The sequence below is a fragment of the Cyanistes caeruleus genome, chromosome 12, assembly GCF_971803275.1.
Source record: "Cyanistes caeruleus chromosome 12, bCyaCae1.hap1.1, whole genome shotgun sequence".
In the NCBI taxonomy this organism is placed as follows: Eukaryota; Metazoa; Chordata; class Aves; order Passeriformes; family Paridae; genus Cyanistes; species Cyanistes caeruleus.
In genome coordinates, this window is record NC_141712.1 from 19,559,890 (window position 1) to 19,680,558 (window position 120,669).

The 120,669-nt window shown below is 61.0% G+C and overlaps 2 protein-coding genes and 1 long non-coding RNA gene across 5 annotated transcripts; 2 read left to right on the forward strand and 1 right to left on the reverse strand.

Annotated features, from left to right (window-relative positions):
• Window positions 1–4,408: 4,408 nt before the first annotated feature.
• LOC111934423 (uncharacterized) lies at window positions 4,409–7,499 on the forward strand. The gene is made up of 2 exons (XR_002867204.2): window positions 4,409–5,796; window positions 7,125–7,499. It is a non-coding gene; the product is annotated as an uncharacterized LOC111934423 (long non-coding RNA).
• A 2,169-nt stretch (window positions 7,500–9,668) lies between these two features.
• On the forward strand, window positions 9,669–13,899 carry GINS2 (GINS complex subunit 2). Its single transcript, XM_086847478.1, has 5 exons — window positions 9,669–9,947; window positions 10,719–10,833; window positions 11,502–11,601; window positions 12,680–12,806; window positions 13,248–13,899. Exons 1-5 carry the CDS (start codon window positions 9,858–9,860, stop codon window positions 13,371–13,373), a joined length of 558 nt encoding a protein of 185 aa, XP_086703604.1. The 5' UTR covers window positions 9,669–9,857; the 3' UTR covers window positions 13,374–13,899.
• Window positions 13,900–17,206: 3,307 nt separating this feature from the next.
• On the reverse strand, window positions 17,207–117,099 carry GSE1 (Gse1 coiled-coil protein). 3 transcript variants are annotated; one of them, XM_086847200.1, is made up of 17 exons: window positions 115,144–117,099; window positions 81,480–81,642; window positions 31,712–31,930; window positions 28,354–28,553; window positions 26,854–27,035; window positions 26,527–26,724; window positions 26,138–26,329; window positions 25,550–25,866; window positions 24,868–25,192; window positions 22,691–23,271; window positions 22,029–22,141; window positions 21,275–21,545; window positions 21,049–21,171; window positions 20,574–20,942; window positions 19,368–19,643; window positions 18,890–18,993; window positions 17,207–17,567 (listed from the first exon to the last, which is right to left on the reverse strand). In XM_086847200.1, the coding sequence occupies exons 1-17, from the start codon at window positions 117,097–117,099 to the stop codon at window positions 17,433–17,435; spliced, it is 5,724 nt and encodes a 1,907-aa protein (XP_086703326.1). In that variant the 3' UTR covers window positions 17,207–17,432. The 3 variants fall into 3 exon arrangements, with proteins under 3 accessions (XP_086703326.1, XP_086703327.1, XP_086703328.1); XM_086847201.1 differs by having other exon boundaries at window positions 21,049–21,156; window positions 115,144–116,797; XM_086847202.1 differs by lacking the exons at window positions 81,480–81,642; window positions 115,144–117,099 and adding an exon at window positions 78,784–78,921 and having other exon boundaries at window positions 21,049–21,156; window positions 26,854–27,032.
• Window positions 117,100–120,669: the final 3,570 nt, after the last annotated feature.

The following is a 120,669-nucleotide window of genomic DNA, read 5'->3' on the forward strand; positions in this document are numbered from 1 at the left end:
GTTCCCAGGGAGTGCCAGGTCCCACATTCTCCCTGAGCACATCACTCCGTGTGCACATATGATTTTTGGGAAAGTTTTTTCCCCATCCAGCAAGTGGAGCAGCCTGCTGCTGGCATTTTCCCTCTTCCCATCTGCTCCTGGGATGTTCCTTCCCCGAGGAAAGCGAGCAGAGCTGTAACAGCTCCAGCTCCTGGAGCTGCTGTGGATGCGGGAGCAGGTGAGCGGTTCAGAGATCACCTGGCACAGCTGGAGCCAGCAGCAGACAGATGTGCAGAGCCCACCCCAGCCGTGAGGGGCGGCCTCCTGCCCCCAAGAATTCCTTCTGCGAGAAGGAGAGGTGACAGTGCCAGATGCGGGGAGCGATGCCGGGTCCCTCTGCTCCCTGGCTGCGGGCCTCATCGCTGCACTCCGCGATCTGGGAGGCGTCTGGAGATGCCGGGGGAGGAGGGCAGTGCCAGGGAGAGCCAGGCTAATGCTAATGCTAATGGAGGAGGCTGGTAGTGGGGTGGGCTTGCGGCTGAGCGCAGCCTGGGAAATGGCCTCGAGGGGAAATGTGCTCGGTTTGTGAGCTCTGCTTCTCCCTCGGGTGGAATTCAGCTCCTGCAGCCCAGCCGGGGCACCCACACGAGCTGGTCCCTGTTGGGCTGCTCCCCTCCCATCCTGCCCAGCCTCTGCTATTCCCAGCTGGATTTAAACACCTCCACTCACCCCAGTCCTTCACCACAACCCCCTCCTTGCTTCCCCCAGCGCCCTGACCCAGCCCTCCCGCAGCCGGCAGCGCTTTCTGTGTGCCCAAGGATCCGCTGAGGACTTTATCGATTTCCCCTTTTTTTTTTTTTTTCCCACTGTCGCTTTTAGACCACATTTTCACCCAGCCTTCTCCTCTGAAAGTCCACCCCAGCTGCATCCCTTCCTTTTGCTTTCCCGTGGAAGGCGGCAGAGGCAGATTCGGAGAGGACGGAGACGGGGGGCTGGCAGGGGGGACAGCGCTCCAGCGTGTGGCACTTCCATCCTGCCAGAGCTGGGATGAGGAAAGCAGGGAATTCTGCTCTTAAAAGCAGCCGGTAGGTGGGCTGGGGGTGCGGGGTCACTCTGGGCGCCGCTCCGGCTGCAGCGCTTCAGCGGGATGCGGGCAGGATCCGTGCCAGGCACGGCCCGCTCTGCGCACCGAGCACAGCCCCGGGGAAACGCCGCAGCCCTTCCTAGAAATGCACCCTGGAGCTTAAAAGATGGACCTCATTGAAAAACTCTATCGAGGTTTTAGCAGCAGGGGATAAAAGGGAAAGCTGGGCCCAGATTGAGCCGGAGCTGTGCGAGCCGGGAAGCGCGGCGGCCCTGGCCAGGTCCCTAAGGCAATTCCCGGCCGTGGCCTCCCGGCTGAATCCATGCCGGGAGAGAGGAGCTTTGTTCTGGATGCAGGAGGTGTGTGCCTCAGGTACGTGCTCGCTCCCCGCTTCGCTCCCGACCCCCTCCGCAGCAGCTCCCGTCTCATCCCTGGCTTTTCTCCCGGGGTGCTTCCAGCCCACGCGGTTCCTGCCGGTTGCTCACTCTGCCGGTCCTGCCAAGAGCCCGTGCTCGGGGAGTGCTGGAGCTGCTCCAGTTTCCCCGGAGCCTGCATCTTCAGCTGCCTCCTCGTGACATCCTCCTCCCTCCCCACGCCTGGCATCCCCTCCGGGTACGGCTGGCCAGCCCTGGATGACTCTGGATCTCCGGGAGGGACTTTCTTCTCCGCTCCCAGTTGCTCCCGGTTGCCACTTCCAGCTCTGGCAGGGCAGAACCCTGCAGCCCGTTTCTGGGGCAGCTCCCGAGCCAGGCTGGGAGCAGCCCTTTCCCCCTCCCGGGCCAGAAGGGACGGGGGCAGGAGGGGACAGGTGGCCTGGTGGCTCCGTTAGCACAGAGCCAGGGTGACGTGTCACCTGCGTTAGCAGACCCTGGCACTCTGTGACCCAGAAAGCTGCTTCCTCCCCCTCCCTGCTGAAAGGGGAGCCCAGCTGGTGTTTGCAGGAGCAGCTCCTGAAGGGAGCCAGCAGAGCCGCTCCGGGCTCTCCAGCCAAAGCTTTTCTTGTGGCCAGTGTTTGCACAACACGTCCCTTGTCCTTGCGGTTCCTCTGGCGCCTGGGAAGAATCAGCTCTCCCTGCCCTTCCCCCAGAGGGAATTTGGGAGGCTGTCCTCCATCCTCACCCCCCACCAGGGCTTCAGTGCCGGGGCAGGATGGAGCAGGAGGGTTGGGAAGCACCGGGAGAGGAGCAGCCCTGCTACCAAAGGGACACAGCCAGGCCTGGAAAGCAGCCAGTGACCACCTCGGGGGACAGCCAGGTGCTGGCCAGCTCTGGAAGGACAATCTTCCCCAGGGAGAGAAGGTGGCTCCATACCCACCCATCCCCTGAGCCCATCCTCTTCCTCCCCTGGCCAGCTCTTGGTGAGTTTTGGCCACTTGCCCTGACGTGATGCTTAGCAAGGCACAGCTCAGAGCCTTGTGACAGGAACCAGGAACTCCTGGGAGGGATGTGACCCTGGGAAGGGGGTGCTGAGCCCACTGGGCTGCTCCTGTTCCTGGCACTCCCTAACCCTGCTCACCCAGCAGTGACCAGAGGGGCTCCAAGCCATTCCCAGTCACCTCAAGATGGGCAAGCCCCCCTTTCTAAACCTTAACAAAGGTTTTTCTTCACTTGCCAGCCCTGTCTAGGGCAGGAAGGGGTGTTTGACGCTGTGTTTGTGCCTATCAGGTGTCAGCAGAGCAGCTGGAGCTGTGCTGCACCCGCAGAACTAACCACAGGTATTTTAGCAGCCTGGTGTTTATGTTTCCCACCCCTTGCTGCAGCAAGACAATCACTTTCTGTCACTGTTGTAGCAACAACTGCTGCTCCAGGCCAGGCTAATTCCAGCCCTCGTGGGTTTGGGGCTGTTTGTTCTCACCCAGCAGCAGCACACAGGTAGTTTTGGAGACAGGCAGTAAAATAGCTCAAGGTGGAGGCAGGATTTGTGCTGCTCTGACTGGATTTGTGCTGCCCAGGAGCGATCCTTGGCTCCGTGGGATGCTGCGAGCTCTGGGTTTGGGATGGGATCTTGAAGGATCAGGTTTGCCAGGCTCTGTTTCAGGGCTCGTCTCTAACTCTTAGACTTTACAGCTGAATGGGGAAAAAAGTCCACATAAACCAATTAATTTGTCTGTTTTCCAGGGGGGGGAAAAAGGAGCTGTGGGTTGCAGCCTCTGCCCAGGACTGCGCCTGCAGCTGGGGCTGCAGCCTTGCCCCTGGGCCCCCCTCCCCTCTCCTGGAGCTCTGCAATAACTCAGTTGTTTGACAAATCGGAGGAGTCAGATCGGGAAGGAAATCAGCTCTCCCCAGATTTCTGATTTTCATCAGACATGGCAGGACCAAACCAGCAGAAAGCAGAGCACAACCACCCGTTTCCTCTCCCTGCCGCCCCTCATGCCCATCCCAGCCGGCCTTGGTGGGGCTCTGATCCCATCGGAGACCTCCCAAACTCCTGGGATCGCTTCTCTGCCGATGCCCGGGTGAAGTTCCAAGTTTTCCTCCCCTCCCCTGCCTCCCGCAGCCCGGGGGTGTTTAATGTGCGGCCGGCGTTCCCCGCGGGCCGGCGCCCTGCCTTGGAACCGCCTGAAAAGGAGCCTCTTAATTGCGGAGGAGGGGGAACATGGAAAAGCCTCTGGCTGCTGCTAATGCAGGCGAAGGCGGCTGTTCCGGAGGCTCAGCCTTCTCTCGGGCATCCTCCCAGCGGGGTGGGACCCGACCCGGAGCGCTCATCCTGGGAATGGTGAGGAACCCGCTGCCTCCTGCTGCTCTTCCAGGCTGGGTTTGGGGCTGGGAAGGGGAAAAGATCCTTCCTGAAGCTGCCCAAGGTGGAGCGGCTCCCAGAGGTTGATGTCTGTTGACATCGGGACCCCAGGGATGCCGATGGGTACTGCCAGAGCTGGGGGTGCACACTCGCTGGCCCTCGCCGGGCACTTGGTAGCCCTCAGGCTGCTTGTAGGGATGTTGGATGCCCGAGGGCTTTGCCTCCAGCTCAGGGCACTCCTTCTTCTCTCTCTCTGTCGGCTCTGGACTGGCTTGTGCAGCGGGGTGAGAGGAAAGCAGCGTTTCCTCATCACCCAGGAGCTCTGCCGGGCACGGCTGGGCTCGGAGGTTGGCTGGGAGGAGCCGGGGCTCCGCTAACCTCATTAGCCAGCTTCCCAACCGAGCTCGCCAAACCCAAAGCCGGCCGGCTGGCACCTCCTGCAGCCCTGCTGCTGAGGGCATCCCCGCTGCCAGCCTCCGGCATCCAGGAGCGCTGCGAGGTGGGATGCGACCGCGGGCATCGCCCCTCCGCGCACCGGGTAAGTGGCACCCCTCGGAGCCCCGGCTTGCTCCCTTTATCCCCTTCCCAGCGCCCCCTGTGAGTGTCCCCCGTGCCCCGGCGGGTCGCTCCCCGCTCCAGTGACGCCTGCCGGGAGTGTCTGGGGCTTTTTGGAGCGTGAACTCGTGGGGATGCAAACATTTCTTTGGCCTGGTGCTGGCACACGGCAGCGAAGTTGGAGCAGCGAGCAGCGGGAATCCCGCTGGAATGCTCACAGCGGGGAATTCTGCCCAAATTCTGGAGCTGGAATCTGGCCCTCAGCCGTGGGGAGGGGGCTGCTGTGTCCTGCGAGGGTTTGGGTACAGGGGGTGATCCCAGAGGATCAGATCCCAGAGGATCAGACCCCCTGTGCACGGAGCTGGGTGTCCCTAGAGTGACCCTCCTCTCTCCCTGAGTGGTGTGAGCCACCAGCAGGTGCCAAAACCCACAGGATTTGCCTCAAAACAGATTTCTTGATATTTGGGCAGCCTCCAGGCGAGCTGCAAAGTGAGGGCCTGGGGAGGACTCCACTCCCCAGCCCTGAGGGAATGGTCACAGCTCGGGCTGCCCCTGGGGAACTGATAAAAATACAAAATTAAAAGCAGAGAGAGCAAATTTTCACTTCCCCTTGCTGGCTGCTGCCGAGCCACCTCAGGGCTTCTTGGAAATGCAGAGGTCAGGCAGGGGGAGCAGAGGCTTTCCTTGGCTCTTTGTGTGGCCCGGAGCTTGGAAGAGCCAAAATGAGTCACTGACCCTCATCCCAATAAGCTTTTCCCAGCAGCTGTGGGAGGAGGAGTGAAGATTTCCCAATAAAGAGACTTCTTTCGCAGAAAAAAAATTCAGCATCTTGAAAAAACGATGTCCCACAGTGGGAATCATCCATCCAAAAGCTCTCGAGACATCAGGGATGCCCAAGAGGAGCAGGATGATGTGAATTCCAGCAGTGCATCCCGTCTCAGCCCGAGGGAGGCAGTGCTGGGAACATCCCTCTGTTTCCCGTGTGTGGACTCGGGATTTTCTCTGCAAGAACCAACCTAAAACCAACCCAATTCCTCCTGCTCACAACCTTCTCATCCCAAAACATTTTCAGCCTGGACTCCAGGAGTGGAGAAGCTGGGATGGGACCCCCTCAGCCAGCACCAGGCTCCTTCTCCACCCCCCCTAAAAAGTTCTTCCTGAACCTCATCGGAGCAGGTTGAGTCACTGGAGTGCCGTGACATCACTGGTGGTTTTGCGAGCGAGCAGCCGCGTTTCCTGTGGTGCCCGGGCTCCTGTAGACACAGACACGCATGGAGAGATGTGAGCTTTTAGCTCCTGCTCCTTCCTCCCTCCCAGCATCGCTTCCCTCAACCCTCACCTCTCTTTTCCCAGCGCCAGCGGCGAGGGCCGGCGGCGGAGCTGGAGAGCTGGATCCCGCTGAGAGGATGAAAACATGGGGCTCAAGTTATCCTGCCTGAAAGGTGAGCTTGGGATGGGGCTTGGGGTGCTGCTGCTCTCTGAAGGCATCTGAGGGATGGTTGTACCTGGAGCAGATTTAGGTGTGGGCGGGATTGGTGGAGTTTGGGAATGTGGTGGAATTTCTGAAGGCCCACGGGTGACCTGTTGCACTTGGATCATCCCAAAGAGGATTTTCCCAGCCTTATTTTCCCAGTCCTGTGCCTGTCCTACACCCTTTCCACCGGAGAATCCATGGGCAGCCCTCATGAAATCAGGTGGGTTTCCCCAGAGGCAGGAAAGGGCTGCTCAGGGACAGGTGGATGGGACGGAGGGGTCAGCCCAGAGCTCAGCTCCCGGCCTCCAGGCTGACCCCAAGCATCCCTCACTGCTCCACTCTCCCCAGGGATGCTCCAACCAGGAGCTTCTTCCCCAACTTTAATTTTCTTAATGGATTTAGGCTGGGAATGGCGTCAGGGATGTCTGCACAGAGGCAAAGCGGGAGCTTTTAATGCTGCTGGCCTCGCAGGGCGAAGGCTGGATATCGCATCTCCCATTAGCTCTGCATCCCTCTGACTCCTGGTAATCGCCCTTGGGGTCGTTAGGGATGGGGCTTAATGAGGATCCCTCTCTAGGGTGCAGGGCTGCGTCTTCCCTGGCTTTTCCCAAGCCCAGCTTCTGTGGGATTCTGGTTGGGATGGGCACAGAGTTGGATGCATCTCTTTTTTTTTGGAGGAGGAGGATTTGCCTCCTCTCTGCATTAGGGATGTTGGGAGGGAGTGGTCAGGTGGGTTTGGGGTCTCACAATCCCCCCCATCCAACAGGGGGTAACTGAAGAGGGGAAGCAAGCAGCCAGGGCATCCCAACCCCAGATCCAGGACAGAGCCCCAAAATATTCCCCCATGCTTCCAGACCCCTCTGATGAGCTTGGAGTCTGGAATAAAAGAAAAGACCCTCCCCCTTTTCCAGCTCCCTTACATAAGGCAGGGCTTTATCCTTAATTAAAAAGAGATTAAAAATATCAGTGTCTGTCCCCTCCGGGCATTTTCCTGCTTGGGAAGAGCTGAAACCTCCCTGGATGCCGCCTGTGCCGCACGGGGCTTTTCTCCTGATTAAAAAAGCAGATTAAAGCGATCTGCTCCCCTCAGGGGGGCTGGGCTGGGCAGGTGGGAGTGAGAGGGAGGGATCCACCTATGAACCCCCCCAAAATCCAAGGTGGATCTAAGGGAGGGGACGTGAGGACGCTGTGGATTCTCCGGTGGCTCGTAAAGAGCCGATGCCAAGGAGGGCGGGGAGCTGGGCGATGCTGCAGCCCGGTGCCTGAATCTCCTTTCATCCCCCCAAATTCCCCCAGGCTTGAAGATGTGTGTGAGCAGCGGGAACGGCAGCGACGGCGCCCCGAGAGCATCCTCGGGACAGAAGCACCTGCTCGTGCCCTCCATCATCGTCACACCCCCCACGCCCACGGGCACGGCGCTGTCCCGCGAGGGGCGGCGCGGGGAGGGCCCGGCACCCTGCAGCCAGTGCTGAGAGGGGACACGGGGGGACAGCCGGGCCGCCAGGACCCGGCCCCGCTCCGTCGGGATGGAGCCACAGCCTGCAGGGCGCGGCTGCCGCTCGCAGGGACACACGGGGGGTTTGGACGCCAGGGATTGGGGTTTGTCCCTTTTCCTAACAGCGCCGGGGAGGGGGATCCCCCCACGGTGAATAAAACCCCTGCGGCTCCGCACCCCCCGTTCGGCTGTGTCAGCGCATGGGGTGTGGGTTGTGCCCCACTAAACACCCCAGCACACCCCCCGGAGCCGCCCTGCTGCCCGTGGGTGGCCAAAAGTGGGGCCCCCACCTCCCCGGCAGGGATTGAAGAATCCATTTCAGCAAACAGCACCGGGAAAATGAACTCGGCGGCGTCACCTGCATCCCGCCGGATCGGCCGCATCCCGGGAGGGAGCCGGGGGCGACGCTTCCCGGAGAGCGGCGGCACCCGGAGCCGGCGGGAGAGGCGGGAGTGTGAAAGCAGATGGAAATTTAATTTTTTAATGACAGCAGCAGATGGCAAAAGACACGCGAGGGGAGGCGTAGCGTGAGGGAGACGCTCCTGGAGCGCCCAGCACGTGCCGGCGGCACCAGGGGCTGCTCCGGGAACGGGGGCTTGAGGACCCTCCTCGTGGTGGGGGTGGGTTGGGGGTCCCCAAGGCTTGGCTCCCACCCCAGGCTGGGGGAAACGCTCATCCCAAGGGTCGAGGTTGCTCCGTGAGTGGTCCCAGGGCTGAGCCCAAGATGGTTTGGAAGATGGACTGGGGAGAGGTGGATTTGTCTGGCGGGGGGGGAAAATCCATGGGGACTTGTAAATGGGATGCAGCCCCCCCAAATCATCCAGAAACCACTCGGCTGAGCGGGGTGTGGGGAGGGGGATGGATGGATGGATGGATGATGGATGGATGATGGATGGATGATGGATGGATGGATGGATGGATGGATGATGGATGGATGGATGATGGATGATGGATGGATGGATGGATGGATGGATGGATGGATGGATGGATGATGGATGATGGATGGATGGATGATGGATGGATGATGGATGGATGGAGGGATGGATAGATGATGGATGGATGGATGATGGATGGATGATGGATGGATGGATGGATGGATGGATGGATGGATGGATGGATGGATGATGGATGGATGATGGATGGATGGAGGGATGGATAGATGATGGATGGATGGATGATGGATGGATGATGGATGGATGGAGGGATGGATAGATGATGGATGGATGGATGATGGATGGATGGATGATGGATGGATGGATGATGGATGATGGATGGATGATGGATGGATGGAGGGATGGATAGATGATGGATGGATGGATGATGGATGGATGATGGATGGATGGATGGATGGATGGATGGATGGATGATGGATGATGGATGGATGGATGATGGATGGATGATGGATGGATGGAGGGATGGATAGATGATGGATGGATGGATGATGGATGGATGATGGATGGATGGATGGATGGATGGATGGATGATGGATGGATGGATGATGGATGGATGGATGATGGATGATGGATGGATGGATGGATGATGGATGGATGGATGGATGATGGATGGATGGATGGATGGATGGATGATGGATGGATGATGGATGGATGATGGATGGATGGATGGATGGATGGATGGATGGATGGATGATGGATGATGGATGGATGGATGGATGATGGATGGATGGATGGATGGATGGATGATGGATGGATGATGGATGGATGGATGGATGGATGGATGATGGATGGATGATGGATGGATGATGGATGGATGGATGGATGGATGGATGGATGATGGATGGATGATGGATGGATGGATGGATGATGGATGGATGATGGATGGATGATGGATGGATGGATGGATGATGGATGGATGGATGGATGGATGATGGATGGATGGATGGATGGATGGATGATGGATGGATGGATGGAAGGCACAGGTGGGTGTGTCAGGTGTCAGAGCATGAGTGCCTGCACAGGGGCCACTGAACAGACAGACAGACGGATGCTGCTGCTGGTCCGTGCACAGGAGGGCCGCTGCTGGGGCCTGGGCACAGCCCAGGGTCACCGTCCCACAGCCCGTGTCACCCAGCACAGCCCCGGCGGTCGCGGGGACCCGCGGGGCGCTGCCGCTCCCGGCCGCCAGGGGACGGCAGCGCGGGCTCCGCCACTCCCGCGGCGCCCCGGCAACAAGTGCCGAGCGCTGATTGGCCGAGCGCCCGCGGGGAGCGCTGCGATTGGTCCCTGTGCCCCATCCGGGCCTCCCCCCGCGGGGCCGCGGGCGGAGCGCGCCGCGCTCAGAACAGCCAATCAGAGAGGGGTGCGCTACGGCAGCAGTAGGGAAAAGCCAATCAGCGCGCGCCGCGCCGAGACAGGCCCCGCCTCCTCCCGGAGACCGCGAAAACGCGGCGGGAGCAGGGAGGGGTGGGCGGGGCCTGGGGGCTGCGCAGCCAATAGGGAGTGAGGGCGCGCGGCGTGCTCGGCCCCGCCCGGTCCCGGTGCGCTCCCGGTGCGATCCCGGTTCGGCTCCGCGGGGCCATGGAACCGGCCGAGGTGGAGTTCCTGGCCGAGAAGGAGCTGGTGACGATCGTGCCCAACTTCAGCCTCGACCGGATTCACCTGATCGGGGTCGGCGGGCCCGGGCCGGGCTGGGGGGCTCCGGGGGGCTGGGCAGGGACCGGGACTGGAACCCCAAAGCACCGCCGGGGGTGACCGAGAACAATCGGGGGGGGCTTACGGGGCAGGGCAGGGTCCGGGTGGGTCTTGGGGGCAGGGACGGGGGATTAGGTGTGGGAATTGGGTTTAAGGGATTGGGATTGAGGTGCAGGAGCTGGGGGGGATCAGGGAGAGGAGCTGGGATGGGTCTGGGGTATTTGGGGACAGGGGGAGGAGATGGGGAAGGGTCGGGATGGATTTGGGATGAAGGGAATGGGGAATGACAGGCACAGGGGGAACCGGGCTGGGAGAAGAGGCAGTGCAGCCCCCCCAGGAGGATTGGGAGGGGGCTGTGCTGTCCCCCACGTTTTTTGGGGTTTGTGCAGCCCCTGAGTCCTGGCTGGGAGTGTCCGGCAGTCCTGGTGCTGACCAGAACCCGGGGAGCCCTCAGGGTGACCCCAGAGACTCCAGGGAGATGGAATTTGTGGCTGTAACTCCTGTGAAACACCTTGAAATAGCAAATGCACTGGAAAGTGGAAAAAGGAATTGGTTATTCCTTCTCGAGGGAGATAAGGAAAAGTCTGAGAGCAAGAATTCTGGGATGTGAGAGGAGGAAATGCAGGATCAAGTGTCTGAGTCAGGCTTTTCCAAATCCTCTGGAAACTCTCACCACATTAGCTGACAAGTTCTGTGCAGTCCAAGCTCTGGTTGTTGCCTGCCTCTCATCCTTAATTTGTTTTCCAGGGAGATCTGGGCCCCTTCAATCCTGGTTTGCCAGTGGAGGTGCCTGTGTGGTTGGCCATTAATCTGAAGCAGAGGCAGAAGTGTCGGCTCATTCCCCCAGAATGGATGGATGTTGGTGAGGATGAAGGCTCTGACCTCAGCTCTGGCCTTCAGTGGGTGCAGTGGAAACATGAAATTCAAAATAATCCGTTTTTCACCATTGGTGGGGAGCTTAATTCAGAAACACAAAGGAACTGAGAGAGAAGGATCTCACCTTCCACCACAGGAATTCTTTATTACTGAGGGTGGTGAGGCTTGGTCAGAAGAAGCTTTAGGGACTTTGGATCACAGAATGCTAGAATTTTTAGGTTGGAAGAGACCTCCAACCTTATCAAGTCCAACTTGTGCCCAGAGCACTGAGTGCCACATCCAGCCATTGCTTGGGCACCTCCAGGGATGGGGAGCCCAAAACCTCCCTGGGCTGCCCCTTCCAGTGTTTAATCACCCTTCCAGTCAGGAATTCCTTCTGATGTCCAAGCTCAACCTCCCCTGGCAAAACTTGAGGCTGTTTCCTCTCATCCTGTCACAAATTCCCTGGGAAAATCTCTGTGAGGAGGGAGACCTTGGAGGGATCCATGTCCCCTGTGCCTCCTCACAGGAGCCTTTTCACACCCTCGCATCGTTGGAGGCTTGGACACTGAGCTGATCCTACAGAAACAACGTGGCTTTTCCTGGGGAGGGGGAAAACCATGGCTGGAGCACTGGAGGCCAGGCAAAACCTGAGCATCCCTGCTTGTATTTTAGGGAAACTGGAGGAAATCCGGGATCAGGAGCGGAAAGAGGACACCTTCACTCCGATGCCCAGTCCCTACTACATGGAACTCACCAAGCTGCTGCTGAACTAGTGAGTAGGAGCTGAGCCGGGCCATTTTCCACCCCACTTCGTGCGAGCACGGAAGATTTTTCAAGCTTTGCTTGGCAGCAGCCCCGGAGGGCGGTGGGGAAAGGGAGAGTTGAGGGAGCTTTATCCCTCAGCCTGCCAAGATTTCACGGCAGCACTTCCCTCATGGTAACTCTGCCTCTCAGGAACTTGGGGATCGTTTGTTCCGTGGCCTCGTAATTGGGGCTGTGCCGCTTTATTGAGCAGCAGCTCAGCGTGGAGGCCTGGAGGATCCGCAACACGTTCCACGGCTGCAATCTGTTCAGCAGCCTCAAGCCTCCAGGCTTCTTCCTTGGCTCTCCTTCAGGAGGAAAGCTCCTCTCCCCTCAGCCTGGGAAGCAGGAGGCCGGGGATATTCCGAGCCTGAGCTCCTGCCTGCTGAGGCATTTCACTTGTAAAATGTGCTGGCTGGTATTTGTCTCAGCGAGGGCTCTGCTGACTTTTTAAGCCCTCGATTAAGCAGGGTGGGCATTCCAGCTCTGGCTTTTCCTCTGGAGAGGAGGCTCCTGGCGTGCTGCTCCTTCCCAGCACGCTCCAGCAGCCCCGACAGCTCTGTCCGTGCGCATCCATCACATCTCCCAGCTCCTTATGGCAGCGCTGAATGGCCTTAATGGGGTGATGTGGCACATCCCATCCAGCCTTTCCAGCTTAATTCTCCCTGATGGAGCCCCGAGCCGGGGATTTCACCGTGCCTGAGCCCTTGGATTCCCCGGCTGGCCGTGACTTTGGCCAGATTTGGAGCCCTCTGTGCACCTCGTACCAGCTGGGCAATTAAAGAGCAGAAGGATTCTAGTGACAACCAGCTGCTGCATTGAAGCCGGGCATTCCTGGGGAAAGAAACCATCCCAGAAATCCCAGCAGGACGAGGAGCAGAGAGGATTTTCATGTGAAGTCGCAGGTTTTTAGCAAACCGCCCTGCGAGCGCCTCGGGGAGGGGTGAGATGGTGACAGCAGCAGTCAGTGACATAAACCACTCGATGGTGACATAACCACACACCCCTCTGAGCCTGCTCTGAGCCTGCCTTTCCTTCCCCTGTCCCAGTGCCTCTGACAACATCCCCAGAGCGGACGAGATCCGGACGCTGGTGAAGGACACGTGGGACACGCGCATGGCCAAGCTGCGCCTGTCCGCCGACAGCTTCGTGCGGCAGCAGGAGGCTCACGCCAAGGTGTGCCAGGGCCTCATCCCAGCAGGGATTCAGCTGCCCCAGGGTGCTGAGGGGTGAGGGATGAGCTGCTGGGAAAAGGCTGGCTTGGGACATGCTTGTCCTGGGTTGTGGGTGCGTCAGTAGGGAGCTGGAGCTGTGTGTGTGTTGAACCTCGTGGGGCAGGGGCAGCTCCTTGTGGGAAGCAGTGGTGGAATGGTTTGGGTTGGCTCCTAAAGGTCTCATTCCACACCTTCCACTAGAGCAGGCAGCTCCAGGCCTCATCCAGCCTGTCCTTGAACACTTCCAGGAATAGGGAATGCTCTTGAGGAGGTGCTGGGGTGCGTCTCTTGACCAGGGCTGGCAGCTGGGTCAGTCCCTTGGGGTGTCACCAAAGGGAACCATGGGCTGTGAGCTGCTTCCCGACTACCTCATCTTCCCAGATCCTGTTCTCTCCCCTTTTAGCTGGATAACTTAACCCTGATGGAGATCAACAGCACCGGGACTTTCCTTACCCAAGCCTTGGACCACATGTACAAGCTCCGGACTAACCTCCAGCCTGGCGAGAGCTCCCACTCCCAGGATTTCTGACAGGGAGCTGGGAAAGAGCTGCTTCATCTGGCAGGCTCCCACCTCCCTGCAGGGACCTCCCGGCCCCTCATTCCCCCCGGGGCCGGCTGGGAATCGCTCCGGAGCATCCCTCGGTGCAGGCGGTGACTCACTGGGCGGATCTCTCGGGTTGTACTTCAGCGAGGGAACTTCTGAGGGCAGCACAGGCCACACGCTGCCTTGAAAGCCATAAATTTCGAGGCGGTGCTTCCATGGATTTTCTTAGAGCCTTGGGGAAAAAAAAAAAAAAAAGGAAAGGAAAAAAAAAAGAAGGGAAGATGTGCTGGCAATGAGGTGTCTGCTGGGGAGATCAGCTGGGAAGCAGATCCATCTGCTCTTTGGAGAAGGACAAAAGAAAATGGTTTTCCCTCTCAGATACCAGGCTGTGGGGAAATAGCAGAATGTCATCCATCTTTGTTTTTGTAATATTTGGGGTTTTAATCTGAAACTGTCTGTAAAAAATAATAACGATAATAAAATAAAAAAAAAATAAATAATTGCAGCTGAAGAACGGCATCAAATTAATCCTGGGCTGTGTCACAAACAATGCTTGGAAAATCCTGCGGCTCCCTCCTTTGGCTCCGGCCCTGTTTCCCTGCGGCAGAGCGACAGGAAAGGGCAGGAGCCAGGCTGGATCAAGGCAGAATCCAGGCAGGATTGAGGTGGGATCCAGGCTGAATCCAGGGCAGGATCAAGGCTGGATCTAGCTGGGATCAAGGCGGGATCCAGGCATGATTCAGGCTGGATCCAGGCAGGATCAAGGCAGGATCTAGGGCAGAATTCGGACAGGATCCAGGCATGATCCAGGGCAGGATCCAGCTGGGATCCAGGCATGATCCAGGGCAGGATCTAGGTGGGATCTAGGCTGAATCCAGGGCAGGATCCAGGCTGGATCTAGCTGGGATCCAGGCAGGATCTAGGCATGATTCAGGCTGGATCCAGGGCAGGATCAAGGCAGGATACAGCTGGGATCAAGGCAAGATCCAGGACAGGATCAAGGCAAGATCCAGGACAGGACCCAGCCGGGATCAAGGCAAGATCCAGGACAGGATCCAGGCATGATTCAGGCTGGATCCAGAGCAAGATCAAGGCAGGATCCAGGCAGGATCCAGGACAGGATCAAGGCAGGATCAAGGCAGGATCCAGGGCAGGATCAAGGCAGGATCCAGGCAGGATCAAGGCAGGATCCAGGGCAGGATCAAGGCAGGATCAGGGCAGGATCCAGGGCAGGATCCAGGCAGGATCCAGGGCAGGATCCAGGCAGGATCAGGGCAGGATCCAGGCAGGATCAAGGCAGGATCCAGGCAGGATCAGGGCAGGATCCAGGGCAGGATCCAGGCAGGATCCAGGGCAGGATCAAGGCAGGATCAGGGCAGGATCCAGGGCAGGATCCAGGGCAGGATCCAGGCAGGATCCGGGCAGGATGCAGCCGGAGCAGGGCTGTGCTGATGGCAGCTGTAATTACTCCCGGTGCCCGAGGGTGCCAGGCTGGCAGCGCTGCCCTTCCCTGAGCATCTGGGCCGGGCTCCCGCTGCCATCTGTGCCCTGCCAGCCTGGGCTGTGCCCCAAGGGGTGGCACAGCGGGAAGGATGGCAGGAATGACGGCAGGAGCTCCCGGGAATGCTCGGAGCAGGGCTGGGGATGCACTCCCCACGGAGAAAGGATTCCTTGCTGTCGTTGTGGAAGAGTTTATTTTGGGGGTTTTTTTGGGGGGGGATGTTTTCAGGAGTTACAGCAATATATTCATAAATACCTAATTACTACATTCAACAAATAATATATTACATTACAATTAATTTCAACATAGTACACTTTGAACATGTTTAGGGTTGGGTTTTTATCCTTTTTTGGGGTTTTTTTTTTGTTTTGTTTCACAGCATCCAACCTGCCCCCAGCAGGCTTTGCTTTCCTCTCCTTCCAGCCCTCCCAGGCTCTGGCACAGCTGCTCCAGCAATTCTGCACAGACACAAACGCTCACCACAACCCTGGGGCGGGGGGAAAATCAGCCCAAAACCCCTGAATCCAGGCTGGTGAGGAGGGAAAGTCAGCACAGGAGCTGCTGCAAAGCCAGGCTGCATCCCAGCCAGGCTCCTCAGCACGGCGAGGGATAAATTGCCAATGATTTTCCATCCCTGCCTTCTTCCCCCTCCCTCTGCCAGGGCACACAGGAAGGGAAAGGAGCAGGGCAAGGAGCGAATTTTGCCGTGTTAAAATTCCCTTCCAAGCCTGGAGTTGGCAGCGGCGAGGCCAGAGGCTGGCGAGGCAATTGGGGATTTAAAAAAGATTAAACTAATTTCTGTCACAAGGGCATTTTGCTTTTTAATCTTGCCCAGCGTTTTTTATTTGGTGAAGCCAATGAGAGAGCAGGGAGCAGGGGGGCTGTAGGGGGGGGTTAATGCTTTCCTTTGCCAGTGCAACCAGGGAATTTAAAGCAGGAAGCAGAGGTCACCTTTTCCCGGAGATGTGAGCTGGTCTCGTGGCGAATTAAAAACAATTTCTAATAAATAATTTAAAAATAACAATCAAATAAAAAGGTTCCCCCGGAGGAGGGGAAGAGGGGCATGCGCTGCTTTTTAGCAACGGCTCAAAATGGCACCGAGCCTGACCCTGGTGGCACCAGGACATCCCTGCCCGCCTGCGGGCACAGCTCCCCGTGGATTGTCCCCAAAGTGCCACCAAGACACCCCACAGGACCCCCTCTCCCCGTGCCCAAACTGCCTTAGAGCCGCTCTGATTGTCTTGGTATGTTTTTGGGGTGGACAAGGACACCCCAGTGCCACCCACCCCTCGACCCTCCGCCCTCTCAGCGCAATTCCTTGGGATTTTTCCTTTGGCAGACGGAGCCTGGGCAAGGCTCAGACACCACCCGGCACCGTGACACCCACGACGACCCAGCTGGAGCAGAAAAAGCCCCAGAAAGCAAAGAAAAAGGGTAAAAATTAAAAAATAAACCCCACACAGGAGGGTGGAAGGGCTCAGCTTCCCAAGGGACTGGTGGTGGGACAGGACCTGCCCCAGTGGAAAAGGGGATTTATTTTTCCTGGGTTTCAGCTCTTTTTTAAAACATTTCAGTATCTTTTCTGGCCTGACCAGCAGCAGTACAAACACTAAAAGCGAGCTAATCCTTTTGCCAAAAGGAAAAAAAAAATAAAAATAAACAAACTAGAAAGAACATAAAAATGGGAGGGGGAAGGAGCGGTGGGGGGGGGAAAAAAAGGAAAAAAAAAAGCAGAAACATCTTAAAAAAAAAGGCAAGCTTTTTATAACAATAATTAAAGCAATAAAAACATACAAAACTTTGTTGTTTTTTAATATATATACACAGTACAAGGCTGAAGCACCTTTTTTTTTTTTTTTTTTCTTTACTTTTCCGCCTGTTCAATCCCAAAGCCGGGGTGACAAAGTGACCCCACGCGTGTCCCTGCCCCTTCCCCGCCAACCAGGAACAAAAAGGGACCTTCAACCAGTTTATTGACTTTATTTTTTGATAGCGAAGTGCATTTCCAGGGGAAACCCCGGGCTGGGGGTGCGGTGCTGGGCCCCCGGGGCCCCGCCGGGTTTAGTGTTGTCGGTGGAGTCTTTCATTGTCTTTTTTTTCTCTTTTTTTTTTTTTTTTTTTTTAGAAAAAACCCCAAAGAACCAACAAAAATGAGCGTTATAAAGTGTGGGTGGAGTGGGGAGGGCTTCAGAGCCGTGGCCCCCGGAGGAGGGGACAGGAGGGGACAAGCCGGGGGCTGCTGGCCGTGGGATGGGCTCCCAGCTCCTCCCGGCTCCCGTTTGCTTCATGCATGGCACATTCTCCATTTATTTCTCTATTTTTATTATTTATTTTTTTTTCCTCTTTTCTTCCTTTTATTATTAATGATTCTCTCGTGGTGGTTCGTTTTTTTTTGTGGTTTTGTTTTTTTGGTTGTTTTTTTTTATTTTATTTTTATTTTTTTTTTTTTAGCTTCAAACCTCCCAGTGAAAAATATTAAATATTCAAGGTAATAAAATAGATTATTATTTCTAGACTATATGTTCGGCCTGGCCCAAGGAGCGTCACCTGGGATACCCCTTGAAATAACCCCTAGACCACTGCATTGCAGGCAAGGCAAGGCACTTCCGCAGGTGATCCAGCTCCGCTTGCAGGCGCTCCCGCTCCGACACCATCTTCTGCTTCTGGCTCCTCAGCTCCTGTGGGGAATGGAACGCTCAGCAGGCACCTCCCGGGGCAGGGAAGGGCTGGGGAACAGGCTGGGAATGGGATACAGCAGGGAATGGGCAGGGCGTGGATGGGGCACTGCAGGAATGGACACGGAGTTTGGGCACTGCAGGGAATGGGCATTGAGAGTTTGGGCATTGAGAGTTTGGACACTGAGAGTTTGGGCATTGAGAGTTTAGGCATTGAGAGTTTGGGCATTGAGAATTTGGGGACTGTAGGAATGGACACTGAGAGTTTGGGCACTGCAGGGAATGGGCATTGAGAGTTTGGGCACTGAGAATTTGGGGACTGAGAGTTTGGGCATTGAGAGTTTGGGCATTGAGAGTTTGGGCATTGAGAGTTTGGGGATTGTAGGAATGGACACTGAGAGTTTGGGCACTGCAGGAAATGGGCACTGAGAGTTTGGGCATTGAGAGTTTGGGGACTGTAAGAAATGGGCATTGAGAGTTTGGGGACTGTATGAATGGACACTGAGAGTTTGGGCACTGTAGGAAATGGGCATTGAGAGTTGGGGAATTGAGAGTTTGGGCATTGAGAATTGGGGGACTGTAGGAAATGGGTACTGAGAGTTTGGGCATTGAGAGTTTGGACACTGAGAATTTGGGCATTGCAGGGAATGGACACTGAGAGTTTGGGCACTGTAGGAATGGACACAGATTTTTTTGGCACTGAGAATTTGGGCACTTCAGGAATGGACACTGAGAGTTTGGAAGGCTGGGTGCCCAAGAAGGCTGGGTGTACAGGGGATGGATACCCACAGAGCCTGGTGCCCAGATGATGGAGTCCCAGGAGATGAGTGTGGGTACCCAGGGGATGAGTGTGGGTACCCAGGAGATGAGTGTGGGTACCCAGGGGATGAGTATGGGCACCCAGGGGATGAGTGTGGGTACCCAGGAGATGAGTGTGGGTACCCAGGGGATGAGTATGGGCACCCAGGGGATGAGTGTGGGTACCCAGGAGATGAGTGTGGGTACCCAGGGGATGAGTATGGGCACCCAGGGGATGAGTGTGGGTACCCAGGAGATGAGTGTGGGTACCCAGGGGATGAGTATGGGCACCCAGGGGATGAGTGTGGGTACCCAGGGGATGAGTATGGGTACCCAGGGGATGAGTGTGGGTACCCAGGGGATGAGTATGGGCACCCAGGGGATGAGTGTGGGTACCCAGGAGATGAGTGTGGGTACCCAGGGGATGAGTGTGGGTACCCAGGGGATGAGTACCCAGGGGATGTGTGTCCAGGGGCTGAGTGCCCAGGGGCTGGGTGCCCAGGGGACGTGTGCCCATGCCCACTCACCGCCATGCTGTGTGACAGCTGCTCGGCTGTCAGGCTCAGGGTGTAGTGCTGCGCCTCCAGCCGCCGGCACTGCGTCTGCAGCACCTGGCGCTCCAGGTTTTGTTCTGCAACATCCAAAGGACAAGGGCTGAGCACCAGCTCCTCTGGCTCCATGCACCACCCACAGAGGGGGCCAGCCCTGCTCTGATTGCCCCCAGCATCCCAGAGCATTCCCAACCCTGGCACTGCCTGTGGGGAGCCTTTAGGTCCCACTGGGAGGACACTGAGCAGCTGTGAATATCTCAATTTTTCATGCATACATCACGTTTTGCAAAAACAGCAACACTGCCTGTTGCTTTCATGCTGCTCCTGCATTGCTGGAGATCCCCCAGTGCTTCCCCAGCCCATCCCAGCAGGAATCAGTGACACCTCCCAGGGGAAACCAAACCAGAAATTGGCATTTCACCCTCCCTGCCCAACACCCTGCACCCCCCCTTACCTTCTATATGTTCCTGGTAAGCTTCAAAAATTGCCTCGATCCCTTGCCACTTGGGCCTGGGGTAATCTTCCTCCTCTTCCTCCTCTTCCTCCTCCTCCTCCTCGTCCTCGGAGGCGGAGTCCCGGGCCAGGGGGGGCAGTGGCCGGAGCGGCCCCTCGGCCGTGCCGTTGTGCGGGGGCCCGGCCAGGCGGGTGGACGCCTGCAGCTCCGGGATGTTGTAGTGGATGGAGGTGTCCAGTTTGTGGTTCTGCTCCGCCGTCAGCGCCGCCGTCCCCCCTGTGGGCAGCCACACTCAGCCCCTGCCCACTCCCCACGCACCCTTCCAGGCATTCATTCCACCCTTTCCCAGACTTTTCAGGGGCTTACAGCATCTTCTGGGGGTTTTTACCACTCCTTGTATTCTTTATTTATTTATTTCATACACTCAGCTGAGTGAGTTTGGAGGCTTTGCAGCTGTATGATCCCTAATTTTTAGCTTCAGCAATGAGCTCCTGGGATGTTCCAGCAATGAGGTTGCCAGTGCCAAACCCCTGTGAGGGGACAAGGGGGTGATATCCCAGTACCCAACCAGCTCCCTGCATCCCTGCTGCTTTTTATGGACATCAGGGAGAATTTCTTCATTGGCAGGGCTGTCAGACACTGGGAGGAGCTGCCCTGAGAGCTGGTGGACTCCCCACCCCTGGAGGGTTTCAAGAAGGGCTCAATGTGGCACTCAGCGCAAAATCTCACTCTCCTGGATTCTTAAGCACTTTAGATTTGTAAGTGAGGCCTGTAAGGAAGTCATTGCAGTGTGGTATGGTAAATTCCATATGAATCCCTAGCTAAATTGTTTAAGTTATCAATTAAGTTTAAATGCTGTTAAGTTAAATGCTGCTGGGCCTTTAAACATAACCTGTTGATCAAGTCCAGGCTCAGTTTAGCACAGGGGTCTGCTCTGAACTTGTGACTTGAGGGTGTCCCCCTTCTTTCTGTCCTTACCCTTTCCCCCTTCTCCAGCCTTCACACAAATTATTTGGGGGTTTATTTATTGACTTTGGACTTTTGTTTGCTCAGAGTGCTTTAACCATCTAATAAACAGTAGAGTGAACCTTGCCAAAGAACTTTGTTGTGATAATCCTGTTTTTACCTGGTTTTACCCTAAACCTGGTTCCGCTGGTGATTCTTTAAGTGGCTTTAAAACAGCGATTCCCAACAACTTCCCGTTACCTTTGTGCTTCTGCAGCGCCTTCTGCGTGGACTGCAGCACCGACTCATGGAACTGGTGGGCAAATTCCTCGGCAATGAAGGGCTCCCAGGGCTTGCTCTTGCCGTTCATGCTGTGGGACAGCGGCACAGGGATGTCCTTGGGGAGGGGACCCCTGACGTAGCTGAGGATGCTCAGAGCCTTCTTCCCGGGGTGCCCATCGCTCAGCCGGGGCTTCTCCGGCGCTGTGCCCGCCTCCTTGGGCCTGGCTGGCTCCTGGGGTCTCAGCTGCTCTAACCTGGAGGCTTCCGCCGCCTTCGGCACCTCGGGCACGGAGACGGCGATGCCCACGGGTTTATCCAGGTCCAGCAGGAGCGGCGGCACCGGAGGCTCTTTGGGAAGAGGAGGAGCAGTTGGCTGCAGCTGGAGTCCGTGCTCCCCTCGAGGCAAAGCCGTGCCCCACAGCCCAACACCCAGGGAAGGACTCGGGGCGCTTACCAGTGCTGGGGGCACCGGGGCTGTCCCGCGGGGAGCTCTTCACCACCACGGCGGCCGGCGTGGTCTTCTGCTTCATGGCCTGGAGCATCTCCACCAGCTTCTCCTTGTCTGCGGCATGGGAAGCTGAGGTTTAGTGTAGCCTCTGCTCAGCAGAGCAAGCTCAGGGCCCCAGGCAGGTCCCCTAGGGCACCCCCAAACCCCAGCGTGCGCGGGCCATGGCTGTTACCTTTCCTCTTCTCGGCGCTGATGTGCGTGAGGTTGAAGATGGTGAGGAAGCGCTTCTTCTCCTCGAAGTTGGGGCTGTTGTTCATCTCGTCGGGGCTGTAGCGGGTGGAGAGCGGGAGGCGCGGGGAGGGCGTGCGGCGCTTGTTCTGCACCGTGGGCGGAGAGGGGCTCCGCTCCCGCAGCATCCGCCGGCGCTTGCGCCGCTTCTGGCTCAGCAGTTCCTCCTTCTGCTGCTGCGTGGTGAGGCCGAAGAGCTGCAGGAACTCCAGCTTCTGGGTGACCAGGGGGAGAGCAGAGCAGGGTCATCCCCCATCCTTGTCTTCATCCCCATGCCATTGGCAATTCCCATCCTCATGCCCACCCTCATCCCTGCTGCAATCCCCATCTCTATTCGCATCCCTATTCTCATCCCCATTCCCCCAATCCTCATTTTCATTCCTGTTCCTATCTCCATTCCCATTCCCATCCCCATCCCTAATCTCATCCCCATTCCTCTCATCCTCATTTTCATTCCTGTTCCCATCCCTATCCTCATCCCACCTCCATTCCTGTTCCAATGCCCATCCTTCCCTCCATCCCCATTTCCATGCCCATCCTCATCGCCCCCATCTCTAAGCCCCTGGTGCCTCTGCACACACGCGGGGATGGTGGCTGTATTGGGCACTGGGAACTGGTGTAATGGAGGGGCTGCTCCCCCAGGGGACAGGGAGGGGACAGGGAGAGGACAGGGAGGGGACAGGGGGTGCCACCAGTACCTCAGAGGACGTGTCCAGCTTCAGCGGGGGCTGCTCAGCCACGCAGCGGAGATGGGCCCGCACCTCCTCCTCGTCACTGTCATCACAGGAGTCATCCAGGTCATAGTAGTACCCTGGGGGTGGGGAGAGGCTGGCATGAGGCTGGGGACAGCTTGGGGACCTGCTGGGACCCCAGGGAATCTTCTGGGGAACTCCACTGGGGAGGGGGGTGCAGCAGGGCGGGATGTCAGAGAGGAGTGATGTGGATCCAACACAGGGCCCAGCAGGGTGAGGGGAGCCCTGACCCCTCTCCAGCAGCTTTGGGACCTCGGAGGGCATCGCCCATCCCTGAGTATCCTCCTGGCATTGCTGTGGGATGGGTGGCAGGGGCTCAATGGGGCACAGGCTGCGGAGGCTGTGGCTGAGCCCCCATCCCACTGGAGTGGGGACAGCAATTCCAGCCCCTCCCAGCTCTCCGTCTCCTCCTCACTGCCGTTTTCATCCCCACTCCAGCAGCCCCATCAATATTTAAAACCCTCGTATTAGCTCCAGTTCATCATTTATTCATCGGGCATGTCTGGAGCGCAGGGTTTACCGAACCGCTCGGATGCGGGAACGTCGGCATCCCTGGGAGACCCCCGGCCATGTCCCGGTGCCCGGAGGGGACATCCCCGGTCCCTCACCTTTCTCACGGGCCTCGCGCCGCCGCCGCTCCTCCAGGTCCAGTTTGCTGACCAGCCTGCGGTGCTGCTGCACGAACTCGTCGTAGATGTACATGGGGTCCTGGGCGCGGGGCTGGGGGGGCCGGTAGGGCGAGCTGGGCTTGGTGGCCTCGGGGAACGGGGTGGCCGGGGCTCTCTGCTGGCTCAGGATGCTCTGAGTGGATTTTTCCAGCTCAGCTAGGAAGGGGGTGTGGGTGAAGGCCCCGTGCTCCGGGGCGCCGGGCTCCCGTCCCGGGGGGTATTTCTCCAGAGCATCCCTCTTCCTCGGGCCCTCCTCCAGCTTCTCCGGGCAGAAGACCCTCTCCACCTTGACCAGCGGGATGCCCTGGCGGCCGGGCTCGAAGGGCGCTGGGTGGCTGTGGAGGGCGTGGGGCTCAGGGAGGCGCCGGGGAGGGTCAGGAGGGCTCTCCATCAGCGAGACGGGGTTCCAGAGGGACGTGGTGACGGGGTGGTGCTGAGGTTTGGGGGAGATGAGGGGTGGGGGCCCGCCAAAGTGCTGCCCTGGCTCCCGGCTGCTCGGCTCGTGGCGGCTCGATCCCAACCTGCGGGGAGAGGAGAGCACCGGGGAGGTGAGGAGCTGGCACTGATACCGGAGAGCTGGCAGCGCTCCAGCCCCGGGGGATTTTGGGGAGAAACATGCCTGTCAGGAACACCCAGAGGAGTTTGTGCATGTGGGGCTGCCACACTTGTCCCCTCCATGCCACAATCCCGAGGGATGGGGACAGAGTTAGGGCTGCGCATGGGCAGGACGGGCAGGGATGCGGCTGCATCCCAGGAGCGTGGGGCTGGAGACCCCAGCGCTGACCCCTGTGTGGGGACAAGCGAGCCACCGGTCCTGGCAGAGCCCAGTGGCAAGGGCAGCACCCCAGTGCAGCCCTCCTCTGACAGCCAGAGCCGGAGCCAGCCCGTTTGTGGGATAAATATTTCATGTGCCCAAGCTGTGCATTTAACACTTTTCCGCTCCAGCGCCCCGGAGCTCTGCACGCGGAGCAGCGGGTTCAGCTCAGCCATGGAGTCACCAGCGGCGGGGAGCACTGCCTGCCCCCCGGGATCCACCCCTCTCCCACCCCCCTGGATGTGGGAAAAGGATGGGGATGGAATATCCCCAGCTGCAGTTTGGGGGTGACCTTGCTGCCTCCTCTCTGGTTTGGGGTGGGAAGAGAGGATGGGGAAGGGAGCCTGCGGCGGGCGCTCGCCTTTGTGCCGCCCCATGATCCGCTCCTTATTATCCTCGATGAGCCGCGCTAATCCCCTGGATACCCAAAAATAACAAAGGGAGCAGGCGGCAGAGCTGGCTGGATGAGCCTGCACTGCTTAAGTGCTCAGCCACGGGGGCGAGCAAGGCCCTGTCAATCAATCCGGGGGTGTGCGCACGCTCTGCTGCCCCCCAAACTGCCCAGGCTCGGCGCAGGTGCCCCCCAAATGAGGCATCCGCAGCCCGGCCCCACTGCCCACGAGGGGGGAGCTGCAATTAGTGGTGCTGGTGGCTGGGCAGCACCTGGCCACTCTCCGCTGGCCCCCGGCCACCTCCCGGGCTCGGTGCCTGGCGCCGCGCAGATGTCGGGCACCGGGAACGCCTGGCGCTGCCAGCACAGCCGGCCTGGCTGGCACCGTGTGGCAGGAACCCGCTGGCACCGTGGCTTTGGCTCAGGGGATGTGTGAGGGGCACGGCCGTGGGGTGGTGGATGCCTGATGGGGGGCAGAGCTGGGTAATGGGGTGGGTACAGCCACAGGTTGGGGGTAGAATCCTACAAATCATCACATCACGGCATCATGGAATGGTGTGGGGCAAAGGCACCTTAAAGATCATCCTATTCCACCCCCTGCCATGAGCAGGGACACGTCAAACCTGGCCTTGGACACTTCCAGGGATCCAGGGGCAGCCAGAGCTGCTCTGGGCACCTCTGCCAGGGCCTCAGCACCCTCACAGGGAGCAATTCCTTCCCAATATCCCATCTAACCCTGCCCTCTTTCTATATAAAGGCATTCCCCCTGTCCTATCGCTCCTTTCCCTTGCCTAAAGTGCCTCTCCAGCTTAAGATCCGGATATTCCAGCAAGGACAGCTGCGACACAGGAAAACTCAGCTCAGTTTTAGCGGAAAGCTCCATCCCTGGAGCGGGGCTGGCAGTGTCCCTACCTGGGGTGCTCGGGCCGGTGCTCGGGCTCGGCTTGGCTCGGGGCACGGCCTATGTCCAGGTGCTGCTCCAGCACCTGCTGCCGGAACTCCGAGACTTGGGATTGCCGATCCTCCTTCTCCTGGCGCAGCCGGCGCTGCCGGGCCAGCCACTTCTCCTCCTCGTTGGTGCGGTGGATGAGCAGCGCCGTGGCCGCGCTGCTCCCGGGCAGAGGGAACACGCTGTGGTTGGGGATGAGGCTGGGCACGGGGTGGTGGGAGCCCGGTGGCGGGTGCAGAGGGTGCTGGATGGGCTTTGGTGTGGGCAGCACCGAGTCCTTGAGTTTGTCTGCGGTGGAAAAGGGGTGATGGAGAGTCAGGCTGTGGATGAGGGGAGGTATTTTGGGGTGAGCATCCCAGTGGGAGGGAGGGAGCTGTGGGGCAGCCACCGGTCAGAGCTCGGCACAGGGGGCTTGCTGCCAGCCCAGCTGCCCGGCACGCAGCGGGCACGGTGCCAGCCTGGCCCGAGTCAGATGGCACAGGCACCGCGCCGCCGCTCCGAGCCGCCGCAGCTGGGCTCCTGGCAAAGCGATCTGGCAGCCGGGACAGCCCATCCCCATCCCCAGCCACCTCCCGGGGCCACCAACCCCCTCGGTTTGGCCATCTGGAGGGCAGAGGGGACGGAGGCGAGCTCTGGCAGCGTTACCTGCTCTGCTGGGTGCCAGCGGCTCCACCGGCTTGCCCCGTTCCTCGGCCGGGTGCCCCCGCAGCCCGTGCAGCTCCGCCACGGGGAGGAAGGGTCCCTCCATGGCTTTCACCATGCTCAGCTCCTTCTCCCGGGCACGCTCCCGCTGCCTCTCCAGCTCCCGTTCCCGCTCCTTTTCCCGCTCCCGCTCCAGCTCCTTCTCGCGCTCCCGTTCCCGTTCCCGCTCCTTCTCCCGCTCCCGGTCGGCTTCTCGCTCCCGCTCCTTCTCCCGTTCCCGCTCCCGCTCCCTTTGCCGCAGCTCCTCGTCCATTTGCAGCCTGCAGAGAAAAACCAAAAAGAAAAGCACCAACCCCAAACATCCCCCCTTGGAGCACCCCTAAAATCAACCCTGGAGTCCGTCAGCATCCCCAGGAACACCCTTGAACCTCCAGAGCACCCCCAAACAATTCCTGGGCACCTGCCAGCATCCTCTGCAGCACTCCCAAATCCCTAGTCACCTGTCAGCATTCCTAGAGCACCCCAAAACCACCCCTGGCCCCCTGTCAGCGTCTTCTGGAGCGCCCCATCCATCCCCCCACCCTCCCGTACCTCTCGGCGGCGAGGCTGGAGATGCGCTCGGACTGCAGGGCGGAGAGGGAGGAGTGGGAGAGCTCGGGGGGGTACCGGACCCCCGAGAGGTGCAGGTGCATGGCTGAGGGGTGCAGGGGGGGCAGCGAGCCCGGCGCTGGCAGCGGGTAGAAGGGGGACCTCAGTGCCGACAGGCAGTACGACTCATCCATCCTGGGGAGACAGGGATGCTCAGAGGGGCAAAGAACCCCCCAGTTCCCCTCCCAGGAGCCAGATGGGGGCTGCCTTCTACTGGGAGAAAGGGATGCAGAGCCCCAAAATGCCCTCAGTGGATCGTGCTCCCACCTCCCAGTACCCCAGAGCTCATCCAGTGGTATCTCCCAGGGATCCCAAGGCTGGCAGGTGCCCACCTGAAGGCAGGATGAGGGAAGGGGTGATGTGTCAGGTAGCTGGGGTGGTAGTAGGCGGCGGCAGTGGCCGGGTCGAGGCCGAGGGGCGGCAGGGAGGACATGCGGAGATCCTCGGCCGTGTGGTAGGGACGGAAGCTCCGCAGGTAATCCTCGGTCACCGCGCTGGGAGGCACCACGTGGTGAACCGGCCTCTGCAGGCTGGGGGGATGCAAGGAGATGGTCACCATCCCTCCCTGTCCCCCTGGGGTGATGTCACCTCCCCCAGGAGGCAGCAGAGCTTGCAGGGGACAACTCCACCCTGCTCCTGTCCATTCCCAGCAGACTCACTTGAGAGGAGGGAAGCGGGAATCCTGGACCACGGAGCTGGGGGGCAGCCCGAAGGAGTAGGGGGTCCCCAGGAGGTGGGAGGGGACAGTGGGACCCCCCGCTTTCTCCTGCGTCAGGGGGGGCTCCGAGATGAGGCGCTCACGGCCGGCGCTGCTGCTGCTGCCTCGAGACCCTGCTTCCTGCTGGAAGGCAAAGGGGCAGGAACGCAGAGATGAGCATCAGGGGACAGCAGGGGATGGGGAATCCCTCCTGTGTCCCCACCCCCAGGACGCTCAGGAGGTCCCCGGTGTGCCCTGGCTGGCACCAGTACCCAGGGAAGGATCCATGCACTAAGGCATCTCCAGCATCCAGGCTTTGGAAGGGCAGCTGGAGGGGTGGGAGGGTCTGGGAGGTTAAACCGGGGGGGCCCCAGTGGGAAAGGAGGTGCTGAAGCCAGGGCAGAGCTGAGGGCAAGACACCCATTACCTGCCTGCAGATTTATGGCTGCTTTGTTCTCCTGAGCTATTAATCATCCGGGGAGGAGTGACACGGCCGGGGGAAATCCAGCCGGCCTTTGATAAGGGCCATAACCCAGGGGTCAGCCCACAGTCCCCCCGGCACCCCCGGCACCAGCACCCTCCCACAGGGCCTCATCACCAGAGCCGCTTTCCATCAGCTTCCACCCCCGGTGTCAGGCTGAAGGTCACTCCCTCCAGCTGGGGAGGGACCCCTAGCAAAGGGGAACAATTTGGGGTGACAAGAGACTCCACAGCATCTGACAATTAGTGGGGCGACCCCCCAGCAAGGCAAGTTGTGGTTTAAAAATTATTATTTTTCCTTGCACCTTCTCCATTTAGCAGCTCAGCAGGAGGAGGACGGCGGCACCCGCAGCATCCCCCACCCCGAGCATCCCACCGCAGCCCATCGTGCCCCCCAGCCCCTCCAGGGCAAGGTCACCACAAAGGGTGCGGTGTTCCCCCGGCTCATTGTGCGTGCCAGGCTCTGCTCTAATTACCTCCCGTCTGGGCTGCAGGCTGCCAGCAGCTCTGCCAGACAATCACCGCGCTCGGTTAACCCCCACAGGGGGGGACCCGGGGCTGGGGAGCACCCGGACACCCCACGCACCCCTCCGAGCTCCCGGGGATCACGCTTCCATTTATTTCCCCCCGCCGCCCCCCGGCGTTTCTCATCCCCTACCCTCGCCTCTCTTTGTGGTTTAATTAGTCTTTCCAAGTGGCATAATCCCCCCGGGAATCTGCTTGTAGCATGCGGAGGAGAGGAGAACCACTAACGATGCTTCTTAATTAGCTGCTCTCCCCCCCCCACCCGCCCCCCGCCCCCCTTCCTCCTCCTCCTCCTCCTCCTCCTTCCTCGCACTCCCCTCCGGATGGCAGCCCGGGGATGATGGCAGCAGGGGGACGATGGCAGCCCCGGTGACAGCGCCAGCTCGGGGACACAGCAGGGAGGGGAAGGGAGCTGCGCACGGTATCCCCCACCCTCCATCCCCAAACGCAGCCCTACCTGTCTGCCCTCGCTCCTCCACACCCCGTTCACCGTCTTGGTGGGGGCGATGGTGACGACGGGCGGCGTGCTGGGCACGCTGTGTCCCCCCGGGGGCACGATGATGGGGCCCATGGGGCCACGCTTGGGCGTGCTGGCGGGGGAGCTGTGGTTGGTGGCCGGAGAGGACACCGGGGACGACTCGCTGCTCAGTGAGGAGCCTGGGATTCAAGCAGAAACTGCAATAAGTCAGGGGAACGGCAGTCGGCTGAACGGAGCCACCCTGTGCAGGAGCTGGAGCCATTCCCCGTGGGATGCCTCGCTGCAGGGAGCAGGGGTGGCACACTGGGATGCGCTCAGGGTGTTCAGCAGACTCCCAGCTGATGGACCCCCACCTTCCCATCCCTGAAATTCCCGCTGGTGCTGAAGGCTCCACCCAGCACGGTGGGATGGGGCGGCCTCCTGCTCCCACCTAACAGGGACTGCCAAACCCCCAGCCCCACAAAGCCCCTTGGCACAAGTGACACGGATGTGATGCTGGCCCCAGACGGCCACATCTTCCCAAGGCAGACCCAGAGACTCCTTAATCCAGCTGCAGAAGTTGTCAGGGACAAGCCAGGGCCTCTGGAGACACCGGGATGAAGGAGTGACTCCCTGAAACCCTTGGGCAAGGCTCTGGTTTCATTTGCATAATACATCTGTACTTTAACTTATCCCCACCCCAGGGATGCTGGCCGTATTTCCAAAGGAAAAATAAAAATGGAGTGAAAGTGGAGAACAGGAAAAGCAGAGAAATACAAATTCCACATTAACCGGGGCACAGGGAGCCTGCTGTCTGCTCCACGGAATACCTCCCATTCCTCAAAGCCAGCTGGGCAGCCTGGGGGGCTCTGAACCCCCAAACTCTGCTCCCTCCATCCCAGAGTGTGGGTCAGAGGGAGAATCCAACAGGCCAGCAGGGATCAGCTGTTGGAGAGTGAGGAGTGGGCTGTGCTCACAGGATGAGGTGACAGCGATGCTCCCGGGCAGTGAGCAGAGCACAGAGAGAGAGGCCTTGGCTCCCCTGAGCGTGCTGGGTGTCTCCTCACCCTCCTGCTGTGCCTTGTGCTGTGGGCACAGCGGCCAGCTCCTCACCCTGCACCCCCACCTCCGTCCCCTTGCCCTCTCCTGACGCCACACGAGCCCAGGAGGGAGGCAGGAGGCTGGGAATGCCAGGGAAGCAGGGGGAGGGATGCTGGGTGGGAAGGATGCTCCAGAAGGACGCTCTGTGGGAAGGATGCTCAGCGGAGCAGAGGCCAAGCGCAGCATCCCGCTGCCGGCCGCCCTCCCTGATTAATTATTCCCGAGTCGCTCCGAATCGCTTTCATTTGAAGAGCAGCGAGGCTGGGGGAAGGAAAAAGGCTGTCCCCAACAAAGGAGGCCGATTTGACACCCACTGAAGTCTATCTTGTCAGCGCAAGGCCAACAACAATTAGCAGCCTAATCCCCTCTGAGCTGGGAAGCCATTACTCACCACGCGATAGCGTTAACAATCAATACCATCACAATGAGCCCGGCAATTAATGAAGCTAAAGTCTTACTTCAGAACCTTAATTCTCGCTGTGTGGCTTTAAACGGGAGGGTTTGTGATCGTTATAATTAACTGGTGGTATTCAGCCAGGAGTTAGTCAATGAAACTAATCTGGATTGGAGATGACAAGAGGCACAGTGTGATGGTGTCACCTTTGTTTTCTGACCTCCCGCTTCCCGCTCGGCGATAGCAGATTAGCAGCCCGGGCTGACAGGCAAATGTAATTAACAGCTGAGACCCTGACAGAGAACTGGGAAAAAAAGAAGGGAAGGAGGGGTGGAATCAAACCCACCCTGCGGACAGCCCCGGGCGGGACAAGAGGCAGCAGCCCCCGGGCAGGCGGCAGCTTTGTGGGGATTTGCTGGGAAGGGGTCAGTCGGGATGAGCCTTGACGGTTTGGGATGCTGTGGAGCAGCAGGGATGTGCCAGCACACCTGTGAGCCCATAAGGCTGGAAAAAACACAGCGATCCTGCGTGGATCCGGCATCTGCCACAGCCGAGCATCTCCCAGGGTGGGAAGGGAAGTGGGAGTGAGCATCTCCCCTGGTGGGAAGTGGGTGAGCATTTGAGGGGAAAGCAATTCATTTCCTGGTGCTAAAAACCGCAGCAAGGAGAAAAATCCCCTTCCCAGCACACACCCAAATCCACACGGATCAAAAACCTCTGGGATGGGCCGCTTGAGGCACCCAAATGGGCAAGGGAGGGGTTTTTGCAAACAAACTGCACAGATGTTAAGGGGAAATTCAAAGGGAATGTGGCTGCTTCTCTCCAGTGCCACAAAATCCGTGCCCAAACCTGCTGGTGTCCCTTGGGATAGGCTGAGCAGCACAGGGAGGGCAAAAGCTGTGGGAGTGCGAGGGGAAAAGACAGCAAAATAATTCCCCAAACTCAATCAATCGCTCCAAAGGAAGCAGATGGGCTCCAGAGGAAGCAGCTGGGAAAAACCAGGAGCTTCCAGTGAGGATGAAGCATCACCAAGACCTGATTCCCTGGGAGTTACAGGGACCTGGTATCCCCACACGTTTCCTTGGGAGCAGCCAACGCTTCAGGTCATGGCTGTGCCAGAGATTTTCGGGCTGCAAGGAGGGTCCTGTAGATGGTGCTTCCAAAAAGGATTTTCCAAAAAGAGCCTTGCAAAAGGGGTCTTGGGAAAAGGACAGTGCCAAAAGGGCTTTTGAAACACGGTCTTCCAAAAAGACTTTGCAAAAACTGTCTTGCAAAGGGTTGGGTGTCTTTTCCAGGGATCAAAGTGCCCAGGAAGTGTGCAGTGATCCAAGGGGAGCACCCACCGATGCAAACAGCAGGGATAAAGACTATTTAATCCCAAACTGGTGATAGCAGCAGTCTCCTGAAACACTTCCCAGCTTGGAGACTGTCTGACATCTGGGTGTGGGAGCCCCCGTGATTCCCATGGGATAAACTCCATGTGGCAAGGGGAACTCGGGGTGCTCCAGAAGCAGCATCCCTCATCCAAACAGAGGGAGGAGGTGTGATGGAGGATGTGGCTGACAAGAACTGGGCACCCCCTGGGGCTGTTTAGCTGAGAAATTTGACCCGGGATGTAGCGAATTTGGGGAACCTCTGGGAAAAGCAGCATGGTGGGAAGGAGCAGGGCTGATCCCTGCCGTGCTGCGCTCTCCCAGGGTACAGCCAGTGACACAACACTCAGATTACTCCGGTAGAACCGAATTCCCAAACTTCCCCCTCAAGACAAAACACCAGGAAAAGGCATTAGTTGGGAAACAGCAGGAAAACACCGGCTCCAGCTGCTGGGAAAGGCACGGGCGTTTGTCAGCTCCCTGTCCCCACCTCTGGGCTCCTCGGCTTGCTTGGCGAGCTTGCGGAGAGCGGCGGCGAAGCTGGAGGAAGGTGCTGCCTGGACGGACAAAGTGCTGCTGGCGGCGGGGCTGCCATTGGGAACGATGGAGCCGTTCAGGGGGGACGGGGTCAGGGGGCTGACGGTGGCGGTGGTGCGGGTGGCCGTGGAGAGCATTCCTAGGGACGGCGACTTCGGCTCATGGCTCATGCCTGACAAGGAGAGAGACCCGGTTAGACACGTGGAGACGGGATCCTCCATTCCCCCAGGAGCTGGGGGGCTTTCCTCTAGCTCACCGTCCCACCCCAAAATGCACCCCGAGTTCAGGCAACGGCGGGGGAAGCACGCCACATCTCCACTGAAGCCCTGGATAACGGAGCAGGAGGGCTCAGCAGAGCTCTGCAGGAATGGACAGGGGTTTTTGGGGGACACAGGGACTTCAGCACCCTGATGCAGGTGATGGGGAGAGGCGCAATCCCCTGACTCGCATGGTGCTGCCAAAACCCAAAGCACCGCTGCTGCACCCCTAATTGCCACGGCTGCACCCCCAAATCCCAGCCACTGCACACTCAAATTCCCGCCATTGTACCCCTAAATCCCCAGCACAGCATCCCTGGATTCCCAACACTGCACCCCCAAATCCCCACTGCTGCACCCCTGGACTAACAATATTTCATCCCTGGGTCTTCAGCATTGCATCCTCAAATCCCCAGTAACACATCCCGGGATCCCCAGAACTGCATCCTTAAATCCCTATCACTGCACCCCCAAAACCCCAATATTGTATCTCTGGAACTCTGGATCCCCATCACTGCACCCCCAAAACCCCAATACTGGATCTCTGGATCCCCAGCACTGCACCCCCAAAACCCCAATATTGGATCTCTGGATCTCCATCACTGCACCCCCAAAACCCCAATATTGGATCTCTGGATCCCCAGCACTGCACCCCCAAATCCCCAGCGCTGCACCCCCAGCTCCCCCATCGCACCTTCAAATCCTCACACCCCAAATCCCCCCCATTGCACCCCAAAGCACCGAGGTGCTGCAAGGCACAGTGACCCCAAAAGTGAGGTTCAGGTGCTGAGCAGCAGGGTGCAGCCCTCCCCGAGCCCCCCCCAGCTGTCACACCAATTGCTCCAGGGCTCTCCACCTCCCAAAACAGCAACTGCTGATGTCAGGGCCCTTAAAATAGACTTCACCCAGCAGCTTCATTAACACCAGCCTAAAATTAGCCCGGCTCCCAGGTGGGCAGGAGGACACGGGGGGGTCGTGGGGGAGCCCCCAACTCCCAGCAGGCCTGGAGGCAGCTCGAGGCACCGAACACCTGGAGCATCCAGTGCAGAGGGTGGATGGAGCATCCCCGGAGCATCCCACGGCAGCGGATGGCCAGGGCGGGCGGCGGGCGCCGCGGGAGCCGGGGGGGCACGGGGGGCACTCAGCGTTGATTAATCTTTGCCCCCCGGCCCCAGGAGAGGCGGCCGTGGCGGCGGCGCGCTCCCCTCTGCCCTCATTATACAAGCATTTATTAACTCCGGTGCTCTCAGCCATTGACTGCCGCCTTGTCGACACGCTCGGCTCATGTAAATTCATTACCAGAACAGCTGGGAAGCCAACCCGCCACGCCAGCCTGGCCCCGGCACCCCCGGGCTCTGCTCTGGCACCCCCGGGCTCTGCACTGGCACCCCCGGGCTCTGCGCTGGCACCCCCGGGCTCTGCTCTGGCACCCCCGGGCTCTGCTCTGGCACCCCCGGGCTCTGCACTGGCACCCCCGGGCTCTGCTCTGGCACCCCCGGGCTCTGCTCTGGCACCCCCGGGCTCTGCACTGGCACCCCCGGGCTCTGCTCTGGCACCCCCGGGCTCTGCTCTGGCACCCCCGGGCTCTGCTCTGGCACCCCCGGGTGAGGGCTCGCTGCTCCCCCGAGAGCGGGCACCGGGATCTGCCTGCAGCACCGGCACCCACGCACCATCCAAAGGGGACACGGCACTCCAGGCACAGCCTGCAGCTCCTGTGTACCCCCTGAGCACTGCCCCACATCCACCAGGCACTGCCCCACATCCACCTGGCACAATCCTGCATCCTCCCAGCACTGCCCCACATCCACCTGGCACAATCCTGCATCCTCCCAGCACTGCCCCACATCCACCTGGCACAATCCTGCATCCTCCCAGCACTGCCCCACAGGTACCAGGCACAATCCTGCATCCCCAGGCACTGCCCCACATCCACCAGGCACAATCCTGCATCCCCAGGCACTGCCCCACATCCACCTGGCACAATCCTGCATCCTCCCAGCACTGCCCCACATCCACCTGGCACAATCCTGCATCCTCCCAGCACTGCCCCACAGGTACCAGGCACAATCCTGCATCCCCAGGCACTGCCCCACATCCACCAGGCACAATCCTGCATCCCCAGGCACTGCCCCACATCCACCTGGCACAATCCTGCATCCTCCCAGCACTGCCCCACATCCACCTGGCACAATCCTGCCTCCCCAGGCACTGCCCCACATGTACCAGGCACAATCCTGCATCCCCAGGCACTGCCCCACATCCACCTGGCACAATCCTGCATCCCAAGGCACCTCCTGGCATGCCCTTGGCACAGCCCTGCATCCTCCCAGCACTGCCCCACAGCCTCCAGGCACTGCCCCAAACACTTCCCAGTGCCCCCCCAGTTCCTCTCCACCTATTAACCCCAAGATAACCCCCCCATCCAGCCCCGATCCAGGTCTGGAGACGATTTTCCAACCATTTGGTGGGATCGGCAGGCTGGCACACGGGGCTGGCGGCAGGGCATCACCCGTGTGATGCTCAGCTGATTCTCGCGGCCCCAGACGCCTCCCGGCCAACTCATGATCCCGATGGGACCTGCCAGGGCAGCCGGCAGCGGGCGGATGGCCGGGCAGCGTGCGGGGAGCTCGCGTGGCCCCCGGGCCGAGCCGAGCCGCTGCCCCAGCCGCGCTCCAAACCAGTTCTGCCGCTCCCTCCCGGTGATAAAATCGGCGCCTCCGCCCCGGCTGGGGCCCGAGCAGCGCCGCTCACCCGCCGTGCCCCGCCGGCGCTGGCGTCCGTCTGTCCGCGCGTCCCTGGGCTGCTCCGCGGGACAGCTGCCAGCTGGGGAAACTGAGGCACGGAGATCTGGCTGGACGGGAGCATCCATACAGGGGAGGGGATGGGATGGGATGGGATGGGATGTGGGGCTGCCGTGCTGCGTCCCCCCATCCCTCCGGCATTCCCGTTGCCGGCACGGCGTGGGTGCCACTCACCCCTGCGGGTGGCTGGGGACGCCGTGACGCCCCACGGTGAGGTGGGGCCCCCCCAGCTCTGCCCCTCCCTGGCTGCTTCTCTCAGCAGGCAGATCCGTGCGGAAAAACAGGTCAAGTTTGGTGCCTGGAGCAGCCCGGGGTCATGGCAGCGGTTGCCTCACCAGGGCGGGGAGATGAACCCCAAAACGGGACAGGCTGTCCCCGTACTGTCCCCAGCCCTGTGTGGGTACAGGGTTGGCACTCCCATGTACCCCTCCCTGCGAAACCGATGCCTGTACCCCACACCCACCAAGGCAGGGGGGCTGTGGGGGCCACAGGACACCTGGGTCCCCCGCCGAGGCCAGCAGGCGGGTTGTGGAGCGGGGAGCAGGCGATGTGTCACCCTGTCCCCGTCCCTCCCACAGCATGCGCCCGGGCACAGCAGTACAGGGAGTGTCTGGCATTCCCGGTGCCCGCTGGCTGCCTGCCCGCGGGAGCAGGCAGAGGAGGAGGAGCGGGGATGGCAGGGTCACTGCCACGCTGCCCTCGCCCTTCCCTGCGCCGCTCCTTCCCGCAGCGCCACCCATGGCACCCGCCGGGGGCTCGGCATCTCCGGTGGCACAGGACCCCCGAGCCCTGATCCTGGAGCGGCGCTCCCGCCCCCCCGAACCCCCGCATCCCCGGCTCAGGGCTGGGAGCCGGGAGCTGGGAGCGTGCCATGTTCTCTCCATCTGCTCCTGATGATGCTGGCGGGTTTTTTGGCAGCGGGAGCCTCCTCCGGCAGCGAGAGCAGAACCAGTCTGGCTGCCTGGTGGGGCTGGAGACAAATAAAACCCCTTGGCAGCCGCTGCGGGCAGGCAGGAGCGGGCAGCGAGGGGCAGGGATGGGCTCCCAGCGCCCTGAAATCCCCGGGCACGGGGTGCCCGCTGTCGGGAAAGGGGAAATGGGCAGGTTTAGCACCCTGGCTCCCGATTGCCCCCTTCCCAGCACCTTGAAAGGCCTCTAATGAGCGTGGAGTGCCCTTGGGAGCAGATTGCCATTGAACTCGACCTGCACCAGCCGCCCGCTCTTACAGCAGCTATTTTGAGCTGCCGGGCTCCCAAGTGCTGGAACTAATAATTTATTACCAAATACGATCAGGCAGCAGCTCCAGCCCCTGGCAAATGGAGCGGAAAAAAACCCAGTGCGGCGGGAGGCCGAGGGAGCGGGGAGAGAAGAGCATCCCGCATCCTCCTCCCCCAGGATGGATCCGCACCCACCCCGCAGCCCCGCGGCTGGAACCGAGCCCACTCGGCCAAGCCCTCTGGGAGGCTCCAGCACGCTCACTGCTGATGCTTCCCCGAGGGATTTGGGGTGATGAGGTCCCCCCTCAGCATTTCCCCCCCTCTCTCAGCGCCCCTGCTCCCTCTCCGGAGCCGAATCCAGCTGCACGCTCCAAGCAGGAACAGCTGCTCTGCATGGATTTTCAATGCTAATGGCCTGGCATTGTCAGCCCCCCTTCCCTCTCTGCCTGAATGCAGCGGGCAGAGCCCCAGGAAGGAGGGCAGGGGGCCAGGGCCAGAGCGTGGTGCCCCCATCACACACCCTGTCCCCACCTCGGGCAGGGGACAGGCAGCAGGGACCAGCTCCTCTCCCGGTGGTGATGCCCTGCCGAGCCACCGCACGTTTTCCACCCCTCATTAGAGCAGCTCTGCCGCCGCACCTCCAACATGCTCCATTAATTAATTAATTGATCGATCGGAGCCCGCACTCCCTCCCCACTTCCCAGCACACGGCTGAAATGAGGGGAGGTGGCCGGGCTTGGTGTCCCCAAGTGTCCCCAGGCGCAGAGAGATGGAGGCACAGCCTCTGTCCAATTTCAGGGTGCTCAGGGTAGAGCTCAGGGCTCACCCTGGGAACATCCCCTGTTCCCTCGGAGGGTCCTGGATGGGTTCCCCATGGTGAGGAGCACCTTGGCGGGAAAGGGTGGGATTTGGGGCTCCCCGTGGAGCCTGACACGAGCATCCAGCACTATTATCTGCCTGAGCCTCCATCGATCACTCCTCCATGGACCATTGATCTGGCAAACGACAACAAGCAAACTAATAAGAGCTCGTTTGGAGGGCGCAGCGCCGGGGATGGAGCGATGCCGGGTGGTTTCCCTCCCTTCCCGGCCTTCCCCTGCCCAGCCAAACAGCCCTGGGAGCCTTTTCAGCCCTCAGGAAATCCAGCCAGGGAAAGATTCACTTCAAAGCAACTTTCTATCCTGTTTCTGCCCTGTTATGAACTGGGAGCTTGGAAAACCAAGCCCCTGTGCCCCAAGGGTGCTGCTGGGCCCTGAACTCCCCTCTGCAGCTTCAGGGTTGGGTTGGCAGCTCCTCTTGGCTCGTGATGCCCAGATCCAAGTGCCAGCTGTCTCCTGAGGATCTCTGCTCTGGGGGAAGTGGGGAACAGCCCTCACCCCTTCCCACTGGTGTCCTCTGGGGCTCAGTGGCTTTATGGGACACTGGGCACTCCATGGGGCTGCCAGGCAGCCTGGGAGAGACTTGGCATTGCACTGGGATGCTGGGAATTGCCTGGGAGAGACTTGGGAATTGCCCTGGGATGCTGGGAATTGACTGGGAGAGACTTGGGAATTGCCCTGGGATGCTGGGAATTGACTGGGAGAGACTTGGCATTGCACTGGGATGCTGGGAATTGCCTGTGGGAGATTTGGGAATTGCACTGGGACGCTGGGTATGGTCTGAGAGAGAGCTGGGCACTGCACTGGTGGGCACTTAGCGGCACTGCCAGGCACTGTTTGGTGCTGCCAGGCGCTGCACAGCGGCACTGGGCACTCCCCAGCGCTGCTGGCCGTGCCATGGAGGCGGCGCTGGGCATTCCCAGATGCCGCAGGGCACCGCACGGCGGCACCGGGCATTCCACGGAGCCCTTGGGCAACGCCTGGGTGGCAGCCAGGCACCAGGAGGTGCTGCCAAGCCTTGCACGGCACTACCAGCCACGAGAGAGGGCAGTGCCTGGCGCACCCAGGCTGCCCTCCCGTGCCCACATGCCCGTGCCCCACGTCCCCGGGCTGGCGCAGGCGTGCAGCGGCAGCAGCGCATTGTTTTGGGCGCAGGATCCCTTGCCCAGCAGATGGCAGGTATAACAAAGCAGCTTGCTGCGGCCAAGCCAATTATTTATCTAATTATGATTTACCACTTAACCACATGATCTTTCTGCAGAGTTGTAGGCAATTAAAACCAGGGTGATTATGTGGATTATGCAAATCGGCTGGAGCCGAGCGAATAAAATTGGAGATTAGAGTTTCACGCAGGCTGGATCCTGCATGGGGCAGGTCCTGGATGGGCAGGGGGCTGCAGGAAGGGCTGGGGCAGGGGGAGGCAGGGCCAGGGGGCTGCAGGAAGGGCTGGGGCAGGGGGAGGCAGGGCCAGGGGGCTGCAGGCAGGGCAGGGAGTCAGGACTCAGCCAAGGGAAGGGGCTGCAGGACACAGCTGGGAAGTGCCAGGACAAGGAGAGCAGATGCCTCGTGCCACCCCCCTGCAGCACTGAGGTCACAGCCCCCATCGTGGGGTGGGTGCCCACGGGGGAGCCCCGCTGCTGGTAGGTGACTCTGCTGGCACCAGGGACCCCCCAGCATCCACCCCAGCTGCACCCCAAAAAGCAGAGAGGGGTTCCACAGTGCAGCCCCCATCCCTTAACCCATCCATAGGGCAGCCCATGCCAGGCTTCAGGGGCAATTAATAACAGGTACTAATACCAGGTATTAATAACAAGTCCCTAATAACGGGCATTAATAAGGAGCATTAATAAGGAGCATTAATAACGCCGCCTGGCAGATTACGCCGCGCGCCCGGCTCGATATGAGATTTATGGATGGCGCGAAGTCCGGAAATACAGGAGTATTAATGGTAATTCCTCGTGTCCTAGCAAAGGTCACAGGCAATCTCCATCAATCCCGCTGCAGAGCCGGGGGTCTGGGCAGGATGGGGGGTCAGGGCAGGATGGAGGGGTCCAGGCAGGATGGTGGGGGGTCCCTCTTTAACCCCCAGGACCCCCCAGCAGTTTCTGGTGGTGCAGATGGCCCAGCACGGGCCAGAGCGAAGGTTTTACCTTGGGATAAGAAATTATCCCTGGCAAACTGAGAATTTGCTGTGTGGATTTTCATTTTCCCAATGCCAGCGCCATCTGCTCCCGATCGGTGCCCCACGTCCCCGGCTTTGAGCTATGAGATGTTGTGGAGGTCTTGGGAAGACCTTGGATTTCTCCAAGCCTGGGAGCACCTGCAGTGTGTCACCAGGGCCGCCTTGATGGGTGTTTCCCTTTTCATGGAGCCCCACAAAAATATGAGGAAGCCTTGAAGGAGCAGAGATGTCCCTGGAGCCAGACTCTGCTGGGGATGTGGACACGCTGCCAGCACTTGTGGGACAGATCCAGCACTTTCGTCATTGCAAGGAAGATCAACCAAAACCCCAGGAAGGGGAGCAGACCCCTCTTCTCTTCCCACGCCAGGATTTAAGGTGATTAATACCAGTGATCCCGTGTGCTGGTGCTGGGAAGGCCAGCCCGTGCCCCCATGAGCAGCATCTTCCCTTTTCGCCTACAGTAATCCTCAGCCTTTCGAGCAAATTATTAAAATTCACTTATATTTAATCTGCCTGCTGGAATTAATTGAATTTTTACGCTTGGCAAATGTCAGTGGGTGCACGCTGCCTCCCAACGGGGACCCGGCTGCAGGTGCAGCGGGCGCAGCCCGTGGCTCTCACCACTCTCCAGGGATAAATCCCACCCTGCAGCAGGGGACAGGGTGCCCACGGGAGCAAAGGCAGTGCCAGGATGCCAGCAGCCTCCCAGCTCCGCAGGAATGCTCAGCGACACCTCCCCGAGGAGAGAGGCTCCCCAGATCCCACGGGATTCCCACCGTGGTGGCTTTGGAGGGGACACGGGGAGCCCCTCTCTCCCCCTCCTACACCCGTGCCGGAGATGCCAGCGCCCTGCCTGGCACTGTGGTCGCCCTCCGGGTGATGAGAGCCTTCCTCCCCTCCCCGTCGTCCTCCTCGCAAATTGCCAAAGCATCTAATTTCCCGCTGGGAAGGCCGAGGGACAAGAGGCTCTATTTTGCCGGTAATAAGCCCTCCAGACAAAGGCGGGATGAGCCATTCAGCGCCGGGAAGGGGGAAAGCTCCGGCCCCACGCCAGGGGAACAGAGAGGTTCCCTCCTCATCGCTGGAGCCGATGGGACACACACACACAGGGTGGGACACTCACCCCAGGGTGACCCCGGGATGATGCCGAGCTCCTGGATGAGCGGTGGGATGGGACACACCAGCCACGGAGCTGGGGACACCCCGGCCCCGCAAAACGACACCAAATCCCAAACGCACGTGGGCTCAGCCCTGGGAACAGCCCCGATCCCTGCTCGGGGATGCTCCTCTCCCCACCCACCGGGATGGAGAAGTTCACGGTCGGCAGGAGCCACGGGGGCCCCGGCGGGCAACTTCCAAACTTGACTGGCGCTTGCCCCCCTCCACCGCCCGCCCGGGATTATCATAAATTAAGACGTAATTACTCCATGGAAATTTACAGCACAAAGCTGCGGCGCTAACAAGTGTGTTTGGCGGCACCGGGGGGAGATACAAAGCGCTATTGTCTGGCAGGCGCCAAAAAAGCTGCTCTGCCCCCAAAGCCACACATCCCGGGGACAGGAATGAGGGTGGGGATGGCGATGGAGCGACACCACGGGAAGCACGTTTGGGCGACGCGGAGCTCCAAGAGGAGGCTCCCAGCAGGGAGGGCTGGATGAGGGAGGATAAAAGCTGCCCAGGCTGGTGGGTGTCCTCCAAGCAGGTGCCACGGCTCTGCTCCCCGACAAAGACACCCATCAAGTAACTCTCAGCTCCCAAGCAGGGGTGCTGCACCCAGCAGAACACCCCCTCTAACCCGTTTTCCCCAACTCCAGCACACACGGGGTTAAAACTAAACCCCCTGGGGACCTGGAAAAGGGAGGGGGGACACACACATGGGGAGCAGTGCCAGCGCTGGCGTGTGTGTCCCCCCCCTCCCGGTGCTGCCACATTCCCCCAGCTGTCACACGCATTAAAAAATAATAATCATCAACGTGGCAAAGAAAAAAAAAAAAAAAAAAAAAAAAAAAAAAGCCAAACCCAAAAACCAACCAACAACCGAACCCAACAAAACAGTGCGAAAAAATTCAGGCGGCTAAAACAAATCCAGCAATAAAGGAGCTGGGATCCTCGGAAAGCTGGCTGTGCAATTAAGCAGTTTTCTGCTGTACGCCGATAATCACCTAATTATACTATTAATGACAGTTCAACCTGCTCGGAAATAAAAGGACATTCTTCCATAACAGGATGCCAGCTGTTTGTTACAGATGTCAAACATCTTTAAAGCATTATTATTAAAAGAAGGGGGGAAGGAGGAAGCTTGGGGATGCTGAAGCACAGCCGTCTTTCCCCCTCGAAGCATCTTGCAAGGGATGAAGGGGGGAGGTTTGGAGCGTCACCCCCACTTTAAAACCGGGAAAATAATCTGTCAGAGGGGGGTTTTTTTTCGTCGGGGGTCCATGTTTGGAGTCATAAATCCCCCACGTCGGGCTGGCGGGCGAGAGGCGCCTGGGTTTAATTAAGCGCAGCGTTTGGGAAATAAAAGTTAAAAATCAAGTGATAAAATTAGAGCGGGGGGGAGGGGGGGATGCTCCTGCTGCCGGGCTCGGGGCAGGGCTGGCCCGGCTCTCTCCCCCCTCCGGTTGCCACCGCCGGTGCCTCGAGCGCGGCTGCCCCGGCGGTGCCCGCACACGTGCCGCGCTGCCGTGCCAAGGAGCATCCCGGCAGGTGCCCACAGCCGCTGCCAAGGCGAGGGAAAAGGGGGGGACACGCCACAGAGAAAGGCAGCACCTGCTCCCCCTCCAAAGCCCGCGGTGAGTCTGGAGGTTTGGAGGTTTGGAGGTTTGGAGGTTTGGAGGTTTGGAGGTTTGGAGGTTTGGAGGTGAGCGCTGCAGCCCCGGGGATTGGGGTGCGGCAGTGCCAGGAGGGGAGCTGGTGGGGGTGGGGGGGGATGTGGAAGGGGTGCCCCAAATCGTCAGCCAAATTCCTGCTGGGGTGATTCCATCTCTGCCCCGGCAGCTCTGTGGCTTCGTGCTGGTTCCTGGGGGGCAGCCGGGTGCCCACCCACCGTGGGGTGATGCCAACGCCGGCGTTACCCACACACCCACCCAGACACCTGGCTTTGCACCATGTCCTATATAGCAAATCTGCCTGTAAAACCATCAGGAACCAGGTTTAGCCCGGGAATAAAGAGATTACGGGCTGGGGGGGTGAGAAAGGAAAGAGGAAGGAAAATGGGGGTGTCTGGAAATAATTCACCCCCCTCCCGGCTGTGCGGCTGCTGACATCCCGAGTGCCTGCCGGGCCATGGCATGAGAAGGATGGCTGCAGAAAGGCACCGGATTTTGGGGATGCCCACCCACTCAGAGCTGGGGGGCTGTGATGGAGCCCCCTTCCCCAGGCCAGGACCCCCTGACCCCTTGGCAGGCGCTGGGCTGGCACTGGCCCCACTTGCCAGACAGGCTCCAGCAGGAAAAAACCATCTGGGAAGCGTCCCCCCGAGCTCCGAGCGATGCCCCTAGTCCCCCCCTTCCCCTGGCTTCCCTCTTTCCCCCCTCCCCTCCTCAAACCATCACGGGGAAGCTGGAAAGTGGTTGACATGGTTGCCATGGCGACCGAATTTAGGACTGGCGAGAGGAGGAGGAGGAGGAGGAGGATGGGGTGGGCAAGGGAGGAAGGCAGGAGGACTTCCCGGCACCCCAACACGGCTTGGAACCCCCCGGCATCACCCAGCCCCCTCTCAGCACCCCACCAACACCTCCTCGCGCACCCCCGCACCCCACACCCGGCGAGGATGGGGACGGGTATCCCCAAAGCCCAGACCCAGCCGGGGGGATGCCAAGAGCGGGGGCTCAGCCCCGAGCACCCCAAAGCCAGCCTGGGGGCGACTGTGCCCGCCCAGCGCTGCCGAGAGCCGCCGGTGACTCACACCTCGCGCCAGCGGCACCCGCCGAGCGGGTGTTTACGCGGCATCACCCAGCTCCTTCCATCTGCTTTGATCCAGGGGCTAAATATTCCCGGCCCCGGCATAAAAATAGGAACCATTTGGGAAGGTCCTGAGTCAGCAGCATCCGCTGCCGGCACCCACCGCCATCCTCCCCGGCACGCCGGGCACCCGCCGGGGAGCCCCGGGCCCCTCCGGCACCTGGGGGATTTGCCGGATTTGGGGACACTCACGGGGAGGGGGAGCCCCCAAAAAGCTGTGTGTGTCCAGGTGCCATCGTTGTGCCTGCTGGAGCAAACAGGGCTCCGGGGATGCTCTGTGTCCCCGAGGGGTGCCGCTGTCCCCAAAGGAGGGTGGTGTCCCTGACACCGGCCTTAGGGTGACAACTGCACCCACGTTATCTCAGGGAAGATCAGGCTGAGCGTGGCTCCCGTATGGACCAGCGGGGATTGGGGTCCCTTCTCTGTCCCCCGGCTCTCAGCGACGCCTGATGGCAGGTCCCCGCAGCGCCCCGTGTCCCCCTGCAGCCGGCTGAGCCCCGCGACACAAACCCAGCCTCACGAGCAGAGGCATCCAGGGCACAGAGGCATCCAGGGCACAGGGATAACGAGGGGACAGAAGCGTCAGTGAGCAAAGACAGAGGTGACAACATCATTGGTGAGGTGACCAGAGGGATAAAAGGGGACAGCAGCATTGGTGACAACAGGGACAGAAGCTCCAGTGACCAGAGGGATCCAGGGGACAGGAGCATCAGTGACAAGAGGGGACAGGAGCATTGGTGACTAGAGGGACCGAGGGGACACAGAGAAGCCGGCTGCATCCCGGGGCCAGCCAAGCTCGGGGAACAAGCCACGGAGGAGCGTGTGACACGGGCCACGGCCAGGCAGCTCCTGAGGCGGTGACAGTCCCCAGCAGGACTCGCGCCGCTGAGTCACCGCCACCAGCCCCGCGCTGATGAAACCCCCAGGGCGGGGGGAAGGTTCCCGTCTCCATCTGCTCCCACCCGACCTGGCCCACCGGCATCTCCCATCGCCCGGCAGCTGCCGCCAGCGATCCCGCTGCGTGCCAGCGCCTCCAGCATCATTCCCCCTAATTGCTTTAAACCTCGCAGCCTGACACTTCCATGTTCCTCTCCGTCTTGCTTTTCTCCTCCGATTTTATTATTCCCCCTCCTCCGAGGCGCTTGGGGAGCCGGCCGGAGCAGGGTTTTCCAGGGCTCAGGAATTAGTGCATCAGCCACAACGGCAAAACCAGAAGTTTCACGCAACAGGAGCCGCCGCCGGGAACCCCGGCTCGACCGGCGCGTGCTAAATATGGAATTGAAGGGGGAAAAAAGCCAACCCCAAAGCCGTCTCCCTGCACCTGCAGCCCTCGGAGGAGTCCCCACCGCAAGGCACGGCTCCGAGGCCGGGCAGGAATCGCCCAGAGCTGCTGCAGGCAGTGGAGAAGAGCGAGGAGCAGGCGGTGTTTGGGGGGGACACGGGACCCCCAGAGGCGGCTGGGAGGAGGGAGCAGGGTGGGAGCGCTCAGGGTGTCACAGGAAAGCAGGTCACCCGTGTCCCCACCGTGGCACAGCGCCGGCGGGGGATGTCACAGCACAACCCTTCCCAGAGCGGGGGGACCCCCAGCTGAACCCCGGTGCCCCTCGGGCGCCCTTCCCGGCTCGGCTTCGTGCGCTTCAGGAGCCGCCCGGCCCGGTAAGAACGGCCACATGTCAAAGCCATTTCCTGACACAAACAACCAGCGGCGGGGGAACGGCCACGCGTGGGCACCGAGCCCCGGAGAGGGCCCTGCCACTGCTCCCCAACTTTGGGACAGCGCCCTGAGCCTGCGCCCCGAAAGCGCCTCGAGTTCACGGCCGGGCCTCCCAGCCCGAGGCTGCACCCCGAGCGTGAACCCCGAAATCACAGCCCGGGTGTGCCGAGCCTACACCCCCCAGTGCGCACCCCAAACTCCTGCAGCCCCAGTTCCCACCCTTCAGCACCCCAAAGCCCCCTCAAACCACTCACCCTGAGCACACACCCTGCACGCACCCCCCGAGCTCGCACCCCAAGCCCCCCAAACCCCCCCCGGGGGGATCCCCCTCCCTCGCCGGCTGCCGCGGGGGCCGGAGTTGCCGGCTGGGGTGGCACAGCAAACTTTGGTGCCCCAAATCCCCGTGGCCTCGCAGTGACGAGGCTGGCACCCCAAAACACGGCGCATCCCGCATTTCTCCCCTCCCCACCTCGGTCAGAACGCCCCCGGCTCCTGGGGGAGAGGGAGAAACCCCCAGGGTGAGGGAGGGGCAGCAGGAGAAGAGAGGGGGATCCAAGCACCCTAAAAACACCGCAGTGCCGAGCCAGGGCTCTCTGCTCCCCCCTCTCCCAGACCCCAAAACCTCTTATAAGGTGCTGGAAGAAAGTAAGTTCACCCCCAAATCGCCCTTGGCTGCCGCTGGCTGGGGAGGACAAAGGGGAGTCCCCGGGCTGGGGGGGACCCCGGGGGGAGCCCCCCGGGGTTGGGGGGAGAGGGAGTGGGGAGGGCTGGCGGCAGCATCGCTCGGTGCCTTACCTGGTAAGTAATAGAGAGGTGGTTTCAACCCAAACATGATTTATGTTACAGTTCCATTGCAGCCAGGGAAAAAAAAAATAATTAAAAAATAAAAATAAAAGAACCAACGTGAGGAGGATGTGTCAGGAAGCAAGGAAAAAAAAACCGGAAAAAAAAAAAAAAAGAAAAAAAACCCCAAAAATTAGCACCAAGCCACACGGAGGGGGTTGGAAAAATAAACCAGAGGCGAAAAAATACGGTGGAGCGGGGAGGAGGAGAAGAAGGAGGAGGAGGAGGAGGAGGAGGAGGAGCGGGGGGAATCAAGTGCGTGGGGGGAGGAGGAAAAATAAAAATTGAAATAGCAGCGAGCCCAGGGCGCCGGCGGAGGGTGGCGGTGGCGGCTGTCACCGGCGGGGCCAGGGCAGGAGCCTGGCTGCCACGCGTGACGCCTTCCCGGGGCTTTTCCTGCCGCCGAGCCCCCAGCTGCCAACCGCAGGCACACAAAAAGCCGGCGACGACGAGGAGGAGGAGGATGAAGAGGCGGTGGGACCCTCGGCGGCGGGGAACGCACCCCCTGAGCAGTGCAGCGGGGTTCCCCCCACGCTGGGGAGGGCGCTGGGGGGCGTGGGGCGGGTGACCCAGGCGGGGGTCGCGAGACGCTGTCCGTCCGTCCGTCCGTCCGTCCGTGCGGCCGGAAAGCCCCGTCCCCGCGGGCTGCGCCAAGGCGGGCGGGCGAGAGGCGGCAGACTTGCCCCTCGATCAATTTTCATGCAAGAATCATTATCGGTAAATTGGAAATCTGGCTCCTTGACAGCAGATTTGTCTCCCCTAATGACGGGGAGCGGGCAGGAGGGCGGCCGGCAGCTGCTCGCCCCAGCACCCTCCGCCCACCGCCCGCGTCCCCCGGGCTCCAGCCTTTGGCCCCGGCGGCTTCGGGGGAGGGGGTGAACCCCCGGGGTGCCCCGGGGAGCAGCCTCCTTCCCCCTCACCCCCCCGCTCCTCCTCCTCGCCTACAGACGGAATAATTTTAAATTTTTCTTTCTTGCCTTTTTCTGTTTTCAAACAGCTGCCGATGCGGCGGGCGGAGGGGGGGGGGAGAGGAGAGAGATATATGTAAAATAAAAATAGGAATCCAAGCCCCCCCCTCCGCGCTCCCCCCCCCTTCCCTCCCAGTCGCTTCAGGAGGGAAAATTAGGAAATAAAACAATAAATAACCCAACTTTCCTGCCTGCCGGGAGCTGCCTGCTGCTTCATAAAAGGCAGGCGAGCAAAGCCGCCTGCCCCAACCCCGGCGCGGGGGGCTGGGGGTGAGCTCCTACCCCCGCCCCGGTCCCCAAAATCCCCTCGGAGCCCCTCAAACCCCCCTTGCCGGCCTCGCTGGGCGCCGGGGGCTGTAATGAGCCGCCCGATAGGATCTCCCCCATCCCCTCTCCGCTGATGCATTAGCAGATCCGGGAAGACATGCTTGCAGGCAAATAGGGCTAATAAATGCTATTACGGGAGCGCGAGGGAGGCTGGAGATCCTGGCTGCACCATAGTAACGAGGGCCCGGCTTAATTTGCTTTAAGCAAACGATCAGCCAAGGCAGGGTGGAGAAAGGAGGGGACGGGGTGGGGAAGGGAAGGGAAGGGAAGGGAAGGGGGGGGAGCGTCGCTGGCTCCAGGCACGCACGGGCGCGCCTCCGCGGGCACGCGCTTCCAGCGGGAGCGCGCCGCTCACGGGAGCGCGCCCCTGGCTGCTCCATGTGCTTCTGACCCCCCCGCCCAGCTCCGTCCTTCTCTTCCCAAACTGGTTTTAACACCAAAGTTCACGAGGGCGACGTGTGATATCTCGCCCCTGCAAGAGAAGCCACATCCTGTATGATAATGACCAGCCCTTCAAACAGCTTAAAGATACAGAGGCCATTCCCAGGCGCCCGCTGCCTGCCCCTGCCTGCACCCGAGCGTGGGGACAGGGGGCACGGAGGTCACCGTGTCACCCCAAACCCATCCATCCTTTCCCAGGTGGCCCCCGCCTGCTCCAGAGCGCGGGGAGAGAGGGGCACGGGGGTCCCGGTGTCACCCCAAACCCATCCAGCCATTCCCAGGAGGACACTGCCTGCACTGGGTGTGGGGATGGGGGGCACGGGGGTCCCGGTGTCACCCCAAACCCATCCAGCCATTCCCAGGAGGACACTGCTTGCACTGGGTGTGGGGATGGGGGGCACGGGGGTCCCGGTGTCACCCCAAACCCATCCAGCCATTCCCAGGAGGACACTGCCTGCACTGGGTGTGGGGATGGGGGGCACGGGGGTCCCAGTGTCACCCCAAAGCTATCCAGCCCCACGGCTGGGCACGGATGGTTGGAGGGGTTTTCTGAGAGGTCCTCTGGCTGCAAATGCACGTGTGCACACTTGCACGCACACAGGTATCCCTGCACGCCCACCCTGCCAGCCGCGCTCCCCAAAAATCCCACTCGGCAGAGACAGAGCCTGTGCAAACCTGCACCCTCCTCCTCCTCCCCCCCTCCCCCGTTAAATATTGCTTTCCTGATTCCAGGTCGGGGGATTATTATTATGTCTTCTCTTCCTTCCTAACCTACATCTGTCAAGATCGGCGCTGGGAGTATTTCTGGCCCATCCCCTGAGTCATCGTCGCTCGCGTCCCGCTCCCTCCCAGGCAGCTCCCCTGTGTCACCGGGCTCTGTGGGGTGCTGGGAGCTGCTGCTCCCACCCATGGGGTGCTGCTCCCCCGTGTGCCCCCAGCCGGGACAAACCCCACACCTCACCGCTGCGCTCTGCAATGTCACCGATGGGGTGACACACCTGGGGGTGCCCCAAACCCAATGTCCCACCCCCCCACCACGTGTGGGTGCAATGGGGACCCCCCCACGCCACGCCGGGAAAGCTTTGGAGTCACCACGTCACCCAATTCCCACCCAATTCCCACCTCGCTTGCAGAGGGGGTTGGATTTGCTGGGTTCAGGCAAGCACCGGGGGACCCCTCCCCTGCTCCCCCCCCCCCCACGGCAGGAGCCGTAAAAATTAATTTGCAAACATGTCATTACACAATAGCTGTGCAGGCAATAAACCTGTAATTACAGGCGGCTAGGGGAGCGGGCAGGCAGGGAGGGGAGGGAGGGCAGACCTGCCTGCCAGCTCCGGTTTTGGGGTTTCGCCCCCCTTCCCCTTCCCCCCGCCCCTCCACTGCCTTTATTCATTATGCAAACGAGAATTGCTTCACTCCTGGAAGTTGGGCTCCACTTCAAAGGGGCGCCCTGCGTGCCCTGCCTGCGCTCCCCGCCCTGCCTCCCAAAACCCCAACACCCCAAAGCAGGAGCGCCCGTTGCTTGGCCGGCATGGGGAAACCGAGGCACAGCGGCTGGGACAGCCCCGTTGGGAAACCCCGAGCCTTTGCGACATCGTCCCCAACCGAATTATCCGCCACCCTCCCGGGCTGTCCCCGCGCTGCGGGAGACCACCCTGCCTCAGTTTACCCACTTACCACCCCGCGGGAGCCGGGACGCCGGGACACCCGCCCGGCCACCCAGCAGCCGGCTGGGCCACGCCGCGCCTCACCCCTCGTTAGCCGGAGAGCCTGGCGAGCCTGACCCACTTCCCCGAGCGCCGGGAGGATTAATTGGTTCCTTTGCTCGCGCGAAGCCGCCGGGAGCTGGGGCAGGTGCCAGGCGGGATTAGCCAAGCATGAGAGCGCAGCTCGCGGGGCCAGCCCTGCCCACGCCGCCACCACGGCCGGGCCACTCCGCACGGCCATCCCGGACCGCCACACCCTTCCCCGGGGATGCTCGGCCTCTCCCCACGGGGCTCCCCACGGAACGGGATGCGGCCGTGCCGGGGACATCCAGCCCCTGGCCCCCAGTGGGACAACCAAGCCCAAGGGATGCTCGCTCTAGGGAAACTGAGGCACGGGCTCCACCGCATTCCCTGCGGCCCGGCAGGCTGGAAGCATCCAGCAGTGGGGACGCAGGATCAAGAGGAGCGAGCGGTCGCCTCCCATCGTAAATAAGCAGCTCAGCGATGATTTCCTGCTCTTGTTGACCTTTGACTATGCAGAATAAAGACATAAATCCATATTTTAAACCCATCTGAGCGCCAGCCAGGCCCACAAAGCCATTTACAGCCTGCGATTTGGACGGGGCAGTGAGCAGGAAAGCGATGGTTTCTCGAGGTGACATTCCCCAGGAGGGAAATGAAGTGTTTTATTTGCAGATATATAGGGCACGGTCGTTCCTCCGCTTCCCTTTCCCTCCGCCCTCGGCTCATAAATAAAACATACGGCCGTGTAACCGGCTAATTACGGGAGGATGGCAAAACCCCGCCGGTCGCTGGGAAAAGAAATCAGCTTTTTAATCAGCCCACTTTCCTGCCCATCTAACTTAAGGAGAAACGGGCATTTCGGGTGCCGGGATGGAGCCCAGACTCTCCGGCGGCTCCTAGGCTCCCTCTGGGGCTGTGCACCCCAATCCCTCGGGGCAGGTTTGGGGCTGCTTTGGATTGGGAGGGGTTCAAGCTGCTTCTGGTGTTTTGGTTTTTTTTTTTTTTTTTTTCCCCTGGCTGGGAAAAGGATGTCTTTGAAAAGTCTAATTGTTCCTTACACATTAGATACATTAATGAGGTCTCTGATCAAGCGGCTGGCTCTCCGGCAAGGAGGCTTCAAGTAGCAATTTTCCATTTGTGTTTCAAATTTTAATGAATGTTCCTGTCTCCGGCTGCGATGCGCGGTGATAATCCGTACGGCTCGGGTCAGCGCCGGAGCAGGGGCTGCCGCACGGGAGGGCTTGTACAAGGGTTTGATTTCTTTGGGGAATAGTTCATACAAAAAATGGTAATGGCAGAAGACAGTCTTCCTTCCCCCTCGGTTGCCAGAGCCCAAGAGCTACAAATCAGAGGGTTATTATTTCTTTCCGATGTCCCTAAAGTATCCTATATCTTTAGCGGGAGAGTAAAGTTCAGCCCTGATAAGATTGCGGCGCTGGGTGAGACGTTCTCTGCCTTTCCTCCTGCCTTGTTTTTTCTTCCCTCCATCTCCATCTCCCTCTCCCTCTATCCCTGAGGAGGCCAGCGAGGTGTCCCCAGGGCCACCAGCCCACCCCAGGGCCCCCTCCCGCAGTGCCCCACATCCAAGGGCCGGATCCGGAACCCACCCCGCCAGGACAAGATTTGTATAACCTTGTTTTGGCATGCCTGCCATTAACTTAATTTAACATCCATATTGCCGCTACTTAATTAAATAGATGAACTCATTTTACATTTGCAAGTCTTAATTCATCCTGAACAAAATTGGCCATGTTTCGTTCTTTCTACGCTACAAGCTCCCCGGAACAAATGACTGCCTTTTGTAGTTAACTGCTAGTACAGGTTAAAAGCTAATTAGCAGCCCGGGTTGGGTGTTAACTTCCTTATTTATCACCCGGCGCCACTCGGTGAGCGAGGGGGCGCGGGCTGGCACTTCCAGCTTCCTGCGTGGGCCCCGCTCCCGCAGGGTCAGGGCAGCGGCGCTGGATGCAGCGGTGTGGGATGCAGCGGTGCGGGATGCAGCGGTGCGGGATGCAGTGTGTGGGATGCAGTGTGTGGGATGCAGCGGTGCGGGATGCAGCGGTGCGGGATGCAGCGGGTGGGATGCAGTGTGTGGGATGCAGTGTGTGGGATGCACTGTATGGGATGCAGAGGTGCTGGATGCAGTGGTGCGGGATGCAGCAGTGCTGGATGCAGCGGTGCGGGATGCAGTGTGTGGGATGCATTGTATGGGATGCAGCGGTGTGGGATGCAGCGTGCTGGATGCAGTGTGTGGGATGTATTGTATGGGATGCAGCGGTGCGGGATGCAGCGTGCGGGATGCAGCGGTGCTGGATGCACTGTATGGGATGCAGTGTGTGGGATGCACTGTATGGGATGCAGCATGTGGGATGCACTGCATGGGATGCACTGTACGGGATGCACTGTATGGGATGCAGCATGCGGGATGCAGCGGTGCTGGATGCAGCGTGCGGGATGCACTCCATGGGATGCAGAGGTGCTGGATGCATGCAGGATGCAGTGCACAGGATGCAGTGTGCGGGATGCACTCCATGGGATGCAGCGGCGCTGGATGCATGCAGGATGCACTGCACAGGATGCAGCGTGCGGGATGCAGCAGCGCTGGATGCATGTGGGATGCAGCAGCGCTGGATGCATGTGGGATGCAGCAGCGCTGGATGCATGTGGGATGCAGCGGCGCTGGATGCATGCGGGATACAGTGCACAGGATGCAGCGTGCGGGATGCAGCGGCGCTGGATGCATGCGGGATGCAGCGGCACTGGATGCATGTGGGATGCAGCGTGCGGGCACGTGGGGCTCAGGGCACGGTGCCTGAGCGTGGGGCTCCCAATGCACAGGATCGGTGCAGGGGGCCTGGCACATCCTCCAGGTGTGCAGGGTCCGTGTGGTGCACGGGGCTCGGCGTGTGGTGCTCAGCACACGCCTGATGCACCCCGACCCTCGAGGTCACGCGTGGGGTTCAGCACGACACGACGCACGACACGTGGATCCTCACGGGTGATGCACAGGCCTTGACACACAATGCACAAGGGCCTTGACACACGTGGCCCTTGTCACAGCGGTGCTCAGTGCATCACACAGCACCAACCATCACCCAAGCACCCAAACGCCTCCCTGGAGAGCACCCCTTCACCTCCCCACCCCGCCAAGCCGCCATGGGCTCTGCCGTGCCCAGCACAATCTCCCTGGAGGTAGCTGGGGAGAGGCCCCGCAGCAAGTACCACCACAGCTTTCCAAGCAGACTCCAGGGGTGCCCACACCAAGCCTGGAGGCTGCCGAGCCTCACCACATCCCACCCAGCGGCGCTGGCTGCAGCGGGGGGCACGGCAGGGCCGGGGGACACAGGGGACCCCGCCAGCAGGGCAGCCAGGCCGCGCTGAGCCTGGCAGGAAGCCGCTCCAGGAAGGCTCATCTGGTTTGACTAACAAATCGCTAACTGCTTCCCCCGAGGCAGGTGGAAGGAAACAAGCTCCGTGGCTGTAAACAACCCCCCCGGCCCCCCGCTTCCCACCCACGGCCCCCCACAGCCCTCCCCAGGCACTGGCCAGGGGCAGGTTGAGACAGAAAACGCTTGTGCAACACCCCCTTCATGCTCTGATGCAAGCCCTGCCAGGGGGACAGGGCCCCCCAGCCCCTGCCCGGCACCCAGGGATGCTGGCACCCCGGGCAGGGCGTGGGGTGACGCAGAGCTTGTGCCAGCCCAGGCTGGCCCTGCAGGACAACACCTCGCTGGCGCCTGCCGTGACGTCCCAGCTGCCAGCGTGACTCAAGGGGACGAGCCGAGGTGGTGGCACGGGGCAGCCAGGGGCGAAGCCCACCATGCTGGTGACACTGCAGTCCCTCTGCCAGCACCAGCCAGTGCAGGGAACCCCAAAGAGCAGCGTGCCCAGGAGAGGAGACCATTGGTGGTGATGTCCAGCCCTGCTAACGGGGACGTGGCGGAGGTGGAGTGGGGACAAAGTGGCGGGAGGGGACTGATAGGCATCTCCCTGGCCTTGTAAACCGATCTGCCCCCACCTGCTGAAATAACAGCGAGGGGAGGCAGCTCCGGTTACCGGCAGTGCCGGGGCCCGGCTGGGTGCCAGCGCCCTTGGCCGAGGGCCAGGCAGCTCCGCGGGCACCGAGCGGGGACCCCCGTCCTCCCCCCTTGCCGCAGGCACCGCACGGAGCTGCCCGGCCCCGCTCCCCGGCGTCACCGGCCCGCCTGCTCCCTCCCCACCCGGTATTTCAGGTCTGGCACCCAAGCCGGCGCCTTCGGGAGCCAGCGGTCCCGCAGGGACATCACCCCTGCCCGGGGCCACCGCTGTGGGGATGACACCAGCCACGCCGCGTAGGAGCAGGAATAACTCTCCAGGTTATCCCGAGCGGTTTTGGCTGCATCCTCCTTGGCAAAGAGAGGGTCAGAGCCTGGCAGCAGCAGGATGAGGAGCCACCGTGGCCAGAAAAGCAAAGCCTGGTGGCTGCATGCAGCCCCTCTGGGAGGAGGGATAAGCGCTCCCAGGTCCCCTCGCTCCCCCCAGGCCCCACCAGGACCCCATCCCAAATCCCTGCCATCAGCAGAAGCGAAGGAGCGGGGCCGTACGGAGCGAGGGTGATAGATAACAGCCCTCTGTGCCGGCGAGATAAATAGCCCCAGCAGCGCCAAGCTGTACTCGGCCAGAAGCTAATAGGGGCTGTCAGGGCGGTTTAGAGGAGCAGAGCATCGTTTCAGGGCCCGGCTGGGAGGACGCCGAGGGGAAGTGACAAGGAAGCTGAGCAGAAAGCGACAGGCAGTACACAAAGAGCATGTCCTCTGTAAGTGGTGATAAACCTTGGAAAAAAAAAGAAAAGCTAAATCAGTTGTTTAGCCGATGTACCACATGCTGACAGGGCAAATGTGAAGGCTTTTATGGCCACATGGGTTTTCATTTGCAGTTATTCATAGCGGAGCCGGGCGCTTTATCTCACTTTACATTATGTGCAACCACAATGCAGACACTTGCACCGCAACGCATTGCCTCCCTGGAAAATATTAATATGTAAATGTCAGGCTCAGAGGGCAGCGAGGGAACGGCAGGCAGGGAGCAGGCCGGGAGATAAAACCTGCCCTGGAAGGGAGGGGAGCGGGCAAGACCCCCAGCCTGCACCCTTGGGTGTGCAGGAAGGGGGAGGCACAGCTGGGATGGAGCGTGCAGAGAGGAGCTCGGTGTGCGTTTGTGTGTGGGGCACACGTGTGTGCACCCTGCACAGCCTCAGCTGAGAGGGATGTGTGTGTGTGTGAGCACAAACACGTGTGCACTCAGCAGAGAGGGAGGAATTTCTGTGTGTGCGCTCACACACGTGTGCGCAGCACCTCCTTTGCGGCGCAGGCTGCGCACGTGTGTCACCTCTGCAGGAGGACAGCCAGCCTCGGTGACCTGCCCTGTGCCACAGTCCATGGACAGCCCCCACAGCTCCACACCACGCACACCTGGGCACCCCCATGCACCCACGACAGTCCCGGGGAGCCGTGCCCATCCCGTGTGTGGCGAGGCCCTGGGCCACCACGCCGGGCCGGGAGGCAGCCCCGGCCGGGCAGAGCGCGCTGGCGCGGCGTGCCAGCGCCTGCACAGCCCCGGCGGGCAGCGCTCCAGCCATGCCTGCTGTTCCCGGGCTCCGTTCCTCTCCAAGAGCCTCCAGCCCCGGGGTAGTGCCAGACTGACAGCCTGGAGGCTATTTATTCGCAGGCAGAGGCAGCGGGAGCTGCTGGCGGATGCAGCCGCCTTTGTCCTACAGGGAAGTTTGCTCCCTGCCTCCTGCCTGCCCTCCATCTCCCCTGGTTCTCCACCTCCACACCCCCATGTGCCATCCAAACGCAGGGAGGCATTTGGGGGAGTTCCCAGCCCGAGGTTCCTAGCCCTGATGCCCGCTGTGCCATGGCAGGACTCGCCACAAGGCCCTGGCACACGGGGAAACCAAGCAGCTGCCACGCTCCCCCTGCCCCAGCAGCCCTCAGCATCAGCCTGTCAGGCCAAGGCGCTGTGGAGGTGGCACCCCAAAAGGTGTTTGGGTTAGAAGGAGGGTGGGCACGCACCCACCCAGCCACGCCTGGGCTTTGCTCCTTGGCACGGTGCCTGTCGGGGTGGGGGGCACCTCCGAAATGCGGCCCCCTCAGCCGTTACCAGGAGAATGGCTGGCAGCCGGCGCTGGCACGGGGACAAGCCAGGGAGGGAGGTGGCCCCCCAGCACCTCGGGGAAGGGAACAATCCCTGGGCATTTCTTTCTTGGCAGGACCCGGGTGCCCCCCCTCTGCACCCCCCGTCCTCCTCCCGCGCTCGGGCGCGGGGACACAATTAAATCAGTGTTCTGCTAACAATCTGCCGGCTAATAAGACATTTTCCTCCCTCTCCCTCCTCCCCCCCACTCCACCCCAATCCGTGTGTGATGGGAGCGCTTTGATATGAGAGTGGACTCTAATGGGTTCGGTGTAAGGGAGCCTTAATTTATTACGTGCCTGTAATTGATGTTTGTATAAAGTAGCTCTTACAGCTCCTCAGAGCGGGAGATGAAAAGCAATCAGTCAGCCATTTGCCTCCAAAGGAAGGAGAGAGGAGAAGACAGACAGCGAGAAAGAACCAGACATACTCATCAAGCCTGGAGAAAAACCCAGAAAACGAGGGAACAAACAAAATCACCCCTGCGCAGCCTCACCAGCGGCTCTGGCACCGCTGGGTATCACCGCCAGCATCCCTGAGTACCAGCACCAGCATCTCTGGATATCACTGCCAGCATCCCTGGGTAGTGCTGCCAGCATCCCTGAGTACCACTGCCAGCGCCCTTGGGTATTACTGCAAGCATCCCTGGGTACCACCAGCAGCATCCCTGGGCACTGCTGGCAGTCCCTGACTACCACCAGCAGCATCCCTGGGTACCACTCTGGGTACCAGCTGCCACAATCCTGGGCACCTCAGCACCCCACCATTCCCAGGGCTGGATCCTGGTGGGAATGCCGGGGGCAGGAGCCTTATGGAGCAGTGGCAGGGCAGGATGAGGCCCCTCCCGTGCAGGCCAGGGCTGATTAGGCTGCAGCAGCCGGTGCTGAGCTGCTCTAATGACGGCGGGCGCTGGGGAGTCACGTGCGGCCCAGCGCCGGCTGGGGAGCCGTACGTCACCGGCCCCGGCAAAAAATCGGTGCTAAATTGAATCAATCCATCTTGGAAATGGCTCTTGTCAGCCGGTGTCAGGGAGAGCGTCTGCAGGAGAGGGATCAGGCGGGGGCAGGCCGGCGAGGGCCAGGCGGGCGGCACCGCTGCCGCGGCACTGCCGGGTATCTCCTGACCCCCCCCCCATATGTTGGATATGGGGGGTCCTCCTGCTGTCAGGGGGGCAGAGGAGGATGGAATCCTCATCCATCCAGCAGGGCAAGCAGAGCCTGGAGCAGAACGCGTGCCTCAGTTTCCCCACACTCCGTGCCCCTCTATTTGGCGAAAGAAGGCAGTACCACATCAGGTAAAACCCCAGGAGGGTTGGAGATCCCTACCCCAGTGCCCACGTGCGCCCCAACACTGTGCCCAGGGCAGAGTGTGCCAAGCTGGGAAGGATGATTCCACACCAGGGAGACAAAGACACCGGCACTTGACACAAATATAGATGGATCCTCGGAGTACGGACCCCGCAGCCTGGCAAATTAAAACGTAGCGCGAAAGGGGGGACGGAAACAGCCCCGGTGATTGATTTTCCATCCAGACATTCAAACCAACCGAATATGTCACCCAGACAAGCCCTCGGAAAGCGGCGGCAAGCCCAGATTTATCCTCTGCTTGGACCAGAGACCATCAATCCCTATCCAACTCTGGGAAATGGCTTCACGCCCCTGCCTTCCCATCACGGTGCCCATCCCATCGCAGGGCCAGCAGGTGGGACGGGCACCACGATGGGAAGATGGGGCGCAGGAGCTGTCACCGCGCCAGGAAAGAGGATCCAGGCACAGGGACACATACCCAGGCTGCTAACGAAGGCAATTAGAGGGGAAAGCATCCCTCGCACCGCTTCTCCTAATTAAGAACCATCCAATTCCCCAACCCGCCTGTTCCCCGGCTCCGGTACAGCCTGTTATTTACCTGCAGCTAATAGGTTGGGCGCAGCTAATGATAGTCTTGTATCAAATGGCTGGATCTTGGCTTCTGACAGCTTTAAAGACCCGTCTCGGGGACACGAGGGTTTCTAATTACGGGGTTCGTCACGGGAAGGCTGGGTTCAACGCCAGTCACTCTCCCCGGGTGACATTTCTGCCCGGATTGGAAATCTAAACACGGCCCAGCCAGTTAAGGTTAAAAATACGGCGCTTGACAAGACAAGGGATCATAATTTGGGTCACCGCCGGGTTTAATTAATTGGAATGGAGCAATCAAAGCACAGCGTGCGGTAATTACAGCCCCGGTTGGGGCAGGGCTGGGGGAGGCGGGTGAAGGGATCGGGGGGATGCTCCCCACCGTGGGGACGGGCAGGGAGGCATCGCCCTCGCCCCGGGGTGCAGGCAGCCATCGCGTGCAAGGAGCAGGCAGGGCAGGCAGGGAGACGCGAAGGAAGAGAGCTGGGAGCTTCCAAGCACGCCATTCCCAGCGGATCACACGCCAGCCCCGCAGGAATCCCGGCCAGGCGAAGCGGGTTCCATCCCCAGTGCCCCCCATCCCCACAGTGCCACAGCCCAGGCTCCCAGGCACCACCGCGGCTCTGCGAGTGATTTATTTTCACCAATTACCAGGGCGCTTTTCCCTTCGCCAGGACCACGCTTAATTGATTGGAACCTATTGAAAACAAATTAACCGGCACCGGGGAGCGGGGACCTGTTTATGGCTCCTCCGTGGGGCAGCGGGGAGGACACGTGAGTGGCTCTGACACGTGGGTGATGCACAGTGGGATCGGGGGAGGAAGGTGGGAAAACTCAAATATCCCCCTAAATATCCCCAGCGCTGCTCGCTGGCTCCTCCGCGATGGTCAATGCTGATGAGCAAGGGGAAACTGAGGCACAGAGCAGCATGGAGCTCACATCCTGGCATTTCCTTGCTGGAAAAGCTCACCATGGCACGGAGAGGACCGAAATGTTCCTCCCCACCCCAGCGCCCCGGAGGAGGGATGCTCACAACGGTGACCCCATTAAGCGAACCCAGCTAGCATTAATTTGACCCCATCCGCCGCGCGCTAATCAGCTGTAACCGTGGCACCCAGCTCAATCCAAATTGATTTACCGAGGCTGGAAATGGATACAAATGTGATTAAAGGCTTTTTATTTTCCATAGGTCCTCTCTAAAATGATTTAAATCAATTGCTACGTGCAGGGTCCTCTTCCTCCTCCCCGGCTGACCCTGCGGCGCCGCACTGTCGGCCGGGGCTGGGGGGTGGGGGTGGAATAACACCCCACTTTCCACACCTGCCCCACAAAACCCACCCAGAGGGGAGCAGCACCCCAATTTCCCCCGCTGACCCACCCACACCCCTGGCTGGACCCCTCACATCCTTCATGGGCGGGATGCCGGCGCGCCGGGCGGCCCTGGCGAGCGATCAAAGCCCATTAGGCTGAGCGCCGATGCGCGCCCGTTGTTCGTCAATTATTCAAACAATAATTGCACCCTTATTTAAAGTCTAGTCTTGCGTGCGCGGCACTGCAGGCTGCCAAGGCCCACGTTAGATTTACACCCCCGGCGCGCTCCCGCCGCCAATTAATTAAGCAAACACATTCCTCCGCACGCTCTCAGGTGTGCAACCTGCCCGGTTCAGGTTCAGCCCGGCAGCACTGACACATCCCCACCGGGGCGAGGGGTCACAGCCCCTGGGGGGCCCCATTAGGGCTCCCTGTTTTTAGGATTTCCTCAAGGGTGGCTGCTCTCGCCCTGCTCCAAAGCTGATTACAGATTGAGCAGTCCCCTCATCCTGCTTCCCCACAAATTTTCCCAAATTTGGGAAGAAACAGCAAGGAGGAGGGGGTTGACACCAGCATCCATTGTTAGGGGGCCCCCTGGTCCCCAGCAGTCCCTAACGAGGGGGGAGGCTGGGAGTGACAGTCACCAAGAGGTCAATTCATTCATCTGGCCATGTTATTACAAGTCCAAATTTATTGTCACCGGGCCACATTAGCGCTGGCACGGAGGACGCGAGGTTGCACCCCTACTGAATAAGCAGATAAATGAAAGACATCTGGAGAGCAGAATGAAGGGGCAGATTATTAATGCTGAAATTTAGAAGCCAAGGTCTAAGCCACGAATCCATCAGCACAACCAGTTATGTCCAATAAATTAGGAGAGATAAGGATTGAAGGATGGTATATTAAAGGCAACATTCATTTCTGAACTGGCACGAGGGCTTGCAGGCATCCTGCCTCTGCAGGGTTAACCCTTGGTGGGCAGGGATGTGGAATGTGGGATGTGACAGAGCTGTGGGCCCTGCACAGAGCCCACCCTGTCCCAGCTGCCTGATTTGGGGCTGTCCCCAGTGCTCAGCGGGGGCTGTGGAGGAGGGTGCACCACAATGGAATGGGCATGGAGGTGCAAGGTGACAATGGAGAGGCTGGCACAGGAGCACAGGGCATCCCATAACCACTGGGCAGGGAGCACAGGCGTCCCCAGCCTTTCTTGCAGCCCATCCATCCTCCCCAGTTCAAGGGAGGCCTGGGGGTTTGCGTGGCTCCTCACAGCATCTGTGACCTCTGTCCCTGGGCTGGGGTTCAGCTGGCCCTGATGGTTTTTCGGGGACTCACTGCCACAGGTGACAGGTAAGGACTGAGGGGACAGAGCCTGCCTGGCCACCCCAGCCCCAGGCTGGACAGCTGTCACTGGGAATTGTCCCCCTATTCCTCCTCCTTTGGCTGCCTCCCACCCACAGCCCCCAGCACACCCCACCCCACAGGTCCCAGCACACCAGCACCTCCTGGTTGTGCCTGCCTCAGTTTCCCTAATGGCATCACAATGGGATGGCAGGATCTGGCTACCTGAGAACAATTTGTTCCCTGTCTTGCTGATGTGAGGCTGGCACCTCCAGGACACATTTTTCCCTGGGGAAAGCAAGGGGACACAGCAGGCCAGGGACCCATGATCTCCTCAGTGACACAGCCCTGAGGACCTGAGCACCTCCATGTCATGATGCCTGGAAGGGGAAATATCAGGATTTTTGCTCCCAAGCATGCAGTTTGGCTGGGTGACTGCTCAGCAGTGAGGCCACCCTCCTGTGTCTCCCCTTGGCACCCCACAAATGGCATTTTGGAGGAGAGATGTGCCAAGATGGGGCGATGATGGTGAAACAGGGGGTTCTGTGATGCTAGTCCCTCCTGGCCCAGCAGCAAAGGAATGTAGGGCAGGAAGGCACACAGGTCCCCCCAGCACTGACCTGGCCCCCACAACACAAACTGAGCCCCCTGCCCAGTCCCAAGCCTTCCCACACAGCCCCAGCCTCCCCAGTGCTCCCAGCGCTTTCAGCCTTCCCAGTGCTCCCGCCAGTTTCAGCATCTCTCCCCCTCCCCACAGCGGCTCCCGAGCAAATTTCAACCAGCCTCATCTGGCATCTGAGGGATTTGGGATTTGTTTAAGCTCTTTTCACCCGCCCGACTTTAATGGGCGCGTTTGCCTGACCTCCAGCCCCGGTGCGAGCCCGGCTGTGCCGCCGGTGCCGCCTGAGGGTCCCGGCTCGGGGCGATTCCCAGCGCCAAAGCCCGGGGCTGCCCCCAGGATAGCTGGGATTAGCTATCAAATAACTTTGCATTTAAACCCTTTTTAACAGGGCTGGAGGTCGGGAGGGTAAGGGCAGAGGTTAAGCCTGGCCACGGCCGGGCGCTGACCCCGCGGCCGGGGACGCCGGGGAGGGGACGGGGCGGCACGGGGGGCCGGGGGTGCGGGACCCTCGCCCCGGCCGTGCCACCCACCCTCTTCCCCTTGCACGGTGGGGCCGGGGAGGGGGCGGCTTGTGGGGATCTCGCAGTGGGGTGTCCCCACAGGAGGGGATGTCCCCACAGGAGGGGTGTCCCCACAGGAGGGGATGTCCCCACAGCCCCCAGCCTCGCCACCCCTGTCACTTACTGAGGCTCTGCAGCAAAGACGACCAGCTCTTCATCTCCAGCATGGTGGGGGTCCCGTGCCCCCCTCCCCGGGCCGGTGCTCAGGCTGCTGGGGGGGCCCGGTCCCACAGCCCGGCAGCGGGAGGCACAGCCCCGGCGCTGAGCCGCCGGCGGGTGACAGCGACCATTTTATTCCCTTTTAACTCTGCCTGCGTGGCTCCGGCGCGCTCATCCTCCCCCTCCCCACCGCCCAGGCTGGTCCTGAGCTTGGGAGCTTTGCTTTTCCCTCCCTTCCCTCCTCCTCCCTCCTTGCACTTGATAGCAGCCTTGTCAAGACCGCCGAGCTGTGCTGACCCCTGCCCTGGCGCTGCTAATTAAGGCGGCACAGTGACAGCCCCAGAGCCTCGCCAGAGCGCCGCGACACCGCTGCTCCTAATTGGAGACGCTTTTGAGTTCTCAAAAACCACCCAGTTGGGGCTGGGGGTCCTGGGGGGGTCCTGCACCCATGCCAGGGAGTGGTGCTGCAGGGGGATGCAGCGCCCAGCCTGCACCCATCAGCATCCTGGATACTGAGATCCCAGAAATTATTGAGAAGCTGATGCAAAATTGGATAAAAAGACCCTGAAGTCAGGAGGAAAGTGGGACTGGGATGGATAAAGGTAAGCAATTCCCTCGGGAACATCCCCTGCATGAGGGGCACCTCGTGCTGGGGCCTCCCGAGGTATTTTTGGATGGTGAGGAGTGAGGGCAGCGGGCATGGCAGAGAGCCAGGACACGGGGCTGTATCTCCCTGCAGCAGAGCAGGGGTTGGCAGGGGTACCAGCCGGGACACCTGGCTCCTGTCCCTACCCCAACACCCTGGGGAGCCCCAGAATAGCTGGGGGAGCCCGCAGGGGCACACCAGCACCCACCCAGCCCCGGGGCCGTGTCCCCTGGGCCATGCCAGCAGCCTGACGGATCTATTGTGTCGTGACAGACGAGCTGGTTTATCGCGGCCAGGGAGCCAGCGCCAGCCGTCAGGCTGACCCCGCCGGCGGGCTGAGGAGAAACAGAAGAGGGCTTGTATCATCCCGGGGGTCAGAGGGCACGGAGGCAGCCGGCCCCCCCGCGCTCCCAAATTCTTGGCATGCACGCCCAGGCAGGCAGCTGCGAGCGGCCCCTGAGCCGCAGGTGGGGGGCTGGCAGGGTGTGGGGACAGACGCCCCCCCCTTCAGCACCCCCAGTCCCTGTGCTGCCAGTCCAGCCTCCCCTTGTCATCCCTGTAATGTGGGGACTGTGCCCTGAAACAGTGTCCCCAAGCTGTGCTGTCCTGTCCCATCCCTGAACTGGTGTCCTCAGTCTGTCCTGTCCCATCCCTGAACTGGCGTCCCCAACTGCCCCATCCTGTCACTGTGGGGTGACAGAAGCTGCCACCGCAGGGGGACACAGATGGACAAGGACACTCACAACCACTCCAGTGTCTCCCAAGCCAAACCAGCGAGCAGGGGGTCACTGCTTGTCCCACACCACCCCAAAATGCAGTGTCACCTCCACGACAGGGCTCTAGTGGGATGGGCAGGGTGGGATGGCGACTGCAGCCATGAGTCACACGGAATTAATTGGAAATCACATCCCCAAGGCCAGAGCAATGTCCCAGCACAGTGAGATGGGGATGTTTGATAGGACCTCACTCCCTGCTCCCAGAAGCAGTTTTGGGTGATGACTAAGCAATGCTGCTGCCCCCAAAACTTTCCCCAAGATTCACATCACTCTGGGATCAATCCCACTGGGCTGACACCCCTGGCACCAGGCATGGCCAAGCTGTGGTAACCCATGCGTGTGACCCACGATGGTGCCAACCACATGGGTTAGAGCCTGTCTCTGCCCCCTCACCTTGGCACTGGGGGTCTTGTGTGGGCCAGTGGGGAGTAAATCCCCCCCCTGGAACCTCTCTGAGCTCCCCATCCCTTCCTCCCCCTCCCTTCCAGCAGCCTTTGTGCTTGAGCCGGCACCTCCGGGGTGGACGCATTAAGGCAGCACAAAGCAGAGCCGAGAGGCATTTCGGGTGCAATTTTCCCTGCTCCATTATTGACAAACAAGCTGCTCCGTGCAGGTGATGCCGAGGCCAGCGCGGCAGCTGGGACACCGTGCCACGCCGTGCCAGCTGGACAGCCCCACTCCTGCCCCACAGCCAGCCGCGCTGCCCTCCCACCCACCGCGTCCCGGGTCACCCAGATCCGTGTCACTCCTGAAAAACCACGAGGGGAAAAGGGCAGGGGGAGCGCTCCGGGCTGAGCAGCGGTGCCCACGCTGGCATCGCGGCCGGGCAGCCCCTTTCCCCCGGCCGGGGCGGCTGGGCACAGCGTGCGGCGAGTCTGTCGTTAGCGCCGTGCCAAACCCAAAGTGGCTGCTTCGGAACGGCAATCCAATAAAAGTGCTACTTGTCTATTTATCATCCTCAGGGCTTTTTATCACAGTGCAGATGGCTGCTACCTTCGCAAGGCACAGCAGTGTGCTGGCACGCGCCCGCCGCACAGAAGCTCGGGCGCCGCGGAGTCTGTGCGTACACCTGCGAGGAGCCGGCGGCCGCCTGCTCCGGAGAAGCCGGCCGGGAGCCGGGCAGCGCCGCCTGCCAGCACCACAGCACCCCAGGACACGCCAGGTCCCCGCCTGAGCGGTGTTTGCACCGGCCATTGGCACCAGGGATGGGTACTGGGCATTGGAATGGGGCACTCGCGCTGGGGATGCTCACACGTTCGCACCGATTATTCGCACAGGGTGTTTGCGCGGCGAATTTGCATCAGGGATGGGCACTGGGCATTGGCACTGGGCTTTCCTCGGCCCTGGAAGTGCTCAAGGCCAGGTTGAACAGGGCTTGGAGCAACATGGTCTAGCGTAAGGTGTCCCTGCCCATAGCGGGGCGTTGAAACGAGGAAATCTTTAAGGTCTCTTCCAACCCAAACCATGCCAGAATTCCATGATTTGCATCACGAGGTGCTGGCACGGGGCTGTTGCAGTGGGTACGTTCACTGGGCACTTGCAGGGGGTGTTTGCCTGCAGCGGGCACCTGCAGCGGGCGTTTGCACCGGGGGTTATTAGCGGGCGTTCCAGCGGGCACCCGCAGCCTGTCATTACCCGGCTGGGCGGGCCGTGGGCAGCAGCAGCGGCGGCAGCAGCGGGCACAGGGCGGTGGGTGGGAGCCGCTGGAGCAGGTGATTAAAGCTGTATTAAGTGTCTGTCTGCACGCGGGAGAAAACACACCTAATTATCCAGCGGAGTCGGCCGGGAGGGAGGAGCGGCCCCGATCGCAATCGCGTAATGAAGTGGAACGCAGGGCCAGGCCTGGCGCGGGCGGTAATTAAAAGGCAGCAAAGCCAGAATTGCAACGGTGGCGGGCAGCGGGCAGGGTCCCAAACCAGAAGCCTCCGACTTCCGTGGGAATCCCTCCTCGGGGAGCCCACTCACATCCCCACTCCAGCGTGCGCCTCAAGTCCCGCCTGCTCGCACCAAATCCCCCCCGCGTCTGGCACAACAGCGGCGCATCCAGCGAAGCCACCCGGGTGCCAGGACGCGGTGCCAGCATCCCCGCCCTGCCCGCGGGCGCCGGGCAGGCACCACCGTGGCACCGTTGCATGGGCGTCGAGCGCGGCCCGCTGCGCAGAGGCGATGCCGGGACACGGAGCACCGGCGCCGCTGGAACAGGCGGCGGCGAGGCGGCAGGGGAGGCCAGCCCCACCTCTTGCAGCCGAGCCAAAGCCGCCAACCCACGCCGCCGCTCCCCGAGCGGGTCCGGCGGGTCAGGAGCGCCCCGGGGAGACGCCGTGTCGCCCTGCCTGTGCCCGGCGTCCGCAGCACCGCTGCAGGGACCCCACGCCCGCGCCTCCCCCCTGCTCCGGCTGCCCCAGCCGGTTGGGAAGTGGCCGGGCTTGCCCGGGAATGCCGCTTGCATCAGCCCCGGCCTGGCTGGCACCGCTGGCAGGCGGGGACGTGCAGTGCCGGCGGGCAGCACGCTGGGGTCAGGCCCTGGAGAGAAGCGGCGGGGTAAGGGCGTCCCTGGCAACACCACAGTGACCCCCTCAGCCCTTGGGGTGGTGGCACAGGGGACACTAAAAGGGGCAGCGGCCAGCCACCCCATCTCCCTGCCATTCCAACTGCAGCACGCCGCGGTGCCAGCCCTCACAGCCTCACCCATGGCACGGTGACAATCTCCACTACAACGTGTGGCACGGTGGCAGGCGGTGAGGACACAGGAGGATGTCCCCTCCTTCTCCTCTCCCTGTCTTTTTCTCCTTCTAATGGTTTTTTCCTCCAAGCTCTCTAGAACAAAGTACACACTCTACCTCTTCAAACCCACCACCATCTGTCCGTCCGTCTGAGCGCCGCAGCCCCGCCACTCTGAGCGGCCGCCTCCGAGCAGATGGTGACAGGGGAAGGACAAGCCGCTGCCACACAGGGCCTCGACGGCAGCGGGTCACGGCGGCTCCATCGGCCCTGACCTCCCCATCCTCCCCGGCACGGTAATTACCCGGCACGCCGAGCAAACAGCCTGTGCCGGGTCATTGTGCCGGACACCAACAAAGGGCGGCCGACGGCGGGACCTCCCGGCCCCCGCCACCCCTGCCCTGCACCAAAAGAGCAATAAATCAAAGAGATGGGACGGGGACAGGCTGGCAGGCGGGGATGGGGACTCGCTCCCCAGCAGCACGTGGGTGCACCCCCAGCACCCGATGAGCCCCCCTGGATTAGCGAGGCCCTGCAAAGCACGGGGGGCATCCCCCTCCCCGGCAGAGGGGACGAGTCCCTGCTGCCCTTGGCGACAGACACAGGCTGTGTGTGCTCCCAGGCTGAGCGCAGAGGAGTGAGGGATGCTTCCTCCCCCTCCACCCTCCGGTCACAGGCAGTTAATGGGGAATTTCATGGGTGCGGCACAGCGGAGCGGCCGGGAACATGCCGGAGCCATCTGCTCGCAGGACCTGGGGCTGTCGAGCCGCCCTGACCTCGGCAAGGCAAACAATTTGCAGGAGCAGATGTCGTACCCTCCTTTCCCCCCGGGGCTGCGGCTGTGTCACCCCCAGGGCTCGGCACCCCCACAAACCCCCGGCTCCTCGGGGTGGTCCCTTGCACCGAGCTGGGGACACCACCAGAGAGCAAAGGCACATTGCAGAGACCTGGGAATCTCACCGCAGGAGTGACACCCCCCAAAATGCGGGGCCTTGGGGAATCTGGGCATGGCACAGCGGCGCAGAGGATCCCCGGGCACCACGGCCAGGTGCCACCTCACAGGCTGCCATCCCCCTGTGCCCGCTGGCAAGGATTTGGAGAGCCGGCTGTGCCCACAGAGTTCATGAACCCCCTTGCCATGGCAGCAGCGCACAAAGGTGCCTGGCTCTGTCACCACCCGCACGTGGCACGGCGTGGCACGGGAGCAAAGGTGCAGGAACGGCTGCTCCGACAGCAGATCCCAGCTGGATCCAGGCTGGTTTCCCGCAGGTCCCCGGGAATGGCTAGCACCGGTGTCTTTCGGACTGATTAAAATTCATTCTGCATGATTTAGGACCTAATCTCGGTGAAACTCCACAGTGCTTTATTAATAGCGCATTAGTGGATAATTCATGCGTTCGAATGAAAAATCAGCCCGTGTTATTCTCCGGGAGGGGGGGGACACGCTGGGGGGGGGACACTGGCACGGGGAGGGGGGCACCCCACTCACCCAGCCTCCCTCACCTCCCCGCCGCCACCGCCGCATCCCGGCGAGGCAGCAGCCCTTCCTTCTGACAACTGCCACCACTCATTAATCTTGACGAGTTTTCTGCTGAATATTCTTCCACAGGCTTTCAAACCGTTCACTAATTGCAATTAATCACTTACCGAAACAGATGTCAGGAACAATGGAATTGGGAAGTCTGGAGGCTTGATAAAGCTGTCAGAGGAGCGCGCTCGTGTGGCAGCGGGTGCCAAAAGGCGCTGGCAACACCTTCCCCATGCCATGTGCTGGGGGGACCCGGTGACCCCGTCCTGCCCGCGCGGCATCTGTCCACCCCGGAGAGGGGGCACAGGGGGGCTCTGTGTCCCCACCAGCCGCCAGCGCACGGGATGGGGACTTGGGAACTGGTTTTTGGTGGTGGGAGTGGCACACCTGCAGGGAATACCACGGATGCCATCAGCGCGGCTTCACCGTGACACGGGGGCAGCTCGGGCTCTGCTCTCCATCAGGAAAGCCGCACGGAGCCCCAGCGGGGCGTCACGTCCGCCGTGCCTCGCGCAGGCGACGGCACGTTCCCCATCCCTGCCAGACGCCGCTTTAGCACCAGCAGGGATCCAACAGCCTTCCCCGGCAGGCGCGCCACGCTGTTTACCCATCACACATGAAAGGTGCCGAGCTGACAGCTCCAGAGATGGGAGAGAGCTCCCGGAGACACTGACGGGGCCAAGGTGCCCGCACGCCTTTGCCTCCTGCTCTTGGGAGACCCCAAAGGCCACCCCACAGGTGACCCCAGCAAGGGGCAGCCCCCAGGCTTCTGCTGCCTTGCAGCTTTACCAGCTGCAGCTCCCCCACACCTCAGCTGCTCCCCCAGCTTGAAGGCATCCTTCGGGAACAAGGTGGGTACAGGCTGGGAGAGGGAGCACTCTGCCAGTCCCCCACGAGGCAGAGGATGCTGCACAGCCTGAGGCCACCAAGCGCAATTAGCCCCGAGTGCCCCCAGCCACGGTGGGGACACCACGGTGGGGACACCACGGTGGGGACACCCACACCTCCCCAGAGCCCGGGGGATTGGAGCATCCTTCCGGGGCTGGCACAGCGTGAGCCCAGCCCGGGGCTCGTGACCGGCGCGGCCTCGACACATGTTACAATAAATATTCCGCACAGACACCGTTCCATATGTATGATCCGGTGGGGTGATGATTTTTCTACTGATCACTGGAAGTGACAGCTGTGCGGAGAGCAGGAGAAACAAAGGCACCGACTGCTCTCCCCGTTACACTCTGCTAGCGACATGATGGTGTGACACGGAGCGGCAGCATCTGGTGGCACCGGGACTGGCAACCGGGACGGGACGCCTGTTAGCACCCACCACAAAGGGCTGGCCACGGGGTGGGGACAGGGATGGGGTGGAAATAAGGATGGGGTGGAAATAAGGATGGGGTGGCCATGGGGATGGGGTGGAAATAAAGATGGGGTGTCAATGGGGACAAGGTGACAATAAGGGTAGGGTGGCAACAGGGTCATGGGAGTGAGGTGACCTTAGGACAAGGGTGGAAATAAGGATGAAGTGGCAATGGGGAAGGGGTGGCCATGGAGATGGAGTGGAAATATGGATGGGGTAGCAATGAGGACAGGGTGGCATGGGGACAGGAAGGGACACAGGAGTGGGTGCTGGGTAGCAGTGAAGATGGTGGGGGGCATGGGATGGCAGTGAGTATGAGGTGAAAAGAAGGATGGGGTGGCAACATGATGGGAATAGGGTAGCAGAGGGTGACAATGGGGATGGGGTGACCATGGCAATAGGATGGAAATAAGGATGGGGTGGTAATGGAAACAGGGTGGCAATGGTGACAGGATGGCGATGGGAATGGAGTGGCAATATGGAAAGGCTTCAGTGTGGATGGGATGTCAATGGGAACAGGGCAGAAATAAGGATGGGGTGGCCATGGGGATGGCTCCCATCAGCCCTCTCATGTCCCACAGTAGCACCTAGCCTCTCCATCGTGCCCTCCTGCCCCTGCAGCAGCTGTGGGATGGGTACTGGGAGCACCTGGCCACCGCAGCACCCGGCCCAGGCAGGGTCAATATTTGCATTTGATTTGCAAGCGTTTCCTCCCCCCAGATAACGGCAGGGCTGCCGCACGTACAGGAGGGAGATTGGTGGGTTGGGTTAATTATTAGTGAACATGCAAATTCCCCCTCCACAAGATAACAATAAACACCGTGATTTCAGCGAGATAAACAGGGCTTTAAATTTCCAGCAGCCTTTACTGGTGTAAAAATAAGCGTCCCTTATTTATTTTGCTCCTTTGAGAAACCACATCAGTCCCAAAACACAGTCTTTTACTGTCAAGCTACAGTAGAAGCCTTTATAGGCGGCGAAGATCCTGACAGCTACCCCTAGCACAACCATCTTTTATTCATGCTCATAATATAAACTGTATTGCCTCAGAAACAAAAGGATTTAACTCGCTGCTGGCCGGGTGGCAGCGGCCGAGCCGAGGTCCCTGCTGGGGGCACGTGGTTGGGATGGCTTTGCTCTGACATCCCACATCTCTTCATCCCTCAGGATGCCTCCTCCCAGGGACTGTGCTGAGACAGACCTGATGCTCTGATGCATCAGCACATCCACAGATAAAATAAGCCAAAATAACAATCCCCCCCCCAGGCTGGAGCCATTAGGCAAAGCCTCCGTGCTCTGCGGTTCCGAATCCCACCCTGCCTGCACAGACGCAGGAAGAGCAGCGGTTACAAGAGTGGTTCGTATTTAATAATGCAATTTATATTCCACTCTCAACATAAACTATTGTAAAGGCACACTAATGTAAAAATACATCTGGCTTGTCAATAGTTTATCTTCTGGATCTGCATCTAAATCCCTGGGCATTCTTGACTTATGGCTGCACCAGTGTCTAATGAATAAAAAGGTGCAAATTATAGGCCTTGCTTTAATGCTCATCATAAAATTAGATGATAGTTGCAAAAGCTGCATTCTCCTGCCCACAGTGCAGCAATGGTAAGCTATAAATAAAGTGTATTTAATGTATCCCAGCGCTGCGCAGAGCCAGGAAACAGTATGTTACTGCACAGCCTTCAATGGATCCGCCACCAGTTCAATGAAGTGATAACTGATCCATCATGTGAATTTATGTTAACTGTCTGCTCGCAAAGTCACGGCCCCAGCACTGTAAATAGCCCACAATCCTTCCAGCCCGGCCTGCCTGCCAATAAACCTGTCACCGGCAGCCTGGGAGCAGCCACCTTAGGACACCGCAGACAAACCATTACAGCTTGGGTTTCCTCCTGGTTTTTCCATTGCCGCCGTGCCTTGGTTTACCCACAGCCCAGCACCCCCCTCCTCGGGGCTTCCCAACCCCGTGCGATGCTTTTCCACCTCCCTGGAGCTGTCACATCAGGGATGCGGGAAGCCCAGATGGGATCCGGGGGGCTGGCGGGTGCGTGGGTGGGATGGCTCCTGTTCCAGAGCAGGCAAATGATGGGAACGGGGGGGACAGGCTGGAAGTGACTTCAAAAAGAGCCCCTCCGGTTCCTGCAACAGGGTGGGATGCAGAGCCAGGAGGGATGGTGGGAACAATTCACTGGATGGGGACAGAAATGTAACTGAATCGTGACTGGAAATGATCCTCCCCTGGCAGAGATGTGTGTCCCAGGGCTCGCACCTGGGAAGGAGACATCCCTGGGAAGAAGTTCCTGGGATGACGTTGTCACCATGAAGGAAATGTTCCTAAAGATGTGGTGCCCAGGGAGGAGACATTCTCAAGATGATGTTCCCAGGAAGCAGATGTCTTTGGAAAGGAGATGTCCTTGGGAAGATGTCATCCCCTGGAAGGAAGCATCCACAGCAAGGATGTCCCTGGTAAGGTGTCCCTGGGAAGATGATGTCCTAGGGAAGGACACATCGCCAGGGAGAGGATGACCCTGAGAAAATGTGGTCCCTGGGAAGGAGATGTCCCCGGAAAGAAGATGTCTTTGGGAAGGAGATGTACTCAGGAAGGAGATGTGCTCAGGAAGAAGACATCCCTGGAAGAATATGTCCCCCCAGCAAGGGGACATCACTGGGAAGGTGTCATCCACAGGGAGATGACATGGGAGGAAGATGTCTTTGGGAAGATATCATCTCCTGGAAGGAGACATCCCCCGCAAGGTTGTCCCTGGGAAGGTGTCATCCACAGGGAGGTGTCTCTGGAAAAGTGTCAGGAAGAGGATGTCCCTGGGAAGTTGTGATAATCAGGAAGGAAATGTGTCTGAGAAGATGGCTCCAGGAAGACACAGTCCCGGGGAAGGTGTTCCCAGCAAGCAGACGTATTTGGGAAGGAGATGTTCCCGGGAAGGAGACATCCCTGGGAAGGTGTCATCCCCTGGAAGGTGACCTGGATGCCCTGGGGCAGGGATGTGTCACTGGGAATAAGATGTCCCAGGGAAGAAGACATCCCTTAGGAAGGAGATATCCCCCTCCAAACAGCCCAAAGCCCATGGAGCCCCAGCAGTGAGAGACAGGAGACACAGAGATCCTTGGGGACCAAGGTGGCACATGAAGGACACGGGGGACACCACACCCACAGGAAGCAGCATTCGCCATCACCCTGCTCTCATTAACGCGGTGCTGAGCAGCCCCTAATAATAGCAACAGTAAATTCTCCTACCCAATTCGGGTCCATTTCTATAAATAATGTAGAATCTTTTTATTTACTGACAGGTTGTAAAAGTATCAGTGAGAATAATGTGAAATCAGGCGCTGCTGAATAATTCATGGCAGCAGCTCCGCTCTCCCCGTCCCCGCGCTCCCCTGGCCCCGGCGTTTACACGACAGCACCTTGCGCCCGGGTTTATCTCATAAAAACCAGGACTAACGACCTGGCACTAATTCTTTATCAACAGGGACTTTTACAGCGAGGGGAGGAGGAAGGAAATAGAAAGAAATAAAAATAACCCCGGGTGCACCCTATAAAAAATGCATGGGCCCATGTCCTCACCTCCGCACAGAGTCGGCCATCCCCAGCTCCTCCCATCTGCAATTCCCCACAGACCCCACAGCCTCTCCAAAAATTAATATTAATTAGCAGCACCCATGGTACCACACAGGCATCTTGGGGTAGTGAGTGCAGCAAGAGTGGCACAACCCTGCTGGGACATGGGGACACTGGCACGACCCATGGGAACACCAGGAGGACTGATGGAGAGACTGGCAGGACCCATGGGGACAATGGCAGGACCTGTGGGGATGATGACAGGACCTGTGGGGATGATGACAGGACCCCAGGGGACACCAATAAGACCCATGGGGATGGTGACAGGACCCATGGGAATACTGGCAGGGCCCACATGGATGGGCAGAATCCATGGGGACAATGGCAGGATGCTCCCTGTCCCCATGCCGCCCTCAAGGACGCCCGCCTGGGGCAGCAAACCCCTGCTGGGGGCAGATGGGTTAAATTTGGGCAGAAAAAGCTGATCACTGGGGCAACTAATCCCTGTGACAACCTGATCTGGTGTCCTCCATCCCTCCTGCCACCGCTGAGGGTGATGGGGACAGTGGGGACCCCCCTGCAGCCGCCCCCATCCCCTCCCCAGAACAATACCTACCCGCTGCTGTTTTGATGTGCGGCACAAAGCCGGGAGAGCTTTCCATGTAACATGATAAAAGCAAGTCCCCAGCCAGCACAATTATTTGATAATTCTCCCTTAACACCCATCAAATTAAAGCAATGTCCAAGGGCTGCCTGAAGTGGCACTGATAGGTATTAAACTTTAATGAGATTTAATGGCACTGCCCTACTTTTTAAGCGCTCGGGCCTACATTTATGAACATTTAATTTCCCAGGCCCTGACCTCTTTTTTTTTTTCCCCCTTTTCCCCGTGGCCCCCCTGCCTGCCCACCAACACAGCTGGATTCTGTTAGTGCTGGCAGCCACCCCGACCCGGGATGCTCGGGATGCTCGGCCAGCCCTGAGCCCATGGAAATCTCCAGGCGCTGAGATCGTGACTCCTGCAGGGAGCTGAGCGAGGAGGGGGAGCCCAGGGAAAAGCCAGGGGGGAAAGGGGGGTGCAGATGTGATTCACCAGCAGCAAATGCAGCCAAATTTATGGAATGACTTAATTAATTTGCTCTTGGGATAAAATGACACTGCGGGTCCAAGTGCTTGGAGTGCCCTCATCCTGCTGCAATGGTTTTGTTTAAGCACCTCTGAAAAATAAGTGTGTCCCCGCTGCAAACCCACTGTGCCAGGGCAAACTTGGGGGCTCAGACCCCTCAACGCCCCCAGGGACAGAGCACAGCCCACTGATCCAGTTTATTGCTGCCCTCTAGTGTGTGTGGGACAGCCCAGGCCTGCTGTCACTTGTCCCCCTCCCCACTCCTAAGATGCTGCATCTCAAGTGGAAACAGCTGCTGACAGACAGGCTCCTCACCCCCCAAAACCCCACTAATGCAGCTGCAAGATGGGCACCATGGCACAGACTGGCACCAGTGACACCGGGCATCACCTCCTGCCCCATGGCATGGCAGGGCCAGCTTTGATGGGGCTTGGAGCAACCTGGACTAGTGGAAGGTGTCCCTGCCCATGGCAGGGGGCTGGAATGAGAGGAGCTTTGAGGTCACTTCCAACTGAAACTACCCTGTGATTCTGTGGTGGGATACAGGATGCAGCGTTTCCCAGAACTGAGAGTACCAACCATGAAGAGGGGCTGCTGGCATGGGTGACCACTCGTGGCATGAGGGTTAGAGAAACTGAGGCACACGCCAGGGCAGCCAGGTTTCTGCACTGGAAATGTCCCTCTCCCGCCTTCCCAGCACCCACCTCAACTGCAGGGAGCCCAGCAGCAGGAATGCAAAGGCAGGGCAATAAAAGGGAGCGTTATCAAGCACCAGCAGAGCTGACAGCTCAGGGAGGAGAGCAGGGAGGGAGGGAAAGGAACAGAAAGGAAAAAAACAAAAAAAAAACCCCCACCCTTAACCCCGAGATCACTTATCATTCAGGCTGCATCACGCATCTAGAAAGTGCAGACACAAAAATGTAATGTCATAACATTCGCAGTTCAATAACCTTTGCTTCACAAGACGGCTTGAACTGTCAGAGGAGCTAGAAGGTAAATATTTCAGCGCCCAGGCACTGAATGCAAAGGCGTGGGGAGGGGGTCGGCCTCGGCTTCCCCGGCTCGCCTCGACACGTTCAAATATCCCCCGCCGTAAATCCCGGCCGGCGCTGGGGAAAGGCCGTGGCGCGGATAAAATACGAGCAGATATAAAGCCAGACACCTTTATTGTTCGGCAAAGTCTTCCAACAAGTTATGAACCCGCAGCTTGACCCTAACCCATCATCTTGTTATACAGCGGAAACAAAGGCAGCGCCGGGAGCCGGGGCTGGAGCGGGGCAGGATGCGGGTGGGAAGGAGGAAAACCCGGCCTGCCTCCTCCATGGGGGATATTTGGGTGTAATTCACCCCTAAACCCCACCTCTGCCACGCTCCAGGCAGCCTGTGGGGAGCTGATCCCATGCTGGCCCTTTGCAAGGAGCCTCCCTGCCAGGTTCAAGGGTGCAGAATTCCCTTGGCCGGGGTTAACAGGAGCAGGACCCAGCAAACACGGGTTAACCGGGACCGCTCATGTGCCATGCGGGCAGGAGGAAGGAGATTGCACAGCCAAAGAACAACGGCTGCCAGGGGTGGCAAACCAGCGAGGGATCCCAAGGGGAGCAGAGGGATTTCCCAACGAGGAAAATTCCCCCATTGGGAAGGTGCTGGCACCGGGGCTGCTCCTGCAAAGGGACAGCCATGGCACAGCGGGCAGCGGGCTGGTGTCCGAGCAGAGTACAGGGCTCGCACAGCCCCAGCGTGGCACAGAGCAGGGTACAGGGCTCGCACACACCACACGGACATCCCCGCTCCAACTGCACGCCACAGCTGGGGACAACCCGAGCCACCTGCCTGCAGCTGGGCTGTCCCACAGGCCAGAGGGACACCCCAGTGCCAAGCGGCGAGGGCATCCAAGGGGGCACGGCCGCGGTGAGGAACAGTTAAACGGCCTCCACCCGCACAGGGCGTGCGGCAACAGGCACCATCACACCCTGCCCAAACACCTGCTACCGCCGCGCTGGCACGGGCGAGCGCCCGGGGCGGGCACGGCAGCGGCAGTGGGGAGCACGCCAGGGCCCGCAGCGAGAAGCGGCATGACTGCGCTTGGCAGCACAACAGAGAGCAGGTGACAAGCGCGCCGGCGGTCGCTTTATTACAGGAAGCGAGCACGCAAGCATCTGACACCGCGCTGCCCGAGGAGAAAATAAAACACCCCCCTCTCCCCTGCCATTAACAATCCCTCTGCGGGCGCAGGAGAGGGGCCCCCGGATGCGGGGGGTGGGCGCCCTGCTGCAAAATGATGGCCCGGTGGCATCACGGCTCGGCCTCTCTCCCCCTGCATCGCTCCCAAGGCCAAGTAAATCCCAAGGGAGTAAAATTATGTGTGTGTGCACAAACATTTTTCCTCGGCAAACACTCCCCGAGACAACAAAATCAGCCGCCCCTGCACCCGTTCCCGCGCCGCCCCGCTTCTCTGACCCAGCAATTAGAAGTAGGCATTAATATTTAAATATTGCCAGCTCGGGAGAAGGGAAATCAAATAAAACACGGCAGTGTGCCGGCAGCACATCCAGCTCCTGCTCCATCGGCCCCAAAGAGGGTGCACGGCAGCGGGGGGTGTGCTGTGACACACTGCTGGGGACACCGGGGTATTGATGTCACAAGGGGAACCCCTTTTTTGGGCCAAATCAGGGTGAGCAAGGAGGCAGTGAGCAAATGGTGGGCAAGCAGCAGTGATGCTCTCGCCTGCTCAGATGGGGGGTGTTTCAAAGGAATCCCAACCCCTGTTTTGGGGTCCCTCCAGCCACAAAGCACCCACCTGCAGGGTGCTGGGGACACACACATCCAGGCTGTGCCCCCCCGGGAGTCACCCCCCGGTCCCACGGGTGCTCGGAGGCGGCGCTGGCCCAGCAAAGAGGATTTACTGCTCAGCGCAAGGGGCTTTAGAGGCAATAACTTTCCCTCCTCTTGACTTAAATGGATTTGAAACTTCAAAAAGGATCGAGGGGGCAGGCTGCCAAGCGGCCGCCCCCAAGGGCTGACCCCGCAGGGGCTGGGGGAACCAAGGGGGGGCTGCGAGCCCAGCCAGGGCCAACGGCCGAGGCAGATAAGGGCTGGGGGGGCCCAGAAGGCCCCGAGATAAGGCAGCCGCCGTTATGGGCGCGGGAGCTCTGGGGCTCTTCCTCCCGCCCCACGGTGCAACCGCGGGCAGGCAGTGGGGTGCTGGGGTGGGGGGACACGGGGAGGACGTGGGGCAGCCGGGGCGTGAAGCACGAGGAATGGCAAGGGCCAGTTCAAGGGCAATCCCCCTGGAAGCTTGCCCAGAAAGCTGCTGCAGGCCAAGCTCTGTCCCGGCTGCCCCTTCTCGGGGCTCGGTGGGGCTGCCCCACAGCACCCCACAGGTGGGTGATGCACCCCAGCATCGCCAGCACACGGTCTGGGTGTCCCCACTGGGCTGTGAGGGCAGAAACCATCTGCTGCTGCTCACAGTAAGGCCAGGCCTTACACCCGGAGCTGGCGGCAGTGCCAGGGCTCCGGGACGGAGGTGTGACCCATGGCACCGTGCCCTGATGTGGGGGAGAACACCAGCACCTCCCACACGGCTGGCACAGGCACAAATCCCCCCAGGAACAGCCCCTCCAGGCCTCAGCCTCCCACGGGCCAGAGAGCAGGGTGAGGGACAGGGCTGGGAGGCCAGAGGAACAAACAGAGGAGCAGCGATTAAAACTAACAGCCCCTCCTGAAGCTGCTCCCCAACCTGTACCCCTGTCCCAGCCACTGGTGTGCCAGGAAGGAATAAACTGTCCCGCGTCCTTCGGCACCCCCCCTGCACCCCCCGGCAGCCTGGCCCCCCGCCAAAGCCACACCATCTCCTCGCTGCAGCTCCCTGCCCTGCAGCCAACACGCTCACCCCCCTGCACCGGCCAGGACAGGCCCCGTGTGTGCGCACAGCAGCACAGCCCCAGCGGGACGTGCAGGCACACGCACCCCCTGTGCCCCCAGAGAGGGGTCAGCAGCGCTCAGCACCCCGGCCTTGTGCAACACTCGCTCACACACGTGTGCTACAGCCAGCACCCCAGCCCTGTGGGACCCGCTGGCCTTGGCTGGCCAGCCCTGCCGTGCCCGTCACCCTCGGTGGCAGGTTACACAAACAGGCTGGCGGGCGCACACGCTCGCCTCGCTCACACCCACAAACCCCACGGGCTCACCCCGCTGCTCGCCGGCGCACGCGCGTCCTCGCAGGAAGAGGCGCTGGCTTCCCGCTGCCTTTTCCCTCCATTAACTCCCTCCCTGGAGCTGGATCCCGCTCGTGGCCCAGCGGGCACCCACCCCACAGCTCCGTGCCCTCAGCCGCCAGAGGAGGATGGGAATGGGAATGAGGATGAGGATGAGGAGGATGGGGCACTCGCCCCTGCTGCTCCAAGGGCTGGCAGCGGGCACTTGCCCAGGGTTTAGGGACAGATGCTACCCATGGGACACTCGATTGACAGATGCCACCCACTGGGGACTGGTGTCACCATGCAAAGCAGAGGATGCTGGCAGGGCACGGTGAGCCGGCGGCCCCGGGGCAAAGGGCACGGCAGGCAGCACAGGCAGGGCTGGAAGAGCCAGGATGGAGCAGGGCAATAAAGGTGGAGGCAGGCAAGACGCCGGGGCCACGGCATCACCCTGGCACAGGGTGCGGTGCGCGGGCTCCTCGCGTCCGGCTCAATCAGCAACATGGGTCCCTGCCCAGCTCCAGCGGTCCTGGGTGTCCAGAAATATGGATATACAGCAGTGGCGAGTGGGTAAACTGAGGCACGGCCCCATGGTGCACCCTGTGTGCCTGCATGGAGAGAGGGACAGGCAGCAAGGCAAGAAGGGTCAAGGTCAGGGTGACCGCATGTCCTGCCAGGCATGGGAAATGACCCCAAGGATCTCTCTGGAGTGTGGGTCATGGAGACTGAGCACCTCAGCTGGTCCCAGACCCTGAGGCCACAGAATCCAGAGGGTCTCATCTCCCCACAACATTCCCCAGCTGGATCCCCAAGTCCAAAGCAACCTCTATTTTCCACACTGTGGCGTTCCCCAAGGCCAGGGTGACCTCTGTCCACAACACCACAGGGCATCTGAAGCTCGGGGTAACCTCTGTCCCTGCCATGATGGGGTACCCCTCCACTCCTCACACAATAGGTGCCTCCAAGCCAAAGGCAGCCTCCATCCTCCAGGCCCCAGGGTCCCCCTGCCTCAGGGTGACCTCCATCCCCCAAACAACAGTGTCCCCCAAAGCTCAGGGAGACCACCACCCTCTATGTCATGGGGTCCCCCCACTCTGGGGTGACATCAGTCCGCACACAATGGGGACCCCCAACTCCAAGGTGACCTCCATCCCCACATCACACGGACCCCCAACTCCAGGGCAACCATGGGGTCTCTGAACTCGAGGGTGACCTTGGTCTCCCAAAACCTGGTTCCTCCAGACCCAGGGTGACCTCTGTTCCCCTTAAAACGGGGTTCCCCAATGCAGGGTGACTTCCATCTCCTGTACCACGGGTTCCCCTCAACACAAGGCAACCTCTGCTCCTTAGACCATGAGGTTCCCCCAACTCCAGGGTGACCTCCATTCACCAAACAACAACGCTCACAAATCCCAGGGCGACCTCCACCCCCTATATCATGGGGTCCCCCAACCCCAGGGTGAACTCCACCCCCCCACACCACAGTCCCAGCCCCGGGGTGACTTCTGTCCCCCACACCACAGGGACCCCCGGGTGAGCTCCAGAGCCCCCAGCAGAGGGGCTGGGGAGGGATCTCGAGCGGCGGGATCACAGCAGCCCCATCCCAGCCCTCCAAGCACAACTCCCACCCGGGGTGGGGGGGACCCCGCTGCCCCCTCCCCACGGCGCTGCTGGGAGCGGGGGGGTGATGGGGGGGGGGGGTCACTCACCCGCGGGCCGCGCCGTCCAACGGGGGCTGCGCTCCTCCATGGGCAGCGCCGGAGGGAGCGGAGCCGAGCCGAGCCGAGCTGAGCCGTGCCGAGCCTTCCCCCGCCGCTTCCTGCTTCCCTCGGCGCCCGCCCGCCGCCCCGGGAGCCGCACGGCTGGAGCGTGACTCACCGGGGGCCGGGCCGGGCAGGGCAGGGCAGGGCGGCGGGGGCGGGGGCGGCGGGCACCGGCAGCGAGGCACGGGGAGATCCGAAACGGGGATGCTGGGCAGAGGGTGGAACCAACCCCCCCCCGCCCCGCACCCGGGACCACCGGGAATTCACCGGGAATGGGGGGTCCCCCAGCGCGGGGGGGTCCTGAGGGGTCTCCGTCCCTCCGCAGAGTGGCAGGGATTAGGGGGGTGGGGGGTGTCACTCCTGACACCCCCTTCCCCAGAGGTAGAGATGGGGGGATGGCTGTGCCAGGCACTGATAGCGGCTGGGGTGGGATCCAGGCCTTTTACCCGCACCCTAAAACTGCTCCGAGATACCCTGGGGCTCAGGGCTGCCAGCGTGGTCCAGCACAGCGAGCAGCCAGGGTGGTCCTGAGCCCAGAGCCTGCGGAAATAAGGGGTGTTCCCAGGGCAGTCCCCCAGGCACCCCCTACAGCAGGCGTGGGAGAGGGAACATCCCAGGCGGGGTCACCCCTGTGCCATCCCACCGTCACCTGGGCTTGGGGACACCAGTGACATGAGTGGGGTGGGGCTCAGCCCACTCGCCCAGGAGGAAGTTGCCCATCATTCACCAGCCACAGCAATCAGCTCCATGTGCCAGACAGGCTCGGCTGGCTGGGACAGGCCAGACCCCCTCGGGCAGGAAGGAATATCATCCTGGCACTGCCAGAGACTGCCATCTCTGCAAGGAGGAGACACAGGGACACCCAGCCGTCCCCAAACAAACTGCCACACCACACACAAACACACCCTCAAATCGCTTCCCAGCTCACCCTCGCCTCTGCATCCCCTCTATCCTCTCCTCCTCTTCCTCCGACAGGCCCCAGTGCCCGCCACGCCGCTGCTGCCGCCACCCCCCAGCCCTCCTCGTGCTTCCCCCCACCCTCCTCGTGCTTCCCCCCACCCTCCTCGTGCTTCCTCCCCCCCCCCAAACTCCCTTTTCCCGTTCTATTTTAAATTTTTATTGCATTCTTTTTAAAGAATACAGAGGAACAAATGCCCTTATCAGCAATTCTCACAAGGTATAAAGAGCCGCTTTTATCTCCTGCCTTTACTAATCTAGAGCGAGCCAATGCCTGTTAATTTTTTAATTTTCCTGGTGAATGCATTTGTGGTTCCGTCAGCATCCATCCGGACACGCAGGCAGGATCCCCTCGGCATCCCAGCCCAGCCACCCTGCCATGGGATTGACACCGTGCTGGCAGAGCTGCGGCTCATGGCTTGGCAACCACAAAGAGGTTTTGTGCACTGGGAAGTCCCGCGTGTCACACGAGGCTCAGCAGGACACCCCGGGATGTGTCACCACCACCACCAAGATATGGAGGTGCTCCCACAGATGCCAGCCTTGCTCTGCCTGGCCACAGGGAGCGCTGACAGTGCGGGTCTCCATGCTCAGCACAGGGATGGATCCCGTGCCAAGCTGTCCAGCTGTCGTTGTCACCCTATGTGGCCGAGGTCCCCGCAGGGGCTAAGGGGGGGTCACCCCTGTGTCCCCCCCCAGGAAGGGACGCAGCGCAGGCTGCCCGCACAGCAGGGCTGGGAGCGCAGCAGCCGGACGCGGCGCGCAGATGAGATGTGGCAGGCGTGTAACAAGCCATTAGTCACTGTCACCTTTGCCCGGCAGCCACTGGCAGGGTAATAAATCCCGGGCTGACTCCAGCAGGCCCGTTCCAGGCCACGGCTCCCAGCTTGCCTCCCCGCCACTGCCGGCTGGGCTGTGAGCAGCTTGTAAATGCATCCCGGCCCCCCCGGGGGGACACAGCGCCTTGAGGGGTCCCCAAAGCACAGCCAAATCCCTGTGGGGCTGATCGATGGGTGACACGGGCCACTGCATTCCTGAGGAGTATCCTCCTCCGGGAATGTGGGGGGTCACAAATCCACACCACCGAGCAGCCCCCTGGCCCTGCAGGCCGCCCCCCTGGCTCTCCCTGCCTGCCCCCGCGTCCTGCCCGCTGCACCTTGCGGTTCCTGACTCTTCCCAGCTCAACGCCAGGAACCGGCACCGGCGTTTGTCCCCGGATCAAAGGAGCCTGGCATGGCCCAGCACAGCACGGCCCGGCGCGCCCGCCGGGAAGGGCTGGCAAACAAGCCGGGCCAGGGAGGCGGCAGGCGGAAAGCACGCATGATACCTCTCCTAAAAATGCTGCTGCTCCTGACGGACGGGGTGGCTGAGTCCCTGGAGCCGCGGTCCATCCCAGCCCCGGGGGGGCCCCCGGCTCCCCAGCACAGCCAGCCCAACACCGCGGCTCTCCCCAGCGCCCACGGCCTGACTCACGGCCCCGGGGATGGCGGGCAGGGACCGCGCTGCTGTCGGGGTCACCTTCCCAGAGGGGCTGCGGGTGCTGGATCCCGACCCCACGCTGGGCGTGAGCCTCCCCCGGGAGTCCCAAGCAGCACATCGGGCTGATGGTCACCCCACAGTGGGACAGGGGACATCCCTTGGGAGCGGCAGCCTTGTACCCTCAGGTATCCCCCCGCATCACCTACTTGTGGCTCCAGCGTCCGCACCCTCCGCATCCAAAGGCGTCCGCTGGCCGATGTCCGGGACGCTGCCGCCCGTCCCCGGGCTCTCCCCAGCGCTGGCCGCCCGGTGCCGGGACTCGCCGGCCGCAGCCTTGGTGGCGGCTGTCTCCAGGGACGAAGATGATGCCTGGAAGAGAAGCGGGACAGAGACTCAGCGCCGTTGCCTCTCCCGGTGGGAGCAGCGCCAGCACGGGTGGGGGGCACGGGGGGGTTCGGGGCACACAGACACAAGATGCTTTTGTTTTGCTGGCGGCCGCTGCACGTGGCCAGCGCGGTTGCTGCACGCCAGCCCGCACCGCGGGGCTACAGCTGGACCCGGCCCATGGCTCCCAGCACAGCCACACAAGAGAGGCTGCAGGGGGGGTGAGGACATGAATCAAAGCGGCGTCCCCTCGCCCGCCGGCGGCAGCTGGCCGGTTAGGCAGCTCCCGATTACTCAACCGGGCAGTGTTTACTCGAGATCAACAACCCCCCGTCGCCTTCCCTGCCAGGCGGGCGAGGGAAACGTGCTGCTGGGATAGGGATGGCATTCCCGCTGTGCCTTGTTTGGGGACGGTGGCCCTCCTCGACACCCAGGTGCTGCTGTGGCCTGGGGTTTGTTGTAGCTGTCACCCTCCTGCCCCGACACGCAGCTTGGGCTGTCACTGCTCCTGTTTAGCTTTAATAAAGCAACAGCCGGTGACACCACGCTCATCCCAGTACCGCTGTGCCACCCTGGGGAAAACACACGGACAACCCAGGTTCGCAGGATGCTGCGCCCACCCCAGGCATGGTGGGATGCAGGCGACCTCCCCCTGTCCATAGGCGACACCGTGTGCCTGATTTGGGGACATCAGGGCCACAGTGAGGATTTTATGTTGATCCCATTTTTCTCGAGATTACTCCCATAAACATGGAGATGGATGGTCGGTGGATGCTTTGCTGGGAAGCCCTTAGACTCAATGAGCCACGCACACGAGGGGACGTAGAAATTTACCATTCGCTTCCTGGAAAGGTTTAATTTATGGAATCCATATGGCAGCGCCGCACAACCGCGAGCGCTTGGCACATCCCGTGAGTCCTCGAGTGCCACCACGTCCCAGGTCCAACTGGCGGGGTGCCACCGGCTGCCCCGGTGACGGCGGGATGCTCTTCTCTTTCCCAGCGATTAACAGAAGGTGACTTTCACAGCGGGCAGGGGACAAGCCCAGGGATCAGTCCCCATCCCTGGCAGCTTGGTGTGGGATCCCTGGAGGTGGTAGGGATGCTCAGGGGGGGAGGCCGTGCCACCGCTCCTCCTCCCAGGACAATGCCACTGGCAGCAGCAAGCAGCAAACCCCTACCTGTGGGCACGGGAAAAGGCTGGGGTGCACTTTGATACCCGGAGCAACTAATCATTAATTAGCATTAATCACTCCCCATCATGTGTCACAGCAGCATTGGGCAAGATGCACTTGGGAAGTGCCAGACCAGGCTTTTGGTGGGGAAAGTGGATTTTGACAGCTGGGCCTAGGCTGGCACCCTCCTGCTCCCCAGGGAGCCCCCCAGACCCCAACCCACACCCCAAGCCACCCATCAGCCCCACAGCACCGGCAGCCCCCACCCCTGCCATCAGGGGATGCTGAGATGCAAAGGCACCAGAGATGGGTCCCACCTGCCCTAGGGCAGCCAGGATCCCACCCCCCCTCACCACCCGTGTCCCCTGGGACCCCCAGGCTCCGCACGGAGCACCGGCCGCCTCCTTGCTTTAACTTCACCCAGCACTATCTGTCAGCAAATCATCCCCGGTTACACAGATAAGGAATAATTGATGCAAAGGAGCCATCTGTTTGCGAACACAGAATATCTGCTCAATTAGGAGGGATCTGTCCACCCAGATAAAGCATGGCGGCAGCCCCCCGGAGTGGGGGCCTTCCGCCCCAGCCACGTCCTCAAAGACTCACCCCCAATTAGAGGTGAGCAGATTGATTTGGGTGCTAATTCGCTAAGCAGCACCCTGAGGTGCTTGGCAAGAGGCTGGGAGGGAAGGGTGCTCTGAAATTTGAGGGGAGAGCTGGCAGATCCCTCATGTCCCACTGTGATGAAGCTGAGCTGCTCCTGGCTCTGGGAGATGCTTATCCCACATCTTTGCAGGGATGGAGAGAAGGGACCAGGATCTGTCCCTGCTGAATGGTGCTGAGCTGAGGCCAGCCCACCTGTGACACGCAGAGAGACAAGCCTGAAACAGCTCCCAGGACATCCACAACAGGGATCAAGGACACAGGGCACAGCCTCAGGCACATCCAGGTCAGGGGTAGGTGTGCAGCGAGGTGACAGCAATGTGACATCGTTACGTGATGTTATTAACACAGGAAGAATGGAGCTGGCATGCAGGCCAGCTCCACAAGTGACAAAACCATGGGCAAAAGGCTCCAACCAGAGCTGGCAGGGATGGCTCCACGACACTCCTCAAATCCCTGCCCTGGGTGGCATCTGTTCCCATCTACCCAGCAGGCTGTTGGTGTGAAGGACATGGAGAACTCGAGTGGGGTCAAAACACAGCTGGTGGCTCCAGGGACAGACACAGAGAGGCAGTGCCAGACCCCATGTCACCCGTGTCACCTGTGCCCCACACCACCAGCATGGGTGTGGTGCCCAGGGCAGGCAGTGTGGCAGTCTGGGGACAGAATGGCACCGAGGGCACGGGATAGCGTCCCCATGTCCAGTGTTCCCACTGTCCCCAGCATGTCCCCCCCCACAAAGGGCACATTCCCTCCGCTCCCATCACTGGGCCCAATACCTGCCGCAGCTGCCAGCTTTGGGATGGCAGTGGTGGAGTGGGAAAGCAAAGGGCAGGAGGCCACAGCAGCGCGCTTCCTGTGCCTTCGGGACACCCAAAAACGTGGCTTCCCCATTCCGCCTCCCCTGCGCCTCGCCCGCTGCTGGGACAGGCTGCAGCGTGCGCAGCGCCGATGCTGCCCACGGGAATGCCGCCCACGGGAATGCTGCCCACGGGAATGCCGCCCACGGGAATGCCACGGGCACGGCAAAGCCCCCACCGCATCACCCCAACCTCCACCCTCCCGGGTGGCAGCACCCCGGAAAATCCCCACGCTGCCAGCAGCCAGGGCACCGGGGGTGGATGCAATCTTTGGCTCTTGGCTGGCATCACCCCGGCAAGGCGGCGGGCACGGAGCCCGGCAAGCACCGGCACAGCTGCACCGGCAACGGGGTTTGGCACAGCGTCGATGCCAGCTCCTGTGAGCGAGCAAGGGATGAGGTGAGGAGAATGCCCAGCACGGAGGGGCCGCATCCTGCACTTCCCACGGGATGCAGAGAGTGCTGGCTGTAAGGCCTGGGGGACACAAACCCTCGCTGTCCCCACGCTCCCCCCAGGCCTGGGAGGCGGTGCTCGGGATAAAAGGTGTTTTTGGAGCGTTGAGGGCTGCAGGAGCAGGCTCCCCCCAGTTCCCTTTGTCACTGAGGCCCTCAAGCCCCCCGGCTCCTGCTGGGGCTTTATCAGAGTGCAGCCCCTGCCGTGTGTTCCCCCAGACGGTTCCAGCTGCTCTTCCCTCCAGGAAGCCTCTGCCCTTCTCATCCTTGTCCCAGCAGCCTGAAAACAGAGGGTTTTCCCACAAGAGCAGGCTGGGGTGCCCCTGGGGAGCTGGGGTCCCTGCTGGTGGCATGGCTTGGCCCTGATGGGTGCCCACAAGAGGGGTGGTGGCTGGGTCCCTGCATCTCCACCGTATTTAAAGTTTCTCAGCTGTGTTTGCTGGCAGAAAGTTGGAACCTACAATTACAGCTGTGCTAACTCCTCATTAAAGGAGGGGAAGGGGAAAAAAAAAAAAAAAAAAAAAAGAAAAAAAAGGGAAAGAAACAAAAGGCTCCAGACTGAGACACAGCGCTGTTAACCCTTCCCAAGATGGGGATGTGGCCCCCCAGGAAATTCATACAGCTGGAGGGAAGGGTCACAGTGGTGGCAGGTGACACCGTGCACCGAGGGTCTGCCCACGAGCATCAGTGGCCAGCCGGGTCCCCATTCCGTGTCGTGGCACAGCGGCGGTGCCGTGGCGCCCGCGTGGGCACGGCTGTGGCTGTGCCGGGGCCGTTTGTCACGGCAGGGCTGCGGTTCTCTCCAGCAGCGACACCGTGACGCCTGCTCCAGGAGCCCACACAATATGTTCACACTCATCTCGCAGCTGCCCCCAGACAGCCCGAGGAGCTCCTTGCCGGCGCGGGGGCCGGTGTGTGCCGGAGAGCCCGGGCGGGAGCTGGCACGGAGGGAAGGGGCTGGAGACTGTGGTCAGGCTGGATGCCACGAGGGCAGACGAGGCTGGAAACGCTACTGGCATGGGCAAGGGACGCACCGGTGGCCCCCCATGCCCCAGCACACTCGCCCAGGCTGTGCCCTGGGAACAGGGGGCAGGGGGACAGGCCTGGCTGTGACCCCCGTGTGTCGCTGCAGCCACCCCGCACCACAGGGAGCGGAAGCTGGTGCAACACAGGGAGCGAAGCACATCCCCCCAGGACCCCATCCCCAGCGAGGGTCTGACCCTGTGGCCACCCCAGCATGACCAGAGCCTCCCTCGTGCCCCATCCCCGGGGAGCATCGGGTCCCTGCGTCACTCTCCAGCCCTCCCCTGGCGACACCACCTCAGCACCGCGGCCACAGAGGCTCTGACAGCAGCTAACGAGCTGCAGGCAGCAATTTGGGTTATATATAGCCCCAAAGTGACTGCATCTAATTGCTCCAGCGCGCACCGGGCCCGCCGCGGGGTCCGGGTGCTGGGCGCAAGGGGACAGGGTGAGCGGCACGTGCTCAGCCCCCCTGTCCCGCCTGTCACCCGGTGTGACCCCCCGGGCACCCTGAGGCTGGCGGGACACAAGCATCACCCCATCCATGCCAGCCCCCAGGAGCTGGGCCGTTCCCAGCGGCTTTGTGCCGGGCCATAAGCGGCTTTGGCTAAAGCCGACGTCCCAGCCCGTCCCAGCCAGGGACCCTAAGGAGCTTTTGTCCCTTCTCATTAAGGGGTTTCGGCCAGGGGGCCACGGGGCGCAGCACCCAGCACCCCCTCTCCAAAACCTGCGGGCTCCGGCCAGCTGCTCCGGCAGCCCCGGGAGGGAGGCACGGCCGGAGGGAGGGAGGGAGGGAGGGAGGGAGGGAGGGAGGGAGGGAGGGAGGGAGGGAGGGAGGGAGGGAGGGAGGGAGGGAGGGAGGGAGGGAGGTTGTGCCTTTGTGGCAGCCCCCGAAGCCTCGCAGCAGCTGCCAGGCGAGGCGGCGGCCGCGCAGATGCGGCCGGGGGAGGTGCTGGGGGGTGTGTAGGGGGGTCCCCCGCAGCGGCTCCCCACGCCGGCGGGGCAAGCGGCGGCCCCCGCCTGCAGCCGCCGGCGGGGAGGGGGAGCCGGAGCCGAAATTGTTTGCCAGCTTCCTCGAGACGGCACAATGGAGGGCGCGCAGGCGGATCCGGGGTCAGGGGTGAGAGCAGCAATAAGTGGTTTATGCCTTTTGTGAAGAGGCTGAACTGACAGCTCGCTGGATTAACAAAGACGTCCTCTGTTCCCGGGCAGGTCATGTGGAAAGCGCTGCGCCGACCCCTGTCACTTCTTTTTTTTGCAAGAACAGACATTTGTTCGCCAGCGAACAGGGAGGTGATGGAGGGGGAGGCGGGGGGCAAGCAGCAGCCCGCTCCCGGCTTTTCCTCGAGCTCCTCTGGGGCTCTGCCCGTGGGGATCGGAGGCTGCTCGCTGCTCCGGCAGCCCTGGCCACGCCGTGTCACCTCCCGTGCCTCAGTTTCTCCAGGTTGTGGGAAGAGCCGTGGCTGGTGGGGATGTCAGCACCTCCACCCCATGCCCGGGCGGTTCCACAGCGCTCCACATCCACACGAAATTCCCCCTGTGCTCATCCTTCCATCACCCCGGCACCAGGCTGGCTGGGCAGGAGGGGACCCGCATCCCGCTCGGTCCCTGTCCCACCGTGGGGACACACATTTCTGGCTCGTGTTTGCCAGCCCCTGCCAGGCTGGGGAATGTTCCCTCCAGCCTTCTTTCAAGGCAGGGAAACTGAGGCAGAGAAGGATGTGAGCATCCCGTCCATGCACGGACAGCAGGGCTGGCAGCAGCACTGCCACTCCTGGTCCCGGCCCTGCAGGGAACAATCAGCCTTTTCAAATCCGCAAGGATTTCCTCAAGGTTGTGCGGCACAGAGCCTTCGCTGTCATCATCAGGCTCCAGAGTTAACAGCTGCAACGCTGCCATCCCACACTGAGACAAACTGCCCTGCCTGGGGCGGTCACTCCCTGGCCTCAGATGTCCCTGCAGCTCCCACCTCCCTCTGTCACCACAGCCCAGCCCCGGCTCCAGCCCCCCCTGAGGCCACGGGGCCCAAAGCTGGGATGGGAGGGATGCAGCTTGGTGTCCGCCACCCAAATCCTGCTGAGATCCCACAGGACATGCAGCTGGCTCAGCCCCAGCCCCTGCTCCCCATTCCCATCTCAGGGACGCCACAACCCAGCACAGCTCACCCACCTCCAGCTCCAGAGCTGCCGGGCAGTCTGTGACCAGTGTCCCCTCCCCGCCACCCTAAATACCTGCCATGGGAACCGGAGGCTGCCACTAGGGGCTTTTCACTCCGGAAAACCCCACCCACCCCACAGCAGCTCATGTTTTCGGGACATTCCCACACGTGCCAATCCCCCGTGTGCTCAGGGGTAAACTGAGGCGGGGAGGAGCAGCCAGGCTCTGCTGGGTGAGGGGACACATCTGGAGTCCCCATCCCTCTTGTCACGGCGATCGCAGCGAGGGCCACGCTCGGCTGGGCGATCAGGCCCGGTGGCATTGCAGCCTCAATCCGTGTCCCTCGATCCGCCGTGTCCCCCATCCCCATCCCGCGGGCAGCTCAGCGCCCGTTCCCGGCTCCCGCCTGCCATCTAAAGACGGACTTACCGCCAGGTCCGGCGCTGCCTTAAGCCGCAGATTAAACCTGAACCATCTGCGAGGGGAAACTTTAATGCAGGATAAAACCTGCCGCACACACCCCGCCGTGGCACCGAGTCCCTGAGCGGCACCACGTCCCCTCCGCGGGGATCTCGAGGCTCTGCACATCATGTTCCCATCCTCATGGATGTCCCCATCGTCCTTGCTGTCCCCTCCTGGCACAGCCCCGTGAGGATGCACGGCTGGGAGCTGCACGCCCAGCCTGTGTCCCCCCCTAAGGCAGCCACCCCAGGCAGGGGACACCCAGGGGTCCAGCCAATGCCCCACCTGGTTAATTACTTTGAGTGATTAATGTCTCTTCATCAGGACAGCAGATTAGACCCTGCAGCTGGGAGCTGCTTTCCCTCGCAATCTCCTCCCCCAGGGGACAACAATGGGGGTCCTGCACTGTCCCCATTTTCAGCAGCAAATCCCACCTCCCCAGCCCCAAAAAGGTGGCCCAGGTGTCCTGTCATGAAGCCCCCAGGAATGCCCAGACCAGCAGTGTCACCGGGGGTGCAGCAGGGACATGGGGTCACCCAGGCTGTGGGGACAAAGCTGGGCTGAGCATCACACAGCCAGGAATGACCCCTGCAGGGAGGAGGGATTCCTGGGGGACACTGAACCCCAAAGCTGCCTGGGGGAGGATGAGACACCTCCTGCCAGCTCAGCACCCCAGTGAATTACACAGGATCACAAATCCCCGCTCAGGTCAGCGGGGAAAGGAGCCAGGGAGGTTTTCCACCGCCCAGCCCACTCCTGATGGAGAATTTACAGCCAGGATCCACCATGGGCTCAGTAATTAGTGCTGGGATGCTGAATCAGCACCTGGCCATCGGCACTGAAGGGACGGAGCTGGGGGGCTCTGGGACCGATGGTGGCCCCCCAGGAGGGATACAGGGAGCACTGGGGTGACCCAGCAGTGCCTGACAGCGGAGGGGGCCATCCCTACATCTGGGAACACTGGAGGAAAGCTGAGCATCCCATCCCAGTCTGCTGCTCCAGGACCAGCTCCAGCCCAGGATCCCTCAGGTGTCACTTTGGGAACGCCCCAGGATGGACAGAACCCCCCTTGTCCTGTTCACCTAAAGACAAAAACCCCTCTGGCCCTCCCTTCACAGCCTGGATGCTGCATCCCAGGATGCTCAAGCCCTGGGATGCCCGAGCATCCGCCCAGCTGTGCCCGGGCAACCCTCTGGCCTTGACGGCTGCCATCAATTTCCCGGGGTCGGGAACGGCAGGGCCGGCAGATCCAGCCTCTGCTCCGTGGCTGATTACAGCCATTTCCCTGCCCGTGCCCCCTCCCTGCTGTCTGCCTCCTGCCTCCGTCTGCTGCCTGGTTTTATGAGGGCCATTTCCAAGAGGTCGCTGGAAATAGATTTTTATCACCTCGTGATAAATATCGTTTATGGTGACATTACTGCTCCGAGCAGCCGTGCAGGGGAGGGAGGAGAGGCAGGAGGATGCCCGCTCCCAACCCCAGCTCCACGGGGCACCTCCTGGTCCCCGTCCTCATTCCCAGGGGTTCGGGCAGCGCCATCCGACACCATCCATCCATCCATCCATCCATCCATCCATCCATCCATCATCCATCCATCCCTGCATCATCCATCCATCCATCCCTCCATCATCCATCCACCCATCCATCCAGGCGGCAGGAACAGAGGGAGCTGCATCATTAGCCCCGCGCGCCATTAAGCACTTAAAAAGCCATAGGAATAAGCCGCGCCATTAGCTGGCAAGCGAGCTGGGAGGGGAGGGATGCACGGAACCAGGCACGGACCGGGGACTGTCACCACCCCAAGGGCTCCGGTGTGCCCAGCAGGCGGGGGCAGAACCGCCCCCTCCCGCACGCAGCTCCAAGGTGGAAAACCAGGGGCTTTCAGAGCTGACACCTGGATTCTACAAGGAGTGACGCCACTGGGCACCTCTCCACAGGGACTTTTTGGCACGCTGGGGAGCCAAAAAGTTCCTTGCTCCTCTGCTTTAGGGATGGAGCCGGCACAGAAGAAGCCACGGCTGAGAACTGCAAACTCACGACAGCGGTGGCCCGGCGTGTTGCAACCCTGCACGGAGGTGACCCGGCAGCCCAGGGGAGCAGGGTCCTGCCCCAGCCGAGCCCGCAGCAGGGACAGCTGCCAAGCCGTGCCCACAGGCAGCTGCCTCTGGAAAAGGGCACGGCAGCGGGCAGGGGGCCAAGGCCGAGCTGCTCTCCGTGCCAGCCCCGCCACACACAGCGCCGGGCACCGGCCACCCCCGGGGGGAACAACTGCCCCGTTCACCGGCACCAAGGTCAGGGGCTGTCACCCGTGGGGACAGAGGCACAGTCCCCAGGGAGCCAGAGCTGGGGTGCAAAGCAGCAGCAGAACTGCACACCCAGCAAAGAGCAACCCTCGCCCGCAGGCAGAGCGCGGCACGGCCCGTGCCAAGAATCCTGTTTGCTCTCCCCAGCCCTGGCACTGCGTCCCTTGGACAAGCTGCCTCCTGCCCCACTGCCTCAGTTTCCCCAGCTGGCAGGGATGGTGGGGCACGGGCAGGGGGTGGGCTGCTATGGGGGACCCCAGCTCTGTGTTGTGGCTCCTGGTGACACCGGCGAACCCGCCGTGACACAGCTGCGGTGACTCGCTTGGGAAGGGACCTCTGGTGTGGGGCCAGGACTTTGTACGGGGACAGGCATGGCCAGACGGCAGCACTGGCCACCTGCCATGGTGGCATGACCCCTCCTCAGCTCCCCACACACCTGGTGGGCAGAAAACACCACCAAAAAGGGCCAGTCCGGTCACCCTGACGGCACACGGGGCTGCATGGGGACAGCCGGCCCCACATGCAAGGATGAGGAGTGCTGGTGGCTGGTGTCCACTGTTTCCCTCTCTGATGCCAGGACAGGTGCCTTGATCACCCAGTGCCACCCCCATGTCATCACGCACACCAGCAGCTGGCACTGTCCCCTGTTGCCACATCCCACCTTTAGGACATGGGTTCATTATCCACTGCATCCCCCTGGGGACAAGGAGTCCCTCGTCCAGCAGAGCCCCCGGAACGCCTGGCAGCGGGATGCCTGCAGATCCAGCTGCCTCCTGTGCCCATGAAAGGAGATTTGTTCACCTGGTGAGTGGCTCGGTGACCCCAGGTCCAGCTCCTGCCACCACCTCGTGGCTCCTGGCACGCAGGAGCCAGCACGGCCTGGCAGGGCCACCTCGCTGGCGGTCACGGTGACCTTACAGCGCTGCCGGAGCGCTCCGAGCCCAGCTCTTGGCCCGGCACATGGATCCTCCGGCCAAGGCAGGCTGGCTTGGCAGCCACCCTGCCACGGCATGGCCAGCCACCCTCCTCACCCTGGGCTGGCAGGGAGCGGGCAGCAGCAGCTGCAGGAGGCACGGACAGACAGACAGACAGCCCGAGCACAGCCCCCTGTGCATTGCCCCGAGATCTGGGGTGCGGGTTTGGGCATTCCCTAACCAAACAGGGACTGGCAAAGCCCACGTGGGCCACCCCACGGGCCACCAGCATCTCTCACTGGGGGACAAATCCCATCTCAGCACCCCAGCAGAGCACCAGGGGGTGCCCCCATCACCCCCTCGTGCTGCTGATGGCCAAGTGCCCCAAACCTTTTGCCTACTGCCCCCCAGGAGCCAGATCTGAACGCCCCAGGGGTGGGCAGCCCCCGGGTTGGGGTGTCCCCCCCATGCACCCCGTTAGAGCTGTGTATGGGCCTGCTGGGGTGCAGAAAAAACGTTTTACTACTTTTAAAAAAAAACCAAAAACAAACCACAGAAAAAAAAGGGAAGTGCAGAAGGCACCTGGCAGCAGCAGACAAAGTTTGCAGCAAGTTCCACAAAGGCCTCCCCAACAAGCACCCACTGCAGGTCAGGGGGACACAGGGGTCCCCCCACTGTGTCCTCACACCCACCCACAGCAGGCACCCCAAACACACCCAGCAAAATTGGGGAGGGACACCTAACAAGTCGGGACGGTGCAGGGTTTGTCCCCCCAACAATGCTGGTGGGGTGCCCGGCTCAAGGCTGGACAGGGGGTGCGAGGGGGGCTACGGGGAGGGGGCACGGGGTGGGTACGGGCAGGTGGGGGGGTACAGGGGCACAGAGGGGTGGGAGAACACCGGAGGGAGTGGGGGCGTTTAGGATGGGGATGGAGGGCTACAAATATGAGTGGGATACAGGCAGAGATGAGGGAGGTGCAGAGCAGGGGCAGGGGGTACAGAGGTGGGCGGTACAGGGACGGGATGGGATGGGATGGGATGGGATCCATGGGATGGGATGGGATCCATGGGATGGGATGGCATGGGATGGGATGGGATGGGATGGGATGGGATCCATGGGATGGGATCCCTGGGATGGGATCCATGGGATGGGATGGGATGGGATGGGATGGGATGGGATGGGATGGGATGGGATCCATGGGATGGGATGGGATGGGATGGGATGGGATGGGATGGGATGGGATGGGATGGGATGGGATGGGATGGGATGGGATCCATGGGATGGGATGGGATGGGATGGGATGGGATGGGATGGGATGGGATGGGATCCATGGGATGGGATGGGATCCATGGGATGGGATGGGATGGGATGGGATGGGATCCATGGGATGGGATGGGATCCATGGGATGGGATGGGATGGGATGGGATGGGATGGGATGGGATGGGATGGGATGGGATGGGATGGGATGGGATGCGATGGGAGCTACATCCAGGGTGTGTGGGGGGTACAGGTAAGGCGGGGGACAGTCCGGGTGCCTGCCCTGCACGTACCTGCGGCGCGGGGCGCGGTGCGGGGTGCGCGGTGACCCCGGCGGCGGCAGCGGGAGGAGGCAGCACCGCGCACACGCGCGATCACATCCCGAGCCGGCGGCGAGAGGCGGGGGACACGCACACACACACACACACACACACACACACACACACACACACACGCACTGCCGCGGGGGTGGGGGCTCTGCTGAGCTGGGGGGGTCAGGGAAATTAATAACCGAGAAAAAGGCACTTACCCCCTCCGCGGGGCTCGCCACCGTGCCGCGGGGGTGGCTGGAGGGTGGCGCTGGGAGGGGAGGGGGGGATCAAAGGCTGGGGGGGGGGGGTCTCGCCAGCCCCCGCTGCCTGCCACAACAAAGAGCCAGACACAACAAAAGCAGCATATGGCCAGAGCCGCGCGGGGCTGTAAATTAAACATAAAGGGAAGATTAGATAATTAATGAGCGCTCCCGGGCCGGCCCCGGGGGAAGGGGAAGGGGGGGCTGCCTGCTGCGGGGAGCCCCGAGCCCCCCGCCCAGCCCCGGCGGGGAGGGGGCCGGGGGGCACCTGTTGGGAGGGAGGATGGGCAGCGGCCGGGCCAGCCTCGCCAGCTGCTCCGGGGCGCAGCCTAAGAGGATTAGCGGGGGCATCCCGCCCCCAGCAAAAGCGCTTGAAGCTGCAGGGCTGGGGGTGGGGGTCCCTTGAACCCCCCCACGTGCGGTGTCGCCTCTGCCCCAGCCTCGGGCAGCATCTCAGGGCGGGGGGTGGGCTCCAATCCTGCATCCCTCCCCAGGGCAGCATCCCGGGGTGTGGGCTCCAATCCTGCATCCCTCCCCAGGGCAGCATCCCGGGGTGTGGGCTCCAATCCTGCATCCCTGCATCCCTCCCCGAGCAGCATCCCACGGGGGTGGGCTCCAATCCTGCATCCCTCTGCCTCAAAGACCGGGACTCACAGACACGCGGGGATTCGGGCACAGCTCAGTGTGTTCCCCCTGCCCGAGTTCCCACTCCCACGCAGGAAGTTGGCTCCTCCCTTGCCAGGAGCACTTGCCCTTTGGAATGCCCCAAATCACCCTGCTAGGCAGGAGGGGAAACTGAGGCAGAATGGGGGACACTGAGGCAGAAGAGGGGAAAACAGGCAGGAAGGAGGAAACTGAGGCAGAGGGATGCAGAGGAAATGAGAGGGGAAACTGAGGCAGGAGAGGGTGAGAGTCCATGCTGGTGGCTCAGATCTGTGTGAGGGCAAACTGGGGCTGTCCCCAGGCAGCCCTGGGAGCCCAGCACCGGCATGTCCTGGGCTGGCTGCCCCCGGCGGGCGGGAGGAGGGGGTACCCCGCAAAGGGGGTGCCAGAAAGAGCGTCAGGCTCGGCCCAGCCAGGGGAAGGAGTTAATCCCATTATTGGCAGGCTCACAGATGGCGGCTGCACTATTCCCCTGCTTAGCAGATTGAACAGATCAGGCAGGAGGGAGGGAAGGAGGTGGGGGGATCTCCCCCTCTAACAGGCACAGAACAGGGGTGTGAGGGGCTGTGAACGCCCCCTCTCCACCCCAGGAGAGCACCCAGGGGTGCTGCCCTGCTCCCCTCTGCACCCTTGCCAACATAAATCCACCCACTCTGCCCTGGGCCAGGGGTGGCTGACACAGCAGGGGACTTGGGGACACTCCCGCTGTCCCCACGCCAAACCTGCCACCCCCCCAGATTCCCCGGGAGGTCAAGGGCCAGGTCCCGTTGCCCTGGCTCGGGGAGATTTAAAGCAGCTGCTCCCAGGGCATCAGCAGCCAGGGCTGGAGCTCGGGATTAGGGAGTGTGGGAAAGGGCTGGAGGGAAGCCAGGGACAGAGAGGCTGGAACGTCCTGAGCAGGGAGGACAGCCGAAAAGGGATGGAGGGAGGGAGGGAGGGACACGGGGAAGGATGGAGGGATGACAGGAGGGCGGGAGCGATGAGGGAAGGAGGCAGGGAGGGAAGAACAGAAGCCAACAGCTCCTCACCCCCACGACACCAGCGTGGAACCGCGGGACTCCAGCCCAGCGCCTCCATCCCTGCCACGAGCTCGCCAGGGCTCAGCAACCTCCACCCCACAGCCTTTCCCCACCGCAGCCCCCCTGGAGACCCCACACAACCGGGTCCTGCTGGCTCCCAGCCCAGTCCCGGCGGGCAGGACGAGGCCACCTCCAAAGCAAAGCTGCCCACTTTGGAAAGCAGCTGGAAAACACCACACCTTTGATTCTGCGGGGTGAACAGCATTGCCCAGCCTGACACCCCACAAAATAACCCCCCCCGGCCACCCCCACATCCCTCTCATCCCTCCTGGAGGGCACCCCCAGCATGGGGAGGGCACACGGTGAGACATCCCCCTGCAGAAGGCACTGAGCCACCCTGCTGGGGGTTACCAAGGCAATGGAGAGCGGGAATCCGGCTGGAAAAGGTTGGGGATGCAATCCCACAGGGCTGGAGGCCCCTCCAGCACACCAGCAATGGGAGATGGGTTGGGGGACCATGGCACCCCCCCAACTTCCACCCCTGGCAGGGAGCTGGGATGTACCCACTCCCTGGCCCCACTGCTCAGCATTGGTGTCCCCATGCCAGTCCCTACCCTCTCCTTTGGGGGGTCTCTGAAGGTTTGGGGCTGCAGGAACATGAGCACTGAAGTGAGCACGGCCCCAGCATCCCAAAACAGCTCAGCTGAGGGAATCCTGGCCAGAGACTGACCCCCAGCAGGAGGGGACAGCCCCGGAGCCCTGGGGACACCAGGGGTACCCAGGGAAGTGGGACAGCCCTGGTGGCACCCTGTCCACGTTACAGCACAGGATGGAGCCCAGGGCATGACTCCATGGGGTGAGAGCTGGCAGGAGGGTGGGCAGGCTGCTCCTCAGCCCTTCATGCCTCAGTTTCCCCAGCCGTGCCTCAGTTTCCCCCGGCATTCCAGCCTTACGGCTGCCAGCAGGATCACCAAGGGCAGTTTCACCAGTCCCTGCCCAGCCCCACGGCTCACCCAGCCCAGTGGGAGCACAGTGACAGCGCTGCTTCCAAACCTGCCCTTCCAGGAGCACAGCTCCCAGGGACCCACCCCAGGGACTGGCACAGGGCAGAGCATCCCCTCAGCCAGCTCAGGAACGTGTTTGTGCCTCAAGAGCCAGGTCAAAGCCCAGGTAAAATCACTCTGGGACATCCCCAGCTCCTGCCTCTACCCCAGCACAGGGCTCCCCAAACCTCAGAATCCCCCTCTGGAAGCTCAGCCCACCCCTGCTGCTCCCACAGACCAGCTGGGTGCCGAGCTCTGGGGATGCTCAGCCATACCCAGATTTTGGGGGGGTGGATGGGGATCCCTCCCCCTCATTCCCAGCGGGCAGATCCCCATCCATCCGAGATCTGAGGATCCATCAGCTGGGAGCAGACAGGTTGAGGCTGGGAGCTGCCTCCCGTGCCAGCCCAGACAGGCTCCCAGGGGACTAATACCGGCATGTAAATATTAGATACTTCTGTCTCCTCTGAGGCCAATTACACAAATCGTGGCAGCTCCCGCAGGACTCTCCGCTCCTACTTACTGTATCATCATTAACAGCTTATTAGAGAACAGCTGCTCCAAGAGGGGGAAACAAAAAAGGAGAAGCCAGCAGGAGAGGCGGGAGGGAGACAGGCACGTAGGAGGATGAGGAAGCGTGACCTCCACCCTGCCCCAGCACTCAGGGACACCAGGAACATCATCCCCATGGGTGGCACCAGCGTGCTCGGCCCTCTCTGCAAACCCAGCGGCAAAACAGGCCAAAAATCATGGTGGGATCTGCTGTGGGATTCCCAGAAGGTGCTGGGAAGGGGACAGAGGGATGGGCCGTGCTGGTGTTGGACTGGGAGGTGGCAAGGGACAGGGAAAGCAACAGCTGGAGTCACCAAAGCAGCCTGGCACCCCTCAACCACTTGGGGTATTTTGGGGCTGGGAGGACCCTCCATGCCCAGAGGGAGGATATTGCTCAGCCTCTGGGTGCTGGGATGGGAGGACAGGAGGTTTAGGATCAGCTCCCCAGGACAACCCAGCCTCCCTGAGGGGGGACACACATTCCCTAAAACAACTACAACATCATTAAAAGTGCAGCTAATTGGGAGCCAGACACTCCTTGCCCTCCTCCCGGTCCCCCAGGGGTGACAGCAGCAGCCCGCGATGGCAGGGGCGTTTTTTGGGGTGCCACACCTCTCCACAGCCCTCTGAGTGCCCCAGCCCTGACACCCATGCACATCCCCTGAGGCCACCAAGGCCAGCCGGGGTCCCCAGGGGGGTGGCAGCGGGTGCCTCCGGGGTCAGGGCGGGGTGGCCGGGGCAGGTGGCCCTGCTGGGAGCCCGTGTCCCCGGGAGGATGTCACGACATGCTTCTGGTGCGCTCTAGCGTCAGGCAGCATTAATGCATTGCTGGCAGCAGGCACGAGCTGCACAGCTGGACACGGATCCGAGTGGGGATGGACACCTGGACATGGATCCGAGTGGGGATGGACACCTGGACATGGATCCGAGTGGGGACAGACACCTGGACACGGATCTGCGTGGGGATGGACACCTGGACATGGATCCGAGTGGGGATGGACACCTGGACATGGATCAGAGTGGGGACAGACACCTGGACACGGATCTGCGTGGGGATGGACACCTGGACATGGATCCGAGTGGGGACGGACACCTGGACATGGATCCGAGTGGGGACAGACGCCTGGACATGGATCTGCGTGGGGATGGACACCTGGACATGGATCTGCGTGGGGACAGACACCTGGACACACACAGGGAGGGACACCAGCACAGCCACCAGACCCCCTCGGGCAGGGGACACGGCCACCAGCTGCACCTCACCCAGCTCGGGGGGTGTCAGTGTCCCATACCGGGGGGACTGGGGGACAGCTGTCCCTTGCTGGGGGACAAACCACCCCCGGCAGGGGCAGGTGCTCTGCGGAGGGGAGCGGGGCTCCCCAGGGCTTTCGGGGGGCCGGGGAGGCAGCAGCTTCTCGTCTGATTGCTAATTATCCTCGTTATTCTGTGTCAGACACTTTATGAAGCACCGGAGTGATTTGCTCTTTCCCTGTAATTAGGCACGTCGCAATTATCATCTAATTCAAGTTCCAAGCTCCGCGTCCTCGCGACCTTCCCGGCCTCAACACGATGTCCCTGCCTGTCTCCCCCGAGCCCCCCGGTGTCACCTCTGCCCCGTGTCTGGTTCTCCAGAGAGGAGAGGGGCACCGAGGGGCTCGGGGAGGACAAGGCACACAGCCATCCCCCCACCCAAAAATCCTATATATGACACCAAAAACCCCAAGCCAGCTCTGGGGCCCCCCTCCAGGAGGGTGAAAGTCCCCTGCAAAACGTTCCTGAACATCCTTGAGCCCCAGGGATTTCGGGGTGCACACAGCCAGGCTCTGCCCACACACAGCTCCCAGCCAGCTGCCACTTTGTCCTCTGAAGTGTGCTTTTAGATTCCACAGGACACATTTAACACATCCCCATCACACCCTCGGTTCCCATTCCCAAAGGGACAACAGCACAGAAATAAAAAATAAATAATAAATAAATAAATAAATAAACAAACTACAAGGCTTTTTTTGGGGGAAAAAATGGAATCTAGAGTGCGGGAACCTGGGTGATTGATCAGCAGCCCTTGTACCTTGCCAGTGTGGCACTGGGATTCCCTCTCCCCACCTGGCTCACGGCATTTGCTCCAGGAAGATCCGCATCTCCTCCTGGAGCATCCCAAAGTGCCGCGGGCGCTGCGCAGTGCCAGGCTCCGGTGGCACCGCAGAAAGATGTCCCCCCCCCTCTCCTCCCAGCAGCTAATTAGTCCTTGTGATCAGGCAGAGCTCATTAGCGCTGGTGCAGCGTGGGGCTGCTCTGGCCACCCGGCACAGCCGCCCTTCCCAGCAGAGAGCAAGGTCAGTGCCAGGGGCCAGCGGGCACCGCCTGTGCCACGCTCGCCCCGGGCTCTGCTCCCTGGCCCCCTCGCTGGCCTTCCCTGCAGGCTTGGTGGTGTTTTTTCCAAGCTTACGGTATAGGGAAAAAAAACATAAATAAAAATAATAATTTAAAAAAAAAAAGGGTGGAAAAGAAAAAAGAGGGGTGAGGAGGTGGAGAAAAGCTCCCCCAGCCCGAGCGTGAGCGGGAGGGAGCAGCGGCCAAGGAAAGCAGAGGAGTCAGCCAAGTGCCTCTCTCCGTGGCGGCAGGGCGCGAGTGGGCCGCCCTGCAAATGTTTTGAATTTCCAAAACAGAAGGGAGAAGCCAAGAGCTGCCGAGTTCCCCCACACGCCAAGAAGGACAAAGGGCATCCCTGTGAGGTGGAGGGGAGGGAGGGAGCCCAGCAGCCCCCGGGATGTGGCACAGGGGTGCCTCCAGCCTGGCTCTGGGTGTATCCACGGAGGGGAAATGGGCAGTTCTGGGTGAGGGTGGCCACTGGCACGGGGCTGGTCCCACACGGGGATGATGGGATGTGCACCCACAGGGATTCAACAGCAGCAAAAAGCCCCCAGCTCCCTGTCCTGACACAGCAGGAGCCTCCCAGCTCCCATCCTCCTGGGAAGCCACCCGCTTCAAGAGCCACACGTGCTGGAAAAGCCCCGAAGGCCACATGCTGGAGGCTCCCCTTGCTGCAGGAGATGCCGACACTGATCCAGAAGGAAATCCCAGTGCCCACCCCGGCTGCTGGCAGGGATGTGAGGATGCTGCATGGGTGGTCCAGCCCCTCTGAGTGATCCCATCCTGCAGGGCGATGCTGTGCCCCAAAAAGCAGAGCCTGCCCCATAAGTAGGATGGGAGATGGGGCAGCACCCATGGGAACACCAGCAGCACAGGCCCCAGGCCAGCAGGGCACCCCACACCCCTCCCTCCCCTGCAGATTATAACCTCACACAGATTATAATCTTAAATTATTAATCCCCCAACAAATCCAAACCCCATCTGCCTAATCCTGCCCCCCCTGCCATGGGGATGGGGGCAGTGGGGCTGCCTGGATGCCAGTCCCGCTACTGGGAGGGGTGGGAGCAGCCATGGGGGGAGCCCCCCCAGCCACGCTGGGAGCAGGCAGGGAGACAATATCGGGCCTATGCGGCCCCCTCGCCGCCAGATGTGTGTTAATAAGGCAGCTGCCCCCTAAGCTAATAAGGTCACTTACTGGCTCCAGCAAGACGAGAAAACAAGCAGGGGCTTGGCTGCGGTACAGCCTGACTTGGCACTCGCCGCACGCCGGCTTCCTGAATTCTTGCCGCTTCCAGAACAGCGCAACGGGGTGGAAAAAGCAGAGAGAAACCTCCCTCGCCCCCCCAAAAAGCACCCCCGCGGCCCACCCGCCTCCAGCATCCCCCCCAGTGCCCGGCTGCTGCTGCCTGTGCCCTGCTGGCCTCGCCCCACCGAGGGGTTCATTCCTTAGGGAAAACCTCCTGGAAAGGCTGGGGTGGGGGGGGGATTCCTGCAGACTTTCCCAGCCCCCCCCTCCCCGCTCCCCCCCTCGCCTGCCCCCGATCATGGCGCCTACAACTCCCTTTGTTTTAATATTCTAAAGCGAGCCAGATGCCGGCTTTAATCCCCTCAGCTGGGGAGGATTTGCAAACACATTAGGGGAGGCAGAGCCGGCCCCAGCCCCAGCCCCACGGCGGCACTGCGCCCCATCTGCCGCCTCGGGAAGGGGATCCCGGTCCCTAATTGCCTTCTCATGTCGGGATTAGGAGCTGACAAGGTGTCCCACAACGGGGACACGAGCATCCCTCACCACTTGTGGCTGGGGCGCACTGGGAGGGCCCTTGGGTTCGCTCCGTGGGGTTTGGGGGTTCGCCCTGGTGCCGTGGTGCCAAGGGCGTGGGAATGGCATGGATGGGGCCTGCAGGGTGCTGGGTGCTCAGGAGAGGGGCAGAGGCTGGACTGCAGCTCTCCTGAAGGTGGGATGGTGGATGGTGTGTCTGTCCCACTGGTGCAACCCCACAGCTGCAGGACCGGAGCATGACCGGCTCTCCCTCCTGGACATTGGGATACTTTGGGCAAAGCTCTGGAGGCCCTTCCTACGGCATGAACAGGGGAAGGGATTTCCATCCTGACCTCCAGCGCCGCCAGCTCCTGCTCTGCCGCTGCCTCCTTCCCCTGGGATTCAGCAAACGAGGCTGAGATTAAACAGGGAGCAGCAGCAGGAGAGAGAGGAGTCAGATCCCGCAGGAGCAGCTCCAGGTGTTCATCCCATTTGTCCCACAGCATTCCGGCCAGCTCCTCTGCATCGCAGTCCCGGCTGTCCCAGCACAGACCTTTCCACGGTCAGGAGGGGACAGTGGCCTCTCCAAAGTGGGGGGAGGCAGCAGCAGAGCCCCAGGAGCTGGAGGGTGATGGGAATGTGACGATGGAGCGATGTCCCAGCCCCACAACATCCCAAAATGGGGAAACAGCTGCCACACGAGATGCCCCATAAACCCCCTCCTCACCCAAGAGTCAGCTCACAGCACACCCTCATCACAGCTTCACAAATGCTGGGGATCCCCCCAGGCCCCCCAATCCAGGCTGGACTTTGTGGGGGACCCCAAAGAGCTCAGAACCCTGCAGGGACCAGGTACCCCCGCAAGGATCTCCACATCCTCCCCTGCTCATCCCAGTGCCCACAGGAGGTTCCTGCTCCAGAACACTGAGCTATCCCAGACCCCATATTCACACTGCAAAAGCAGCAGGGTTTTTTTTTTTTTTTTGAGGGTGTTGGATTTTTGGGGTTTTTTTCAGTGTGTTGTTTTTTTTTCAAGACCAGGATCTCCTCCTTAGCAGCCAGGAGTTCCGAGGGAGCAGAGCTCAGTGCTTCAGAACGATGCCTCATTTGCCAAGAAATAATCCCAAGGAGAAAAAAAAAAAAACCCAACAAAAACCACCAACTCAAAAAACACCCAAAAAACCCAGACTCAGAAGATAATTAACTCCACAAAGCAGCGACCCTGAGCAGCTCAAATCTTCCCTGTAACTCCCCAGCCTCTTCTCCAAGGAATTATTTCTTCCTGTCTCCAACACAACGGCACCAGCACTTGGAGGCCTGGGGGTTTTATTGGGGTTGTGTGCGTCCCCCAAACCCTGTGGATGCATTTTCCCCCAGCCAGGCAATGTGGGGGGCCCAGCCCCACATGAGACCCCACATCTCTGCAGTGGGATCACTCCCCGTTCCTGTGGAGGGCTGGAGTAGGGACATTGAGGATGTGGGGCTCCACTCTTGGGGGGACGGGGAGGGGGGAAATGTGTGCTGCTGTCCCCCAACACCCACCAGCACCCCCTGACAGGGAAGAAGCCACTCTTCAGGTTCCTCCCTGCAGACAAACAGCAGGAAAGGCAGGACAGACATCCTGGGGGTGCATTTTAGCCCCCCATTCCCTCTCCCACCTTTAAGTCTGGCAGAAGGGATGCTCCACCAGCAGCTGGCCCGAGTGACCCTGGCACCACCACCCCCCCTGGCAGCATCACCCCCTGCCCCTTCCTGCTCCTCACCAGGGAGGGGAATGGAAGAGAGAAGAGCTGAGAAAAAGCAGTGCAGAGCCAGCCCTTCCCGCTGCTGCTCCCCCCGGCATCCCCCTTCCCCTCCTGACCGCAGAAAGCCAACATCTCCCCGCGCCCCTCCAGCCAGGGGATGGGAATGTGGAAGCAATTGCACTTGGCAAGGCAGCAACAGTGAGTCAAAAACAGTTGTTTGGCTTGTCAGCCACCCAGGCCCTGCAGCACTCTTGTTTTCCTTTGCCTGCCTTAACCCCTTCCAGCCCCACACGCTGCTCCCAGCAGGACCCCCAGCCCCGCCGGGGGAGGAGAGGGGAGCTGGAGAAGCCTCATCTCACAGCCAGCCTGTCCTGCCCCCAGAAATGGGAGAATGGGCAATTCTCTGGCCGGAAAGCGTGCAGGGAGAGGGTGCACTGAACCTGCCGTGGTGCTGGGAGCTGCCGTGGGGCACTGGGATATCCCAAGGCCACCGAGGATGGTCCTGGAGCATCCCAGCCACTCGCCCCAGGGGATGCAGAGAGCTCCTCGTCCCTGCCACAGAGCGCGTCCCAGATGCTGGCATGAGGCTGAGGGGACACGGCCACACGTGCTGGGGAGCCTGTGCCACCCCGGGGTGGTCGGACCCCCGGGGCAGTGCCAGCCCGGTGGCACTGGGTGATTTAAAGCCCTGAGCACAGCGGTTTAGCACATCCCAGGCTGCTTCCCACCGGCTGCTCCAGCCCCTTCCCTGCCAGCCATACGGCAGCGGGGCCAGGAGCACATCCAGAGCCACCACGGGCTGCGGCAGGGGCTCTGCTCCATGCCCAGGTCACCCCTCACACCCCAAGATTGGGGTCCCCCACTGCTGGGACCCCAACTCATCCAGGCTGCCGCCACTTCGGGGCAGGGCAGGATCCATCCACCCCCTCCCTGGACAGCTACGGGGCTCAGGGTATGGGTCAGGGTGTGGGTCAGGGTGTGGGTCAGGGTATGGGTCAGGGTATGGGTCAGGGTGTGGGTCAGGGTGTGGGTCAGGGTATGGGTCAGGGTGTGGGTCAGGGTGTGGGTCAGGGTATGGGTCAGGGTATGGGTCCGGGTATGGGTCAGGGTATGGGTCAGGGTGTGGGTCAGGGTGTGGGTCAGGGTGTGGGTCAGGGTGTGGGTCAGGGTGTGGGTCAGAGTGTGGGTCAGGGTGTGGGTCAGGGTGTCCCTCTGGGCACCCAGCCAGGTCCCACAGCTCTCCATTCCCCCCAGACTGGTCCCAGAGAAGACAGACCCGAGGAGAGAGGCCAGGGATGGGGGCCCTCCCTCTCTCCACTGGGGACAACCCCCACTGCACCCCCCCATCACCAGGCAAGCAGGGCGAGGGGGTGGCTGGGGAAGGGTTAAACCCTCTGGAGCGCACGGAAGGGGAGGAAAAGCGGAGGGCAAGGCTGCGCCCGCCGGGAGAGACAAAGCGAGATGCAGGAGCCAAGAGATGAAGGCGAGGATGCGATAAGAGGGGGAGCGGGGTGTGTGCGCTGGAGCGAGGGAAGGGGAGGAGGAGGAGGAGAGGTGGGTGATGACCAAAGTCATTGAACATTTTTTGGCACGCCTACCCCCGAGTATCCTGGCCGTTGGCCCAGCTCGGAGCTGAACTTAAACAAACTCCTGTTGCAGCCATCTGCTTGATTTTAAAATAAATCAAACAATCTGTTGAGCCGTGGGTGATCAAATTTCCATCTGTGCGGACGCCTGCTCGCCTCCTCGGAGCCTCCGCTTGCCTCTACCAGCCAAACACTCCTGGCAGCATGTGGCCTCCCTAATTCCTCCAGGAAAGGGAGAAACCGGACCTCCCCCTGCACCCCGGCCCCCTCCCGGCCCTTCCCCGCCACCCTCCTAACTCAAACCAAGTGCTATTTTTACAGCCGCCCACCAGACCGAGACACGTCCCGGGTTTAAACGGGAGGAAAACGGGGCCGGAGGGAAGATCCCAAGAGGGACAGAGCTGCTGCCCACGCCGGGGGGATTCCTCATCCTGTCTCCATCCATCCATCCCACGGCTCTGAGGGAACGGGAAGGGAAAGGGCAGCAGCTGCTGGCCCCAGAGGTGGGGACTGAGGTGCAGAGGCCACGGGGCTGGCCAGAAGCAGCAGCTGTGAGGCCAGTGCTGTGTGGCTGTCCCCAGCATGGGGACACCGGGCACACGTCACCTCCAGGTGCCAAGCTCGCAGCCATCCTGCCCAGCCACCCCCCCAGGCAGCCTGCTGGCCCTCAAGCCCACCCAAAATCATCTCATGCTGACTGTTCACCCCCTCCTCTGGGAGCAGGAAACCCAAGGGGGGACAGCACCATTTGCATTTTGTCCCAAGGTGCCCAGAGTGCTGGAAGAGAGGTGGCACCTCCAGCCTCCGCTGTCTCTGCGTCCTGCAGGAGCCCTGCTCGCCTGGGGCAACAGCACCCGTGATCCCCGTGGCCCCAAAACCCCTCTGAGGGGTCAGTCCCTTTCCCAAGCCAAGGACAAACCCCTGCTGGCATCACCCCGACTCTGCCATCCTTCCCTGGAGCCCTTCCCTTCCGCTCCGAGCAGAGGGCACCGGGCACAGCGCCAGCACAGCCAGAACTAGGGCAGCAAGGGGTGGGGAAAAACACAGCAAAAAGGACTAAAAGATGAGCAAAGAGGGAGGAAATCGTTTTGAACGAAGGAGAAGGAGCAGGGATGGATAAAGGATGGAGCCCGATTCGGGCTCAGCAGACCCCAGCAGCTCTGGTGGGGAAGGTCAGGGTGAGAGCACAGACTGTGCATGGGAAAGGGAGGAAGGACACAACAGCAGGATTTATTCCTCCTCCAGGGCTTCAGTGATCGGGGTGATGCTTCCTGAGGGTCCCCACGGCACGGTGGAAGCAGCAGCAAGGAAAAGGAGGTGCCCAGCACACACCAGAGCCCTGCCAGGAGCCCGAGCCAGCGGCTGCGGAACAAACCTCACCCGTGTGGGATTTTGCCAAGCCAAGAGCTGTCCTGGCCAGCCCAGGGCCAGCCTGGCCAAGCCACTCACTGCTGGAAGGAGCAGGGAGCAGGGTGGCCCCCACCCTGCTGCAGCCTCAGATGTTTCCCAGTGCCAGCTTTTGGGAGGGGTTGTCCAGCCCCAAGCACACAGCACCTCATGATCAGCACGAGAACGGGGAGATCAGCGAGGGGGAAAAGCCTGGAATGAGTGACACAGCAGCCTGGGTGATCCCAGTGCCACAAGGGAACAGCCCCACAGGAAAATCTGCTCCTGGGGATCCACATCCCTGAGCTCAGGCGGTGGCTGAGATGGGGAGGTCCCTCCAAATGCTCCTTATGGTGTAAAATCCAAGCAGAGCCCTGACAGGATGCACAGCAGGGAGCAGGTTACACAGCAATAGCGGGAAGGGGAGAAAAAAACATCACCAAACCCCTTTTTGGAAAAGGAAAGGGCTGACAGGACCTGGCTGAGAAGCAGGAGAAAGCCCAGATTTCCCAGTTACTGTGCAGATGTTCTGGACTGAAAACAGAAGACGGCAGGAGCGAATTCATCTCCCCCTCCAGAGACGCCGCAGCCGGAGCATCTGGACTCTGTCTGCAGGCAGCAGAGCCGGCTCCCCCCGTTCCCTGTGCACTGGGGAGGGCAGGACACCCCCGGGGTGCCCACCCGGGACACCCCAGCCCTGTCCCCACGCCAGGCTGACCTTGGCACTGCTGCCTCCAGGGAAAACTGGTTTTTGTAGTGTTTTCACTCTGGGGTAACTCCTGCTGCCTGCTCTGAGAGCTGGGGAGAGGAAAATGCAGCTGGTTTAGGAGTGGGGACAGTGGCTTAGCAGTGAGGACAAGGATGGGGACAAGAATATGTAAATATACATATATAAATATATGTATATAAATTGACACTTATTCCTGGCCAGGACAATAACTGTGCTCATCAGCACTTGATCATCACTCGATGTAAAGCTTCACAGCCATCCCCTTTCCAGAAACATGCTGGAAGCAGCTGGAAGGTGATGGTGGCAGTTTGCTGTGTGTCTCACACCCTCAGCTGTCTGTGTGTCCCTCCCTCCCAGGCCTGTCTGTCCCACCACGGCTGCAAAACACCGAGCCAGAGCCCAATGTCCTGGCTGTCACCAGAATGTTCCGAGCTCCGAGGTCTCTCCCTGGTGTTCCCAGGGACAGAGGTGGCTGCTGGTGGCCCCTCAGATCCATCAGATGATGCACTTCCCATTTCCAAGGAGGGGTAAAGCTGGGGAGGACAATTAAAACCATTTTGCAGGGTCAGCTGGGAAATCTCCCCCTGTACGGAGCTGTGGCAGAGCCTGGGCTGTGCCATGGGATCCTGCAGGGATGGGCAGGAGCTGGGGACACACCGGGTGACAGCATGCCAGGACACAGCCTGGAGGGGTCACAGAGGGGCTGGGAGCAGTCCAGGCTCCTGCCCTTTGGCCAGGGAAGGCAGCTGTCCATCCCCAACCAAGGGGGGGCTGGGTTAGGGGTGGCCACCACCCCTCTCCCATCAGCACCTTCCCTCTCATCCCAGCTGCGTCTCAGCCTTGTTTCAGCTCTAAAGTGGAAGACAAAAATTCACTGGGAGAAAGCAAACCGGTCCCTGCAAGCCCTCCTGCCCTCTTCATATCCCTCGTGGGGACTGCCAGGACCTTCCCCTGGTCAAAGCCAGCCCCAAACCCAGCTGCTCACCCCTGCCAGGACACCAGGGCAGGCAGTGCTGCTGGAAGCCGGTGGGAAGAGGCAGCACCGGGGCAGAGGGCGATTTCCTGAGTTTGTGTGCCAGGGGTTACAGAATAACCCTCAGTAAATCCTGCAGCAGGTCCCTGTGCCACCAGGAACGGCCCATCCAGCACAGGTGCTTGGATCTGGCCACCAAAACACAGAGTCTTGGGGGTTCTCCAGATGGAGGGAGCTCCTACACCTGCACCAGCACAGCATGGACACCCCAGCCCTGGGATGGGATGGGATCCATGGGATGGGATGGGATGGGATGGGATGGGATCCATGGGATGGGATGGGATGGGATGGGATGGGATGGGATGGGATGGGATGGGATGGGATGGGATGGGATGGGATCCATGGGATGGGATGGGATGGGATGGGATGGGATGGGATGGGATGGGATGGGATGGGATGGGATGGGATCCATGGGATGGGATGGGATGGGATGGGATCCATGGGATGGGATGGGATGGGATCCATGGGATGGGATGGGATCCATGGGATGGGATGGGATGGGATGGGATGGGATGGGATCCATGGGATGGGATGGGATCCATGGGATGGGATGGGATGGGATGGGAGGCAGCCCCAGGGCTCGCTCTGCCCCAGTGCAGGTGATGGCACGCTCGGCACAGACACCTCTCCTGCAGGTTGGAGAGGGAAAGCCGGGGCAGCTGCTGCTCCGAGCGCGCCAGCTCCATGGGTAAACAGATGACTTCAGTCTCCTGAGAGCTACTAAAGCCCAGCAGCACTTGTGCTAGCGTGGAAAGGGGGAGGAAAAGAAGGAAACTGAAGAGGGAGAAGCAGCGTCATACCCACGCCAGGCTGCAAAGCGCACCCAGGTAACACCACCCTTCTCCCAGCCCAGCCAAAAGCCTACCCTGGAGCCATCCCCTTCATCCCTGCCCTGCTACCGAAGATCCAGCCCAGACAGGAGTCCCACAGCAGCCAGAGCAGCTGCACGAGGCCGTTTATCCAGCACGGCTCGGCTCGCGTGTGCCGGGGAGAGGCCGCAGCAGCTGCTCCCCCGGCACCGGGAGCAAACCACGACCTGCCCGCAGCAGCCTGGGCTGGCACCGGGGTCTGGCACCCTCCACACGGCCCAGGGAGGGCAACCAGGCTGGGCTGGCCGGGAGCGATGCCTTTGGCACAGGAGCAGCCCCGCGGTCCCCACGGCGCGGCACCGGCGCCGCCAGGAGCCAAGGCACGCCCGGGCCACCGCTGCCACCCGCCTTGGCCAGGGGGATCCGGGGCTGTCCCAGCCCTGGGACGGGGCCCGGGGGAATCGTGCTGCTGGAAAGGCTCCCGCCGCCAGCTGCTCCCGGCGGAACAGAGCCCGGCACGGCTGGGAGGCTGTCACCGCCAGCCCGGCTCCTGCCCCAGCTCCCAGGGATGCCCCTGCCTCACCATCCCCCTGGATTTGCACCCAAATGCCCACCCTGGCAGTCCCCAAGGAGGGCAGTGTCCCCCCGACACACCAGAGGGACGTTTCCATGCCATCTCTTCCGGGCCTCTTGCTGCAAAGAGGAACATCTGGCCAGATGCTGTCCAGCAGCACAGGACCGTCTCCAAAAAAGGAGCCAAAGGTGCCATCAGGGAGCAAACAGAGCCCTCCCCACCCCAAAAACCAGCCTGGGAGCGGATCCAGGGCACCTACTGCAGCCAGAGAGGTGTAAACAGGCTCCTGGCAACCCAGCTGTGTCCCGTGCCCCAGAACATTGTGGGTCCCCAGAACCTGCTCAGGAGATGGAGACAGCTCCTTGCCACTCAAGGATGGTGGCAGGGGTGTCAGGACAGGACCCAGCTGGTGTCTTGGGGGTGAAAAGCCAACTCCTGCCATTCCTGATGTACTTGGAAAACCAAGCACCCATGCTGCTGTGCAGGGAAGTCCCTCCTCGCTGGGAAGCAGCCAAAGAGCATCCCAGGCTGCCCCCTGCGAGCGAGCTTCCCGCACGGCTGGGAAAGGCCAAGTGTCTGGACTAAACATCTGTCCAGCTGCAGCAGCCAGCGCTGGCCAGCCGGCCCTTTACCCCATCTCCCGACTTGGCTGTGACTCCAGAGGATGCTCTGGTGGTTGCAAAAGCATTTTCACTGCATGGGGTGAGAGTGGAGCCGGCCCCTCTCCCCGGGGTGCCGGCAGCGGGGATTTCGGGGGGTGCAGCACAGCGTCAGACCACCTCTTTTGGCAGGTGCCTGCTCGAGCTGCCAGCCCTGCAACGCTGCTGCTTTTGGGAAAGGCGAGGAGAAAGCAAAGAGCAGGGAGGGCAGGGTGAAAAATAAAAATATAGCAGCCAGCTGGTGAGCTGTGGAGTCAGCACGAGGTCTGCAGGACACGGCGCTGGCAGCGGCGCGGGAGCCCTGGAATTTCGGACAGCTGGTCCAGCAAGGTCAGCCCGGCCAAAGCAAAGACCCCTGTGCTGCTCCCCACAGCGTGGCTCAAGGACAAACACCCCCAGCTGGAAACCCCACGGGGACAAGCCACCAGCCCAGGGGGTGACTCTGACACGGGCGGGTGAGGATGAGGAGGGACAGCCAGGTGCGAGTTCCCACAGAGCACAGCAGCCCTGACCTCGGTGGCAGGAGAAAACCCAGGGCACATTTTCCCCGTGTTGTTTCTTTGTTTGCCATCTGGGAACACGATCCCGAGGGAGGCCGTGCCCCGAGACATGAAGTCATACCATGATTATATTGCCACCTCCGTGCTGGGATTGAGATCCCATCCGAAAATGCCAGCCCGGCTCGGGGCTGGCTGCAGCGGCCGCTTTGCTGAAAGGCAACGTAGGCCTCACTAAAAACAACTTCACATGCTGCAAGCTGAGCAGGTTTATCCCAGTGAAGTTGGCTTAAATTGGCCTGATTTTGCTCTGAATCTGATGGAATTCGTGATGGCAAAAACTGCCAAAAGCACAGGCAGAACCACCAAAACCGACCCAAGCTGGAGGCCCGAAGATTGGGATGAGCAAAACCAGCTCTGCTCCTTATTTAATGGGTGAGGAGAAGCCAAATGCAGGCTGTGCCACCCCCCTGGAGCCCACACATGATGCCTGGGGTGGGGACACAGAGGTGCCATCAGCTGGGCCAACAAAGCAGCCCCACCCAAAACACTGCCAGTGGCCAGAAGGGGTTTGATTTCCTTCAAAATCTGTAAAAGATGCAAAGAAGGCAGAGGTGCCTGGGGCTCTTCCTACACAGAATTCTCTTAATCCTCATGCTGCAGTGCACCCAAATATCCCATAATTTGTCCTGGTGCAATGCAGGAGGAGGGCTCAGGCATCACTCCCCACCTTCTGGGTTTGCTTTTCTGGCATCCAGGAGCTTTGGCTGCCGCTCAGCATCAGTGGGACAAGGTTTAGTGGAGAACACAAGAACTCTTTGATTTTTGCCCAAAAGCCTTTTTTGAAAGCCAAAAGGAAAGTGCCCACCAACAGCTGTCAGCTCGACGCAGTGATTTGGAAACGCAGCCATGACCTTTGGAGCTGGGAACCTGCAGAAGGGGCCAAATCCCCAGCTGAGCCAACAGCACTGCTGGCAATTAGTAAATACAGTGAACTCAGCCCCTGGGGCCTGACTGTGCCCTGTCAGCCCCACAGAACCAGCCCCAGGTGTGCTCTGAAAAGTGGGAATGGGGCATGGAAAACACCGTGTGGTTCCCAGAAACCGGCCTGGGCACAAGGCTGGGAGAGGCAGGGAAATCCAGCTGCTCCCGAGGAGCACGAAGCCAGCACCTCGCAGCACCACAGGGAACTGAACACAGAACCACAGGTTTGTTTAGGCTGGAAAAGCCCTCCAAGATCATCGAGTCCAACCGTTCCCCCAGCACTGCCAAGGCCACCAGTGACCATGTCCCCAAGTGCCACACCTTTTAAATCCCCCAAGGAATGGCAACTCCATGACTGCCCTGGGCAGCTGGGCCAGAGCTTGATGACCCTTTCAGTGGAGAAATTTTCCTTAATATCCACCCTGAGCCTCCCCTGGCCCAGCCTGGGGCTGTTCCCTCTCCTCCTGTCCCTGTTTCCCCTCCTGGCAGGGAGCTGTGCAGAGCCAGAAATTCCCCCTGAGCCTCCTTTTCTCCAGGCTGAGCCCCTTCCCAGCTCCCTCAGGAATTCTCCAACCCCTTCCCAGCTCCCTCAGGAATTCTCCAGCCCCTTCCCAGCTCCCTCAGGAATTCTCCAGCCCCTTCCCAGCTCCCTCAGGAATTCTCCAGCCCCTTCCCAGCTCCCTCAGGAATTCTCCAGCCCCTTCCCAGCTCCCTCAGGAATTCTCCAACCCCTTCCCAGCTCCCTCAGGAATTCTCCAGCCCTTTCCCAGCTCTGCTGCCCTGGGGACACCACTGGTGACCGGCCACCAACTGGATGTGTCTCCATGCCCTGCCACTCTCCAGACCCAGCATCCAGACAGATTTTTATCCAAGGAACAGCAACCCATCCAAGCCATGAGCAGCCAGCTCCTCCAGGGAAATGCTGTGGGAAACGCTGCCAAAACCTCTACTGAAGTCCACACAAACAACATCCAGAGCCTTCCCTCGCCCACTGAGTTTGTCACAGGACATCAGGTGACAAGGACCTGCCATTTATCAACTCCTGTGGGCTGGACCTGTTCACTTGGTTGTCCTGAACAGCTGTGCTCGAGTTATGGTAGGATTTGAGAGCTTTCCAGACACCTGGAAGTATTTCCAAAAAGTTGTATTTAAGGGAAAAAACCCAGAAAGCCTCGAGAAGAGTCACTTTTACAGGTACTTAAATGTGGAGAGAGCCACTGAAGGCAAAGATGAGAAGAGCTGGAAGACAGGGGAAGCTTTTCCTGGTGAACACAGGACACTGAGAACGCCAGACAGGCTGAGGACAAGCAGCCCTTGAGCTGGGAATGCATCAGTTCACCCCTGTGGAGAGGGCTGGAGAGCCTGGGGGTGACATGAGGAGGCACAGCCAGCCAGGAACAGGTCACTGTCACCTCTGGGAATCAACCAAACCTGAGCATTTTGTGGTTTATCCAAAGCCATCGCCCCCAGCAGCGGCTCCTGGAGGAACCAGCTCCTCCTGGGATGGATCCACATCCCAGTGGGATGCACAGGCAATTTATGCAGATCAGCAGGAGCAGAGATCCCACCTGGAAACCCCAAACTCAGAGCCCTGCACCAAAAAATGCATCGATCTACACAGCATCCCCTTTCAAGGGACACAGCTGGAAAGAAAATCCATTTTCACAATGCACATCAGGGGGCCAAGGGTGACAAGCCAAAGGATGCCCAAGCCAGATCCTCTTCCTACACCCAGCACTGACATTTTTTCTTGGAGGGAACAACCCAAACCCACCCCAGAGGTGCCAACCACAGCAGGGTTCTGCAGAGCTCACCTCTTGGAGATCCTCCTGCAGCAGGGAGAGCTTCAGGCACCACCACAGCTCCACGGAGCATCGCTTGCTCCACTGCTCCCCACCACCAAAGCAGCAGCAGAGGCACCAGCCATCAAAAATATCGGTGGCTCCTCCCTCCTGACAAGCCTCAGACGTGGGGGCCCCTCCTCAGCACCTCCACACTGTCACAGAGAGGACCTTAGCCCCCCATCCTGCTCTTGCTGCCCCGCTAAAAGAGGGAGATGTGGGGGTGCCTGCTGGCTTTTGGGGTATTGACCTCAAGCTTTGAGCCATTTGTGTCAACCAGACACAGGCAGGACAGCAGCAAACCACAGCTGTGTGCAGGGGGTGTGAAAAAGCAAGTGCAGTCCAAAAATGAAGTTGCAGAGCTGATAGGAGAACTGGGGAGATGATTTTAACTGCTCAGCCTGGTCCCACCAGAACTGGGCGTCACATGAGACTGAAAGGCTCATCTGGGGTAACTTTCAGCAGCAAGCGTGGCTGAACAAGGGTACAGCTAAATTAACCAAGTGCCCTACCCAAGCATTAAGCCGTGTTTTAAATAACCTTGACATCTGTGAGGTCTCAGCCTGCTGGAAAGCATGTGGAGACAGGGAGGGAAACTGAGCCAGGACCTTCTGGCCAGCCAGTGTCCCCACCAGGACACGGCAGAGCCCGGCCACGACGTCCCCAGGCAGCTCTGCTGTGCCTCCTGCCACTCAGCCCCTTGCAGCAGCCCCTTAATTTGCTCATTAGCAAAGCCAGGAACAAGAGGAGGAACTCAACAGTGTCCCTTCCCAGGGACACACTCTGTGTCCTCGTGGGAGATGGGGATTGGGGACAGTGGGGACAGGGACTGGCGTGCTCCCTGAAAATTGCTGGGATGTGGGGGGGCCCACGGGAAACACCCAGAGCACCCACCCATGCTGGAACAGAATTGCTGTTCATAGTGTCCCCATGAGGTGGCCTGGGGACACCGAGGGGGCAGAGGGCTGAGAAACCAGCTGGGGACAGGCAGATGATGTCCCTCTCATCTCACCCAGCTGGGCTCTGCTGGGGCACTCCAGCATCACCCCTGGATCAGCACCACGGATTGCTGGCCTGACTCCCGGCTCCTCCCTGGCACCTTGCAAATGCCACCAGACCCGTCACCACGTGGGCATCACAGCCCACCCATGAAAATAAACCTCCTGCATCCACAAATGACCCAAAATTATGCCAGCACCATCCAGCTCAGGCCGGCAGACCCTGGGGGAAGCCCCCCAAAAGCAACAGCTTCCAGAGGATTCCCAGTGTCGGTGCCAACCCAGCCTCCCATGCCATCCTGGCACTCTCCAGGTGAATGCAGCTCCTGCCTGGTGGCTTTCCAAGCAGTGTCCCCCCCAGGTCAGGAGCCAGCACAGCTGAACGGGAAATCATATTTGGAAGCAGCCGAGGGAGAGCGACGGGAGAGAAAAGGAGAGCTGTCTTGGAAGGACAGGTTTACATTTCTAAAGAAAATGCCAGTGCCTCAGAGAGCTGCAGGGTTCTGGCTATGGATGGAGCAGAAAGGTTTTGAAAATGACCTCGGGGATTTGGGGTGTTGGCATTTGACACAGCCCAGCCTGGGGCCTGGTTTGGTGATACAGAGCGGTGGCTCTGGAGAGCTCCCACAAGCTGGAAACTTGAGGGTAAAAGCTTTTATTTCCCCATCCCACGAGAAAGACAAGCCTGGGAGGAATAAACTTTTGCTCTGCCATGTGCTTTTGAGGTGATGCCCCCAAAACAACCTGTGTAACCCCAGGGGGAGCCACAGAAAGGAGCAACTGAGGGATCTGGCAGCACCTGGCCGATGACAGCCGCGACACCCTTCAGGGCTGCAGGGTTTTGGGGGAGTTCTCACTGCAGGATAACCAGAGCAGCATGGGTGGGGTACCCAGCCCTGTGCCCAGCCATCAGCTGTGGGAAGAACCGGGGCTTCTCTGAGGCAAATCCCTTCATTAAGGCACCTTGTAAAACTGGGGATAAGTTGGGAAGTTTCCTACAGCGCCCATGAGCTCCTTCCAGCTTCCCAAGGATGCTCCCATGGAGGGCAGGCCAGGCAGCCCTCCCACCCCTCTGGCACCTCGGAGCACCCCTGATGGCAAGCGGGACAGGACTGGGATTTCCTCTGTCCTGGCTCCCACCTCCCTCACACAAAGCTGCCAACACAGACACCTCTGGAACGGGTCAGGTCTTGGTTCTTCCCACCTCCTGGAAGGGTTTTTATGTGTTCCTTCGCAGCTCGACAGCTCCAAAAGTTCATTGCTAAAGGCACCCCATCCATTCACCCCCAGGAACCAGACCCAAAAGAACAGCATCCATCTACGTCACCGCTCCAACTCCTCCAGGATTCCAGCGGTGGGAAGCGCTGGGAAAGGAGGGACGAGGTCTGGGCCATCTGCCTTACCTTGGGGAGGAGAGACGGGGCTGCCACTGCCAGCAGCTCCGGCGGGGTCATGCTCTTGCCAGCCAGGACCACGGCCCCGCACTCGGCACAGGCGCCGATGGTCAGCTGCTTGCCATCGTCCACCAGCAGGCTGTTGGCCACGCGCAGGGTGTAGAGGAAGACGGGAAGTCTGGCCACTTGAACCGCTTTTAATCCAAGGCATCGCTTCTTCTCCTGCCGGCAGAAGAAGCAGACGAAGGTCTCCACTTTGTACTGCCGGGACCAGGCGCTGCTGGGGTGGTGGGAGTTCCTGCCCTCGTGCTGCAGCCACTGTCCCAGCAGGTCGTGGTAGCACAGGATGCAGGTGGCCACCAGCCCGGTGGAGTCGGCCGGTCTGGCCCGTGGGGCGGGCGGGTAGACGGTCAAGAAGGGGAAAAAGGGCTCCTTCTCCCCAAATCGCCCCGGAGGGTTGACGTTGAGCTGGAACTCTTTGCCGGCTCCCAGCTCGGCCCCGCAGATGTAGCAGACAGAAGCGGGACCGGGCTTGATGACAGCGGGGTGGCCGGCGAGGTCACCGGAGGAGAAGACCTGGTGGTACCTCCCCAGGAAACTCTGCACGGAGGAGATGAGCTCCTCGTTGTGACAGGCCCTGTACATGGCCCACAGGTCCTGCAGCACCCCGAAGCACTTGCGGCAGCTGCTGACCTCCCAGTGCTTGTTCAGCCCCTTGGCGCCGGGCGGGCAGGGCAGGAGGCTGAGGAAGGGGAAATGCATGGTGCTCTTCGCGTTGCCGTTGGTGATTTTGGCCGCCACCGGCCTCGCCTCCTTGCCGCACTCCTCCCCGCAGAGGTAGCAAGCCTCGGGCACCGGCGGGATGCCCGTCCCGTCCTCCTTGAGCCCCCGGCGGCCCTTGGCGGGCATGGCCCCGGCGCCCAGGGGCACCACGTACAGCCGCTGCAGCACGGGCACGCTGGCCAGCTCGAAGCTCTGCCACTGCTGCATGAGGGACGCGAAGCAGCAGGGGCACACCAGGGTGCTGCCGGTGGGGGACAGCGGCTGGGCGCCCGGCGGGGGGCTGTGCAGCCACAGGAACGGGAAGAAAGGTCCCGGCGAGGTTTTCTCCTGCTTCTGCACGTGGACGCGGTGCTGGGCGCCGGGTGCCAAGGCGCTGCCGCAGATGTAGCAGGCTGTGCCCGGTGCCCAGGCGGGCCGCCCGCTGCCTTCCTCCTCCTCCTCTTCCTCCTCGCTGGTGATGTTGATCTCGCTGTCCGAGGAGCAGCAGGGGGGGCCCCGCTCGCTCCCCGCCGCCGGGGGGGCCCGCGCTGCGCCGCCCGCCCCCTCGGGCTCCGAGAGGGGCTCGGCCTCGGACAGCTCGGAGAGCTCGGAGCCGGCTGCCGGCCCTTCCTCCTCCTCCTCTTCTTCCTCCTCCTCCTCCTCCTCCTCCTCCGGGTGGCCGGCGGCGCGGCGCGGCGGCGCGGCGGGGTCCCAGCCCGTGGCCCCCCGGCGCAGCCCGGCTCCCCCCGCCGCCGCCGCCGCCTCGCACTGATGGGGCCGCTTGAGCCAGTACATGCGCTTCTCCACCGGCGTGCGGCTGCGCTCGAAGGAGTCCCACTGCTCGCCCAGGAAGCAGCGGCAGACAGCGCAGACCAGGGCGCAGCCCTCCGCCGAGACGGCGCGGGCGCCGGGCGCCGGCTCCTGGTGCTGCAGGAAGGGGAAGAAGGGCCGGTGGTCGCGGGGGGGTCGCACTTGAAGCTTGAGCTCTTTGCCGCGGCTGATGCCGCCGCCGCAGATGAAGCAGCAGAGCGGGGGCGCCGGGGGTTGCGCTGCCCCGGGGCCGCCTCCCCCCGCCGCCGCCGCCGCCGCCGCCGCCGCCGCCGCCTCGCCGGCCGCCAGCGCGGCCATCAGCCGCTGCTTGCGGGAGAGCGGCGCCGCCGCTGCCCCCGGCCCCGCCGCCGCCCCCGGCCCCGCCGCGCTCATCGCCGCCCCCGGCTCATCCCGCGGCTCCGCCGGACACGCAGGCTCGGGGGGCGGGTTTGCGGAGCGCTCCCCCCCCACCCCTCCGCCCGCCTCCTCCCGCCGGGGGAAGGCAGCGAGAAAGGAAAGGGAAAAAAAAAAAAATTATTATAAAACAACGGCAACAACAAAAAAAAGCTCCCAACGGCAACGAAATATCCACGAACGGCAACAAAAATAAACCCGGGATAAAAGTTCGGTGCGAAAGTTTGGGTCCCGGCGGCGGCGCGGAGGAAGGGCGGCTGCCGGCCGCCTCCCGGCCCCGGCGCCCCCGGCCCGGCTCCTCCCCGGCCCCCCCGCCACGACCTGCCCGCCCGGGGGGGCCCGGAGGGAGGAACGAGCCGCTGCCACCCCCCGCCCGCCGCCAGCCCGGCGCGGAGCGCAGCGCAGGGACCCCACGGGGGAGGGACGTGGGGATTTACGAGGCCACCCCCCGAGGGGGTTGATGACCGGCCCCGGGCGGGGATCCCCGCACCGGCCCCCGTTCGCGCTGTCCCCTCCGCTCCCGTCACCAGAGTCGCAGCCGCCACCCTCTGACCGCACCACGGCGCTTTGTGCGGCTCCCACTCCCCAAAGGCACCGTGTCCTGCCTCACGCCGGCAGGACGGATCCCTCCGAGAGCACCGGCCCTTTCCTGCCCTTTCCAGCCATTAACTCGGCGTCCCGACCACCCCCGGTAATTTATTTCCCATTTCAAAACTACTGCCGCTGTTCCAGTTCAATACCAGATTCTATTTCCCGCTCGGTCCTAAAATGCTGCATCGCTTTGCCACTCACTGGTAAATAGCTGATGTGTTCCCAGCCGGAGCTGGCGGCGTTTCAGCGGCGCATGCAATAATCCCGGTATATCCTTACCTGCCTCGCAGCCTGCGATAAGATTTAATGCTTGGAAAGCACTTTGCTGTCCTTGGACAATAGGCACCGCGGAAGCGCAAACTGTACCCAGGGCCAGCCTCAATTAAACCTGACTGATTAACCACCCGAGCGGCTCGTCAGCATGCCCACCGGCTCGGCACGGCTCTCCTGATTAAATAAATATATTAGGAGGTGGAAGGGGGATTTTTTTTCAAGCAGTCATTTTAAGAGGAAGCCAGCTCCCGGCAGTGCTGTGGAGTTTGAGTTCGTGGCAAGTCACTGCAATTATCCCAGGTGCTGTCCTTGCAAATCTCCCTGAGCTTGGAGGGTGCAGAATGAAACCCAAAGAGGCAAGGTCAGTGGTTGGAGAGGACACAGGGACAGAGGGACAGCAGGATGAACGGCCACGTGCCAGCACACGCAGATGATGCACAGAAGCCACATTGTCCCTTGCTCCTCATCACTCCTCGGGGCACCCTGCCTGGGTCCCCCTTGGGCTGACCAACCCTCCGTGTCACCTCCCACCCGGATTGCGGGTGACAGCGTCCGGTGCTCCCCAGCAACTGGCCCTGAGATCAAGCAGATTGTGTGACATCAGCTGGAGCTCGGGCAGGGGCAGGAGGGCTCTTCAGGGACCCGGATCCAGTTTCCACGCAGATGGCTCCGGTAGTAAAGAAGCAGGGGGTGGGAGGCAGCACACAAAGCGGGAATACGATACCTTGGGAGAACTGGCTCCACGGGGCTTTTTCAGGGGTTTCCAGAAGACAGCAGGGCCTCGTTATATTTTATTTATTTATAGGGCTGATGTGGTGGCTGCTCTATGCAGCGAGGGCAGCGGGAGCGCCGCGCGTCGGGGTGGACATGACTCAGATGCTCTTTAAAGAGGCACACGGGCTCTCGGTGTCACCCCTTTTCCCGGATGGAAAGGGGCCACCGGGCCGGATGGGATCCCTGACCCCGGGCGGCAGCACCGGATCTGGGAATGCCTCACCCCGGTTGCCCAGCTGGAGCTCCCCCGGGAGCTGCGGCCACCAGCTCAGCCCACCCTTCGAGCGCAGCCGACAGATGCTCTCCCGCCTGCTCCGCAGATGGGCGAGAGAACAACACTGCCGCATTCAAAGTCCGGAGCTCAGCAGGGCCAAACCCCCCTCCCCACCCTGCCCTGAAACACCAACCCTCCGCGCCCCTCTCCGGAGGCACCACGAGCTCCCCCGTTCCCCTCGCACCCCACTGGGACGCGGCCCCGGAGCAGCTTCCCGGGCCTCATTTATCATCCTGAGCCGCCCCGGCCCTGCGGTTGCTGTTTGTAACAGAGAGAAGCTGGGAGGGAGAGAAAATTTCTCAAGTCGGCCTCGGCAAGAACTGAAAACATATGCCCTGGCGGCAAACGCGTCCCCCGGGGCGTGCGGGGATCAAGGCGAGCCTAGCGCAGGATTTTCCACCGCGGCTCCTGCCGGCGCACGGCTCTCCTGCCAGAGCTGGCGTTCCACAGCCACCCCAGGGCTGCGGGTGGTGACAGCCAGGTCTGATCCTCCGAGCCCGCCGCTGGGAGCGTGGGGCATGCAGGGCAGGCTGGCTCCTCGCTCGCTCTGCATGGCCAGTATCCCACTGAACCTTTGCTGGCTGCGGTGCAGAGCTGTCCCCTTGCTCAAAGACAAGCCCTGGGGATGGATGTCCCTTACAAGGGAAGGGACAGGCCCTGTCTCTCATCAGGACTCGGCACCAGCTGTGCAAGGTGCTGTACAAACAGCTGTGGTGGGCCCTGGGGGGCAAGGGGGGGGCTCCCCCAGCTTGTATAGGGCAGGGATTCAGCATGGGGGCCTGAGCAACCCACAGGGTGCTGGCTCCATCCCTATCCCCATCCTTGCCCCCATTCCTGTCCCCATACTCATTTCCATCCCCATTCCTGCCTCAATTCCTTCATCCATCGCCACTTCCAGCCCCAACCTTATCTTTATTCTCATTGCCATCCCCATTCCTGCATCCATTCCTGTGCCTGTCCCTGTTGCCATCCTTATCCTTATATCCCTTTCTTTTTCCATTTCTGTCCCATCTCATCCTCATCTTCATCTTTGCTCCCATCCTCATCTGCATCCTCATCCCCATTTCTATCCCTATCTCTCTCCCCATCCCTATCCTCATCCTCATCCTTGTCCTCGTCCTCGTCCTCGTCCTCGTTCCCGTTCCCATTCCCATTCCCATTCCCATTCCCATTCCCATTCCCATTCCCATTCCCATTCCCAGTCCCATTCCCATTCCCATTCCCATTCCCATTCCCAGTCCCATTCCCGTTCCCGTTCCCATTCCCGTTCCCATTCCCATTCCCATTCCCATTCCCATTCCCATTCCCATTCCCATCTCAGTCTCCATTCCCATCCCAGTCCCTTTTGCCCTTGGGGCCTGCAGGGCAGTGCCCAGCAGCACCCATTCCCTGGCACCCCGAGGAGCAGGCACGTGCTGCGGATCCCACATCCCTGGGACCGGGAGGTTAATATGGAAATTACCAACTGCTTATTCCTTCCAGCTGTTGCTGTGAGTCATCAAGTGCCTTAAAGAGCATTTCAAACAACACTGTGCCTTCGAGACAGCGTGACTGCTGCCCCAGCCACCCCCCTCTGGATAATCCTCGGCAGGGTCTGGTGTTTGAAAAGGGAATATTTCTCCAAGGAGGCAATTCCC

Coding starts and splice junctions, on each gene's coding strand:
- GSE1 (XM_086847200.1), bottom strand. CDS start 117,099: ATGAGCGCGGCGGGGCCGGGGGCGGCGGCGGGGCCGGGGGCAGCGGCG. Junction 31,931..81,479: donor TGCGGACGCTGGAGCCACAA/GTAGGTGATGCG, acceptor TCTCCTTGTCAG/GCATGAGCCATGAGCCGAAG. Junction 26,725..26,853: donor TCCCGCTTCCCTCCTCTCAA/GTGAGTCTGCTG, acceptor GCATCCCCCCAG/CCTGCAGAGGCCGGTTCACC.
- GINS2 (XM_086847478.1), top strand. CDS start 9,858: ATGGAACCGGCCGAGGTGGAGTTCCTGGCCGAGAAGGAGCTGGTGACG. Junction 9,948..10,718: donor ACCGGATTCACCTGATCGGG/GTCGGCGGGCCC, acceptor TTTGTTTTCCAG/GGAGATCTGGGCCCCTTCAA. Junction 10,834..11,501: donor CCCAGAATGGATGGATGTTG/GTGAGGATGAAG, acceptor CTTGTATTTTAG/GGAAACTGGAGGAAATCCGG.